At 30.4% G+C, this 114284-nt stretch overlaps 3 protein-coding genes across 4 annotated transcripts; 2 read left to right on the top strand and 1 right to left on the bottom strand.

The window, feature by feature from the left end:
* Positions 1-4432: 4432 nt before the first annotated feature.
* On the top strand, positions 4433-79892 carry LOC122272056 (long-chain-fatty-acid--CoA ligase 6). 2 transcript variants are annotated; one of them, XM_087169339.1, is made up of 21 exons: positions 4433-4465; positions 14214-14464; positions 18612-18727; positions 23827-23941; positions 28209-28273; positions 30388-30489; positions 30597-30696; positions 43338-43510; positions 45440-45472; positions 48305-48427; positions 52057-52134; positions 54759-54893; positions 55697-55764; positions 59556-59703; positions 68107-68179; positions 69197-69285; positions 70303-70419; positions 73518-73661; positions 74867-74968; positions 76083-76154; positions 79565-79892. In XM_087169339.1, exons 3-21 carry the CDS (start codon positions 18617-18619, stop codon positions 79724-79726), a joined length of 2010 nt encoding a protein of 669 aa, XP_087025465.1. In that variant the 5' UTR covers positions 4433-4465; positions 14214-14464; positions 18612-18616; the 3' UTR covers positions 79727-79892. The 2 variants fall into 2 exon arrangements, with proteins under 2 accessions (XP_087025465.1, XP_087025464.1); XM_087169338.1 differs by lacking the exons at positions 4433-4465; positions 14214-14464 and adding an exon at positions 16137-16349.
* An 8747-nt stretch (positions 79893-88639) lies between these two features.
* On the bottom strand, positions 88640-91040 carry LOC147806534 (uncharacterized). The gene is made up of 2 exons (XM_087169336.1): positions 90647-91040; positions 88640-89502 (listed from the first exon to the last, which is right to left on the bottom strand). Exons 1-2 carry the CDS (start codon positions 90786-90788, stop codon positions 88700-88702), a joined length of 945 nt encoding a protein of 314 aa, XP_087025462.1. The 5' UTR covers positions 90789-91040; the 3' UTR covers positions 88640-88699.
* On the top strand, positions 89500-90505 carry LOC122271958 (uncharacterized). The gene has a single exon (XM_043054770.3). The coding sequence runs from the start codon at positions 89595-89597 to the stop codon at positions 90459-90461; it is 867 nt and encodes a 288-aa protein (XP_042910704.1). The 5' UTR covers positions 89500-89594; the 3' UTR covers positions 90462-90505.
* Positions 91041-114284: the final 23244 nt, after the last annotated feature.

The raw sequence follows: 114284 nt of genomic DNA on the forward strand, positions 1-114284 counted from the left end.
AATATGTATATTCTTATAAGAGTTAAAACCTAATGCCCGAGAAATAGTATTACTAAATGTAATGATATAACATGAAAGGCCCATTTAAACTTTACATTCTATAGTTTTAAGAATCATATTAGTTCAAAAATTAAAATGAACAAAAAGTATACATAAGCCTCATAATTTTATGAAATTTAATTTTGTAAACAACGTTTTTTGACAACAATTTTTATCAAAAAATTTCAAGTTTCAATAAAAATCATTATTTAGAAACTAAGAAACGTAAAATAAAGAATGCTGACGAAACAAAAACAAAAAAAAAAAAAAACAATTCTTTTTTGTCGCCATTTTTAGTGCTACGAATATTCGTCTTTGGGATTTGCCAAAAACAAAACAAGATGCAATTTTATTTTTTCAGGAGGGAAATATTTTACCGAAAAAACGAAAATGTACCAATTCCCACAACATAAAACTTTATCTTGGCAAACGTACGTTTTGGAAATGTTATTTCATTTGGAATCTTATTCATCAGAGTTCATATGGCGATATGATTGTTTTGAATCTATGCTAAACTCTATATCGGCTCATTTTCCACCGAAATCCAATTAACTATTTTGATTTTAAATAAAGTGTTTTATTTTATGAACTGTCGCAAAAATTTTAAGTGTAGATTGGCGGCACTTAAAAACCGCCAAATCTGTAGCGGCGGTGGCGTTAATACGTCGTAAGTACCGAATTTTTATACCATACTTTTCTGAATCATATTATTTCAAACATTGGAATATACAAGAAGTATACATAAACACATAATGTTATACCATTTAATTTTTCAAAAGTATTTTGAGAACAATTTTTATCAAAAAATTATAAACTAAAAAACGGAAAATAAAGAATTCTTAGGATAAAAAAAACGATTTTAAGAATTCTTAACATTGAAATAAAAACTTTCATATTGTTTCTTTTTTTATTATTCTTATAGTTCTTAATCAGACGTAAAAACCCATTCTGTAGTGTAGAGAACCATCATCAAATGAAAAAAAAATATTTACAAGCAAATTTTTTATTGTAAAAATCATTGCACTTACCTGATTTATGATTCCCGGAGAATTCCAAAATGATAAGTTCCTTGTTTGAAAACTTTATTCTCAAATAATAGATACATAGTTTATACCTTCATTACTTTTAGATAATATACTACACAGAAAAATTTTATAATTGATATGAATTTGAATATGTAGCTAAAAACAGAATAGCTGAATTCTAGTTGAACTTATTCTTTCAAAATTAAAAAAAACTTACCAAGAAAACGATTTAAATTAATTAAGAATCAGCACAAATGGCACTATTTCAAGTAACTTGGATAATTTTTTATTGTTGTTTTCCGAATTATATGGATACAGAAATATATACTATTCTATAACGAAGAAGAATATGCTATAACTATTACAATTCTGTATGTTCTGAATTCATATTTATTCACTGGAAAGACGAAAGCAATGTTGACTTCACTTTAATTCGTAATGAATTGAAGACAGAAGAAATGCATTTTACCTTAATACACACATCTGTAACAGTATCCGAAATCGGAAGTCATCAGTTGCAAGTTTGTTGATAATAGAAATTAAAAATTATTGAGGAATTTTTCTTCAAATGTTTGGCGTGTTCTGTTCCTGAAAGATTTACTAATATTCTGGAGATTTTTTTCAAGTTCTTCGGCCTTTTCCTTAGGGAAATTTTGTTTCTTATTTGCTGCTAAAAAATGGCGTCTGATTCAGTCAATGACTTGGATGGAACTAAATGAAAACGTGATAAATTAATGTCCGATATTTACAGGCTCCCGCTAGACGGCGTACTCGAGCGTTGCGATCGCGAATTGTTTTTCTATAAATATTTTTTTTGGTTTGTTTGATACACATATAATTTAATAGGGTAGTATTTTTTATTTTCAAATTTAGTGGATAACAATAGAAAAAAATGAGTGAAAACAATCCCACGGACAATGCGACGGATTTATGGTTATGTCAAGGTACGTCTCTTGTGAATATCAATTTATTGTTAGGTTTTCTCTTCTGAAATTACATTATGACGCATTCACATACATTATTAATACAAATACATTTTCCAGGGCGAGACGATGAGGTAACCACATGCACTTCCACTGGTTCGAGAGGTCCACGAGGGAAAAATGCACAATATTACCGTGATTACAGAGCACGGAAGCGAGGAGCGGAGCAGGAAAAGAGTCGTTGAATAGAACTAGTGATCCTTCTACGACAGCTGATTCTTCGACAATTAACGTCGCAGGTTGTGAAGTTTAACTTCTTCCGCGTGGAGGGACTCCACGCACTATTTTTTTTTATTATTATTATACTCGATATTTTTCATTGGTTTGAAACAACTACTTCTTTTTCAACTACACCTTGTTGGTTTTTTATTTATTATTATACGCGATATTTTTCCATTGTTTTACAACAACTACTTAATTTCAACTACACCTTGTTGGCTTTCTCCATCTAGCTTAACTTGTTCACTTCTGTTTGTCTCTACTTTTTCCCGCTCTTTTGAGATTGCCAATTGGTAACTTATTAAATTCTCTGGTACTTGAATCAAATTTCTGAAGCAATGAATCTTTAATGTAATATTAATATTTCATTTAACTTGCTGACATTTCATCAATCACGACCTGTCCCTATGATATTAATCCCATCATGCAAAACATCCAATTGAGATCAAAATTATATCTCGGAAACAAAAGTAACTATTTTAACTCGGTTCATCAGGTGACAACTATCTGTACCGTAGATCAAATAGCATATAAGATTTTGCTGTCGCACTTCCAATCTCAAAATTTTTTTAACGATTCTCAAATTCTTTGCCATTGCTTTAATTTTTTTCTGTTTTTTTTTTCTTCTTGTCGTTTCATTCCTTCGTTAGCCTCTCTATTTTCGCTGTACTTTAGAAACAAATTTTACAGTAGAATCAAAGCCAAATTTTACTTCCTCATGATACAATTAATTACAGCGCAAGAACACGTGCACTGATATTTTAACGTTGCCAAAAAGGAAATGATTAATATTGAAATTCTGATAATATAACTTATGATTCCCTGGAACTACGACCTTAATCGGATCATTACTATGACTTTAATGCGCATGTTATGATGATTTTAAAATACGCCATAAGACGATTGAAGTCGATAATGTTTAAAACAAAGAAGCATTATAAAGCAAACATAATTTATTTTAAAAAATGCCTTAATAGTTATATCATAATTTTTTGTAGAATCAAAATTACTTTTCACTCCTAAGGATGCAATTAATTACAGAAAAAGAACACACACGCCGAGATTTCAATATTCCCAATAAGGAAAATTTAATATTGAGATTCTTATTATGTAACTTATGATTCATCAGAACTATGACCTTAACCGAATAACTAATATGACTTTAAAGCTCATGACTTTAAAATAAGTCATCAGACGATTGAAGTAGATAATATTTAAAACAATGAGGTATTATGAAGCAAACATAATTTATGTTAAATTATACATTATTAGTTGCATCATAATTTTTTGTCGAATCGAAACTACTTTTCAATCCTAAGGATGCAATTACAGAAAAAGAACACACACACTGATATTTTAACGTTCCCAATAAGGAAAGGTTCAAAAATGAGATTTTGATGATATAACTTATGACTCCCTAGAACTACTGCCTTAACCGGATGATTAATATGACTTTAGAGCACGTGTTATGAGTTTAAAAGACGCCATAAGACGATTAAGTCGACAATGTTTAAGACCATGAAGCATTATAAATCAAACATAATTTATTTTAAATTATGCATTACTAGTTGCATCATAAATTTTTGTCGAATCGAAACTAACTTTTCAATCCTAAGGATGCAATTAATTACAGAGCAAGAGCACCGATATTTTAATGTTACCCGTAAGGAAAATATTAATACTGAGATACTGGTGACATAATTTATAATTTACCAGAATTAAGATTTCACCTGTATTGATTTCCATTTATTTAAAATACATGATATATGGCGATTAGGATCAATAAATTAAGAGAATAAATGCATTACGAATCAAAAATAAATACGAAATGCATAAAATGCTTCATTGTTTTTGTTGAATAAAAATTAGCTCTTTATCTTCTTTTAACTGCCATGAATACCAATCAAATAGCAGACATGTTGCTTTCACTACTCCCTAGAAGGAATGGCTTAAGACTGAGATTATTATTATTATGTAATTTATGATTCAACGGAATTAAGATCTTAGCTAATATGACTTAATTAACAATGGTGGTACGAATCCCTTATACGTAGCAATCAATGCGTTAATTTCAGCTTGAATTTATGGCCCTCATTTTTCCCAGGTGAAAGTTATACGATTTATAATTACCTTAATTAGTTTACACTCATTCATTTTCGCTGCGAATTTACATTGTGAGGAAGCTTGAATGATCCCGAGGTATGCTTTCTGAAATTAAACTTGTATTTTCCTTGTATATCTTGTAGATAAACTGGCTTTCTTGTAATTTAAAATTAAAGTGCTATTTTTAATTATCTCATTTTTCATTTTATTTATTAAAAATAGCAGTGTTTTGCACTCCGTTTTTGAAAAGCACCTCATCTTTTATTACATTGGATTAAATAATTTTTGTTCTACAGTATCAACATATTTAAGACTAAATAAACTCAATTTTCAGCATTAATCAATATATTGTTTTCGGTCATTCGATTTGCAGATCATTTATGTTGGCTTCCACAGAGTGTTCCACTAAATGACTGGCCTTTTATTTTCTTAATGTAAATAATAAAATCGAATTTTGAGAAAAAAATGTATCGTTTGCTGCTTTGTTATTAAAAAAGCGATTTCAAAATTTGAAAACCAGAAATAAAACGTCTTTTCTGATTGCAATGCAGAACGCTTTAAAAGGATTTCGGTGCTCCAATTTTTCCCTATGTCAATTTTTCTTTATTTATATTTTCAATTTTTTCAAATAATTTTAATGAATTATTTAATTCATTTATATTAATAATTTATCATTATTAATTTATTTATATTACTCATTTATTCATTACTCATTTATTCATTATTAATTTATTCATTATTAATTTATTCATTATTTATTATTACCCTAGCAGCAAAATAAGTAAGTTGTTTGAAAACTTTATTCTCAAATAATAGATACATAGTTTATCCCTTCATTACTTTTAGATAACATACTACACTGCAAAATTTTATAATTGATATGAATTTGAATATGTAGCTAAAAACAGAATAGCTGAATTCTAGTTGAACTTATTCTTTCAAAACTAAAAAATACTTACCAAGAAAACGATTAAAATTAATTAAGAATCAGCACAAATGGCACTATTTCAAGTAACTTGGATAATTTTTTATTGTTGTTTTCCGAATTATATGGATACAGAAATATATACTATTCTATAATGAAGAAGAATATGCTATAACTATTACAATTCTGTATGTTCTGAATTCATATTTATTCACTGGAATGACGAAAGCAATGTTGACTTCACTTTAATTCGTAATGAATTGAAGACAGAAGAAATGCATTTTACCTTAATACACACATCTGTAACAGTATCCGAAATCGGAAGTCATCAATTGCAAGTTTGTTGATAATAGAAATTAAAAATTATTGAGGAATTTTTCTTCAAATGTTTGGCGTGTTCTGTTCCTGAAAGATTTACTAATATTCTGGAGATTTTTTTCAAGTTCTTCGGCCTTTTCCTTAGGGAAATTTTGTTTCTTATTTGCTGCTAAAAAATGGCGTCTGATTCAGTCAATGATTTTGATGGAACTAAATGAAAACGTGATAAATTAATGTCTGATATTTACAGACTCCCGCTAGACGGCGTACTCGAGCGTTGTGATCGCGAATTGCTTTTCTCTAAAGATTTTTGTATCCCTAATTTAAAATGAAAGCTCTATTATTTTAGTAGTGTTCTTGTTGTAGTCTTGACTACTCTTGACTAAGAAAAATAATCTAAATAAAAAAATATATTTTTAAAAACCGCGTTTTTTGTAGTGAAGAATAATAATTGAAAAGTAATAACTTTTAAAAAATATAAAATAAAAATTAAAAATTAAAAAAATTATAATTTAGAATAAAAAAAATTAAAAATAAAAAATAATTTTTTTAAATACCACGTTTTTGTAGTAGAGAATAATAATTAAAAAAAAATTGAAAAACGAAAAACGTGGGGCGCATGAAATACATAACAGTATATATACACATACATATACACATTTTCTTACTCATGCACAGCCGCATATACATCCACATACATATGCATATACGCAAACATATTCCACATCCACATTCAGATACAATTACAGATATACATACACATATTCTCAAGAGCACACATACACACACTATAACATTACTGTTATGTATTTCATGTGCCCCACGTTTTTCGTTTTTCAAATTTTTTTTTAATTATTATTCTCCACTACAAAAACGTGGTTTTTAAAAAAATTATTTTTTATTCTCTTAATCCCACCTACAACTTTGCCTCGCATAATGCTATTGTTCCTAATATTTCTTTTCATTTTAACCACAAAAGCACATATTTATACCCATTTATTAATATTTTGATGTTACCTTTTTCCGAATGTCTCTCTCTCTTTATATATATATATATATATATATATATATATAGCTGATGATCATAATTTTTCATATTTTTTGTTTTCCGGCTTTTTAATACATATTTATATATAATTTTGAATGTTTTATTTTAATAATTTTCGTTTTCTCTTTTCATTGATCTTTACTAATTTCCATGTTTTCTCCATATTTGTATATATATATATATAGATATATATATATAGATATATATATATAGATATATATATATAGATATATATATATAGATAGATAGATAGATAGAGATAGAGAGAGAGAGAGAGAGAGAAAGAGTTGTTTTGTTTCCTTACTCTTTCCTTAAACTTTAATTATTTCTTCATTATAAATTTTCTTTCTCTCTTAAAAAAATATTTTTTCTATCCTTGTTTTTTTACCTTATAATATGGTTCCTATATACTTGCATCTTAAGCGCAGTAAATAAAACTGAATAAATCTTAAATTCTTACAGTTTTTTTAATATTTTCTACTTTTTCATTCTTTTTAGTCTCTTAGTTGTGTTTTAAATACATATTCTTAAGACACATAATAAAATATAAATTTCCTATTTATATATCCTTGATTGGCTAACTAGTTTTTTTTTTCTTGAACCCTGAATGAAACCCACGTAAAAAATTTCTTGAATAAATAGATAGGGAAAATATTTCCAATTCCAACCATAGAGAAGAATTGCAACTCGTATCATTTTTCATTCCTGGTTACTTTTAAATGTTACTGTATCTTTCGATTTCATTCTTTTCAGTGAATGCATTTGTTTGTCGACATTTTAAGAGTCGATTTATTACAACTCGTCCGGTTCGTATTTCATTTCTAGTTTTTTTTCTTCTTTCGTTCTTTTATTTTATTCCAATACTCGTTTATTTAAATCGTTTTGGAAAAAGGGACTTTGAAATTTTACACTTTATTTTTAGAAATAGGAGAAATGCTGAAATATTTTTATGTTTTGACAGCGTTTTGCAATTTTTTGAAACACTATAACTGATAGCTTTAGGATAGGTTTGAATTTTCGTTTATAATATATTTTATTTTCTAAGATATTAAACTTTGCAAAATTTCTATTTGTATTCAAAATTATCCATATATTTGGAACTATTTAAATTAATTAAAAATTTTGCACTCAATTACAAAACTTATTTTTTCAAAGACTATTCCGTATAGAAAAATATATTGTTATGATAATTTAATATCGAACAAAAAATGTTTGAATTGTTCAAACAGGGCGTAAAATATCTACTAGCCAGCTCGCCATTGGCAACTGAATATTTAGATCTGGAGAGTAAGTTTTACCTTATAAAATGTTGTGTTACAAAGCAAACAATTGATAAATCTTAAAAATGGAAAACAGTAGTTTCTGACTTTAAAAAGATGATCTGAGTGTTGACTCAGGGGTTAGAGTGCTCGGCTTCCAATGAAGTAACCCAGGTTTGGATTTCAGCGATGACTAGTCGATATGAATTCTACACCTGCCTCGCACCGACCACAATGCGGACGTAAAATATCCTCAAAGGTAGACAGATCATGGGTAAGAACCCCCGTGCCGTCAGGCTAAACGTGAGAGGTTTTCGTGGTCTTCCTCTCCATGTAAAGCAAACAAAAAGTCTTCCACGAAGAAGGCTTATTACAGTGGAAAAACCGCATATCCACATTATTGTTATCGTTTAACAACATATTCATAAACCGGATGTGCGGCTGTTCAACTCAATAAGCTTTTAATTTTCAATTTTTTCTCCAAGACTTATTTGAGCACCATTGGGGAAACTTTCCCTTAAGGCTGTTTTCTGAAGGCTCTGTCGTCATATGAAATGATGCTTTTATGCTAATAATATGTTATTTTCACAACTGCTGTAACAGTTGCTCATGAATGTTAGGTAAGGTCAAGTTTGAAATATTTTAAAGCTGTTTATGCTGATTTTGAAAATAGCGCACTATGGAGAAAAAACACAGTTTTATGAAAATGAAAAGCGTTTGAGGTCTAATGTTCTTAATATTTAAACACATGCTCTAATGCAGCATTATCTGAGCACATAAAAATTTGCAAAAACTGAGAATAAGGCAGTGTTTTTGATAATTTTCATCTTAGTGGGAAACTGTTGCCAAATTGGCGATTTTTAAAGAAAGTTTAAAAACTTTTAAAATATTTAAGTTATTTGTCCATTCTAAAGCCTAGATTATTCTAAAGCCTAGATGATATCCGTTCTAAATCCTAGATGATCTATAGAGTTTAAAATTATTACTTTGCTTCTAGTGTAGGACCCTTAAACTGTGGCTTTTCATTTTTTTTTTTTTTTGGCAACAGAGCTTCGAAAAACCATGCTAATGGTGTGCTTCTGGGTTGAATAATGGTCGCCACAAATCTGGAAAAGAATAAAAATCTATTAGTTTTGAGTGGCACTTTCGCTACTCGCTCAGTGAAATCTATTCCCTAAATCATTGTTTGAAGTAATAACTGACTTTTTTTCAAAAATCTGAACTTAATTTAAAAATAAATAGCAATCTGGTATCAAGTATTGAAGCAGAACTGTTTTCATGCAAATACCCTTATCTGTCTATCAACTGGAGTAAATTTTTCGAGTTTTCACTTCCGTACCCTTTAAGAATAAAATAGAATAATTAGCCTTTGAATGCTAAGATTGAATTTTCACTGATCAACAAAGAATAAAGCTGTAAATTTTAATTATTATTATTTTTTATACATTGGCAAAATGGGTTTGATGGCATGCAGGTTGAATTATTATTTGGACTTCATCACACTTTCCAACTGTGTTCAAAAGTTATAGTAAACAGTGCGCATGCGTCGTCATTGCATGCGTTGCTATGGCGACGGCTGCTGTTTGATAATTATTTTATATTTCTCTTTTTCACTTTTAATTTTGTTATGCATTAAGTTGGTGAGTTTATTTTTGAGATATGGGATCAGAGAGGTCCCATAAATACTTCTTGAGTTGTGAATAAAAGAGAATTTCATCGTTTGAACGATATATTTATTTTCATTGTTTTAATTAAAAATCAGAAATTCTAACCTGCACTTCAAACTGAATCATTTTCAATACGAATTCAGGTGAATATCACAAATAAAGAGCATCCCAAACAGATTGACACGGTCCCAAAGGTTAAAGTTGAAGCAAGAAAAAAACGATGCCAAGGGTATCCTGTCCTCTATCCAAAAAATAAAAATTGCCAATGGGTAACCTGTGATAGCTTTTCGCAATCAAAAATTTTTTTTTTTTGAAAATTTGCTGGAAGCTTGTTTGGACCACTTTCCTATTTTCTTAAAAATTGAACACGATTCGCATGTTAGTCAACTTTAACCCATTGTACAAGTATCTGCTAGTGAAATAAAGTATACATTTTGAACACATAAAATACTTAGTATGCAAAAAAAAATGGTTTCTTCGGGAATTATTTGAAAAAATAAATTATTAAAACTTTTAAAAAAATTGAATTGGGAAAAAAAATGAGGAAAATTTTATTTTTGTTTTTATTTTTTTTTAATGGTGAAATTTTTATTCTAACACTCTAATTAGCAATCTCAAGAACCTTGAAGTATGCTTCTGAAATGAGATTGAGAGGGCTGATTTTTTTCTTGATGTCAGCCCACTTATAAACAAAAATATCCTACATATCTAGCTTGATTTTATTGGCTGTGTTTAGGAAAATTTCAAAAAGTACCATCGAAATAAATAAAAAAATTGAAAATCAGGAAAAATAATTATCATAAGTTGGTAGCAGATTAGTAGAGGTAATATTTTAATAACTTATTTTTATCACGCAACTCTATATTCGTTCGCAATCGAAAGTTTGGAGGTAAACAATTTATTCATCAAATCAATAGTTTACAAAAAGTCACAATTCTTAACGACTACTAAAACAACCTTAAATCAGCTACAAACTACTTTTTAAGCCTAAATATATCCATTTGCTTTATTTTGTTTTTTACTCAGTACAAAATAAAAATATTTTGTTTGGGCCGAACCTGAGTAATACGGCAAAAACCTAAGTAACCCCTCAGTTGACGGTAATGAAATTGACAGTATCTTTTTAAATCGAAATTCAATTTCAAAGTCAATAACTATCTAGATTCGAGAATTAAAACGGAATTTCTTTGTTAAAAGTATTCATCTGTAACGTAGATATTTTTCTCTGCTTATAACTATTTTCGATAATTATAACTCTTTTTGATAATTATAACTATTTATAATACTAAGTTTTTATTAATTCGCTTTCGCTTCTGTGAGGGATGAATATTGTAATAAAATTTATAGTCAACTTCCAATATTTTACTCCAATTTTAGTAACATAACAGTATTGGATGACAGCACAAGTTTCAATAATTTTATGGTTTCTACAGGTAAAATTTCTCGCTTAGATGAGAAGAACATGTGTTCAATAAAAAAAATCTGTTTATTGATTTGCAACAGAGAAACATGACTAAATTTTAATCGAAAGTCGTTGCTTGATGTGAATTGCAATTTACAATATTTTTCTAAGTGGTGCAAACATATTGTATTTTTATTTTATATAAAGAACATGTGATCAATCGAAATTTCGGCCGATTGATTTGCAACAGAGAAACATGACTAAATTTTAATCGAAAGTCGTTGCTTGATGTGAATTGCAATTTACAATAATTTTCTAAGTGGGGCAAACATAATGCATTTTTACTTTATAAAAAGATCATATGCTCATTCAAAAAATCAGCTGATTAATTTACAACTAAGAAACTAGACAAAGATTTAATCGGAGCTCGTTGGATGATGCGAAATTCAATTTTCAATTATTTTCTAAGTGGTGCAAACATAATTTATTTTTATTTTATAAAAAAACACATATATTCAATCGTAACTTCGGCCGATTGATTTACAACAGAAAAATATGACTAAATTTTAATTGTAGCTCGTTGCTCGATGTGAAATTCAACTTCCAATTATTTTCTAAGTGGTGCCAAAATAATTTATTTTTATTTCATCGAAAATGAAATTCCAACCACTTTTCGACAAAAAACAAACAGCCAGAAACAAAATAAAAAGAAAGATGTAAATAATGAAATCTACATCTTTCGATTAGACCTGAAACAAATAACGAAGAGCGCAACTCTTTTATTGTCTGTCTCCACCGCAAGTTGTTTTACAAACGACTTTCCGAAGAGATACACCCCACGTTTTGTCTTAGATGTGACATAAATAGAATTATTTTATCTCTTTTTATTCCACTTAAAAAATTGTTTTCGAAATTTCATTTCATTACATTTTTTTTCTTTTTTTTTTTATAAAAGGAATCATTCGAACTCGTATCGCTTTTTACAACTACAACTACAAAACACGATCATAACTTAACACTCAGTTTCGATGCTTGCTAATGTAGAAATTCATGGAACTTAGATTTGCATCAGTATTGTCTATTTCATATTTTTTTAATCCACTTAAAAAGTTATTTTCGAAATTTTCAATCCATTATATTTCTTTTGTAAAAAGAATCATTCGATCTCATATCGCCTTTTACAACTACAACTGCAAAACTCAATCAGAACTTCAAGCATAACACTCAGTTTCGATGCTTGCTAATGTAGAAATTCATGGAACTTAGATTTGCATTAGTATTGTCTATTTCATATTTTTTTAATCCACTTAAAAAGTTATTTTCGAAATTTTCAATCCATTATATTTCTTTTGTAAAAAGAATCATTCGATCTCATATCGCCTTTTACAACTACAACTGCAAAACTCAATCATAACTTCAAGCATAACACTTAGTTTCGATGCTTGTTAATGTAGAAATTCACGAAGCTTAGATTTGCATCAGTATTGTCTATTTCATATTGTCAGGAGTGACATGCACGCCATGGCACATCCGGAATTCTGTGTCCAGGCAATTATAGAGAGGGCTAAATAGGACTCTTGTTGCGGTTGTGAGTAACTCAAGTAAATGTTAGCAATGTGGCATGTCATCTCTCAGCTTCAAGTCAGTCTGGGTCAAAAGGAATTCGAAATATTAGCGGGGCGGAAATGAGTGAAACAGCAATGTAGGAAATAAATGTTAAACACTTATTCTCTCAGTAGGCGCTATGTTTAGAAAAATTATCACGTATTCCTACTTTTTCGAATACTACATACATCAAAGTAACACTAAAAATCTATTTATACTTGATTTAAATAGAAAAATGCTAAATTTAAACATTTAAGAGCCCAAGAGAAATCCCATGCTTCATATCACTAAATAATGTTTAGATTTAATTCATATATCTTTAAGTCTTTAAAAGGTAATTGCAGTCTTATCGTTTCTTGCATCCTCATTAGATAGAAAAATCCCATGGTGTATTCCTTAATAAAAAAAAATCCAAATATCGTTGGTAATAATAAGCCTAATAATAATATAATAATAAGATAAATAATTCTAGCGCATTTACACGCAAAAACTATTTATTAGGCCTTCTTAATATTATTCTTAGGCATTATTACTTTTTTAATTTCGATTATTATTCAAATTTAACTACTTAAAACTCAAAAGGTTGTTTCCGTTAAGTTTCAGGTCATATCTGTGCAGTGCCCCTGACTGATTTATTTCAAATTATATGAAGCAATGATACACTTCCTGATGAATGGAAAATATGTACCATATATATGGTATACACATAAAAAAAGAGATGTGCTTGACTATGGAAATTTATGGTGAAATTACAGTATGGAATTGTAAAAACATTTCTGATAAGAAAAATAACTTAATTCAACTTAATCAAAGTATACTGTATTTAAAACATTCATATCGTAACGGTTTAACGCAAATTCTGGTTTTCAAATTTACAGTTTTTATAACCATATATTTAGTAAAAATACAAAAATGAGAAGGGAAATTAACCAACTAAATGTTTTCATGACATTTTCTAAGGCATCATGATTAAATGACCAAATTTTGGAGAAAAAAAACAAATTTTACCATGGATCATAAAATTAAATTTATAATTAATTTCCCCAAAACCATTACCAAGACTCTTCGGTAACCAATTCGGAATTGTATTTGGAAATCTTTAAAAAGCCTGATACGTGAAATAACTAAAAATCTAAAGGATTAAATTGGCAACACATCTGGTTACAATGCTAGAAGATCTAAATTGCTGAAAACCATTTCTAGCCAAGCCTATAAGAACAAGACAAAGAGGCAAACCTCGCCTTAAATAGACTATCTCAAAAAAGCCATGCCCATTCTGAAAATCGAAAATTGGAGGAGAGCCGCCAAACAAAGAGATGCTTAGAAGAGACTTTCCGAGAAGGCCAGGGCCCATCCAGGCAATGAAGAACGCATTCCTTTATTAAATTTTACAGTAATCCTATGATATTAACTGATTATTCTACATTTTAAAATAAATCTATTACTTTACTATTATTGAAAGGTAAATAAGTTATACACTGTAATCATGTATCATAATCATGTATCATAACCATGTATCATGATCATGTATCATAATCATGTATCCTAATTATGTATCATAATCATGTGTCATCACATTAATTGTTACTAAATGTAATGTGTAGTGTTTTTCTTTTTCAGCGCCAACCTGGGTTGATATATCGTCAATTCAGTTGTATTAGGGCAGAGGTGTTGGCCATTCTTTCAGGGGCATCATATTAGCTGTGAGACGTTGCTCCCACCGTAAGGTCTGATAGTACAGAGTGAATGAACGAACATCCACACCTTGTGAGAGATACGAACAAGGAACCTTACTGATGCAAGGCTAATTCCCTGACCCCTACTTTAAAGTCCTGTCTGCCAAACTATAATATAAACTATGTAAATTTAAAGTAAGCCTATGTTTAATGTAAACCTGTCTATAAAACACAAAAAAAATTGAAACTGAAGTTATAATAATAACCGAGGACATCCGCACCTTGTCCGAGATTCGAACCCTGAACCTTTCTGATGCAAGGCCAGTTCCCTGATCCGTACACAATCCGGTCGGCTAAACTATTATGTAAATGATGTAAATTTAATGTAAACATATGTTTAATGCATGCTTGTCTACAAAACACAAAAAAAAATTTTTAATGAAGTTATAATAATAACCGAGAGCAGTGATTAAGATCAAATTTTATCTCAATAATATCGGAAGCTAAATCTTTATTGGTAGAAAAAAAATTCGGGATTTTTTAATTGAATCATTTTTAATTTTGATTTACCAATATGTTTATTGTCAATGATAAGAAAATGATTACTCAGATACTATGGGGATTGGTGAGCGAAACGGACAAGGAGAGAAGGTGCCTGTTCCTTTTGCTCACATAAATCACCTCAATTTTCTTACCGCTTAAAAATATTATAATTTAATATCTAATTAATATCTAATTTATCCTTATTTAAGATTATCCTTAATTAAGATCTAGTTTAACCTGATTTAAGAATTATGTAATCAAGTTATTTTCAAAATTAGCATTCATTTTACGTTGCAAAAACAGAGCCATGTACGAGGGTTGCTATTTATATTTCTGGCCTTGGCAACAGTAAGTGTTGCTAGGTGACCGCAGACGATTTTAATCGAAAGTTTGATATTTTTAAACATAAATTCAGCAGACGATTTACCATTATAGCTTCATTTGTGTTGTTGACAGTAAATTGAAAAGTTCTTCTCTTTCGAAAAATGGAATTGAATCGTGAACATTTTCGTGCCATTATTTTTCATAACTTTCGACGTGGATTGTCAAAACAAGAAAGACTCGATGAACTTAATTCTTTATTCAGCGATAAAGCGCCATCCTACAGCACAGTAAAAAATTGGTATAACGAACTTAATCGTGGCCGATGTTCGATCCAGGACGAATCCCGTGCAGGTCGTCCAAAATCCGTTATTGTGCAGAGAAAAGATCGATGCTGTGCATGAATTGATAAAGCTAGATCGTCATGTGACATAACGTGAGATAGAGGCGTCTTTGGACATTAGTATGACTAGCATCAATAAAATATTGCATGAACATTTGACCGTAAAAAAAATTTGTTCGCGTTTGATCCCGCATAATCTGACAAACGCTCAAAAAAAATTTTGAAAAACATTAAAACCAATTTCGATCCTGCATATTTGTTTTTTCATTAATAGGCCAGAAATATAAATAGCAACCCTCGTAATACGTAGACTTAATATAAAATATTGCAGATCGGAATGCTAAATTATCTCCTTTCTTTTACAACTTGACTTGCATAAGAGGGGCGTAGTTATTTTAATGATCATTATCCTAATTCCTTTAAAAATATCTACAACAAATTTACAATGCGATATTAAGTTTATCCGTAGAGACAATAGACAAACGTCCATATTAAAATTTTAAAATCTTAATCCGCTAAGTTTGACTGTTCAAAAATGAAATCATTTGATAAGAATTGTTCAGCATCGATATTATTAGCCGAATTTTTTCCATCCGGGTTCTCAATGCTGTCGATACAAATGTCTTACAGATTACAGGAAAGTAAATTTCACTAATATTCAGTTGATAATTATAAGTTGATATTAAGTTACAATTAGTAACGAAGGAAAAAGAAACAATTTTCCGTCTCATTCGATAGCAATAGCTACTAATGTGCTTACTGCGTATTTTTATCCCATTTACCTGAACACTGCTAATTCATTGGGAAAGTGTCAGCGCACTAAATACCTATCTCCTGTCTCAGCTTACAAATCACAAAATTCTTCGAAGAATCGTAAGTTATTTCAGTAATATTTTTTCCAGTGTAATTTATCAATGGATTAATTATTTAAAAGAAAAATAACATAATTTATTATTTCTCTTACATATAACCCTTAAAAAAAGTTTTATAACAACATTTAAAAACATTTTGTGTATTTCATATTTTATATATTTTTGACTAATAAGTGATAAGCCAGGTAAATAATTTATTGGAAATCAGAATTATGAACGCTTGCTCTTTTTTCATAAAAATAACCTAATTTTAGATATGTATTTCTCGATGGAATCTGAAAGTTTGAAACTTCACTTAACGGTGATATTTCAAATTTTAAATTTATGCAAAATTATATTATTTACACGAAGTAAAAGTTTTTATACACATAAATCAACATTTCCTTGATAGTTATAGAATTATGTAGTTAAAAAAAAAACAGAAATGGCTCAGCGGTTGAAGATACTATACTGCCATTGTGAAGGACTGTAATTCGAACCACAGCGGTGGCTTGAAGAAAACCCAGCTTCAGATTAATGGGCAACAGCTTGTCATGAAAGTATAGGTGGCTTGTAAATAATGCTGGCCACATTACCAAAGGTTATTCATAAGATTCTGGAGATTTCCCTCAGTTTACAATGGGATGTTGTGGAATTATTTTTTTATATCATTATTATTTAACATCATTATTAAGAATGATATTAATTATTAATTCATAATTATTACTCTCATTGCTTAGTACTTATTGTATATATTTTCTGTATCATTATTAATTAATGATATAAAAATTCAATATAAAAATTAAAAGATCCTAAACATTAAAATATTAGAGTAATTATTAAAACAATTATTAAAATAAGTAAATTTAAAAAGAAAAATTTCAATTAAAGCTATAGAAAATGGAAAAATTCAAAAAAAAATGTTTAAAACTGCCTTCAAGTAAACTAATTTTATAGATACATGGAAAATTCATTAGTGCGTATGACATTAGTATCAGTAAAATTCAAAATTACTTGTGGTCAACATAATTCTTTGAGAAGTGCATCTTTTGTTTATTATTTTTCTCTAAAGTTGAACATTACTCCGTCTTTAATCTCACGAAATCTCCACTTCGGAAGACGCATTTTCGCAGACGTGATAGTTTTTGTATGACCACGTCATACAAGCTCGCTCCAAAATTTCCTTGAGAAAACATTTCACCATTAAACTAGCATGATTAAAGTCTACTTCTAAAAATAAAAATATTACATACTTATGCATGAAAATCTGATCCTTATAGCAAGAAGCTATTCATGTATTCTAGCGTAAACCAAATATTATTATCAGTATCTTCTTCAAAATTAATTTCTCTACAGATGGTACGAATCAGTTGCATGACAAGAGAAAAAAGAAAACGTCATATCATAAAATATCTATGAAACATGATTGCCTTAAAACGATTGTACTTGTTATTAATATGTAATTTTATCTCTCCATCATACCTTTTTTTAATATATAACAGTCATATTATGCATATTTATCTCAAAAACAGCCAATGATTTTTAAAAAAATTAAATGAAAAATGTAAATGCAAACTGTAATTTTTTGTATTTTGATAAGGTAACCAAAACTTCCTTTCTCCTTAAAATTCAAACTCAGAAATAAATTTTGTCAACAGATGGCACTGCTAAGTAAACATAAAACAGTGCTTTCAAACTAACCACCATTTGCAGCAACGTGGTGCAATTTGATAGCAAAATTAACTGACGTACGTTCAATTATTTTAATTAGAGCGTTTTATAAATTTTCCAGTAAATAGCTCCACAATTTGATAAATTTAGTAATAAGTTTCTAAATTTGATGGAAATAACCATATATTTTCTGAAGTAGAGAACACCATTAAAACTGAAGAAATTCAAAAACAGCATAAAATTCACTCCTTTCCTGTGATGCAATTCATTACATAATTTCCATGTTTTCGTTTTTAAAATATGTAGAACTCCGTATGGATCATTCCTCAAAAACAATTATTATCAACACTGCGTGAAAATAAAATTAAATTGAGTAATATTAAGATTCAATATCTATTCAACTTATTATGAAAATATTTTGAAGTCCAATTAAATAAAATGAATAATCGAATTCAAAGTTTCTTTAACTTCAAATAATTTCTGTACCAATGATATTGCATCAAAATTATCGACACTAGATATATTGTTTAATTAAATATTTGAAATATATACATTTCCCACATTTCATTTTTTGCATGATTTGCATGAAAATATGATATGCATTTCATTCTAGCTTTTATGGGTCAAATATCAACAAAAAATTGCTTTCACGATTCTTTCTGCATAAAACTTAAAGAAAAGAAATCAAAAACACATCTAAAGAGAAGAACAATGTCTGTATCAGTGCCTGTAAGTAATCATTTAAACACATTTTCATTTTATAAAACATACGTTTCATTTTATAAAATATACGTTGTTATAACATATATGTTTCGTAATAGCTATCTCTGTTGTTGAAGTTTAGAATCTCAGAAAACTTTGAAGTAAAAAGCCTATGTGTAATAAATAAATATTTAAATAAAAATATATTAAAACTATAACCAATCAATGTTCAGTTCATGAAGGACAAATGTGCTTAAATCATCAGGAATTATTGTTTAGGTGCACTGTTAAAATTTTCATTCTGAAATTATGGTAAAACAATCAGCAGCAGTCAGTCTACCTAAATAACTGCAAAATTTACGGTTAGAAACAATTCTTTATCTTTAAGGATTTGAAACTGTTTCCAACTGATACAGTTGAAAACCGTGAATACAAAACTATACGGTTTTTTAACCACTTACCATTAGCAGGGTTTCAAAACGATAAAAATGAAATTTCAGTGGATATTGAAGTTAAGAAATGGTTGCGTTGGTTTTTTTTAAGTGAACAGTGGAAAGTGGTTTTGTCCGCTTGTCTAATGGTGTCTTCTATCGTGACAGATGTTAACTACTAGACTTTTTTGTGTTAATCCCCACTAAGGTGATTAACACACATCCATACTTAAATGAGAGTTTTTTTTTATTCTAATAATCAATGTAAACCAATTGAAGAGTGACCAATTGAAGGACATTTGAAACTCGTCATGTGTTAAAATAATAGAGGACAGATTGTGGTGTCAACGCTGGGATTTGAACCCCCGTTTAGCCAGCCACGAGATTGACAGATTAGCTCTCTCGTCTAAAGTATATACCCAGTTGCAAGAAACTAAGTGACTTCATAAGGTGTTTATCACTCGCTTATTATTAAAAGATTATTAGGCATCCTCTATTGTGTTAGGCATCTGATGATAGAAAATAAAAATAATTCGTAATTCTTTTTACGTGGATTAGTTTTCAGCTTTCTAAGAACGTGCACTCAATTTTCATTTACCGTGATCTTAATTGACGCAAAAAAAATTCTCGCTTCCTTTAAACGTATTAGATAAAATAATCGGGGCCGGGATAGCCTGGTTAGCAGGCTGTTGGACTCGCTTTCCTAAGGACAGAAGTTCGAATCTAGCACACCGAAGACACCCCGTGCAGTAAATGGTAACTGGTGCACGTTAGATCTGTCAGGTCACAAAGTCCTTCACGTTCTCATAACAAATCAATAATTCTAGGGGTGCTTAATTGGAGATAGATCTTTCTCCGGTTCAGGTCAAAATTGCGATCTGCAGTTGAATAAATGGATGTATGAATGGGTCCGCCCTATGAATGGGTCCGCCCTATAAACGGGTGTGACATATGGGTGTGACAGAAGTCGAATTCCTGGCCATAGATGGCGTTACTGGAAAACAAGAACAATCGCACCCTCTCTGCCTTATACCATACATTACCGCTGAACAGACAACCCAATTTTTGAGTTCACGACTACCGATGCTCAACTCTGTAGCCTTGTAATTTTAACCCAATCCAGAATACAAGGGAACTCAAGGAGCAAGTATTGAGAGATGTTTACCTTCGTGGAGGACTTTTTTTAAATCTTAAACCGCCTTTGTATTACATAGAAAGGAAAACCGCAAAAACCTCTCACGGCTAGCCTATCGATAATGGGGCTCTAGCCTACTAAACCATAATTCACTGAAGATATCCTACGTTTGCACTGTGGTCAGTACGAGCCAGGTGCGGAATTCGAATCTACCAAACATTCCTTTGATTCGAACCCGGTTCACCTAAGCAGCCAATATATTTTTATTTCATAACCATCGTTGAACAGCCGACCCGAATTTGAGTTTACTAATACCAATATTCAACTCCATAGCCTTCTAATTTTGAACCCAATCCAGAAGACAAGGGAACTCCAGGATCAAGTATTGGCAGAAATTTTGCATTCGTTTAGGACTTTTCCTTGGAACTAACCCGCATTTGTATTATATCGAGAGGAAAACCTCGAAAGCTTCCTCTGTTAACCTGACGACTAGGGGTCTCTTACCCGTGATCCATCTTACCCGTGTGGCGGGAGGAGTTCTTAGCTTAGACAAACTATACACGTACATAAGTTTTAGGTTATTGTTGTTGTCGTAGACCATTAAGGCAATGGGTATGATTGTTATTGTTCTCCAGTGACGCCATCTATGACCAAAAATGTGACACACTAATTCTTTATTTTATTATATAGTTTTAACTTTCAGCAAATTATTATATCTGTTTTATGGTATTACAGTAAATACAGTGAAACATGTGTATAACGATACTGTCTATAACGATAAACCTGTCTATAGCGATATTTCCTTGAGGTCCCGGTGAAATTCCTATTTACTCAATGTATTTTTAACCTGTTTATAGCGATAACCACTTTTCAGTTAAACATGTCTACAACGATAATTTTTCCTCTTTTAATAGTTGATAGTTCCATTCCGATTTTTCTACCGTAGGAAAACGACTCCCCATCGAGCTTAAATGTGAGATAACAAAATGTTTTTTTTTCCATCTCCTTTGTATGTAATATTCTTTCGTTGTTTCTGAGAAAAAATGCCACTTTTAGGGGAAATTAGAGCAGTAGAAATGTCTGAAGGGGTATTGTAGGAGGGAAAGAGCTTCGTCAGAAATGCTGATGAAACTGGCTTATTTTATCAGCTCATGCCAGATAAAACAATGGCATTTAAGGGAGAAAATTGTAAAGGCGGTAAAAAATCAAAACAGAGGTTAACTGTTCTACTTTGTGCAAACAGTACTGGAACCGATAAACTGAAGCCGTTCGTTATAGGCAAATACGCTAAACCTAGATGTTTTAAGAATGTGAAAAGTTTACCAGTTGACTACAAGGCAAACAAAAGAGCCTGGATGACAGAAGAAATATTTAACAACTTGATGTGGATAAGGAGATGAAAAAAAAGAAGAAAAAAATAGCTCTCTTAGTTGACAACTGCACTCCTCACAACAATCCTCCAAGTTTGAAAAATATGAAATTGTTTTATTTTCCCCCAAATAGCACGCCGATTCTACATCCATTAGATTTGGGAATAATAAAATGTTTCAAAGGATACTATCGAACAAGATTAGTTCAGAACGTTGTTTATAATCTGGATAATAAACTCCCAAATCCTTATGCAGCTGATGTAAAAATTCTAAGTAAAATTTTCATGCAGTGCTGTTTCATAATTCTAAGTAAAATTTTCATTTGGAGCCTATAAAAGAAGTTTAATTTATCATTAGTTTTAAACGTATACTTTTAAATTTCAAACCTGTCTATAACGATAACCTGCCTATAACAATATTTTATTTAGGTCCCTACAGTATCGTTATAGACAGGTTTTACTGTATAAAGACACAGTGGTCAAAAAAGTATTCAAAAATAAAAACCTCATTGAAATCAAATTCCATAACCGAAAGGATAAGAATAAATTGACATCATCCATTCAAAACAAAATTGATTTTCGAGATAAAGTTCAAATGAATTCAATTTGAAGGGGAGGATATAGCTACCATACTACAGCAGAACAACTACTCATCGAACGACGAGAACGTTTTAAAGTATCTTAAATCCATTCCACACAAAAAATGCACGGACAAAAAACGCATCGCAGTAAATGTTTCGCATAGACTAGCTACCCATCTTCTGAAAATGAAATATATCTTCATTGGTCTTAACAAGTGTATCATCAAGAAACGCATAGTTCTCAGACGGTGCCAGTGGTGTCAAGGCCTGGATCACCATACGAACCAGTGCACGGCGTATTCTGCAACCAGTGCAAAATGCGGCGGAAATCATCACACCCATGAATGCAATTGCGATGAGTGCTATTGCATTAACTGTTGGCACTCGAACGCGTACAAAGGTACCAACTACAACCCTGATCATTCAGCCTTCGTCTCAGACTGTCCGACATACCAACAAATACTACATTCGCTAAGAATGAAATTCATCGACTGCTAGATACATTTACATTATAAATGTTTTCCTACAAAATTTTGATGTTCATGAAACCTTAAAAAACTTTAAAAAAAAAAAAAAAAAATAAAAAAAAAAACATTTCCATGACTTTTTAGATTTTTAAAAAAACTTTTAAATTTTCTTTTCTCTTTTTTTATTATTCTTCAAAATTCGACACAACGAGAATTTTAAAAAAGAAAAAATACGTTTCTTCTTGTCAACAACTACATATGCTGTTTTTCATATCCATTTGCTGTTTGCTGTTCACCTATATGTACTGGTGTACTCACTATTGTTCTTGCTTCATTTGTTGTTTCATTTTTTTTTATTTATTTATTTTCTATTAACTAATGTGATACACATTATTGTCATCTGCATAACGCAATTGTGCTTTGTATTTGTGGTGGAGTTATGAATTTTGTAATTGTTTGCTTATGTGGTGTGTATTGTGCGAGCTAGACTGTCGGCCAGACGTGGAGTATACGATTAAGGGTTTTGCAAACCTAGGTACGTGTCCACGTCTGGAAGAAAAAAAAATATAAAGACACTTTTACTTTGTAACTCGTTTTAATTTTTACAATAAATGCTGTCTATCTTTAAAAAACGTTCATTGATGCCGACCATTGATATGAAATCTATTTTAAAGACTTTGAATCATAACGTATTATTCATTGTATAAGGATGTACTACCACTTTATGTACTATTACTTGAAGGAAAAATTTGGCAGGTCTCTAAAGGTAATTCAAATTTACGAAATCTATTTTAAAGACTCTGAATCATAATGCAATATTCATTGTAAAAAGAATTACTGCCACTTGGTATACTATCACTTGAAGGGAGAAATTGGCAGGTCTCTAAAGGGGATTCAAATTTCCTAAATCTATTTCAAAGACTCTGAATCATAATGCAATAATCATTGCATAAAGATGTACTACCACTTGGTGTACTATCACTTGAAGATAAAAATTGGCAGGTCTCTAAAGGTGATTCAAATTTACGAAATCTATTTTATCATAAAGTAATATTCATTGTATAAGGATTACGAGTGTTAAAAAGTATTGATATTAATACAAATATTAAATTGATTATTTATGTAATGTTTTATGCTTTACAGAATGAAGATGGTGCAAGAATATCGCGAACAGCTCCTCACAGAAAGCCAGTTAAATTCTTTTATTTTGATGCAACAACATTAGTCGAAGCATTGGAAAGAGGTCGTAAATTATCAGGTAAACATTAAACAGGTTGTACCACAGATCTTGCTATACATTTTTAGTATCTCAGGAAACATTTTAGGTTCAGAGCTCATATATGAATATAAAAAAGCAGAATCACCATCAATAACTTTTGATTTAATGAAGGAATCTTTACGTACTATAGAACTCAATTTTAATGATTCGTGGGGATAATCTCAAGCATATGGTCCTAATAGTTTGGTCAAGAAAGTGATTCCACGTTTGAACGACTTAATGATAAAATTAATTTAAATTATGCATTTAATTAAAAAGTTTAAATAAGTTGTATATTTAAATTACTATTAAACGTATTTAATTAAATGAAAGAAGTCGTATATTTAACATTCGATGTATCAGGATATTCGATTTTTCACTGATTTCGCTCAGATTTGTATTTTGACAAACAAGAATATATTCTTTAAAATTATGTAAAAATTTATGTAACCCTTCGATTTTATACCATTAATAAATACTATACCTTCGATAAATTTGTTTAAATTTTTCGACTCGCTTGAAAATTTTTCGATTCGCTTAAAAAATTTCTCAAAATATGGAAAAATACGCCAAAAGTAAACGTAAAATTGACAGTGAGGGGTTCAAACACTCCAGGACAAACTGTTCGGACTTTATTTACCAGAATTAGGCTGCAACCTATATTTTGTTATTCAAAAAAAAGTCCGTCAAAAAAGGTGTATTTATTCATAGAAAGTACGTTTTTGTATTTTATTTTGTAACTTAATATCGCCTGCAATAAATAGTTTGCATATTTGAGGTCACCCCCTCGAAACATTGAGATTGAGCACTTGTGAAGATCCGATTACTCGATCAAAACTTATTCTGAGTGTGTTCCATAGAGGAAGATTTATATTTTTTCCGCATTGTACATTATAAAACAAAATATATATATATTTAAGTATAAAAATATAAACTTTATTCAAAACTAGGATTTACATAATTTGTAGCATACCACAAAAACAAATTCGTCAAAAATTACAATGAAAGTAAAACCAAAAGAGGAATAAATAATATTATTTAGATTAAAAAATTTTCCTCTACCCACCTTCATAATATTTACTACATTTGAGGTGTGTTTTTGTCAACATAGAAGTTTAATGAATTTATATACAACATAATGATGATAAAATAATGATGATAACATAATGATGATGACATAATGATGATGACATAATGATGATGACATAATGATGATGACATAATGATGATGACATAATGATGATGACATAATGATAAACGTAATAATAATAAGATAAAGAATTGGTGAGTGTCTCTCTCTCTCTTAGAATTTCAGAAACGTGAATCGTTTGTGCTGAGATTTTATTTTTAAGAAAAAGAACTATTTGTATAAATAATACAATTAAGAATTTTTAGACCAAAGTATAAGATAGTTTAAAAGGAAGTGAAGCTGTTCTTATTATAATTAACTAATGCATAAAAATTTGAGGTGTTTATTACTAATAACATATTTTGACATTTTTCCTACAGAAATTCAATGTTTTGATCTACCAACTATAGAAAATAAATGAAATTAAAAAAACTCCAAATTTAAATTCTTAAATTCTTTGTCTTAATTTTAAAGATTGTAGGTTAGTACGTTTTTCGTTCAGAATTGCAAACATGGATGCTAAAGTAAATCATTCAAAAACAGTAATGCTTATATGTTTGTTCTATATTTGTTTTTATAATTTGCTAACAATAATTTATTCGATTTTTTAAAATAATATTGGATATTTTTTCTCATTTCTTATGCAGTAGGCTAAAAAACATTATCCTAACGCCATACAGAAAGTACACAACGGTAAAAAACACATGATCAACTCCCTATCAAAGCAAAATATCAAGAAGTGAAACTGTTAAAAAAGTCGCTAACTCAGGAGTAAAAGTAAGACTGAAAAGAGGAGAAACTAATAGTAAAACCATTCCAATTATAGCCGGTTACCAGATTCAACTTTTAAGGGTAAAGAAAATAAAACACACAATCCTCTCTTCTCTTTCTCTCTCTCTCTCTCGCTCTCTGTGTATGTATATATATATATATATATATATATATATATATATATATATATATATATATATATATATATATATATATATATATTTATCATGATGTACAATTTATTATTTATTTATCATGGCGAAACGCTTTAATATTAACATCCCGTCTTTTAATCTATTTTTAGTTCAAATATGCATTAATTAACTTTTTAACGTTTATCTCTGTAACTAAGTGTGAGAAAACTTAATTTCCCTCGACCTATTTAACAGACAAATTTTAATTATTAAGATTTTCCTTATTCCCTGAAATGAAACATTTTACGGACTTATGTTGCAAGATTTTCCCGAACTTTTATTGAGGAGCTCTTCAATTTTGTGTCACTTGAATTTCTATCCTCTAATCCTGTGCCTGTTTGTCCTGCTCACATGACTACCATATATATATACACTACCCTAACAATAATGGAAGGGACACTTTCAGTTTTCGATATTTTTTTTCTCTTTTTCAAGAAATACTTCGAAGATTATTTTGAAACTTTAGAGGTTATTAGTTATGCGAGTTTTCATACTTAGCAATAAAGTTTAAGGCCTAAAGAAGTTTCAGAGACGATCAATAAATTACGAAAGGAAAGGAGCATTTTTGTACACCCTATGCCAGAAAATCAATAATAAACTTGTTACATGTACCGATTACTTTGGCTGTTACTTGCAATAGGCGCATAAAATGTCATAAACCTAACTTAAATATGTATGAATATATGAACATTTTTAAGAATAAATTAATTTTTGTGTCTTAAGTTTTTTTTTTTTTTTTGCTATAATTTTAGAAATATTGTGAAATTTAACAAAATTTTTCATACAGTTAAAAATTAATTCCATAATTATTGTTTCAAATTTTGAAAACAAATTTGTTAAAAACTGCGTAAGATATGACTACTTAAAGTAATTCTTTTATTCTGCTCATACCCTGAAAAATTTTCATAAAAACAAATTTCATATTTTCAGTGTAGCGTATTTCGCAACTAATTAAGAAAATCTTATTTGAATATCTTAGAAATGTAAAGAATTTCAAGCAATTTTCTTCGCAGTTTTGTACTTCTTTAAAGAAAAAAGGTCAAAATAAGGGATTTTCCACAAATTTCATTTTGTACTATAAGACAAAATTTAATAAAAAATGAGAATACCTTATAATAATTGTCCGGACACCAAAAAGTGATGGTATAAAAAGAGAAATTGGCAAAAGAAAACAGTCTTTAATTAGAGAAGCCCACAATGCCGGTGTCAGTTTCAATAAATCTTATTTAATAGGACAAAATGAGGTTTGAAGAAAACCCCTTACCATTTTGAGCTTTCTTTTAGAAAGAACAAAAAATGATTAGAAAAATTGGTTGAAACTTTTTAAATTTGACAGATATTCTAATAAGACTTCTTTATTAGTTGCCAAATACGATTCACTACAAAATTATGAAAGATATATTTTTTTTAAATATTTATTTTTCCTTCGCAAAGCGCAGTATAAAATCACTACTTCAAATAGTCATAACTTAAATAATTTTTAACGATTTTTTGTTCAAATTTAAAAATAATAATTTTGTAATTATTTTTTAATTACTTATAAAAAGTTAGCTTAATTTTTTAAAATATTTTTTTAAGTTATGGACCAAAAAATACACCACAAGAAAATTAGTTTTTTATTAAATTGTTTATATCTCCATAAATTTTTAAGCTTTGATTTATTAAATTTTATTCAATTATTGCAAATAAAAACCAAAGTAATCTCTATAAAGTACAAACTCATAGCTTAATTTTCTGCCACGGGATATTCAAAACTATTTATTTTCTTTCGTAATTTATTGCAGATCTCTGAAATCTTTGAAAGTTTCAAACTTATTGAAAAATCGCCTGAACTAATTACTTCTAATTTTGCAAAATGGTCTTTTAAGTATATCTTGAAAAAAATTTTAAAAAAAATTTCAAAAACTGAAAGTGTCTTCTATTTTTGTGTATATATATGCATATTCTTTCAGCCCAACTTTACCATTTCAATATAAGGAAAATATGCAGTTCTTTGTTCTAAAAGCTGAACAGACAGGAAAAATGTTCAGCTTTCACTGCTGCATATCCAGTATCCGAATTCGATAAAAATAGGTATGAAAACGATGACACGTGGCAGTTGGATAGAATTTCTGCATAGTTATTCTCCAAGGGATCTGTTGGATAACTAATGTTTAATACTTCTTTGTCATAGGAGATGGTCACTGTGTTGGCTGGCGAAGTTCCCCTTCGGAATATTCTTGGCTAATTTACTCAGAAGTAAGTTTATCTATTGTCTTTTAATATGGCAAGCTCTGTTAACTGCTTTGCCTTGAAGTTTTATACCGAAATTTTTTATAGTTCAGAAATAGAAATGCAAGAAAATTCAAAATCGACGTAGGTACTGTATACTGATATATCAATGTTCTTTTTTTAAAATAATGTGTTCTCTTATATTCAAAAAAGTAGATGTTTATGGATGTTTCAATAGATGGTTATAGAAGTTTTTTTAATGGAGGGCTAACAGCATAAAGCTAAACGCGATAGTTAACAGTAAAAGCAAAATTGGCATAGGTACTGTATACCGAGTTATTTTTTTTTTTTTTTTTACCATAATGTGTTCTCATTTATTTGAAAAAGTAGTGATGAAGACGCCTTAGGAGACGGACGTGCCTTGCGAGTTCTCCGAGCCGGGGGCTCAATCGCCAGTCAGCGGGATGACCAACGATGAGTTCCGGCCAGCCAGTCGTCACCACCTCCCTGCCTTAGCGATGATCTCTTCCTCTCTTTGTGAGCGTTTGATGCAAGCCTGATGACTGCAGTTCTTCTGCGACGTCGATCACTGATCAATGTTTGAAAGACAGAACATCAAGATGAAATAGTTTTCAAATCCAGCCAACGTGAACACACCGTTTAAGCGGCAGTAGTAACTTGTTTAGCCTCGACGTACGTGAACGTGATGATTGCATTGACCTTTCGTTAGTAGCATTTAGGCCTGTCCAACATGTTAATGGCGGCCATTTGCTTTTGAAACCGACTGGTCGAAGCATGTTTCGCAAGTAGGAGTCTGGCTTTACTAACATCTATTGTCCTTCGGGTCCTCACCAGTTTAGTTACTAGCGGAGACTGGAGATGTTAATTATCAATTCGAGATAAGTAATCTTAAAACAGCGAGATGTTTTCCTCAAGCAAAGCACAGTGGACTTCATTTTTGTCGATTACTCTCAACTCTTTTTCAAGTCACCACAGCTTTTCCGCACCATGGCAATGTGCCATTTTCTCCCCACTTCAACTTTAGCATTATGCTTGACACCTCAGTGCTTCACCTCAACGATCCTTACTTCACGATGAAGGGGTAAAGGGCCATCTTGGCCTCAGGGACCCCGACCAACCCACACGACTAAGACTAAGACTTGAAAAAGTAGACAGCTATGGATGGTAAAATATATGGTTATGGATGGTTAAATAGATGGTTATGGATGTTTTTATGGATGGTTAAATACATAAAATTAAACACGGTTAGCCGTTGTAGCGAGAATAATAATGGATCTTCTTTGCAACTATTTCAAAGTTATTTTGATATCAAAACCTAGAATTTATGTCAGTGTATCAAACTCAAGGATTAGTATTTATTTATTTATGGTTTATTTCTTGAAAAACTTGTTTTATTAAGATATTAGCCTATCATAATATTCAGAAAAAGAAAAAGTATGAGAAACATTTCATAATTATCTCTAGGTCACAGCCCTTAAATTATAGCAATTATGTTATGTTACTTATTAAATCTTTCTAATATTTTTGATCAATCAAGATTTTGTGTATAAAAAACGTATGTTGCATGAAGTATCGATTGCATTTAAAAAAAAAAGACCATCTTTTTAAAATTTTCCTGTTAATACGGTTGAAATATCATAATTTTAAGAAAGTAAAATACGTAAGTGGAATATAATTCTGGGGCCAGGATAGCCTGGTTGGCATGGCGCTGTACTCACGCTCGTAAGAACGGGAGTTCGAACCCAGCCGGCCGAATACTCCCCGTTTAGTCAACAGTGACTGGTGCACATTAAATTTGTCGGGTCATAGAGTCCTCTATAATATAATGAGTCCCCCCCCCCAGAAAAAATAATACTTCGGGGGTACTGAATTGGAGGTAGATCATTCTTCGGCTTATGTCAAAATTACGATCTGTGGATGAATGAATGGGTTTACTCTATAAACAAGTGTGGCGTACAGGTGAGGCAGAAGTCGAATTCTTTGCAATAGATGGCGCCACTGGAAAACAAGAGCAATCGCCTCTATTGCCTAAATAGCCTACGACAACAACCACAACAGAATATAATTCTGAATTCGATTTTATAAAATCATTCTTTTCATAATTACAAATATCATTTCAGTTTAGAGAAAAAGCAATCAATTTTGGATCAGGTCTAATTAACATAGGAGCGGATCTTGGACAACTCAGTAAAGTAGGAATTTATGGCAAAAATTCAGTAGAAGTAGGTATTCATTTTGATATTTAATTTATACGATTCATTCGTATCATATGCATAATTATATCGTGCTTACACGTGATTGCTTTCACTAAGATAATTTACATTTTCAGTGGGTCATAGCAATGTATGGTTGTCTGTACTATTCTACACCAATAGTTCCTCTTTACGATACACTTGGTCCTGATGCAAGTTCGTACATGATAAATCATGGTAAAAATTGATTTCATTTTATTATTAACTATATGATGCATTTTGTAATTTGTTGTCATAAATTTAAGCAGTGTTATATCTAAGTAAGTAACTGTATCAATAATGAGCGTACCTTAAGAAAACTGTACATACACGCATAGGCATATGTACAGAAGACCAAAACTCTCCCCCAAAAAATCTAGCACTGGCTGGAGTATCGTATCTTTATAGAAAGCAGGTGTGACTAACATAAATAATATGCAACATTTCAGAAACTTGCGCAATATGGGATCCACTATTGCTTGTTACAAATCTGCGCGCACAGGCTCAAAATAAAAATATTGAACTACCCTGAATAATAATTGATGTAATGATCGGATCTTCACTTCTAGGACTCAATCTTAAGGTTGAGGGAATGACCTCAAATATGCTGATTAATTAATTCAGACGATATTTTAAGTTGAGAAATCAGTAACAAAAGCATATTTTTTCTGAATAACCGCACCATTATTTGACGTATTGGCATTTATGGCCCTCAAAATACGGGAGGGGGCAAACTTGGAAATTTGTCCCAATAGTTTGGTAAAGAGAGCTATTCAATCCCAAGTTTGGACCCCTAAATGTTTATTTCACTTTTCGCTTAATTTTCGGCATATCTCGAGAATCTTTTAAGCGAATTGAGAAATGTTTTGCACAAAATTGTAAAATTCGTTTATTCAAAAATAATTCCATGAAAAAAATAAATTTCAGTAATTATTTATTATTTTTTATCATTTCATTTAATGATAATGGAAAATAAATTTTGAGTTGGAAAATATACAATTTTTTCGTAATTTTTAAGATCCTTAAATCAAAAGTTATTCATGGTGGCATGTTTATTTTTTTTGTACTCTGTGCAATCGTTGAAAGCTATGTATGCTTGAAAATGTTACGCACATTATATATGCTATTTTCAATTATAACCCACGCTATTTTCAAGTTTTGAAATAGATGTTATGGGATATCACGGTCGATTAAGTCTTTCAATTATCCCCTCAACCAAAGAAGCAAGGATTCAAGTCTAGTGTGATCTGTCTGGCTGGTTTTTAGAGAAAAGCGTCATCTCACGATTTTTTTTTTAATTTTTTAATTACATTTCTTTTAAATATTATTTTTTATTATTCCACAATCCAGTTTTCATGAAATTCTACAGCTCAGTATTTTGTACTAACTGATCAAAAAAGCGAACTTTGCCATTTATACTTACAGATTAAAACTTACTAATGTGAGAATCTGTATACCCATTACTTATTATAGACTAAAACCGGTTTCAGAATTATCAACACACTATACTAATCCATTACTAACCCATTGATGCTAATCTATTACTTTCCCTTTGATGCCAGGCCGCAAATGCTGAAATGATGTAAAAAGAGCAGTCATTGAGAAAAAAGTAGTACAGTCAGCAAAAAAAAAAGATATCACCCTGAATAACTTTCGTTCTAATGATCCGATTTTCACGAACTAAGTGTCAATCTTAATGGTTCCTGGGGGTGACCTCAAATATGCTAATTAATTAGTGCTAACTATTAATTAAGTTACGAAATCAGACACAAAAACGTACTTTCTCTGAATAAACATATATTTTTTTTTACACATTTGGAATCTAGACACTTGAATTAGGGGGGGGTAGAAAAAATTTTAAAACAATTGGGTCGTAAATTGGGTTGCAATAAAGGTTTATATATTTGGCGATAGTCCAGAAAACCGCCAAAAAAAGTCGCCTGCGCAAATAAATATTTTAAGATAACCCATTGACTGATTCAAAAGAGAAACGCTTAATTTTACTAGGTTGCTAGGCAACCAATTTCTGACTGTAAAAAAATTGAAATAATGTTTTGTGATTGCTCTGAGAGGTTTAATTAATAGTTAATAGAAAACATCTCGAAGTTTTTAGGCAATAGACAATTTTTAAGTTTATTTATGTCCAAAAAGCAAAAAAAAAAAAAAAAAGAAAAGAAAAAAAATTATTTTAATCTCCTTTGAAAAGAAAATTTGAATCGATTTATAAGTTTTCAGAATTTAAATACATGAACTTTTTATCTGATATTATTTAGATTATGCTATTTTTGCTATGTTTATTCGAGGATTTCATACTAAAATCAAATTAGCGTAACTTATAATAGCTATATACAAAATTTTAGGGATAGAGATTTTTACAGCTTTAATCGAGTCTTCTAGGCACGAAAGTTTGAAGAAAAAAAAAGTGCTTGAAAAATAAAATGTAGATTGTATAGTAATTCTAATGCACATTCACAAGGTTTTCTATAATTTAGGATATTTCTTTTTTCTATAACTGAAGGAATTGCTGAATGTTTAGTGGCAATTTAAAAAAATTGAAATATGTTATGTTTAAGAATAAGATATTGAAATAATATGTTGCATATTGTATGATTCATTGTTTAAATTGCTTCATTTTGCTAGATATTTACGTTACATGGTTTTCTTTGGATAAAGATGATTAGCAAATAGCATCCACATGTTTCGATACATTCTGAAACTTACGTTCGCAAATTCTCCATAAAATGTCGCACAGCATATTCTTCAATTACGATAAGCTACATTTACCACCAAATACTGCTACTATGATTATTTTTGTTTTCTATATATATATATATATATATATATATATATATATATATATATATATATATATATATATATATATATATATATATATATATATATATATATATATATATATATATATATATATATATATATGTAATACAAAAATTATAAATACTTTTGTATTCATAAAAGCATTAAAACTTCATTCGTTTTCATAAAATATCTTTAGTGAAAGATAAGGGTAGAAATTCTATTTTGGGACTTCAAGGCTAAAAACATGCCAATGAATAATAATTAGATTTATACTTCAAAAGAGAAGTTATTTTAAGATCTTTCACTTCCATATAAGGAAAGATTAAACAATTTTCTTTGAGTAATAAATAAATTGATGAGGCGTAAGAATACAGAAAAAGGCAATATGACTAACCTCTTCACAACTTTTAATCATCCTATAAAATGCAGGAGCAGTGTTTTTGCGTGACTTTTTGGTGTATAATGTTTACCAACTAAACTTCGTCAGATCTGGCTGTAACTCTGTCTCTCCCTCTCCGTCTGGAGAGGGGTGAAACTGCTATTTCACCATCGTTTAGCTAAATAAAAGATTATGCCGAAACTGGACTCGTTAATCATGATGCTCTGACTCTTAAATTACTAAAAAATAACGGTGTGGTTCCACCGTTATTTCATATATATATATATATAAATATATATATATATATATATATATATATATATATATATATATATATATATATATATATATATATATATATATATATATATATATATATATATATATATATATATATATATATATATATATATATATATATATATATATATATATATATATATAACAAATACGTCATTTAGCTAAAATTACAAATTTTGAAATTTATATGATTTTTTTTTAAAGACAAGCTAAGCTTAAGTATTCCTTCACTGGTTAGTTTACCCTATAAGATTTTGAGAAATTTGCGATGTTGTGAGAGATGCTTAAAAATGTTGACTACGTATTTTTATTAATATTCATAAAATATATATTCAAGAAATTGATGAATATTTTATTCCAAATTTATTCATTCGTATGTATATTATTGAAATTTTATCAGTTATTGAGAAAAAAAAACTAAAAAATAAAAAATAATCACATTAAAGAAGCACAATCTGTTGTATAATCATATTCTATCAGAAGCATGCTTTTATAAAACTCCACATTCTCTGAATAAAATGTATTTTATTCAATAAAATGTTTTATTCAAATTTCTTTACTAAATTTCAAATAGAATTTTAGACGACTAAAAAAGAAACATCGTATTTTATAGCTTAAAAAAATAAAAATGAAAAGATAAGCAAACGATTATTAGCGAAAAAAATATGAATGAAATTTTATGCTAAGCGCGCGATGTCAAGTTCCTCGCAAGTTTATCACATTTTAATATTAATCGCCCCATTTAATCATTTCTTCATTGTCGCCAAATTATTTTTTTAAAAATAATTAATTTTAATTTTTCTCAGCTTCTAATAAATAAAAACAGTTGAAACTTTAGATTTTTCAATTGAAAAATATGTAGATTAATATGGTATAAAAAAATTCATACCTTATAATTCAAAAATTTTTCATCCTTAATTTAATTAAATAATAAAAAATAATTAACAATTATTAAAAATTATTTTTTTCGTGAAATTATCTTTGGGTAAATGAGTTTTATGACTGGGTGAAATTTTCATCGAATTGCTTTTTTAGTTTTTAAAATATGACTAAAAACGTAAAAAGTGAAATTAACATTAAGGGGTACGAACTTTGAATCGCTGTTAATTTCACTTTTACGTTTTTTCACTTTCACTTTTAATTGTTAATTTCACTTTTTACGTTTTTAGTCATATTTTCAAAACTAATGAAGCAATTCAAAAAAAATTGCACCCACTCATAAAACTCATTTACCCAAAGATAATTTCATGCAAAAAATAATTTTTAATAATTATTTATTATTTTTTATTATTTAATTAAAGTGAGGATGAAAAAATATTGAATTATAAGGTATGAATTTTTTTATACCATATTAATCTACATATTTTTCAATTGGAAAATCTAAAGTTTCAACTGTTTTTATTTATTAGAAGCTGAGAAAAATTAAAATTAATTATTTTTAAAAAAATATTTTGGCGACAATAAAGAAATAACTAATTGGGGCGATTAATATTAAAATGTGATAAACTTGGGAGGAACTTGACTTCGCGCGCGTAGCGTAAAATTTCATTCATATTTTTTTTCACTAATAATCGTTTGCTAATCTTTTTATTTTTATTTCTTTCACACTATAAAATACGATGTTTCTTTTTTAGTCATTTAATAATTTATTTGCAATTTAGTAAAGAATTTTGAATAAAAAACACTTTATTCAACAAATGTCTAGTTTTAAAAAAGCGTGCTTCTGATAGAATACACCAGATTGTGCTTATTTAATATGATTATTTTTTATTTTTTTTATTTTGTTTTTCAATAACTGATACAATTTCAATAATATACATACGTATGCATAGATTTGGAATAATATATTTATCAATTTCTTGAATATATAATTTATAAATATTAATAAAAATACGTAGTCAACATTTTTAAACATCTCTCACAACATCGCAAATTTCTCAACATCTTATAGGGTAAACTAAACAATGAAGGAACACTTAAGCTTAGCTTGCCTTTAAAAAAAATTCATAAAAATTTCAAAATTTGTAATTTTAGCTAAATGATGGTTTCGACATATTTGTTATTAAATGCAAATTATGTAAAAAAAAGTTAGATAACTTACATAATATTGTTTTAAGCTTTTGGTGGTTTAAATAATAAGTAGTAAGATGACCAAGTGAAGGAACAGTTCTTACCAGTGAATAAGCACTAAATTTTCCAGAGAATGAACACTTAATTTTGATAATGTTTGATGCTCGTTAGGAATCCATAGGCCACACAAATGTCTAAAAACAAGATTTTTCTTGGAATTACGACATATAACCATAGTTAATGTGGAAAATTTTACTTTTTTTTCAGTCATGGAATGGAAAGTAAAATATGTTTGAATACATAATTTTAAAAAAATGTTTTTCATTTTTTTCTCACAGTTTAATAGTCCGTTCTAAATTATGAATGTTTATCATTGTGTAATCTGATGATGTTTTTATTATTATTATAATTCGATCATTTTTTTGTTTAATCTTTTCCTCATATTTTTCAAGCTTTTTTTTAAAATCTTTTTAAGTATTTTTTTTTCTCCTCGTCATGAGTAATTTATTTCTTTTTCTTTTGATTTAACCTTCCTCTTTTTTCCAAATTTTTGGCCAATGTATCTTCGAAATTTCTTTTGATTTTCCAGTTCCATTTCAAGAATTCCTCACTGGATAATAAATGAGAAAAAGGAGTTTCGAAGTTTGAGTAAAACCCATCTCTCATTGACTTATATCTAGTAGTTACTTATGAAACCAATCGTTTTTGCAACTAACAATGCCTCAAGAGGATTTATCTCAAAATCGGTTTTCAAGATACTTTCATTATTAATGTTAGTTGTCTCAGCTTCAGAGCCAAAATTTGATTATACAATTGTTCTTTTTGAAATAAATTCTTCAATATTGAGAAAAGCGCAGGCTATTGGATATTTGGGAGATTAAACTTTTCTGTCAATGTTCCTTTAAAAATTTGCAACATAACTTGTGAGATTTCCTTCTCAAGCTTCTGAAGAAATAGCGCATCGTTACTCTCGAAGCATGTGTTTTGTTGATAAGTTGTCTTGCTCATTAACTCTTGGTGTCTGTTTTGCATGCATTTGTTACAGTCAACGTTTTCTACATCGAATGAAAAAATATCGCATTTCATAAAAGCATTTTAACTTCATCAGTTGATGCCTCAAATCTTATTTAAAAATGGATGTAAAATTTTCTAGACATATTGTTTTACAATTCTTTTGTTTTCAAGATCTAACGAGATTTCCAAGAATTACGTAGAAAACTAAACCAGAAAATTTGTTTTGAGGAACAAAACTTGCTCAGTTTCAAATTGATATGAGATTTATACCTATCCAGAAGAAGCAAAATTAGGAATTTGATTGCATTTTTAATTAGCCATGGGTAGAAACATTTGCAATATATATATGTAAAATGTTGCTGCGGTCATCGTTTCATTTCCAATGAAGTATGTAGCAGGGACTGATTCTGTAATATCTCTACGAATTCTTCTGTAAGGAAAAACTACCAATGGAGGTACTTTTTCTTTCCTTGGTACTTTAGAAAATAAACCCTTATAATTTTTAAGGCCGCAGATTTTTCCCGTTTAAGGGCAGTATTCAACTCTTGTTTCATTCGCATTGTAAATGCAATCACTTTATAAAAGGATGCCAGGGCTACTTCCCTCCTAAAGATTCTCTGAAGTTCTTAAAACCAGTATTTCGAATATTATTCTCTAAGGGAAGTTTTGCCTTTTGAAATTATCTTCGCATTGCACTGAGTTATCGGTGGATGTCACCTTAAAAAAACTTCACCCATTTTTCACCTAGATAATTGTCTTTAAATGGATTTTTCCTACCAGTTCCCGTTAGGACATTAAAGACGGCAATAGGATAATAATTTAGCTAATTATTGGCACAAAATCCTGCAAAGATTCCATTCAAGCTTTTATTATGATATTCAGTTGTTATATTTAGTTAATAAACATAGTTTATTAAGGAGTCTAAGGTATGATGTAATAACTAATCACTACATTTATAAAGATAAATAATAAATTAATTATTATTATAATTCTTTAAATAAATTTAGCAATTAAATTTGCATATTTAAATGAAATAGTTATAGGAACTATTCATACAACATTTAACTGAATTTTAGGAGTCCTCTATGTCGCTGAACTACTAATTATCCAAGTAATATCATATTTCACACATACTATTCATTCACTGGGAAATCTATTCTCAGTGAAGGAACATGCCTGTTCCTTCACTGGTTAGAAGTTGTTTTTTTTTTTTTTTATTTTTAACATAATTTTGATTTATAATATGACAAAAGGTACAAGAAAATTAAAATTTTTCTTTTATTTTCATTAACTTGAAAAAATCCCAGTAAAGGAACACTTGTTTATACATTGGTTTTTCATCGTTCCGTAATCCAGTTAATAAACACCCCCTAATCTCAGTACTTGCTTATGTTATGATGCTTAAAATAAATAAAACGTAAATTCAATGACCATATTTTGAATTCTTTTTTTCACAATGAAAAAAAAAGCATTATTATATGCAATTAATTGTAGTTTAAACGGATAACAACAAACACTGACCTTATAATTTTGTCAAAGAAACAAGGCGTTGATCAGATACTAACAAATTCAAAACTTTTTCCAGAGAAGACTCAAAGACCAGATAACTAAATGCATTGTTAAAGAACTTCCTATTGTTAGGTAGTAAGCTACTCTTACCAATCAATCTAAATTAAAACGTTTAAAATCTTATTTCTAAGAAATATCTATGAAATGCTCCTTCATTTGTTGGTTTACCCTATATCATCCTAATCTTAAAAGAAATTTCCGGAAGTGTATCGCAGAACTATTTTACCAACTATTTAATAAAATTTTAACATTTTAAAATTCTTATTCTTTTCCATTTTACGTTTATTATTTCTTCATTAACATACTAATCAATTTTTTAGAACTTTAATTTAGATTTTCTTTAATTTAGGTTTCCTTTTCAAATTATAGTCAAGTTTTTTTTAAAGAAATATTGTCTGCTAGCTAAGAATAAAACCTTGTTAAGAAATTAAAAACATTCAGCTGTTTAAAATTATTTAATGCAAAACAGCTGATTATTTACTTAGCATACTATTTTTTTGAAAAAAGAATATAAATTATTGATTGTCTTTTTTTTTTGTTTCTTGTGACTTCAACTTAGATTATCTAAAATAGTGTTGATGTTTTATAAGTCACTACAAAGAGGATAAAGATACCGAACATAAAAAGCTGTGGAATACGTAGCCAATTTTTTTAGTGTCTTAAAATATCTCAGTATCTTAAATGTCGTCCTACTATCTTAGTTGTGAAATTAAATTTTTAATTTTCTGACCACGTGTGATTCACTAATTATTTCATTATATCTTTTACTCTTTATGATACCAAGTAGATTTTTTTTTCTGATAATACACTAAACTATTTAGTTTAATTTTTAACTTTAGCATGATTTCCAAGATATTATTGTAGTATAATTTGTTATCAGGGAAATGCCTTATTTTGTTAATCAGGAAATACTAAAAATTGAAATTTGTAAGGATTCCGAAGCTGTGCACACAATACACAATTTCCGACCTTATTTCAATAAAAAAAATTTTTAAAAAAAACGTGGCAAGTAGGCTAACATACTTTTTACAGAAACAGTGAAAACTAATTTTTCCTATATTTCTTCAAAAGAGGATAAGAATGATATTGCTCCAAGAGACCTACTCAATAATTTCGCTATTTCCAGAATGAAATCTGTTTGATCGAAACATATTATTCCTTCAAAATTACATGAGGGAAAAATTAACTTTTATTATTTATCTAAGCTTATTCCATTTATTTAATGATAGCGGTATTAAGGTTAAGGATATGCGTCGGAAGCTCCGTTTATTATTATACTATAAATGCATTAAATCATGTAGCTTGAATAATTTATTTTAAGTAAATTATTTAATAATTTTAAGCAAATAAGGGTGTAAAAATAAACTCGATTGAAATACTCCGAAATTATACCCTGAAATATATGTAGAATAAACTTTGGAATCGATATATAAAAAATACCTTTTCAAACAACTTCGAGTAGGACGGAAACGCTAACTTGTTTAAAAAAGTTGTCCTTGTTACTATTTAATTTCGATTCCTGGTACTAGGGGACATTCCATTTTCACATTCGACTTTTGAAATTTCAATTGTAAACGGAATTTTTTTATGACATTAAACTAAAATGTTAAGGCTTGCAGCAAAAAAAAGATTTTTTTTTACTGCATTAATTTTTTTACAAAGTAGTGAATTATTATTTTTTCAATCTAAGAACCTGTGCCTATAACATATGTAAAACTTATTTTAACATGGAGTGAAATAATTTAATATGTTGTGTAACTAAATGGATAATCCCAAGAAACTGAATCGAAAATATAAAAACTTCATTGATTTAAAAAAATAATAGATGATAATAAAAATAGACATGTTTTGAGCGTCCAATAATAAAAGTCACAAGTTATCCAAGCCTGACAAGTCTTGAGAATGGGCGATTATATTTGAAAACTCGAAACATGTCGACTTTTACTTCCCTCTTCATATGTTTTGAAGCTAGTTGAGTTTTTATCGTCAATTATACTGTTTTACATTTGGGTCTTGATCATTATTTTGATAAGGATTTTACACTAGTTAAAGTAAACATATGCATTTTAATATTTTATCAGGATTCATATGGTCTTTAAAAATGTAAGAACATCAATATTGTAAAAGTTATATTTAACTTAAAAATTAACATTTTGACACCAGATATTTTGAGTTAATGAAATTAAATATTTTATCTCTTAAGTTTTTGTGCCCCCATTTCAGTATCTTAAGGATCTTACGAGCTCTGTTTAAAAAGAGATCATCAGATATATATAAGAAAGCAAAAATAACCATAGTAGCAGTATTTGGTGGTAAATGTAGATTATCGTAATTGAAGAATATGCTGTGCGACATTTTATGGTGAATTTGCGAACGTATAAGTTTCAGAATGTATCGAAACATGAGGATGCTATTTGCTAATCATCTTTATCCAAAGGAAACGATGTAACCTAAATATCTAGTAGAATGAAGCGATTTTTTAAGCAATGAATCCTACAATTTGCAACATATTATTTCAATATCTTATTCTTGAACATAACATATTTCAATCTTTTTAAAATGCCAATAAACATTCAGCAATTCCTTGAGTTATAGAAAAAAGAAATATCGTATATTATAGAAAGCCTTGTGAATGTGCATTACAATTATTATACAATCTACATTTTATTTTTCAAGCACTTTTTTTTCCCTCAAACTTTCTTGCCTAGAAGACTCGATTAAAACTGTAAAAATGATTATCCCTAAAATTTTGTATAGTAGCTATAATAAGTTATGCTCATTTTATTTTAGTATAAAATCCTCGAATAAATATAGTAAAAACAGTGTAATCTAAATAATATCAGATAAAAAGTTCATGTATTTAAATTCTAAAAACTATCATAAATAATTTAAAAATGGATTCAAATTTACTTTTCAAAGGAGATTAAAATAATATTTTTTTTACTTTTTGGACAGAAATCCCCTAAAAAAATGTTTATGGCCTGGAAACTTCGAGATATTTTCTATTAACAATAAATTAAGCCCCTCCGAGCAATCACTGAACATTATTTCAATTTTTTTACTATTAGAGTTTGGTTGCGTAGCAACCTAGTAAAATTAAGCACTCCTCTTTTGAATTAGTCAATGGGTTATCTTAAAATATTTATTTGCGCAGGCGACTTTTTTTGGCGGTTTTCTGGACTATCGCCAAATATATAAACCTTTATTGCGGCCCAATTTACCACCCAATTTTTTTAAAATTTTGTCTACCCCCACTAATTCAAGGGTCTAGATTCCAAATATGTAAAAAAAATTATATGTTTATTCAGAGAAAGTACGTTTTTGTGTCTGATTTCGTAACTTAATTAATAGTTAGCACTAATTAATTAACATATTTGAGGTCACCCCCAGGAACCATTAAGATTGACACTTAGTTCGTGAAAATCCGATCATTAGAACGAAAGTTATTCAGGGTGATTCGTTTTTTTTTTTGCGGACTGTACATCCCAGAAAGCATGTAACCTTACAGTAACCTTGTGTCAGAATGTTCTTATTGTCAAGAAAAAGTTTGCGCTAAAAACCTTTTTTCAATACAGCAAAACGATTGGTTGCAGTTTCAAACCTTTCATCCTAAAAGGGTTAAAAATTATTTTTAAAAAGTATTGTGACTTAGGTAAAATGGTCACTTAGGTCCATAATGACGTTTTAGCCGACGTCACACTAACGATAGGATCAAATTCCATTGCCCATTGAAATTTCATGACAAGGTAGATATTAGCAGAGCATACAAGACGTTGCGAAAAGAAACCTTATAATTATCTAGATTTAAGATTATTTTTACCTTAAGATAAGCTTTATTCAAGGATTTTTTTCACGCTTGAAAACCCTAAGACAACCTCGATTTAAGGTTTTTATATAGAAGGTTATTTTCCAAGGTTTTGGATTAGGGTAATGTTCGTAGAATAGAGCAGATTGTCACAGATCTCGTTTCAAGATCTGAAGGTTTACACGCAAACCACAGAAAAACCTTTTTAGGTTCACAGTAAAAGGTTTCTGCTGAGTGAAAATAAAACTTATTTTGCTATCTGGGATATTTATTACGACCAAGTGGATATTTCTCACTGTTATCTATTGTTTTAAGATCCGAAGAAAGCACAATATTGTCATTAAACCCAAACATAAATTTGTTATGGTAGACAAACATACTTGTTTGGTCTAAATAAATACTGATAATGAAATACTTGTATCGTCCCTTTCTGCTTTTTTGAAAAAAATGAATCCTTAGGTAGAAAAAATTCTAAGATGGTGGTCAGAAACTACATTATCTTTTTCACCACAAACATGTTATTATTTTAGTTTAAAGAGTTATATATCTGTAAGTCAGAGGATTGCACCATCTCCATTTATTTATAAAGTTTAGTTGATACCGTGCCCATGTTGTAGATTTGTCATTCCCTCTTGTGGTACGGGACACTTTGTTCTGTCATGATGAATGACGAAAAAAAAATGCCAAACTCTAAAGGTAAAAATAGTCTAAGATCTGCTTTCATCAAAAGTTGCATTTTTGGAACATGGTGTCTTTTACCGAATATGCAGTCAACTTTCAGCATTTTTGATTTTCTTCACAGTTTGTTTTTTTAATTTAACAAGTGTAAAAGCAGTTTCTCTTTCTCAAAATATTTCTCTAAAAAAGAAATTTTATAATTAGGTAAAATTCAATACATTGTTTGTGATGATGAAAAGAAAGTTAAAATCTTGTTGGACAAAAAAGATGATACACCAAGTTTAGAGGCCATAATATGTACTGCCGAATTGAGCGATGAAGTCAAATTACTTGGAGAAGAGAAGCATGTCAGCATTCATTCATTTGAAAGTGTTTTGGTAAGACATAGCTTTCTTGTGATAAAGTTGTAAAATTGTAACCCCTATAGAACCAGTGAAGGGAGAAAGACATGCTTCCCCAAACCAGCATGATCCTAGGACATATAAATGCACGGAACCGGGCGTTTAATTTCATTTCACTTAAAATTTCATATAAAATCATTATTGCAATTTGATACGCTAAAATTTACATTTTATTTAAGGAATAGTGCCTGGATATACTGTAATAATTTGCTCAAGGTATTTAAGAAAGCAATTGCAAAACTGACCCAGAACGTACGAAATATTATTTAGCAAACAATAAATGACGAATCTACACCCTCATAAACAAATAAGCATTCCATCCTTTTCCCACACAGCCAAAATAGAAACAAGAGACCCAGAGCTCAGTAATTCACATCTCCATTGCTCAGTTCTCCGGAAAGAGCCGCACATATGCTGCTGTTTACATGTTTAAATACTTCAGATAAGGAAAAAAATACTTGGAACTGAAAGCGCATATTGAAACTCGACCCTCTTGGAGACATTATTTAAAATTAGAACGGGCTTCAAGTACTATCTAATGCTGCTTAAACATTGATTGTTGTTGCAGTTCATTTACGTCTCCTTAGTGCTGCGCAATGGGCAATTGGCGACGGTCTAGGAAACATGCCTGAGGATGATTCGAAGACATACCATCACAATTTTGATGATCCTCTGCAGAGGGGATGGCATTCCAGTTTCGGTAACCCGACGGCCTGTGCGTGATGTCGAGTACTTCACGATAGAATAGTTTAAACGAGGACTGATACTGCGCACTCCAGAACCCCACGCAGACTGATCCAAGTGGTCACCCACCCGCACACTGACAGCAGCCAGTGATGCTTGACTTCAGTGATCTGCTGGGAACCGTGTCTTAACGATCAGTCCATTGCGGGACCTAAAAATTGAAATAAAACTTTCCATCACATTCGTGCAATCCTTGGATGCTTATGACGGAATGATTTGTTTCATACATGATGCCGTGGGCCATGAAGCATCATTATCGCGGAATGGAAGAGGTCAAAAATTTAGTTTTGCTGGTGGCTGTTGCTTATTTTACTTTACTTTTTATATGTACTGGGCAGTATATAAAGAAGTTCCACTCTCACATCTAAAACGCGAAGCTTTTTTTCAAACCGTGGCCAAAGTACTTACCGACCAAATAGGTACAGCACCCCAATGTGGTATTAAGTTTTACTACTATAATTAAACGACCGATTTGTCGTTTTTTTATTATTTTTTTTCTATGCCCGCCTGGATTGTCGTTTCGTCAATTCAGGCATATTAGGGCAGATTTGTTAGCCACTCTTTCAGGGGCATCATATTAGGTGGGCCAACTTTTCTCCCAAAGCAAGGACAAATAGCACAGAGAATGAAAAAACATCCATGCCTTGTCCGAGATTCAAACCCAGAACCTTATTCTCATACAAGGAAAGTTTCCTGAGCACTACGCAATCCGGTCGGTGTTATTATTATTATATGCAATTGAATTTGGAAAATTCGCCAAAATGATTTATTAATTTGTTTTGCTTTAATTCTGTAAATGCTTGCATATTTTTTAAAAGATTTTGAGTATCAAGGGAGATTAAAGTAAATTTTTCTTAACACCTTATTCAAATATTTGAAATTAGAGTTTTTTTTATATTCTGAAATTTGCTTCCATGTTCAATGTAATACATGTATATTAATGTGCTTGGCATGCACATTTAATCTTTCTTTAACTAGCACTCGGATTAATAAACATTAGAAAGCCCATTGCCTAGAGCCCTAATGGTCAGTTCGGATAAATATTGATAAGTGTCATTGTCATTTCTTATTACATTAATACTCTTAAAAATTATACTGGAGAACAAATGTTTTGTTGTATTCGATTCTTTCAGGATCAATTTTGTTTTCCGTTTCTTTCAGGATCTAGGCAAAAAGAATCCTTATCCAATAAAAGTAAGTGTGCTTTTGATGTAAAAAAACCTATTTAATAAAAAATAATTTACTAAAAAAATTTTTTAATAAAAAATTTTTTACTAAAAAAATTATTATTTAGTAAAAATTATTTAATAAAAAATTAGATAGTAAAAAAAATTTAATAAAAAAGTATTTAAAAAATTATTAAATAAAAAAAATTATTTAATAAAAAATTATTTACTAAATAATTATTTAATAAAATATTTAAATATTTCCTAATCTCCTACTAAAATAACTAGTAAGATTTTTTACTTACTTTCAATTGAAAGGCAAGTCTCAAGTTCTTACGAATTTTCATCTTATGTAACAATAACTTTGTTATTTTATCATAACATATTGTTACGAATACGAAGTTGATTTTCAAACTACTACTATTCATACCAATTAAGGCACATTTATGATTAAGTATTATACCTAGCAACAATTTTACCTTGGCCCCAATTTGGCTCGTAATTGGCTCAATATGGGTCTTATATGAACATGGACTGAGGGACCGATATTAGGATGTCTTGATTTTGCAATATTGCTCCTATATAGGACCAATAACACCCATTATGGGTCTAATATAGGGCCTATATTGGATGAATAATGAATATAAAACATCGGGTAAATCGGATAAATGGGTATAGGGTCGCTATTGGCTGTAAAATGGCCGTAAAATATCGAATGAATCGGACAATTCAATATATGGCCAATATCGAAACCCTTATTTAGAAAAGATTGGTGAATATTGGTCAAATGAGGACCCAATTTATTTTGCTGCTGGGATGCATTGTAGAATGAGAAAAGCAATGATGAACCAATTTAGAAGGAAGTTGTTTAGAGGGATATATATTAATAAATTACATTTTGTAATTTGAATAAGCTAGATCAACTCGACCAGTAATTTATCGGTTACATGCACTGCCTAAATGTACTAAAATGGTATATCACAAAAGCTAGATTGCGTCTTTTAGGTTGGTGTGGGGGTTAGAGTAGTTATCGACAATGTCAACCTTCATCTATGAAAAGGTACTCCCTCCCCTATTAGGATGGAGTTAGCATGTCTTATATACTAGTGAATTGGAATTATATTTTTTGTAGTGGTAGATTCACTACAGTACTCCCCCACCAGAATTATATCTGTGATAAAATTCGATGAACGGATACCACTACTTGATTCATTGCTGTTTTGTGAAAAGCCGGGACAGCTGTATTAAGATCACTGCACTTTTGACTGGTAATCATGAGAGCTGTTTTAAATTCACGATCGTGTTCGCTCCTGTGTTGCCATTATCAGTCGAGTGAATACGTTACACGTTATGAGTGATCGAAACTGAGTAGTAACAGCTCGAGGAGGTGGATAACGTCGCAGTCACAAGTAGCAAGTCAGCTGTTCAACGTAGATCATCCATCGAAGTAGTCGTGTTCAAATTGAAATGGGCGTCACTGTCAAGATGGGTGTGTTCATTTCGAAGGGGGAGCTTCTGTCAAGGTAGATATGTCCCCATCACGTCCGGATCACCAATGGGGGGACAGTGTAGTTATCGACAATGTCAGCCTTCTTCTATGAAGAGGTAAGGTGATCTCCAACAGGATCGAGTAAACGTGTCTTATATACTAGTGAATTGGAATCATATTTTTGTAGTGGTAGATACTCTACAGTTGTTAACGCTGGCCGAATCTGTTTGCTACAGGGAATCAAAACTTCTATATGGGCAGACCAATTTAAGAAATGAACGATTCCATTTAACGATTAGTTCCTGTTTTGGCTGATTAAAACAAAATGTTCTTTCAATTAAGCTCGTTTCAAATTTTGTGATTAAACGCTGTGATTGATTTTATTCTTTTTGTTATGATTTGTAGAACAAGGAAATTTATGATTGACACCTGGGACCCTCAAATATAATAAATAATCTTTAAAAACTAAATTTTTCATTTATTATTATAATTAATTAATACTATAATTAATTATTACTATAACTAATTATTACTATAATTAATTATTACTATAACTAATTATTACTATGGGACCCTATTTTCAAAATTTCAGAATCTTGAAAATATGGTTCCAATAGTATGGTTCAAGAGAGAGGATTAAATTCTGTCAAAAAAAGTTTAGCAGAGAAAGTATTTTCCTATGTCTGATTACAAAACTTAAGGTTTCATCTACTCAAATTAATTTTCTCATTTAAGTTAATGTATCATTATATCAAAAGTTATTTAGCCACTTTGATTTTCTCATTTAAGATTATTATGTATCATTAGATCTAAAGTTATTAAGCCGCTTTAAATTTCGCATTTAAGTTAATGTATCATTTGATCAAAAGTTATTAAGCTGCTTTGATTTTCTCATTTAAGTTAATGTATCATTAGATCAAAAGTTATAAAGCCTCTTTGATTTTCTCATTTAAGTTAATGTATCATTAGATAAAAATTCATAAAGCCGCTTTGATTTTCTCATTTAAGTTAATGTATCATTAGATATAAAGTCATAACGCCGCTTTGTTTTTCTCATTTAAATTAATGTATCATTAGATCAAACGTTATTAAGCCGCTTTGGTTTTCTCATTTAAGTTAATGTATCATTAGATCAAAAGTTATAATGCCGCTTTGATCTTCTCATTTAAGTTAATGTATCATTAGATATAAAGTCATAAAGCCGATTTGATTTTCTCATTTAAATTAATGTATCATTAGATCAAACGTTATTAAGCCGCTTTGATTTTCTCATTTAAGTTAATGTATCATTAGATCAAATGTTATTAAGTTGCTTCAATTTCTTTTTGTTGCTCACTCTACATAAAATGTTAATCCGATGTGTCTCTTTAGAAACCACATCCTGAAGATATGGTTGAATTATGTTATACAAGCGGTACCACTGGCAATCCTAAGGGTGTAATATTGACTCATGAAAACTGGATAGCAGCTGCAGGAGCATTGTTATCAGAAATGGTAAGCACATATCCCTATGTTTATTATGCTACAGCAATAGACATTTAACACTTTTACTTTTTATTAATCATAAGTGCTGCTACTTTTTTTATAAGTAATAAAAGTATAAATAAAAAGTACGTACTAATGCTACTTCGCACGTTGAAGAGAGTTAAGCCAAAATACTTAATAATTGTCATAAATGAAGTTGGGCAAAGTTTTCGAACCAAAAATACACTAAATTAGCGTAAATTACTAATTAAGCTCTTGTTATGTAAATACATAATTATTTTAGTACGTTTATAAAATGTTCTAATCGAAATAACTTTTATCTACAAAACCTTCGTTTCATCGAAGAATTAATGTTTATTTGGCTTTAGACAATGAGCAAGCCTGTATAAAAACGGTTGCAATAAAGTTCAATCCTTTGAAGAGAAATGGGGAATTGTTAGCGATGTAATTTTTAACGGTATCGAATAAAGCAAAACATGAAACAATAAGACTAAGTGTTTAGAAATTATTTTTTTGAACAAAAAGCGCAGATTTGTTCTCATAATTATTTATGCACCTGTCGTTGCTGTACTGACAAATGAAGATTTATTTTTATATATATTTCACACTTATTAAAATAACCTTAAATACAAGTCAATTGGAAAAGTACAATTTTTATTTTGCATTTATTTTCATGTTGAACACTGTTTTTTTTCTATTTAATCTAGACAAATGAAGTATCGTTTATTTTTTAAGCACTAATTAATAATGCAAACAGTTAAGAAGTTATGATTACCTTAAATATTAAAAATATTATTTTTGCAATAACAATTTATCTTACAAGAAACGTAGCTAAAAAGTTGTTAAGTAAAATCAAGAAAAAAAATTTTTTTGTTCAACACCTCCGTTAGTAAGAGGTTTTGCTAGCTTGAACGTTAAGTTTAAGCTAAAAGGAAGTTAAAAGTTTCAAATAATATAATTCTTAATATTATTCATAATATTATTCTTAATACTAGTGGGCTGCTTCCCTTGCTCGCTAACGCTCGCCAACCCCCGAAGATTGCTACGCAATCTTATATGGTTTTCTTGGCAAACCAAGCTCGCTTCTCTCGCTACTGACTTAGGTACATTGCAAATGCACAAAATTCTAAGAATTCAAGACAATCATTCAAATCCATATAAAAACTTTTTTTTAAAAAAAATTGCATCTTTTTTGTAAATACTAAGTCATTAAAATAAATTTGAATTCAAATAAATGACATGTAATTCATTAAACCTATTAGAAATGTGCTATAGTATAATTCGTGATATAAATCAAAAATTGTCAAATAAATTCGTAATATATAAATTCGTGAAAAAAAGCGCTTTCGACAAAGTACTAAAATAGAGATCTATCGACAAAGACTGCTCACTTCCGCCTAACTTAATAGTATGAGATTGCCGCAGTTGATGCTCTCTGGTTATTTCCGTTTCCGTTTTTGAAAGCGCTATATGTTGAGCCACCTCAGTTAGATTAGGCATGTGACTTTTTTAGCGGCAATCATTGGTCTATTTTCTAGCGTTGCTATTCGGGGAGTTGTAATGAGGCTTTTTTTTTCTCTCCGTGTAAGAGAAATAGTAACGTAAATAAAAACAAAGCAAACGTTGCCACCAGAGGAAAGGAAGTACAGCCAAAATTTGGGAGCCACGTAAGAGAATTATGTATATTAGATTTGTTAAACTTTCCGAGTGTAATCCTTATAATTACATTACTTTTGCGAGTAATAAATACGGAATATTAATATTAAAAGAGTGAGAAAATACTTGTCTATAATTCCGCAGATTGTCGTTGATCACTCTAATTGGAAAGTTAGGTTTTTTTTCAGTAAATTTTGACTCTTGTTCCTAATCACATGCGTATGTAGTAGCTCTCAAACAACGTTAGAAAAAAAATATACGATTTTATTATGCTTACTTCCCATAAAACATACGCATAAATAATTTTGATACTCGTTACTTTTTCACAAGTAATAAAAGAACAGGTAAAAAATACGTACTTTTACTAGTACCTCTGCTAATTTATCAATTTTGTAGGTAGGTATGTACTTTATTAAAGTCGGACTAGAGCTGAACAATGGCCCATTGGCGAAGGTCAGGGAAACATCTCTGAGGATAATAGGAAGACATGTCATCGCAATTTTGATCCTCTGCAGAGGGGAGGGATCCCCTGCTTTGGTAGCCCGACTACCTGCACGCGAAATCGATTTCTTGACCGTAGAACAGTTTAACGAGGAACGATACCGTGCACCCTTGGTCACTACGCTGGCTGATCACAGTGGTCGCTTACTGACAGCCACCAGTGATGCTTGATTTCCATGTTCTACTGAGAACCGTGTCTTTGCGATCAGTCTACTGCGGGATTATAAATTTTGTAAACTTCTACTACTTTTACTCAAATTTCTACTTTCATTACTAGTTAAAGAGGGGGGGAAATGCCGCAACATATTTTGTAATATTGTAAGTTGATATGAATTGAAAACCAAGGAGGAAAAACTGCTTATGTCCATGAAAGCAAATGATGCAAAACGAAAAGTTTTAAGTTTTGAGATTATTCAGAAGCTAGTATACAACTGACATCATAAGAATACAAACATACTTGAATATCGCTTGAGTAAAAATATACATTTATTTACATCCTCTAAAAAAATTTCAATCAAATTTTAAAATTTTTGATGTTGGGAAAAATTTTGAAAATCGGGATGGACAAAGACCATTTTTTTCTCGAAATTCCTCTCCAATCAAAACTTCCTCAGCAGAACTACAGTCGTTTTATTAACTCTGATTTTCTTTTAAGGCGTGGACGGGATCCGTTTCTCCCCATTATAACCCATCTTCAAAATGTAATAACTCTCGGGGAAGACAGATTTTCCGCGTTGTTTATATTATTTTATTTCATAACCATCGTTGAACAGCCAACCCAGTTTGTGTTAACTAATGTTCAACTACTTAGACTTGTAATTTTGAACCCACTCCGGAAAACAAGAGAACTCCAGGATCGAGCATTGGGAGAAATTTGCCTTCGTGGAGGACTTTCTGATGGAACTAAGCTGTATTTGCGTTACATGGAGAGGAAATCCACGAAAATATCCCACGGTAAGCCTGAGGGCAAGGTGACTCTAACCCATGATCCGTCTACAACTGAGAATATTTCAGGTCAGCACTATGTTTGGTGCAAACCGGATGTAGAATTCGTATCTACCCACCATCGCTGGGGTTCGAACCCGGTTCATCTCATTGGAAGGCGAATGCTCAATCCTCTGGGCCACCACAGCTCTGCGATATTATTAGAAGTAAGAATGAACTTCAACTACTGTCTAATGTTGTTAGATAGTAGTTGAAGTCCTAAGTTTTGACCAATCAATATCACATGTTAATGATTGGATTGGTCAAAACTTAGTAATCATCAAAATACAACGCATGGTGATTGAATCATCATTTTTGTTGAAAATGGACAAAAATGGTCCCTCCTCTTTTTTCGTCAGTTGAATAACATAAGCATATAATAGGTTGAATTTAAGATGCATTAAATGACACATTTCTTTTATACAAATACTTCTAAGTTGTCATTTGCAGTATATGTTTTATGATACCATGAATGTATTTTTAAAACTTTTTTAAAGGGGTCACTTGCGTTTACTAAATCAGATGTTTCAATATCTTATTTGCCTTTAGCACATTCTTTCGAGCAAATTGTTCAAGTAAGTTCATAATTTTTTTCTTTGTTAACATTTCCTGTTTTTAACCACTTTCTGTTTTTAACCATCATTTCCTTACTATCCGTGAGTTATCTCGGGTCCGTATATACTGCAGTTAAGTATTGTGCTTTAATAGGCACCACGCGAATTTTTGTCTAAGGAACTTCGACTCTAAAAAAGGAAATACATTTTAGCTCCACGTTGCTACAAAACTGCGGTTTTTAATAAAAAATATTGAACGTTTAGAGGCAAATAGCTTTATATTTTACTGGTTTATAATATTGGGTAAACGAATATAATATAGCTATTACAAACAGCTATAACTATTTAATGAAAAATAATTTATCGATACGATCGTAGAATGTAGATGGAACTTCAAAATTTCCTTACGTAAGGAGCAGGCGCAGTGAAGCGGAAATCTGTGCATGAGCGAGTTCATTAGTGAAAATGGCGGGTCCCGCGAAGAAGGTGTTCTGTGTGTTTCTGCTCTTGCATTTATTACATTTATTAATACTTTAAATGCTTAACTTAAATCTAAAAATCGTAATGTTGAATAAATATATACAGAATCATCATCATCATCTACAATCCTAATCCTATGATGGATATCAGACCATCGGCCAAAGACTAAAAAGAAGGGCGGGCTGTTCATTCATGCATGAAAAAAATTATTCGTTCTTTTAGAGAACACGATGTCTTACGTCACGTTGATTATCTGATTATTTCTTGACTTCTCTTCACTTTCATCCTGGAGACGAATCTTTAAAAGACTAAAACACTAAAGTTTATAACTTGAAATTACCTGTTTCCACAAAACCAATGCTGCGCAAGTCTCGATGCGCAAATGAAGCAGTTATCTTGCTGGAAGATAAACGCGTCTTTCCCAAAATATTGCCAAAAAATTGGGGGAGCAACATTGTCCAGTTGCTCGTATAGTTTCCGAACTAAAAAACTTCCAAAAAAAAAAAAACATTTTTTTCAAAATGTATTAGATAGAAGGTTTTTCCCAAGAACTTTTCCACCAATTTTATTCGATTTTTATATTTTGTCATCAAATTTACATAGTTTAAAATGTAGAAATTCATATATCCTACGATTTAAAAAATTTTCGACACTTATTTAATAAAATAATGAAATAAAGCAATAAAATCAAATTATAAAACAAACTATTGCAGGTTGTTTTACATGAAACTATAGTTCGAAAAACAACATTTATGGCAATGCGTGTAAAATGTTCGTGCGGCAACCTGTGCATTTTGATAGTAAAAAAGTCAACCTCATTGAAAAAAATGTATGTTTTTACAGAGGAAGTATGTATTTGTATCTGATTCTGCAACTTAATTACTAGTTAGCAGTAACTAATTATCATATTTGAGGCTGCTCTTTTGAACCATAATCATCGGCACAAATTTTATAAATATCCGATTATTAGAACAAGAGTTATTCTGGTTGACATCTTTTAGATTTTATGCAGTGTACATGTATAAGCGAGTCAATTTCACAGAAATTCCAAATTTTAATTGCAATTCTCTTACAACATCAAAATCGAAAGATAAACGTCTTTAATTACGTTGTAAAGGATAACCACTACGTCATATGGAGAATATTTTTACATCGAAATTAAAAACAGCGTTAGAGAGGGAAACGTATTATCAGGAGTCTTCATTTTAAGGAGACTTTGAATATATCCTAAAAATAAAATCCTCTGTAATTCTTCTTTCTCTCTGATTAAGAATAGCGTTATAGAGGGAAATGTATTATCGGGAGACTTCATTTCAAAGCAGACTTTGAAAACATTCTAAAAATAAAATCTTCTGTAATTCTTCTTTCTCCCTGATTAAGAATAGCGTTATAGAGGGAAATGTATTATCGGGAGACTTCCTTTCAAAGCAGACTTTGAATACATTCTAAAAAATAAAATCCTCTGTAATTCTTCTTTCTCTCTGATTAAGAATAGCGTTATAGAGGGAAATGTATTATGGGGAGACTTCGTTTTAAGGAGACTTTTAATACATTCTAAAAAATAAAATCCTCTGTAATTTTTCTTTCTCTCAGATTAAGAATAGCGTTATAGAGGGAAATGTATTTTCGGGAGACTTCATTTCAAAGCAGACTTTGAATACATTCTAAAAAATAAAATCCTCCGTAATTCTTCTTTCTCTCTGATTAAGAATAGCATTATAGAGGGAAATGTATTATGGGGAGGCTTCGTTTTAAGAAGACTTTGAATACATTCTAAAAAATAAAATCCTCTGTAATTCTTCTTACTCTCTGATTAAGAATAGCGTTATAGAGGGAAATGTATTTTCGGGAGACTTCATTTCAAAGCAGACTTTGAATACATTCTAAAAAATAAAATCCTCTGTAATTTTTCTTACTCTCTGATTAAGAATAGCGTTATAGAGGGAAAAGTATTATCGGGAGACTTCATATCGAGGCAGACTTTGAAAACATTCTAAAAAAATAAAATCCTCTGTAATTCTTCTTTCTCTCTGATCAAATAGAAAAGAGAACTCAAGAGAATTTTTGAAATTTCCTTAAATAAAAACTACATAAAAATTCTACATTTTTCATAGAATTGTAAAAAGAGTTACTACTAAATAGTTTTAATACTTTTTCCTTTTTAGGCTGTAATGTTTACGGTAGGTGCAAGCATAGGTTTCTACTCTGGCGATGTTAATTCACTTTTAGACGATATGAAAGTTTTAAAACCCACTTTTTGGCCAGCGGTACCTAGAATGTTGAACAAGCTCTATGATATGGTAATACGAAAGTATTTATGTACATATGATTTTTTACTTACAGCACTTTAGCCACTGTGCATATTTTATTAATGGCATTGCATATTTAGACGATACAACTTTTGAAACAACTTACTCTTTGCCTACCACGGTTCGAACCAAGGTTCGATTCCCTGTGCTGTGCGTCTGAAAGCTTTTTACTTACATGTCTTACTGAACATGTAAGTAAAATGCAATGCTTCCAAAATAGGAAAGGTTCACACAGAGATGAATAGTTAGGGAGCGTGGTGCGGAAACCGAGTAATTACTACCATCTGCGTTTTGATTGTAGAAGTGAAATGCGTGCTTGTGCCAGAATCGAATTCAGGTCATCATTAAGGATGAACCTAATATCTTCACCAATAATCGATTACAAAGCTTTCGTGGACGTTAACTATCAAAACATTTAAAACAACGCATGGTGAAATTCAATTAAAGTTTTAAAAAAGATTTTATACGGGGCGTTATACAATACGCACTCGTCATAAAAATGAAATAAAAAATGTCTGCACATTACAATTTTTAGGTATTTTTTAAGGAAAGTTAAAAAAATGTTTTCCAGTAAGCATGAAGTAAAAAACACCCGAAATTTATTTATTTATTATCGTAATTGTTCCTTATTTCATAAATTAACTTTTCATAAATTGAGTTTTTCACTTGTTCAAAAGCATCCTCTTTCTTCTAACAGAGAAAATGCATTTGTTAACTATTTCTGTTTTGCATACAATAAGTCATCTTGTAAAAATATACCGAAAAATCAGTACTGATTTATTCACTTTTTACAGACTCAAGCAAAACTTAGTAAAGAAATGATGAAGATGAATGTTGTAAGCAATAGACATGGAATGAAAAAGTAATGAATTTAAGATGAAATGATTGAAAAATGTATTTACGATTTATTTATATGCAAAATTTAAATTTTTAACTTAAAATTCAAAATATTTACTTAAAATCCAAGTGTAAAATTAAAAAATATATATAGTATATTTACAATCCCTGTACAAATTATCGGACGCACTATAAAATTCTAGGTAAAATCTTAATTATTAATTAAAAGCTGTATAGTATCCAGGTGATACTATACAGCTTTATTGTTTCCACGCGACTGAAACCGGTTTGCACTTGTGTATCCATTCGTTTATCAGTCAGTTAACATTGTAATGCAATACGTTAAAAATAAACACAAATAGAAAATATATAAAAAAATCTGATGAATAAAAACCCATTGCATGCATGTTTAAATAGAAAAGTATTACCTATAATCTCGTACAAAACATGTAATTATTAAAAAACTACAGTGCGTCTAATAATCTGGTCTATAATTATTATAATATACTAATATAATACCTGATATAACAAATGTTCTATATTAGAGCCACGATGGGGATGGAGCGTCCGCCTTCCAATAAGGTATACCGGGGTTCGATCCCAGCAATGGCTGGTCGATACGAATTCCGCATCCGGCTTGCATCGATCACAGTGCTGACGTGAAATATCCTTAGTGGTAGACGGATCATGAGTTAAGAGTCCCCTTGCCTTCAGGCTAACCATGGGAGGTTCTCGTAGTCCTCCTCTCTATGTAACGCAAATGCGGGTTAGTTCCATCAAAAAGTCCTCCACGAAGGCAAATTTCTCTCAATACATGATTCTGGAGTTACCTTGTTTTCTGGATTGGGCTATGGAGCTTAACATTAGTAGTCGTAAACCCTAAAATTGGGTCAGCTGTTCAACGACGGTTATTAAAAAAATGCTCAATATTTATATAATATATCGTCTAATTTATGAAATCGTCAATTTATACTATACATCGTCTAATTTAACCAATTTATACACGAACGTAAGCAAGTGCAAAAAGGTTTCAGTAGCGTAAAAATAATAAAGCTGTATAGTATCGCATGATAATTAAGATTTTACATACAATCTTATAGTGAGTCTAATAATCTGGCAAGGGGCCTGTATTAACTATTTGGTTACGGCGCTTAGTATGATGAAGCCATTCTGGTCCACTTATTGTACCAGCCGTAGGCAAAAGTCTAAATCTCTCTTGTATTTAAAAAAATAAAAATTAGTATATTAAAAAAATTTCTAATTAAAAAAATTAAGAAAAACAGAATTGATTACAATAAAAGAATAAATAATAAACTTTCTAAAGTCATAAAAAATCCAATGGTTTGGGATTGTAAAGAAAAGGAATAAATGCACAAAGAAGATTTTTATTTTATTTTATGGCCGTCGTTCAACAGCCGACCCAATTTTATGGGTTTACGACTACTAATGTTCCACTCCGTAGCCTTGTAATTTTGAACCCTATCGAAAAGACAAGGGAACTCCTGGATCGAGTATTGGGAGAAATTTGCGACTTTTTGATAGAGCTAACCCTCATTTGCGTTACATGGAGAGGAAGACCACGAGAATCTCCCACGGGTAGCCTGACTGCAAAAGGACTCTAACCCATGATCCATCTACCACTGAGGATATTTCAAGTCAGCACTGTGGTCGGTGCAAGCCGGATGCGGAATTCGCATCGACTGGGATTCGAACCCGGTTTGCCTCATTGGAAGGCGAACGCTCTATCCCCTGAGCCATCGCGGCACAAGAAGATCTTTAAAGAAAGATGCGAGGATTAACGAAAGGGTATATGACCCAAGAATATATGGATGAACGCTGTCGAGGAGGACCTCAAGCAGTTGAGGCCCTGCCGTGACCGTAAATAACGTTTTTCTCTTACTGTAAGCTTTTACATTACTGTGAAATTGCAGCAGTACTTTATAATTGTTACGACACGTTTATCCTAACTTTAGCCAGTGCTCTCCACCAAAGGCCCAAAAAAGGGGCGCAAAATGTCAATATGAAGAAAAGACACACTTTTGTGAAAATCAAAGCGTTTGGGATCTAATATTTTTAACATTTAAAATACCACTCTATTTTACATTATAAAACCGTCGTTGAACAGACTACCCAATTTTAGGATTACGACTACCAATGTTCAACTCCATAGCCATGTAGTTTTGAACCCAATCCAGGAGACGAGAGAACTCCTGGCTCAAGTATTGAGAGAAATTTTGCCTTCGTGGAGGACTTTTAGATGGAACAAACCCACATTTGCGTTACATGGCGAGGAATACCACAAGAAACTCCGACCGTTAGCCTGATGGCATGGGGACACCATCCCATGATTCGTCTACCACTGAGGATACGTCAGCACTGTGGTCGGTGCAAGCCGAGTGTGTAATTCGTATTGACTAATCATTGTTGAGATTCGAACCCGGTTTACCTCATTGGAAGGTGAACGCTCTATCTCCTGAGCCACCTGAGCCACCACTCTATTGCTGCATTACCTGACTCATAAAAATTTAGGAATTACTTATTGATTTTGGTAATTTTCTCATAGGTTGAAAAATCACGCCAAATTAACAATTTGTAAGTTAAGTGTTTAATAAGTATTAAAATATTTAAGCTGCTTTCCCATTCTAAAATTTAAATGATTCCTTACGGTATATGAAATTTAAAACTATAAATTTGCCTTAAGAGTATCAGCACTTAAACTGTGGCTGTTTTATTTTACTTGGCGAAATAGATTCGAGAAACACTTTTGAGAATGACGAGTAGGAATACTAAAGCACGCGCGCAACAGACTACTTCAAAGTAAAATTGCTAGAGAGGCCATGCTCTAGCATGGACTATTACTGCAGTGATTTAGTAATTAATTATGATAAAAGAACATTAATAAATTTGACAAATCGCATAATATAAAATTACTTTAAGTTCGATTCTGTAGTCAATTATTATTAGACTGAACCAATAGGACGTTCTCGAATTCTCGAGTAAATTTCAAGGTTAAAATTTCATTCGTAAAGAACTTTGCGACTGAAGCCATTGCGAACACGGGTTTCATGAGGAAGAAAACCATAGTAATTTTACCCCTAAAAATAAATTCAACTCCCTCAATAAAAAAAATGAACAACCCATCTAATTGGGCACTTGAAAATAATCACATGATTGTGTCTAATGACGTGTTTGTGCGTGGCATGTATATGTCTCAGCTTTAAGGTTTGAGTTAATGTTGCTGTTGTTGTCGTAGGCCATTAAGGCAAACGGTGCGATTGTTCATGTCTTCCAGTGGCGCCATCTATGGCCAATAATTCGACTTCCCACCCATACGTCACACCTATTTACAGGGCGGTACCGTTTATACATCCATTCATTCCTCCACAGATCGTAATTTGGACTTGAACTAGAGAACGAATAATCTCCAATTCAGTACCCCCAGAGGTTTAATTTGTTTTGGGAACGTGGAGGAATTTGCGACCCTACAGATTTAGCGTGCATCAGTCACCACTGACAACACGGGGAGTCTTCGGTCGGCTGAATTCAAACTCCCTTTCTTATGAACGGGAGTCCAGCGTCCTGCCAACAAGGCTATCCCGGCCTCGTTTGAGTTAACTATCACGCTGAATCAATTTTCGGATAAGATTTAATTGGATACCTGCAGATGACATCACCCGTGTGTGTCGAACCTGATTGGCTGACCCACACCGCTTGCAAGTATCCAACTGGATTTAGGAACTAAAAATTGCCAATTTCCTATTTTATTTTAACAAAGTTAATTAGTTTTAATTGGAGCTGAATCTATCCTTATTTCAGATCTAGAGGTATAGAAGAGCTCTGGACTCCAGAAATATGTAAAGGTTTCGCTGAAAGTCTAGGGGGAAACATAAAAGCCATTCTTTCCGCAGCAGCACCCATATCAGAGACTGTTCTTCGATTTTATCGCCAAGTCTTAAACTGCCAAGTAAGCACTTGTGTGAACAATAACCCTTGTGTAAACTTCAAAAAACTTGAATCTTATTATTGCAGCAACTGTGAAGCTATTTAAAAGTTGTGGTTCATACTATTCTTAATTCTTCATCTAGATAACAGTGTAAAGTTGGTTTTAATGCCAGCAGAAACCTTTTTCACAAAACCCTAACAAGGTTTTGAAATTCGAATTAAGCTTGCACAACCTGCCAATTTATATCGAGATTGAATCTATCTTGACAAAACGAGGCTTAGAAAACCTGCTGAAATTAAATCAAGATTGACAGCTCCATCTTTTTTTATTTCTTTTTTTTTGTTTCATTAAAAATAAGGTTTTTGCAACAATCATGTAATGTAAGAAAGAATAGTTAAAAAAACAAGGTTTATCTCAGATTTTATGATCATAATTGTATCATGTTTTTTGTCTTTTTTGAAGTGGCAAATATATAATTCTTTTATTATTATAAAAGTCTTGGTTGGCGAGATAAATGAACACTCATCATCAAAAAATGTTGCGTTTGAGAACCTTACCCTTATTAGGAAAAGAAAGTTTAAAAACAAGGTTTTCAATAAGAAAATAAGATTTTTTTTGTAATGTTAGCCTGAAGATGTGTGCCTTTACTTAATATTCAAAAAAAAAGAATAACATTTCTGTTCTGTGGAAATAATGATTACCCCGCCAATCTTTTATTGTCAATCAAGAGATACCACAAATAAGTAAGGTTGCTTACTATTTGGGTATACACCGAAGAGCCATTACATTATGATCACCCTCCATCTATAGCAATGGGCTCGCCCAGGTTTTCATGGTTTCTCGCCCAGGAACAATGCTTTCATGGGGCACATTAGGTCCCATAATCCTCATAGAACAATCCCTGACGTCTGTAAGCTACTTGAACATAGTTCACCCATTGATGACAACAGTTTTTCCTGCCGGGGATGGTGTTTACCAACAGGATAATGCACCATGTCATAAGGGTCGAATCGTCATGGATTGGTTCGAGGAACATTCCAGTGACTTTCAAGTCATATCTTGGCCCCCAAATTCACTTGACCTTAATCCAATAGAGCATTTATGGTCCTACTTGGAAAATCAAATTCGTGCTGCCACACTACCCTCCTTGCAATGTGAGGAAATTGCAGGACCAGCTGGTGAGCGCTTGGTACCAGATACCTCAGACTACCTATCAGCACCTTGTGGAATCAATACACGGCGGGTGCTAGCAATTTTGAGGACTAAAGGTGGTCCTACATGTTATAAGCAGGGTGGTCGTAATGTAATGGCTCTTCGGTGTATATGCAGCGTGATAGCACGATCACGAGGCAAATCAGTCACCACATAGACTGCTGACCTCATGAATCCCTACCATAACTATTTTAAAAAACATGATGGATGGGATAAGGGTCCGCTGTGCTGCCAAGGTGCGAAGCTCAACAAACAAAAGAAGAAAGAAGAAAACCACGAGGCAAACTTAGAGAGGTAGTTGAGTGTACTAAGCGTGTAATTTTCGTATAGCAATGTTGGGTCTAAAGGAACGCTTTAAAGCACGCGAAAAGTTACACGGGTGTTGAGTCTTCAGGTTAACAGATGGCGTTAGCTAAATCTTGAGAAGCTTTTAAAGAATGAGTTTCACTTTTGTGCTGAGAATGCTTCTGTTTTACAGTTTTTCCATGTCTCTGTAGTTAATACTTGGATTTTTTTGCACTAAACTTGTAAGAAAAGAAAATAGTTTCATTTTAAAAAAATATAAAATATGCGTATAACTTCGAATTTTTGATGATTGCTTGACCACATCCAACTCCCGGTAAAAAAAATTTAATAATACTTCAATTTTCTATTTTTTTTCAAGAGATGTTTAAGTACAGATTATCAATGTCATGAATCTGGAAGAAAAAGAAACGGTTTCAATGGTCAGTTGAGACTTATGTTTTTCAGTTAGTTGTTTCATTTCAACAGAGGTAGGTACTTTATTTACGTCACACTGGGGTTGCACATCTGGCTACGGTCTGGGAAACATCCCTGAGAATGATCCGACGACAAGCCGTAGCAATTTTGATCCTCTGCAGAAGGAATGGCTCCCCTGCTTTGGTAGCCCAACGATCTGTGTGCGAAGCCGAGCACGTTACGGTAGAACAGCTTAACGAGGACCGATACCCTGAACCTTCGGTCCTATGCAGACAGATCAAAATGGTCACCCACCCGCTTACTGAGAGCAGCCAGTTATGCTCGACTTCAATGTTCTACTGGGAACCAAGTCTTTACGATCAGTCCACTGCGGGACATTTATTTTCTAAATCAACTCTCTGTGCTTTTTTGCAGAAAAGCAGTATTTTCAATAAGTGTTCGAGATTGCGATCACTAATGAACTACTGCTGATTTTGACTGGCAATACAGTAGTTAGAAGATGGTAGTGAGCAAGAAAACCGTGATCCAATGTATCAGATGAAGAATGTCATTCGCAAACCGTGATTTTGAGAGTGTGGGGAGGTTTGGTGAAAATGAATGGTTGATGCATAAGGAAAAGCCAGACATGCATCGAATGTATGATGGCGCTGCTAATGGAAACAGCAAAGAATCTGTGTTGTACCAAAAATGGTTTCTTGGTACAATAAAAGTGAAGCTTTTTGCAGCACACACAATGTTCGAAAGTAAGCAGCAAAAGAAGCACTTTGCATTAGTTTTGTAAAAAGAACTAGTTTTGCCTCCCGTGTAGTTTTTTGCCTTTGCGCTTAAACACAACCCTTTAAACCTTATATTCCTATACAAAATTATAATTGCTTACGCGTACACCTTCCTAGTTTGCGCCGTGATTGGCGAATCACCCTGTTTCATACGCAAATTATGTATATTTACAAACTTATTCTCAATGCATAATGAGTAAATATCGGTAAATGCGTATAAGTATTACAAGCATTGTGAATTGTTTTCTCAATCAATACCAATTGGTTTTAGGATTAGCGGCTATCTATTGTAACCTTTGTAGCCTTGTAGTCTTCAGTAGAATAACTATATTTTTTACGATATATATATATCATAAAATTATTTAAAAAAGGAGTTATAGTTTCGTTGTTTTACGGGAATTCTAGATTTGGTAACATACTTCGCTAACGAAGGAGAACATTCGTTCTTGAAAAAGAAACAACTATATTACGTTGCAAAAGTATTGGATTTGATTGGACTACTAAAAATGGTTCGTCTTCTGCTGATACGCTCTTAACACATCAAATGTAACAAAAAGAATTTTTATTTTGTTTCGCTGTAAGAGAAATTATATTATTCTTTCAGTTTCTTTAAATGCAAAAACAAAGTTGTATATATTTGTTACAATTGTTAGAAATCATCTATATTATATAAAACGCTAATACGTACGTATGTATGTATCAATAAAACCGATGATATTTCTTTTCTCGCGCTGGCAACAATTTTCATTTTTAATTGATTGGATTCGGCGCGCAAGAGCACGTAGTGAGCAAAATTTAGGTTTAGAATTGCTTCAGAGAAATTTGACTTGTTAACAATGACTTAAACAAAAAGTTTTATTTTAACTGATAAATACTATATTATAATTTTAACTTTTTCTATGACTATACTCATTTTCTTACTCTTTGTTTTTTATACATTTTATATTTTTGTGATAAAATAAAGAACTTATAGTTGTTCTGCTTCTGAACACTGATGAAAACGCAAAATGATGGGCTTCATCAACAATCAAAAATATATACATTTATTTTACAAATTCCATATTAGGGTGGCGCCATTCAGAGAATTAAAAATACAAAATTATCTTTAGCGAAGCCGGTGCTTTACATCCGGCGTTCAGTGGCAGACTACTATTTCATATTGTTTTACAACACATGGCTTTAGCCCTTTTGTGGGAAAGACTTTAAAACAAAACTTAGAACAGTTACTTTTCTCAACAACTGAAATTTAGAATAGTGTGATTAAGAAAAATATGTGAACTGTTTGCAATTTCAAATTAATATTGAAATGTACAGGTTTAGAATTTTCTACAGTGAAAAGTTTTCGGAACTTCAGTGTTCAAAAAAGTATACAAAAGCTAGACGTTAAGAACGTATCCAACGAGCGAGTAAAGCGAGCATCGGATTGCGAAGCCATCCGAAATGAACTGCGAAAGCAGTTCCGGGGGTTGGCAAGCACCAGCGAACAGGGGGCGAAGCCTCCTAGTTTTTATTAATTCTTATTGCTTCTTAAATGATTATTACTGTTAATAAGAAAGCAATCAAAAAGGGGATTATGCAATATCACTTCAAGAATTGGCGATGTTGATGTACAGTTTAAAAGTAATTGTTTCATTTTTTTCTCCTGGCAATTTTGAATCTCTTATTTGATGAATGAATTTCGGTATTGCGTTGTATATGTCATCGGCTAATTGTAAAAATCGATTCTTTGTAATTTTCTGACGTATTTTCCAGGTACATAACAATGAGTTCCTTAAGTACATTGCAAAGTAACGTCAGCAATTTGCAAAGTGACCCATTAGTTCCTAAGGCTCTTCTACTGTGAGTACTACTTTGTACTCCTATTCAAGTGCCATGTACAAGTTTTATTGCAATAAATAAAATGTGTAACTATGCCTTAAAAAAATCTTTAATTTGCAAAGTCTGGGAATAACAACACAGCGAATTTGCAACAGCATAAAGCGTAAATGCTTTTTTAATTAAATTGCAAATAAATTATTACTTTACATTATTTTTAACCCTTTGCCATCGGCGGGCACAGCATATGTGCCGCTCAAAAAACTTGCCCTAACAACGGCGAAGGCACAGCAGTTGTGCCGGCTGTTTCCTTCCCCTGAACTTGCTTGACCACCCATTAACCTGTCATTTCATCGCACTCCTCTTTTAAAAGGCCCTTTTGTTGGAAAAGGAGCTATGAGTACATCACAGTCTTCTTTGACTTGGCTGAAAGATATTTATGTTTATTTCTATTATTTGGCGAATTTTGAGTTCTTATAAACATTTCATTGTCTTATGAAGCTGCGCTATCTTTATGATAGCTGTGCTACCATTACTTATTTTCATTTGAGATCTATTTCATAAAATTATTTATTATTTTACTTTTTATTATTTTGTTTTATTTTCGATTCGGAATCTTTTCTTTATATTAGTATTCCCCATTTGTGCTTAGAACTTTATGAAATTTTCAATTATTTTTTAGTGAAAAAATTTTATCTTCCATACTAAATATTTTATTCAAAATTTCCTACAAAAATATTTAATTTCTCAGCTAAAAATTTTTTTTAAAAAAATTAAAAAGGTAGACTAATTAAGTTTTTATAGTTAAAATGAGCTTCTTTTAAGATCCAAATAATTTAAAATTAAAAATGTATTTAGCTTTTCATTTCAAAAAAAAGAAGGCAGGAAAAAAAAACACACAAATTTCTTATAGTAAACTAAATTGCGTTTTTTTTTATCTAAAAGGAAGAGAACTATTTTTGAAAAAATTATTATTTAAGAAAATTAAGAATGTGGCGTCCAAAACTGAATCTAACTCTCTTTTTCAGATACAGATTGTTTTTGAACTTGTTTAAAAAATAATTAATAGAAGAATTTAAAATCCTATTATTATTATTATCCCTTTTTAGTATATACTGCCAGGAGGAAACTTGATTCATTTCTTTTTCTACCACTTATCCATTTTTTAGGCAGAGAAATGACTCAAGATAAAGCTATTCGAATTCATTTTAAAAAGCTATATATAAACTCAAACATAAATATGATTATGAGTTTGAACTTCAGAAAATTAAAGGAATTCCTAATATAAAAGCGTGAAAGAACAAGTATAAGTTCTTAATGGTGTATTGAAGGGAAACAGATATAGTTATAAATAACTAAAGATCAATGAATACTTGAAATGCTTGAACTCTCTTTTTAAAAATTAACAATTCTCAAATTTTGTCAGGTATGATGCATTTTAAAATTATGCAGAATCCTTCGTGTTTTCGTGTTTCAAAATAAAAACGATTACGCACCAGACGATACTTTGGAGGTCTGAGAAATTGACATATGAATGGAAGGTTGAGTTCTATATAGATTTTTACTACACAAGACCACCTTTTAAATGATAATGGTTGAAAAGGGAATAGAGTTGCTATTGTAGATTTAAAAAAAAGCGGCTCAATAAAAAGGATTGCAGTCTAAAGATAAAATCATTCAAACTGTGCCTATTCTTGATAGTTGTCATGTGTTAGAAAGGCAGAGAAGTTATATTGTGAACATCTATAGGATTGTCTTTAATATTTGACCTTGAACAACAAGTTTACTCTCAATGAAATAATCTTTATTTCTCAAAATGCCACCCATATGATAAACTATTGAACTACATACTGCTCCCCCCCGCTCTATTCTCTGAGAAACATGCTTTTCTTTCTAAGTTTCCACGAAACATTTCTATCCATACCTTCACAGCTTGCCACAATGTCATTTACTTCTCACAAAATAAATTGTTTCCCTTATTTAGAAAAAAGACAGGATATCGAAACCATTTCAACCTTTCAGTGTTGACTCTTCCACAGGCAAAATAGCAATACCTGCCTCGTTGTTTATCTTTAGAAATATTGATAATATATTTCGGGGTTTGTCATTCTTAAAATTTTTAACAATAGCTAATTCCCAACAACTGAGGAAAGGACCACACAATTACCAAAGTAAATGCATGTTTTGCATTCAGTATGTCAATCGAGCTTGTACGGATGTGTCTGATAGATGGCTTGAAACTTTTTATTTTTAATGTATTAGTTGTAAAAGATTTCAGATCAACAGATACTTTCTTTTGAACTGAACTTTTCAGCTTTTAACAGAAATAAAAATAAGTAAGACTTCGGATTATATTTTAAACAAATTATCAAATATATGAATAAACATTATCAAATCTTAGCCATGTAATATTGGATTCAATGAAACATTTAGCATACAATACGTACCGTTATTGAAATTTTAAAGATATAAAATGATCGAGAATTTTGCTTCGAATTTCTTTTATATTTTAAATTTATTTTATTATTTTTTAATGAGACATAAAATTTTTAGACAAATAGGCGTGAATTTTTGTTACGAAAAATGACAAGTTCATTTTCTATTAGAAAAATAATAGAGACAAAATTGATTAGAATTATATACACAGAAACTGTCATATGCACGTAATCTCATAGGTATTAGCTACATAGCTTTGTTCTTGTCACCAGTATTTTTTATTGAAAAAAGGAAAAAACTGAATATTTTAATAATTAAGAGCAAGAATGAAAAATAATGAAGTTATATGAATGAATGTTAAGTTCTACATACAAAATATTATTGCAGAAACATACTGTTTATTAAAAGGGCTTAAATAATTCGCATTAAACTTATTCAATTTTGTCCAAGAAACAATACTTTAAAATTAATTATATGTAACAAAAATAATAATGATTTAAATATAATTTTTTATCTCTTATGATATTTGTTTTCAATTTTATAAGAGTGTACTTTATGCGATCGTAAAGGACATAAACAAGTAAAATAGTTAAACAAAATTTGAATAAAAAAAATTTGCATTTGGTATCACTTTTTAAACCGATAAATGAAATAAACTTTCAAAATATATATTTAAAAAAAATTGACGTTAACTGTTTTATTCACATCTCATTTTAAACAGTTTTAAAAGCTTCTTTTTTTAACAATATCTAATAGGATAAATTTGTTCATAACTTTAACACAAGAATAAAACCTCAAACAAGGCTCAATTTATCAAAGTATTTTTTTTTTTTTTGTAGCGGTCTATTTATAATCCTTCAAAAATCAAAAACTTCAAAATACACGTTTCAAAAAAATAAAAAGTTTGAATAATTTGTATAACGTTTGCTTCTTTTTTAGCGAAATTGTTAATATACTTAGAAAAAAATTATCTATAAATGTTTCTTTTGTAGAAGTTTATTTATAATCATTCAAGAATCAAGATCACTAATAAAAACCCTGTTTTTAAATAATAAAAATTTTGAATAATTTATAAAAAAAATTTGCTTGTTTTTTCGAGAAAATGTTAATATATTTAAAAAAAACTTTTAAATAATTATGTTAAATTATGTCTGCATTAGAAAAAGAAGTAAGCCAAAATATGTATAACTATGCCAAAAATAACTACTGGTCTACAACCCTGCTTCTTCTCCCTCCAGGAAACGTGAGGTACAAATTGCAACAAAATATTTCCTATTCATAACCAGTTAAAGTAGTTACCTCCCACTGACTAAGTGGGGGATGAATTTCGGTAAGAAAGCGCCGTAGTAAGAGGATAATTTTTTCATCTTTGTTGCCGTAGCCAAAAGGTTAACTTTCATCTAATTAAATAATATTTATTGCTACTCTTTAATCAGTTTTATTTATTTATTTGTTCACCTACTAGGTTTTTGAAGTCTATGGGCAAACTGAAGCTACTGGACCTTGCACGTTAAATATTGTCAGTGACAACTCTTTCGGTAATATTAATTTATGTTTTTTAATAAAAAGTTTTCATCATACGAGAGACGTCCATAAAGCTTAATAGATTTTTATTTAATAAACGGATATTCATGAACTGGAACTCAATCTCAATGAATCATATGGAAGTCAATCTCAAAGTACTCAATCTTAAATATAGTAATAATTAATTCAGACGATATTCGTTACGAAATCAAACAAAAATTGTACTTTCTCCGAACAAAAAATTCTTTTTCTTTCTTCGATAAATTCGAATCTTTGATTCTCATGGACTCTTTGACTCTATTGCAAACGGGTATTCATGAACTAGAACTCAATCTCAATTAATCATAGGGAAATCAATTTCAAAGTACTCAATCTTAAATATATTAATAATTAATTCAGACGATATTCGTAACGAAATCGAACAAAAATTGCATTTTCTCTGAACAAAAAATTCTTTCTTTTTCTTCGATAAATTCGAATCTTTGATTCTCATGGACTCTTTGACTCTATTGTAAACGGGTATTCATGAACTAGAACTCAATCTCAATGAATCACATGGAAGTCAATCTCAAAGTACTCAATCTTAAATATAGTAATAATTAATTCAGACGATATTCGTTACGAAATCGAACAAAAATTGTACTTTCTCTGAACAAAAAATTCTTTATCTTTCTTCGATAAATTCGAATCTTTGATTCTCATGGACTCTTTGACTCTATTATAAACGAATATTCATGAACTAGAACTCAATCTCAATGAATCACATGGAAATTAATCTCAAAATACTCAATCTTAAATATATTAGTAATTAATTTAGACGATATTCGTTACTTGCACTTAAAAAATTGCACTTTCTTTGAACAAAATCTTTTCAATAAATTCGAATTTTGACTCTCCCACTATGAAGGGTGATCACAATAAGGTATCAGAGAATGGTTGAAAGCTTGCGTGCTCTAATGATTTATTTACTTATTTATTTAACTCACTGTGTCTTTGCATTTAATATATTCACTATTTTCTTTAATTAAAAGGGCATGTCGGTATACCAATACCAAGTAACATGTTAAAACTGGTCGATGTTCCTGAATTAGGATATTTCGCAAAAGATGGAGAAGGTGAAGTGAGTAATACTGTTACATATTCCTTTTTAGTACAACGTTGCTCAAAATTACGATTATAGCACTACCTCAAGTTGTCCTTTAGGAAACAGAGAAGAAAATAATGTGTTCTGTTTGAAATGTTCTGATCAGAAAACAAGTTATTCCTCCCACCTCATTTTAAAATTAATTCCAATGTTTGTCAATAGATGGCACTCGAACAAATATAAAATGCATTTTACGATTATAGCACTTTTAGAGCTTCAAATTGCCTTCTTAAAGTGACACTTGAAAAAACGTTGAAGGTTTATGGTGTCCGTTTACTTAAAGTTAATTATTAAGGAAAAAATGTCAATAGAAATGCCATTTCCACTTTCATGGTTTTTCTTTCGCTGAACGTATATCTCTATAAAATTCATTGGGTGCACCAATTGATATTGATAAATCCGTTCTAGATTCTTTATGTTTTTTTTTCGACTTCGCATAATTCTCTATAGAGTGTTTTTTTCTTCTAAATATTTTAAAAATTGCCGACGATTTTTAAATACTAATCAAGGAAAACATAGAAAGCATTCGATTCAAAAAAACATTCTGTTTACAGTGTTCTTCTGAGAAAACCAGGTAAACCCTTCAACTAAATTTTAAAATTAGTTGCAATGTTTCTCAATAGCATTTTTCGCATAGCGTAGAATATTTTCAATGTTTGTCTGAAAGTTTTGCTTATGAAACACGATTTACAAGATTTAAATCATATTTCATTTAGACGCCTTTAAACTGTTCAAAAGGTTTACTTATATTGAATATTTTAAATTTTATTAATTTTTCATTTCAATTAGAAACTCCAGTTAATCCAGTCATTCTAATTTAAATTTTTAACTAGTCCATCACTTTCTAAACACATACGAAGAGAAACAAATTCTTAAAATATTTCTTTTAAGTGATAAATCTATACTAAATATTGTCTTATCTATTAGACACTGAGCTTTAAAAAGCTATACATAATACTATTGATAAAGGTTAATTTGCTGATTTGTTTTTAGTTGTGTGTGAAAGGATACAATGTGTTCAAAGGATACTACCACGATGTAGAACGAACAGAAAAAACAATTGATGAAAAGGGATGGCTGCACACTGGAGACATTGCTATGTGGACACCGGTAGGCGATTTTTACTACGAAATTTTAACAAGGATTATTAAATATGTTTTAAACTAGCCGGAAGATTATCAAAATTCCTTAATAAAAAATGGCTGAAATTAAATAAACACACACTGGCGACATTGCTATGTGGACACCGGTTGGCGACTTTTACTACAAAATTTTAACAAGGATTGTACAATATGTTTTAAACTAGCCGGAAGATTATCAAAATTCCTTAATCAAAAATGGTTGAAATTAAATAAACACACACTGGCGACATTGCAATGTGGACACCGGTTGGCGACTTTTTCTATAAAATTTTAACAAGGAGTATGCAATATGCTTTAAACTAGCCGGAAGATTATCAAAATTCCTTAATCAAAAATGGCTGAAATTAAATAAACACACACTGGCGACATTGCCATGTGGACACCGGTTGGCGACTTTTACTATAAAATTTTAACATGGAATGTACAATATGATTTAATCTAGACTGAAGATTATCAAAATTTATTAATCAAAAATGGCTGAAGTTAAATAAATACACACTGGAGACATTGCTATGTGGACACCGGTTGAAGATTTTTATTATAAAATTCTAACAAAGAATATACAATATGTTTTAAACTAGCCGGAAGATAATCAAAATTTATTACACCGAAACTTTCTTCAAATATTAAAAAAAAAATTCAATAAAATTTTCTTAAATATAAAAAAAAAATTCAATAATTTTTTTTTCAAATATTAAAAAAAAATTATATTTTAAAAAAATATTAAATAGCCAAGGAAAAATCAGCTTCATCAGCTCACACGATTATATCTGTAAAACTGTAAAGAGGAGTGCTATATATATATATATATATATATATATATATATATATATATATATATATATATATATAAGTTCAAAATGAAGAATAAAACAAAGAAAAATTATAGACATATGAAAAAAGGGGGTGGGAAATAATAAGTAAAAAAAAAAAAAAAAAAAAAAAAAAAAAAAAAAAAATATTTTATTAAAAAAAAAAAAAAAAAAAAAAGTGAAATGTTAATTAAAAAACCGGAAAAAAAAGATATAATCTTTTCTTCAGCCCACACGATTATATCCGCAAAACAGAGTGCTTTCTGATATTGTATCAATAAAGCCAAAGCAAAATATATTAATACAATAGTGTGAGGAGCACTCAAAAAAATTTTTTTATAAAATAACTACGTAAAAATAGATCATAAAAAGTAAATATAACATGTAAAAACAGATAATAAAATAAAAGAAAAATAAAAAATAAAATTAAAATAAAAAACATTAAAAAGGGGGGACTATAAAGCGAGTAGCAAAATCATAACAACTTACATGGACAGTTATTTTTCAAGAATGATTTAAAAATGTTTTCGCAGAAAGATTGCCAGATTACAAAATATGAAAACAAAAGCGCAAATTGAGTGTAACAAAAGGGTTCTAAAGTGTCGTTCTTACTGCACTGCTGAAGTGATTTGTTATTCTGAGTTTTGATTTGTTAGTTACCAAGGATGGGCCCGAAATGGATGTGCACAAGGTAATATTATACTGGATAATTTTAAAAATTGATCATAAATAGTTTTAGAAAATAGATGTTTATTTAAGAAAAAATATAAAATAGAAAAGAGAAACATAAATTGCCTGCTTTGTAAATAATTTTAGCCGCGAATTTGCACGATATGGATTAGTACATAGAAAAATTATTTAAATTATCAAAGAAAAATTTTTAATAGATAATTTTTACACGGATTTGCCCGAAATGGATTTGCACATGGAAAAATTAACAAAGAAAAAATTTTAGCAGATAATTTTAACCACGGATTTGCCCGAAATGGATTTGCACATGGAATTGTATAAATTAATAAAGAAATTTTTAGCAAACAATTTATCCACGGATTTGCCCGAAATGGATTTGCACATGGAAAAACTGTATAGATTAACAAGGGAAATTATTTAGCAAAGGAATTTTTAGTAAATAATTCTAACCACGGATTTGCCCGAAATGGATTTGCACATGGAAAGATTAACAAAGAAAAAATTTTAGTACATAATTATAGCCACGGATTTGCCCGAAATGGATTTGCACATGGAAAAATTACATAAATTAACAAAGAAATTATTTAGTAGATAATTTTGGCCTGAAATGGATTTGCACATGGGAAAATCATAAAAATTAACAAAAAAAAATGTTTAGAAAATATCTCCACCAAAATATACGATTAATTCAATGATTTTATATAAAATTTTATTACATTAGTTGGGTATCCATTGTTTTTTATCAGATTTTGAAAGAGTTTATCGATTTGTATTTTGGATAAATAAATATTACTACATATTCTTTTAATTCTGTTCATTTCATTAAAAGTGGTATTTAAATAGATGCTCCTAGAAACATTAGAATTCCAAGTAACTAGTTTATTAATATTAAAATTAAAATCATTTCTTTTATCGTATAAATCAACAAAGCAGATATTTTCAACTTTCATAATACCCAAATCCAAAAAATTTAAATCAATATTACTATATATATTATTGTTACTTATTGTTTTTCTTAACTTTCTTAGTGTTTTCTTGTATTTATTCATTTATTATATATATATATATATATATGTATATATATATATATATATATATATGTATATATATATATATATATATATATATTATATATATATATATATATATATATATATATATATATATATATATATATATATATATATATATATATATATACATATATATATATTTATAGTGAGTGTGGCCTAATCGCTTAAAATGTAAAATAAATATAGCTGTTTCTCATATCATAACCAAATCTTTGTTCAAAGAAGAATTTTCTCCTTTTTTAAAAGATAATTTAAACTGTACATTATGTTGCCTTTTTTCATAATATTTCATAGTTTTAATTTCAATTAGTATCAAATCGGTAATTTTTTTTATTATTCTTTTTATACCCAATAAAAAGATTTGCTTCAAACCAAAACAGTCAACGTAAAAATACCAGATTACCTGTTCTCGGGTCATGAATTCCAAATTAATTTTAAATGAACAAATAAATGCTAAACTCAATGCTTACTTTTTTTCCCTTTATTTTCAGACTGGTGCTGTTAAAATTATAGATAGAATTAAACATATATTAAAGCTTTCTCAAGGAGAGTACGTTTCACCTGGAAAATTGGAAAATATTTATTTAACAAGTCTTTACATTTCTCAAATATTTGTTCACGGTGACAGTTTAAAGGTGAAGAAAGTTTTTAAAACTACTAATTTTTAGCTTTTATTTTTTGTTTGTCTTTAATATTATTAGTATATTTAACTTGTTTGTCTTTATTGTTAGTCTTTTTTCTTAATTAATTGTCTTTATTTTTATTTGTTAGTCTTTATTGCGAGTCTTCGTTTGCTCGAATGTCTTTAATTTAATAAATCTGTTTTTAATATTAATCATTGTCACTTCTTTGTATTTATTATTAGTCATAGTCACTTCTTTTTTTTTTCTTTGTTAATCGTTGTTACTTGTTTGTCTTTATTGTTCATCTTCTTTTGTTTGATCGTCTTTATAATTATAGTTATTGATTTTGTCTTTAATAGGTGTCATGGTTTTTGTTTTTATTTTTTGTCTACTTTTAATTGACGCTCTTGTCCTTCAGTGAATAGCAAACATATCAATTTAAACAAGTTTTATTATTTATATATATATATATATATATATATATATATATATATATATATATATATATATATATATATATATATATATATATATATATATATATATATATATATATATATGCACATACACTGAAGAGCCATTACATTATGACCACCTATAACAATGGGCTCGCCCAGGTTTTCATGGTTTCTCGCCCACAATGTTTTCATGGGGCACATTGGGACTCATAATCCTTATAGAACAATTCCTGACATCTTTAAGCTACTTGAACATAGTTGCAGACCAGGTTCACCCATTCATGGCAACAGTTTTTCCTTCGGGGGATGGCGTCTGCCAACAGGATAATGCACCATGTCATAAGGGTCGAATCGTCATGGATTGGTTCGAGGAACATTCCAGTTACTTTCAAGTCTTGTCTTGACCCCCAAATTCACCTGACCTTAACGCAATAGAGCATTTGTGGTCCTACTTGGAAAGCCAAATTCGTGCTGCCACGCTACCCCTTCGCAATGTGAGGGAATTTCAGGACCAGTTGGTGAGCGCTTGGTACCAGATACCATCAGCACCTTGTGGAATCAGTGCCACGGCGGGTGCTAGTAGTTTTAAGGGCTAAAGGTGGTCCTACATGTTATTAGCAGGGTAGTCATAATGTAATGGCTCTTCGGTGTAAATATATGCACACATATATATGCACATATACGCATATATATAATCTTGTTACTTTTAATTTTTTTTTTTTTTTTTTTTTGCATAATATGTTATTTTTTTTAAACCAGAACTATCTTGTGGCAATTGTGATACCAGATCAGAATGTGGTCATGTCCTGGTGTGAAAATAACTTAGCCATCAATTCGTGGGAAGAAGTTTGCAATGAACTGGTAATGTCTAATGCTATCTATCCACCGTAAGAAGACAATTGATCTTGGGAGGGTTTATTTCAAGGAAAGTTTGCTGAGAATCACAATCGACGCTAAGCTATTTTTTTGGGCTACTATAAACTCTTATTTTAACTGATGAACATGTTCCATGATTTTCCCCTTCAATCTTTTTCTTACGGTGGACTGACTATACTTGATGTATATAAATATATTTATGAGTTAAATGAGTTTAACAGGTTTTTTTTTAGTTTCGTTTTTACTTTAGAAACTCTAAAATGATTAATTTAGAAACTTTTAGAAAAATATTTACATTTAGAAATAGTTTAAAGTGGGTTTTATAATGGGTTTCCAGGACCCGCGCAGAGAATTTCAAGTTATTAGCCACTAAATTAGCGAAATATCAAAAGTATTCTCCAAATGCAAATCTTAACAATTTTTTACGATTAAATTTTCTCCCCATAGAAAACAATTTATTTGTTTACGACTTACATTATCTGGACCCAATTCTAATTGGCTTTAGAAAATTACTGTTATCGAATAAAAAATACAGATTTGTTTAGAAAAATACATTTTGACATACTTTTGTGGATCGAGTGAAATGTATATTTTTCTTTCCAGTGGAAAAAATCATTCGCTTATACTTTCGCCAAAACACAGTTTTATTCGCCAAATTTGCGATTTTATCGCATTGGCGAGGTGGCAAAAGCTAAGCGTGGGCCCTGTGTTCTAATACTTCAGTGTGGAGTATAATAGGCTGTATTTACAAAACAGCCAATTTTGCACAATTTAATGATAAACTTCTTATATACTTTACATTAACTTTTATAATATACTTTAAATGCACTTTGGATATACTCTGTACTATAAATATACTTTAGATAACTTTCTTATACCACTTAATAATATTCTCGAAATAAAATTCTATCACCTCCAGAACTCCCCTTACTGTACTTTTGATATTAATGCATGCTACATTTTATTTTCATTTCACTTCGTTTTTCTTTTTAAACTGTTTTAAAAGTCTAATTTTGATTTTTTTAATTTTATCTTATCTTATATGATTAATAAACACAAAATTTTATCTCATCTTATATGACTTTGTATGTCTTTTCAGGTTGTTCAAAAATTGATTTTGGATGATATGACGCGACTAGGCAAAGAAGCTGGACTTATGTCTTTCGAACAGGTAAAAAAAGTATCAATATTTTATTTCGTTTTGTGAATTAATTGGCTATACGGCGATCAAATTAAGATCACAAAAAAGTATATCAGAGGAGAGAATAGTTTTGTCGCCAATCTCAGAGTTCCGAGACTGGTGGATGTGTCTAAAGAGTGGAATGTTGTACTTTGAAACAATTTCAACTTTTTATTTTTTTATAATTCAAATAGCTTGCACATATTGTGGGATAAACATTATGTGGCTTGTTTATTAATATACTTCTTTTTGGCGAAATAATTCTGTCACACACTTCAGATTTCTTTCTTCTGCGACGAAATTGAACCTTTTTTTCAATTGCACATTGTGCTGCACACTTCGTCCGGCTGTTAAAACAGAAATGTAGTTAGGTTGCTAGGTACTTTATTTACGTCGCACTAGAGCTGCACAATGGGCTATTGGCGACGGTCTGGGAAACATCCCTGAGGATGATCCGAAGACATGCCATCTTAATTTTCATCCCCTGCAAAGAGGATGGCTTCTCCGGTTTGGTAGTCCAACGGCCTGCGCACGAAGTCGAGCACTTGACGGTAGAACAGTTTAATAAGCACCGATATCGTGCACACTCGGTCCCTACGCAGACTGATCAAAGTGGTCACCCACCCACTTACTGACCACAGCCAGTGATGCTTGACTTCAATGCTCTACTGGAAACCGTGTCTTAACGATCAGTCTACTGCACATAAATGAAAAAAAGACGTTTGTGTTTCGTATCACAAAAATGAAGAAAAAAAACGTTTGTGTTTCGTATCACAAAAATGAAAAGAAAAACGTTTGTGTTTCGTATCACAGAAATAAAAAAATAAAACAACTTGTCAGCGCAAGGGCGTCTCACGGTGGACTGATCATTAAGACACGACTCCCAGTAGAGCACCGAGCATCACTGGCTGCGGTCAATGAGCGGGTGGGTAACCTGTGAAGGAATCGAGGGTATGCAGTATTGGTCCTCCTTAAACTGTATTACCGTAAAGCGCTCGTCTTCGCACTCAGGTAGTTAGGCTACTGAAGTGGGGTGGGCATTCCCTCTCCAGAGGATCGAAATTGTGATGGCATGTCTGCTGATCATTTTCAGACATGTTTCCCTGGCCATCGTCAATAGCCCATTGTGCAGCTCTAGTGCGACGTAAATGAACTACAATTTGCCAGCGCAAGGAATAGATCTAAGCTTACGTTTGTTTTTGTATCCAAAAGTACTATTATTAAAATTAACTTTTTTTCATGAAAATGTTAGATTATGTTAGACTATCAATAACGAATCCATTTTTAATATAAAAATTGAAGAGGTCAATGTTAAAAGGGGGTATGTTACAAGTCTGGACTTTCGAAAAAAGCCACAGAAACTGTGTCTATTCTGGAAAGATCGCTTTAATTGTTTCCAAATTGTTGGATTCTCTTCTTTAAGCAGTTTAAAATATTACTCGGTAATTGTTAATCGGATATGCCAAAAGCAGCAAAAAAACTTAGTTTTCTAAAAATGTTACGTACCCCTTTTTATTGACCGCTTCAATTCATCCCAGTACTCATTTTTATCAAGTCTTATTGACTAATTGACTAATCTATTGAGTAATCACCTATTGACTAATCTATTGAAAACGTGCAAAGATTGAATGTGGAGAAACAAAAGAGGTAAGAACAAAATCAATTGTCTTAGGTGCAATCTGAGTCAATTAAGTGGTTTAATTTTCAGCAATACTGTTTTATATTTTAAAAACTTGCTTCTTTAAAAGCCGCGATGGATCAGTGATTAAGGCACTGGACGGTCATTGTGATGAATAAATCAAATTAAAGTGAATAAAGCACTAAATGGACACTTCTGGTTCTGAAAACAAGAACAATCCTCAATATCCAACCTCAAATTGCACTAGCAAATACAAATAGAATTTTGTGTTTCGGCACTGAGAAAGGCTCTTGTTTACGTAAGCGGAACTGCTGTGTGTCCACTTTTATACTATTTTTGTGCTTTAGTTGCGTAGTTTAGTTTTATCATTTAATTTTGTGTTTCGAGCCTTGAGGAAAGTTCTTGTTTACAGAACTGGAAAGGTAGCATTCCCTTTTTATATAGTTTTTTGTGCTTTATTCACGGTTTTTAGATTTATCATTTAATAAAATTTTAATTTTTTGGGTTTAGTCATGAGGAAAATTCTTGTTTGCACTACTGCAGTGTGTCCATTTTTATGCAGTATTTTGCCTTTTTTTTTCATATTGTTCAGCTTTATCATTTAAAAAGATTTCAAAATTTTTTTTGTCTTTTAGCGTTTAGGAAAGTTCTTGTTTACAGAACTGGCACTGTAGCATTCCCTTTTTATACAGTTTTTCGTGCTTTATTCGCGATTTTTAGATTGATCATTTAATAAAATTTTAATTTTTTGGATTTCGTCACTGAGGAAAATTCTTGTTTACACTACTGCAGTGTCTCCATTTTTATGCAGTTTTTTGCGCTTTTTTCATATTGTTCAGCTTTATCATTTAAAAAGATTTTGAAATTTTTGTGTTTTAACGTTTAGGAAAGTTCTTGTTTACAGAACTGTAAATGTAGCATTTCCTTTTTATACAGTTTTTTGTACTTTATTCACGGTTTTTAAATGTATCATTTACTAAGTTTTAAATTTTTTGTGTTTCGTCACTGAGGAAAAAAATTGTTTACTCAACCGGAACTGTAGTGTTGTCCATTTTTATGCAGTTTTTTACGTTTTTTTCATATTGTTTAGATTTATCATTTAAAAAGATTTTATAATTTTTGTCTTTTGAAGTTTAGGAAAGTTCTTGTTTACGGAACCGGAACTGTAGCATTCCCTTTTTATGCAGTTTTTTGTTCTTTATTCACGGTTATTAGATTTGTCATTTAATAAGATTTAAAATTTTTGTGTTTCGTCACTGAGGAAAATTCTTGTTCACACTACCGGAACTGCAGTGTGTTCATTTTTATGCTTTTTTGTGTCTTTTTTTCACATTATTTAGCTTTATCCTTTAAAAAGATTTTAAAATTTTTGACTTTTGGCTGTTAGGTAAGTTCTTGTTTACAGAGTTGAATCTATAGAGATGTCCACTTTACAGCACTCTTTGTGCTTTATTCACATTGTTTAGCTTTGCCATTTAATAAGATTTATTTTATTTTTTTTGTGTTTTGACTCTTAGGAAAGTTATTGTTTACATGTTGATCCCGAACTGTGTGTCAAATTCTACGCTATTTTTTTAGCTATATTCGCATTTAGCTTTACCTTAATAAGATTTAAAGTAAATGTCACATAAAATAATTTTAAAAACATGCAGAAATCTGAAAAAAATCAGTACAAATGCAAATATAAAAATATTTTTGCCGGTAGTGTTGTAAAAAATAATCTTTATTTGTCCTTAATAATTATTTTTTACTCAATTTTTAGGTAAAAAAAATTCATTTGCATCCTTATCTTCTAACTCTCCAAGATGATCATCTTACCCCGACTCTGAAAACGAAAAGGACTGTATGTGAGAAATATTTTTCCAAACAAATCGAGTTCATGTATTCAGAAAACGACAACTCTCCATCGCTGATGGATCTATAGATACTATAGAAATGAATATATAGTTATTGCAGCATTTGTTGATCTCATTTGTTTCGTTATAACACCTAAAATTTAAAAGTATTTAAAGAGTTAAATATGTTTTGTGTATCTCTTAATAATCCTACATATATTACAATAGGAAATAAAAACTAATAACTGATTAGTAGTCACCTGCGTTCCGTTAAGTTATTGTTTTAGAAGAATTTACCAGATAGCAAAAAAAGATTTATTTTCACTCAGCAAAAACCTTTTAATGTAAACCTGAAAAGGTTTTTTATGCAGTTTCTAATCTTTAAACGAGATCTGTGAAAATCTGCTCTATTCTACACACATTACCGAAATTCAAAACCTTGGAAAAAAACCTTCTATATAAAAACCGGAAAATCGAGGTTGTTTTAGGATTTTCAAGCGTGAACAAAAATCCTGAAATAAAGCTAGTCTTAAGGTGAAATAAGCTTAAATGTAGGTAATTTTAAGGGTTTCTTTTCGCAACGTCTTGTATGCTCAAAAAGTAATTTTTAATCCTTTTAAGATGAAAGGTTTAAAACTACAATATTTTTGCTTTATTGAAAAAAAGGTTTTTTAGTACAAACATTTTCGTGACAAAAAAAGGAGAATTCCGATACAAGGTTATCGTAAGGTTACATGCTTTCTGGGTTGGTATCGAAGGGATATAAAAAAAAATTTATTTCCCTTTCGTCAATTCCATAACAACGGAAAGAAATTTAATCAAATGTCCTCTGAATAGTCAAATGTCTCTCTTGTAAAGGCAATCTATTACCCAGAGGAAAATAAACTGAGTTCAGATAGAAATTCGCCAAGATTAATGTTGTATAAATTTTAATTAATTTTGTAAGGTTATTTACATCAAATTACTTACCAATGGAGTGTTTTAGGTACATGTGTAAAATCCTGACAACCAAGAAAGTTGGCGCAATTTCACCAAATTAAAATCAAATGGTTTCATATTGTGACAAGTGCATATTTAATAAGAAAGAGAGAATTAAGTTAACTTTAAAAACTTACTGAAATCAAGGTTTTAAAAATATTCAATTAAATAGATTAAGGCACAGGTTTTTATAAGTAACATGTAAAATTTTTATAAGTAAATAACTGAACATGAAAGTATTCATTATAATAAAGAAAAATTCATTATTATGGCAAAGCTGATCGTCAGGTTTTTACACGTGTACCACATTTTATAATTAATAAAAAAGCATTAAATTAAAATATGAAAAAAGGAGTTTAAAATTTTCGTGGTCACTTTGAAGTGCAGATTTTTAAAATTTGATTTAATGATCCGATTATCAAAATGAACTTAATAGTTCAAAAACATTTCTCTAGCTATTAGGTATACTAATTCAGATCATTTTTAACTAAGATACCAATACTTCAGATACTAATTTAAATCATTTTTAACCAATCAGTTTTAAATGAAAAAAAAAACAAAATTTGAAAGAAGTAGGACAAATAGTTCTTGAGAAGCTAATGAATATAGTTTTTTTTGTACTGATCAACGATAAAAATTTTAAATTAGCAATAAGGGGTCCAAGCATTCGACTGCCCTCGCATTTAAAGTAATTGGAACAATAATTTCAAACTTGAAAGAAAAATTCTAATCTGTCAAAAAAAAATAGCTATGCACGTTCAGAGAAGGTACACTTTTGTTTGTTATTTTGCAACTTAAAATATAATTATCTCAAATTTATTGGCAAATTCTTGGAAATCACTAATAATGCATCTTTGTAAGTGATAATCCAATCATTAGCTCAAAAGCTATTAAGGTATTCTGTTTTATTTTCACACTACAGGGTCTAACAAGATGATAGATGTGGCACAATGTGACCTGATTGCAACGTCAGTGTAGCTCATGTTCTAAATATGCATAACGTCATTTATCTTCTTTTAATATTGACCTATAATTTTAAAACTTGGTCAAAAAGAAATAAGGCAAAAAGTATATCCTTATATTAGTGCTAAATAATTGCCCAGAAACTTTGCAGTTTTGGACAAAATTGGTTATTTTTGAAGTTTTTGTTAATATTTCTAGAGATAATGGGAATTTTCGGAAACCCTTGTGCTCATATTTTAATATGAAATCAATTTTCAAATTAATGCGCATTGCAAAAAGTTATACAACAATCTCTTAGCGTCCAATCTAATGTAAGCCTATTATACAGGAAGATTCGACCGACAGATTCAGAGAGGTGATAAATGAATTAAACATGCGATAGCAAACTATGTTGAGAGGGTTAAAATCGCAAAACCCCATACTGGCTGACAACATGCTGAAAAAATACTTTTAAAACTGCTACAAAATCACTTAACCGCAAATTATTGATTCTGCCATCGTTATATAACGACGTAAAAAGGATTCCTGAAATCGAACTGTGATTGAAAAGGGTTTTATCCTCTTACAAGATAAGCAGCCTTTTCTTTATCATAGTAAATGCAATTTCCAAATGCTAAAAAGAATAGGAAGAAGTGAAACAACGTTGCGACAGATTTAGCGTTACCCAGGGTGCACCACGAGGAGGCCTGTCGCATTACACCCCATTTTTTTTTTTTTTTTTTTTGCAAAATATAACAAGACTTTTTTTTTCAAAATATAACAAAAAATTCTTTTTTTTTCTTTTTCACGCATAACTGATGAAACATATTTTTAAAAAAAATAATTCTTTTTTCTTTTTTTTTTTTTGCAAAATATAACCTGATTTTTTTTTTCTCTTTCTGATGCATAATTTATTATACGTATTAAAAACAAGTTTTAAGTAGTCTTTTTTTTTTTTTTTTGCAAAATATTACACGAATTGTTTTGTTTTTTTTTACTTTTTTACGCATAATTTATTACATAACTGCTGTTTGTAGAAAATGCAACACCATGAAGGAATCATCAGAATCAAATGAAATTCGCAGCAAATGTCAATTATAGGATATTATGCAAATTAATAAAGTTTCAGAGCCATCGCGCGTGCGTGGCGCGCGCAGCGCCCTCTGAATTGATGCTGAAAGCGTATAAATAAAGTGCTGTAGCGGGACGTTGAAAATAGTCTATGATTATTTGTTAGTGGCAAACGTTTAGTGAGACCTGAGTATGCCTCCACGACGGAAGAATAAGAAATTCAAGCAACTTACGGAGTTTGAACGAGGGAGGATAATCGGCCTTCGAGAAGGAGGATTTTCCTATCGCGCAATAGCAGCTCGTATGCAGCGGAACAGTTCCACAGTGATGCGAGTTTGGAAGCAGTGGACCGACGAGCACCGAACAACTCGAAAAACAGGCACTGGACGACAGAAGGTGACGTCAGAGCGCGATGATCGACACCTGCTCCGCATGGCGGTGAATGATCGCACAGCTTCCTCCAGGCAGCTGGCAGCACATTGGTCTACTGCTACAGGTGTACAATTGTCGGCTTCGTCAATTCGTCGTCGTCTGCTGCGCCGTGGATTGCGTGCAAGGGTGCCATTATACAGGATTCCCCTCACGGCGGATCATCGACGGCTGCGTCGGCAGTGGGCTCTTGAGCACAGAGACTGGCGAGCTGATTGGCACCAAGTTGTCTTTTCAGATGAATCACGCTTCAATTTGTGGACCCATGATGGCCGTGTTCGTGTTAGACGTTATGCCGGTCAACGCTGCCTTCCTGAGTGTATTATTGAACGACATAGTGGTCGAACACCCGGAGTTATGGTCTGGGGTGCGATTTCGTATCATGGACGATCCAATTTGATACGAATTGAGGGTAATCTCAATAGCAACAGATACGTCCGTGAAGTGCTACAGCCCGAAGTCGTTCCTTTCCTTCAAGGCATCCCTGGAGCTATCTTTCAGCAGGATAATGCACGCCCACATGTTGCGCGGACTGTTAGAGACTTCTGTTCAGCACAACGCATGCAACTTCTTCCTTGGCCTGCTTATTCGCCGGATATGTCGCCTATTGAACACGTGTGGGATATGGTTGGTCGGCGTCTCACTCGTGATCCGCGTCCTGCAGTTTCCAAAGACGAACTTTGGTTGCGCATACAAGCGATATGGAATTCTCTTCCTCAAGCAGATATTCAACATCTGTTTGACTCCATGCCACGTCGTATAGCAGCACTTATTGCAGCGCGTGGTGGCTGCACCAAATACTGATTTCGGACGCTTAATTTGTTTCTTTTGTTTTGAAAATTTCATCATTTATTTGTATCAGTACAAGTCGTTTCTGCATTAAATTTCATTTGATTCTGATGATTCTTTCATGGTGTTGCATTTTCTACAAACAGCAGTTTATTTTCAGAACAAGTTTTCTAAAATAGTCTTTTTTTTACCAAATATTTCAAAAAATATACACGGGTATTTCTCATACTTTTTTACGCAGAATTTATGAAGCGCATTGAATGCAAATTTTCTTGAATAGTTTTTTTAAACAAAATATAACAAGATTTTTTTTACTCAAAACAATTTTCAGCATTTCTCAACAAAATACATTTCCTATGAACTTTCGGAAATCCTTGAACATTTTTCCTTTTCTTTATATTGTGTATTCAGTCAATCTTTCTTAAACACATCAACAACCGCTCTTCTGTAAAAATAATAAATTCACATGAATTATAATTTCTTCGCACGAAGTTTGCTTTGCTATCAAATTCAATGAAATTAAAAAATTAATTATTGATATTAAATTATATAATAATGTGAGTTATCAACATGGGACAAAAATTTATAGAGAAAATAAAGCCGCAGAATCAGGACAATTAGGAACTGTTCTTAATTATAATTAACATTAATAATTTCTAGGGGAAAAGGTAAATCTATAAATGTTATATGCGTTGTTCATTTGCCGTAATTATTACAAATCTCCAAAAATTTAACAATGATAAAAGAATCATTTAAATTTACTTAATAAAATACTTTCTCGCATTGTAAGATTTACATTTTGCATTCATGATTTTTTTCCCTCTCAAAACAATGAAAGAAAGACGTATCTTCTTTCAAAACTTAGCTTTCTTAAAAAAAACTTGCAATTTTTGTAAAGTGCACGTTTCACAATGTATAAGTCGTTAGTCAACAATGCATTACTTCTCTTTGCATGAATACTGCAGAGTAGGCCAGTTTCTAAGTTGTCAAATAATAAATAACGAGAGAAAAGATGTAAATAGTTTTTAAACCTGTGTTTTGTTTCTAATAAGTATACTTGAAGTCTGCCCCTTCACCCAGAGAACATTTCGCCATCTTGAATTTATTTGTTGCAAGGGAGTCAAAAAGGGTAAATCTTAATCATAATAAACAAAAGACGTACTGTTTCTTCTTTTTTTTTACAAAAATCAAAGTCAATAGGACTAATAATTCGGAAGTGATTAGAAATTTAGTAGGTATGAAGCATAAGAAAGTAAAATTTATAATCTTACCTATATATCCACCATTTTAGAAGAACTTCTTAAACCAACCATACAAATTACTGATAGATTCAAAGAATCCTTCCTTCCTTTTTATTATTTTTCTCGCCGTGGTTTCAACCACGGACTCTACAATCATCTCAACACTAGCTTTTCTGTAAAAATTATTAACATTACATCAATTAGGAACTCTTAATACCAAGGTGTTTTGTTATAAATAAATCACTTTAGTATAAGTAAATTATTTTTGATAAACAACAATAAGAAAATGGTCGTAAATCTTTATGGATGTAATAAGTCAGTGGTCAATAATTAATAGTTCAATATTATATAACAGCAAAATAGTTTAAGTTGATGTTTAAAAGCTAGTGTATCATTGGTGTAGTCTCGTGTATAAACAAAAATTGTTGTTAGCATACTGAAAAAATATCCAATTAGTCAAGATTCAATATTTATTTAAACGAAAAATTTATCTTATTTCATTTTTTCTGCTGACCAGGGTGTTTTTTTATATAATTAAACCACATTAGTATAAATAAATAACTACAACAGGGTGAGTAACTAACCTGAAATAAAAGTTAAGAGGAAATGAAGTCTACGAACCATTAATAAGCACCGTTTCTTTTTACAAAAAAAGGTTTGTTTATTTGTAATTTACAGGATAAGATCCAAATCTATGATTGTTATATGCTTTAAAAAAATTGCCTTAAATATTATGTGTCCCAAAGCTTTTATCAATCAGCAAAACAATCATTTAAATAACTTCTTAAAATAAAAATAAATAAATAAAGTTCAAAAAGTTTATGGATACTATATGCCAATGGTCAAGCACTGGTAGGTCAATATTACAGCGGAATAGTTGAAGTAGAAGTTTAAAAACTTGTGTATTATTGATGTAGTCTCAAATATAAACAAAAATAGGCTTTAATGATATTTTTTAACAGTCTGAAAAAACAACCAACTATTCAAGAGTGAACATTTTTCTAATCAAAAAATGTTAGCAAATCATATTTCTGAAGATAATTTCTTTAAATTAAAACATTATTAATTTGGTACATAACATTAAATTCCTCTGTCATATAACCGCATGTGTAAATATAACAGAATAATGTAACGCAACCTGGCTAAAATTTACGGAATAATTTTAAGCGATTAATCAAAGAAATTTCCCATACAATAGAAAATTTTAGAACAATTTTTATACCCTTATAATAAAATAAATATGAAGCTTGCTTAAATTAAAATAACGAATGAAAATAATATCTACTTCAATTTTTTGGAAGAAAGAAATACAAACCATCTCATTTCACACATGCGTTTAATATTTATAAATGTTACGAGAATCGTACTTTAAATGCAATACTCAAATTACTGTGTCAAGTGTGAAGAAAAATGGGACTTGATTTCAACTTGATAATAAGCTGCACAGAAATATTTTTTAATCATTAGCGCAATACTGGTCATTGATTTCAATAAAGAGTTAATTACCTATCAGTATCCAATACACCATAACTGGTTCGGTCATACAAGCCTTTTTCAAGAAGATCAAGATCTTCATCGACCCAATTCATAAAACTAAAAATATAATTAAAAAAATGTGAAATATACTTGTATAAATTAAAAGAGCAAATATTTGCAATCTGATTTTTAGGATTAATAAAATATCTATAAATATTAAGATTTTACTATTTTCACTGATACGAAAAAAAAAATTTATTACATTAAATATGTCAGAAGGGGAAAAAAAACTTGATCGCAATTAGATATAAAATTCCAAATAAATTTTTTTTAAATCATTAGCACTATACTGGTAGAAATCTGCACTAATTTATATGAAGAGTAAATTGCCTATTATTAGCCAAAACACATATCTTCATATAATACTTTTTGAAAAAAGAACGAAATCTCCATTTATCAAATGGACTTCTAACATTATAATGGAAAATTATAAATAAAGAAATGTTAAAGTATTCGATGAAAGAAAAATTATTTAATATCTCATTTTTTGGAAAAATAAAATATATATTAACTTGAATTACGTTAAATGCTTCGAAAAAAGTAAATTTAAATTCATTATATATTAAATATTTCAACAGTGTAAAAAAGGTGATTTGATTTCAATTCGGTAATAAATTCAAAAATTTTTTTTATATCATCAGAACCATAAAGGTTATATCATTAGTACAATACCGGTTGTATAATTAGCCCAATACTGGTTCAATCATTTGTACAATACAGGAATATAAAAAGTAAATTACATATCATTAACCAAAACATCATACCTGGTTCGCTCATACAATCCTTTTTCGAGAAGATCAAAATCATCATCGTCCTTCTGGACGTGATACGAACTAAAATTAAAAATAAAAAAAATCGAATATGCTTGTAATCATTGAAAGAAAAACTACTTGCACAATTAAATTTCTGGGAGAAATAAAATATTTATAAAAACGCATACACAACATATATATACAGGGTGATTCTAAAAATATGGGAAAAATTTTAGGAAATGATAGTACACACCCAAACAATTTTTATCAAAGAATGCATGGTCGAAAACAAAACGCAAAGGTGCTGGCGCATTTGGAAAGTTTTTTCATGCAAACGAGAAAGCTCCATTCCTATTGCGAGTTAAGGCTGGGACACACCTGTCATGCAGCGTTCCGATCCGACTCATACCCGATTTTCTTTAAAAAGTGTGACCGGTGCGGGATCGGAAAGGAATGAGCACATGTTTCATGTTCACAACCTGCTTCTTTCCGATTTTACGTTAGTTCAACTCGAGATCGCAAACAACCGTGGAACTGTGCAATAATGTTGAAGCATTTTAGCAATCGTGATTTAGCTATTGTGGCTATTTGTTTGGACGAAGAAGATCGAAATAATGAAAAGAGTAGTGGGAAACGTGAATATTGGGTACATGATGCATGGAAAAGAAGACACGAAGAAGGGGAGTTTACCACACTTTTACCTCATCTGTTGGACGACGAGACGAAATTTTTTCATTACTTCAGAATGCCTATGCACACCTTCAATCAATTGGAACTTAAACTCAAAGAACATTTAACCAAGCAAAACACGTATTTTAGAAAAGCGATTACTCCTAGACACCGCTTGGCAGTATTTGTAAGGTAAGATACCATTTCATTTACACTGTGGTCTCTTGTCAAAAAACATCAGACATAATTTATTAGATAATGCATTGTAGTTGTGAAACAAGACTTTGTTCATAAGTCTTCATTAAGCATTTTAACTACCTACATATATATTGTGAAACAAATAAAAAAAGACAATAAATAACTATTATAAATGTAGGCCTATATACATATATAATATGTATGATTATAAAACATAATTTTCCTAACCATGATGCAAATTGCTACGTCAAATAAATTGTCAAAATTATTTTTTTCAAATAGTTTAAGAAAAGTTCAGAATATATTAGTTAAACCTTGTTTTATGACAATTATATTTCCAGATAAATTTGAAATCTTTAGTTCGATTTTAAAAAGGCATAACATGTACAAGAAAATTACCAAAAGAAATGTATTATCATTTAATTACAATTTCACAGTCCAAATATGAAATATGTTGTTAAAGCTGTAAAAAATCTACGTTAGTGCAGTAAGTTTCTTCAGTGTCAGCGGGATGTGTTGGTGTATGTTGAATACTTCTGGAGAAATGTGCGGGTCTATTTGAATGTGCATACAATCCCTCTTCTTCCGACATTGTAATAGACGTTTCAGAGGAAACATTGTTTGTATGAATCATTTCAGTTTGTTGGTTTTCAAGAAGCTGCTGTAATTCGTACTCTTGGACAATATTGAAGATCTTCCCTTTAGCTGAATGAAAACGAACTGGATGCAGTGATTTCAGACTTGTAGCGATTCCAGCCAAAAAAGCATCAACAGGGTGCTGTCCATCATTTTTACGTGACTCTTTTTTCTTCTCAGCTTCTTTCTCAGCCAATAAGTATGCCATTAGCTGAGATGATGGAGACTCTTGAGGTTTCACTTCAAGCTTCCTTTTGCGTTTTACAGATAGAGGTCTATGGTCGATGGAAACTCGACTGGCTGGAGTTGTAGGTGTTAGCAACGACACGGATTCTGCAGTCTCTTGAGATTCATTCTCATTTATAATATTTAGTGTCTCCTTGGTGGAGTTCTGCTGATGAGAATCATTGAGTTGAGTTTCATCAGTATCGTCCTCTTCATCAGGAACATTACTTAGACCTTTACGTTCGGCGAGATGAGGAATCAAAAATTCAAGGATAGACTCAAATTTGTATCTATTGATTGATGTTGCCGACTGTCCAGATTTGGTTTTTCTTTTCTGTCTAGCTCTTCGCAGACTGTCTCGTATTCCGTTCCACTTCTTTTTACATTCCTCTTCTTGCCCTAAAAATGATAGAAAGTTATTAATATAAGTTGTTTGTTACAGGTTTCTTGCTACAGGAGATTCTTTCAAAACCATATCATTCAGTTACAGAATGGGAAGAAGTACAGTTGGTTCCATTATTCATCACACAAGCAGAGTGGTAATTCAAGTACTTATGAACGAAGTAATGCCAGCTCCGAATGAGGACAGGTGGAATGAAATAGCGATAGAATTTTGGAAAAAGTGGCAGTTTCCCAATTGTATTGGTGCAATGGATGGGAAACATGTGACAATACAAGCTCCAAAATCGTCAGGAAGTCTCTATTGGAACTACAAGAAAACATACTCCATTGTTCTTTTAGCTCTAGTTGATGCTCGTTACAATTTCATATTTCTAGACGTGGGAAGCTACGGAAGAAACTCTGATGGTGGTGTTTTGTCTAATTCTAATTTTGGTAAAAAGCTATCTCGAAACCAACTTAACATCCCTGACAAAAAGTGTCTCCCAGGAACAGACACTAAACTTCCTATGGTTATAGTTGCAGATGAAGCTTTTCCCCTTACTGAAAACATTATGAGACCATTTCCTGGAAAGAACTTGTCTAACGAGCAGAGAATTTTCAACTACAGATTGAGTAGAGCAAGAAGAATATCGGAAAACGTTTTTGGCATTTTGGTGCAAAAATTTCGAATGTTCATGAGACCTCTCCAGGGAAGTCCTGACAACATAACGAGTCTTGTACTCGCAGCATGCATCTTGCACAACTTCATTCGAAATGACGAAAACTACCAAGTGCCTGAACTAACTCATGGTGCTGACATAACTCCAGTGGAGAAATCTCGCCTCCAGCACTTTCCACGTCGCAGAGGAGGGGAAAATCGTGAAGCATTTAATGTAAGAGAGCAGTTTAAACAATTCTTCAACTCTGAAGAGGGTAGTGTGGAGTGGCAAGAACGTCGGGCCCTCATAAGTTTATAAGTTTATTGTTTTCCAAGCTATGCATTTTTTCAAATTTGTATAATCTAGTATAATTATTAATAATATAATAATAATAAATGATATAATAAATAATAATATAATAATATAATAATAATAATGATAATAAATAATAATATAATAATAATAAATAATAATATAATAATAATAATAATAAATGTTCTTACCTTCTACATTCAATTCCTTCGCAACTTTTTTCCAGATAATGTCCTTGTAGTCAGAGTTTCTATACTGTTCTTGAGTTTGATCATACAAAACTGGAAAATTTCTTACACTTTCGATCAGTTCCTCCGGTTTTATAGCCGCCATTTTTCGCCAAGCGATGTCAGAAAACTATACAAAAACAGCTAACGACAAGCGTCCCGCATCAAGTAAACGAATGGTCTGCACTGTCTGAGCGTGATCGGACAACGAATCGGAGACGGGTGGGAGTAGAACAGGTCACGTGACGGACAGGTGTGGCTTGCTGCATTCAAGGCCGTTGACTATTCTCCTCTCATACAGTCGTCCGGCCGTATGACCGTAGTCGGATCGGAACGCTGCATGACAGGTGTGTCCCAGCCTTTACTGCGCTACGTTATTTGTCGCCAAGCTTTCGGCAGCTGCAGGGAAAGTTCGCCTATCTTTTCTTCGCCGTTGTACCTGCATAGTCGCTGCCGGCCACTGTTTTGAACACTTATTGTAATCACATGCCATTAAATTTGCTTTTATAACTTAACTTCATCGTTCTTTGTGTGTTTTTGCCTCATATAAGAACATAAACTTTGACGTGTGGCGTAACTACCCCTAGAAATAAATACCAAATCAATAGTATATAAGACATGTTAACTTGAATCCATCACGAGGTACCTTTTGATAGATGAAGGATGACATAGTCTGTGAATAAATCCCCACATTTGTGAACTCCGAACGTGACAAGAACATGTCAATATAGATGGATGATCCACAATAAAACAGTTGATTTGCTTAAAAATAAATTGCTCAAAGAAAGAGAGGGAAAAAAATCCGGTGAAGTAAATAAAGTCTCCCGGTTAATAAAAAAAACAAAAAAATTAAGAAGGAAAAAAAAGAGCGAAATGCTATAAATAAAAAAAATGAAGGAAACAGCATGAATCAACTAGTGGAATTCATTCATCGAATTCTATCACAGATACAATTCTGGAAGGGGAGTAATGTGGCGTAACTACCACTACAAATATTAAATACCAAATCAATAGTATATAAGACATGTTAACTTGAATCCATCACGAGGTACCTTTTGATAGAGGAAGGTTGACATATGTAGTCTGTGAATAAATCCCCACAGACGCCCTCTAGCGGTATTGGGTTTTGTTTTCGACCATGCATTCTTTGATAAAAATTGTTTGTCTGGGTGTGTACTATCACTTCCTAAATTTTTTCCCATCTTTTTAGAATCACCCTTCATATATATATATATATATAGATATATATATATATATATATATATATATATATATATATATATATATATATATATATATATATATATATATATATATATATATATATATATATATATATATATATATATATATATATATATATATATATATATATATATATATATATATATATATATATATATATATATATGCGAACTGTCCCGTAACATGACTGCCTGCTAAACATATAAAAATTTCTTGTGCTTTGAGTTAAAATTTTAGGGAATTTTAAAAATAGTTATACTTACTCATTGATATCAGACAAATTATCACCAGACATATAAGTCTGCTCATCTCCGCTGCCAACGTAGCGTTCTTCTACATTAGCTACAACCTCAACTACAAAATAAAAAAAATAAAAATACATTGTAATACTAACAAGTATAATACAATTTAAAGATATATAATGCTGACAAAAGAATTTAAATGCCAAAAAAATTTCACATTTTGATATTGTCTTAAAATCATTGATATTGTCTTATTGATATTGAATTTAAGTAAAAGTTTATGAAACATTGTAGTTCACTGCAAAGAATAAACACAATTGTTAACTTTCATATTATTCTTTTATAAAGTGTGTATGAAACTTGCTGTCTTCAACTAATCATATTATTACTTTACTATTTCTTATAAAAGTCTTTTTTTTTTTTTAAATAAATGCAGCGTCTTTAAGTTCTTTCTGTAGTTTCAGTACTAAGTTTCTTTCTGTAGATGTTTTATTTCATTTTATTTTGTTATTTGACAAAATACAGTAAATTAACAATAAACTTTTCTATCTTTTGAGAAAATTTGCTTGTGAGAATAGTTTAATACTCTTAAGTTGACATATCACAATTTAGTTGTATTTAAATTTATATATTTTATTAACTTTGAAAATTTTATTGTCAGAAACATTTTATCCATAAAGTGACTGGATGGTTCAAATGAAATACATATTATATTATTACAAATTCAGCTAATCCTATTTTTAAATTTCGTTACTTACACCTTTTTTATTAAATATATTTAATTCCCATGCACATTTTCATCCCTATGAAGCCTTTTAATTATGTGATTAACCTTGCCGTGTTTCAACAAAGTGATAGAGCCAGGAACATTATTACAATTAACTGCAAATATTTATTGCCCTGTTATTCATATAAATTTTTCAAGAAACAGTATATATTTCTGTACGAAGTTATTGACGAAAATTTATTTTTAAATCGCCAAATCTAAGACGGGCCATAATTGTAAACTCGCACAGCAAAGTTGAATCTTTTTTTGTATTTTCAAAGAAACTATTGAGTTTTCACTAAGAAAAAGTGTTTGATTTATTAATACCAAAATGAACATTCAAGCATTTTTTGTTGGTGAGAGAAAACTCGCCAACCGTCAAGTCAAGAAAAGAGAATATTTTACATTAATACTAGGATCTTTTGCCCCCGAATTAATTTGTCTATAATTTTGCAACTCAAACTCGCGTTTACTCTATTAAAATAATACATAGGACAAAGTTTGAAAATTATAGTTCAATAACGTTTATATCCGAAATAAATATTATTATATCGAAAATGTTTACTATTTTCAATTAATGCTTTTGTGTAATGTTTCATTAAATGTTAATTAAATTTCAGAGATTCAAATTTTTGAAATTGATTCCTAAAATATCCTATTGAAATAACTGAGGTCTAGCCACATTTTCATTAAAAAGAAAGAAAAAGAAAAAAGAACGAACGAAAAACGCTAAATCCAAAGGACATATACAAACAAAATTACAGCTCAAATCTCAAAATATATAGCTCTGTTTTATCGAATTCATCCCGCAGTAATTATTTAGGTCCAAAAAATTTGAAGTTTCACGGTACGAATTTCGGAAAGTATTTTTCTAAAATTCCGTATGTCGTTAAATATGAAATTAAAAAAAATATCAGGATTTGAAACCCTGGTTAAAATCAAAGTTACCATTTTAAAGTATGATAATCGTAGAAATTATTAATGTCCATAAAATATAAGTTTTGTGGAGCATATTTGTGAAAATTTTGTTTAAAATGTTTCTTGTAACTATTTTAGTTACTTTATTTCTAAAAAAATAAATAATGTACACTGCAGGCCTGTAGATAAAAAAGAAGGATGGGCAGAGGTTTCAACCCCTCCTAGTAGTGTCATTTGTAAAATAAAGTAAATATGTATACTGATTAATATATAATAATAAATATGTATACTGATTAATATAATATACTGATTAATATAAGTCGAGGTGTCATTTGTTTTATATAACGCTGATGCATGTCCTCATAAAGTTGCCATCACGACGACTATCTGAAAAAGGAGAAGATTGCATGCCAGCTCGCTCTTACGATCTTATTACAATTGATAATCTTTGGAATGCCCTTAGCCATCACCTCCTAGATCTAAGAGGTGACGCGTTAGCCGAGAGGTGATGCCTTAACCGAGCAGTGAGTACTCGTGTCCCAACTCCAGCCATTTCGTGATTTCGGGAACTGCTCTTCAATATAAATGGTGATAAGTAGATAGAGTGGAGTAAGATCACCTAGTATCAAACATTGTAACCCCCTCACACTCTGTATGCAAATTGTTTTTTTGTTGTTTTTTTTTGATTGAAAAATTAAAATTTTACTCATCATTTTGTTGATAACGCTACTGCGATTTTAATATACTAGTGGGCTGCTCCCCCTGCTCGCTAACGCTCGCCAACTCCCGAAAATTGCTACGCAATCTTATATGGTTTTCCTTCGCAAACCAAGCTCGCTTCGCTCGCTACTAGCTTAAGTACATTGCAAATGCACAAAATTCTAAGAATTCAAAGTAATCATTCAAATCCATGTAACAAATTGTTTTTTAGAGAAAAATTTAATCTTTTTAGTAAATACTAAGTCATTAAAAAAAATTTGAATTCAAATAAATGGCATGTAATTCGTTAAACCTATTAGAAATGTGCTATAGTATTAAATCTTGAAGCGTAACAGCACGACTGAGACTGAGATTTTTTTCAATGAATAACTAATAACAATAATAAAACAAATAAATTCGTGATATAAATCAAAAATTGTCAAATAAATTCGTAATATATAAATTCGTGAAAAAAAAGCGCTTTCGACAAAATACTAAAATAGAGATCTTTCGACAAAGACTACTCACTTCTGCCTAGCTTAACTGCCTGCTGCTATGAGATTGCCGCAGCTGATAGGGTGAATTTCGGAAGAGATCACATTTGGTGAGAATGCTCTCTCCGGTTATTTCAGTTTCTGTTTTTAAAAGCGCTATATGTTGAGTCACCTCAGCTAGATTTGGCATGTGACATTTTTAGCGGCAATCATTGGTCGATTTTCTAGCATTGCCATTCGGGGAGATGTAATGAGGCTTTTTTTGTCGCCGTGTAAGAGAAATATATATATAAATAATTTACGAAAATTAATACCGTTTTCCTCTCTGTCTGCATTTAGTGGTTTTGTATTATGAGTCAGTACAGCGTTTCTACCTGCAGTATTTCTTGCAGGAAATTACTTAGATGATTCAAGTTACTCGTGACAAGTTGCTCTTATCCGTTTCTTTTTTTTCTTTTTTTTTTTTTTTTTTTAATTTTATCCCTTATGTTTATAGTTTTTTTGAGTGATTGTAAGTTATTGAAGCACAAAGTTAGTGTTAAAATTAATTTGTTTGATTGATTAATTTTTTGGCTCTTATAGGACATAAGTTTATTTTTGTTTAATAAACTCATATCTTTAAAGAACAAAATAAAATAAAAAAACTACAAAATTCGTAATATTTTAAAATTGACAATGAATGGTTAGTCAAAGACTCAAAACCGTGTATTGTAACCCGTCATTAAATTATTCTTATAATTAAAATTATACAACGTTGGCATAATTTCACCTTTTATGGCGTAATTATAGTTATGGCATAAAAATAGCATATGGAATATCTTTCCTCGGTTTATTAAAAACACTAATCAACTTCTTACTTCTCCTTAAATTAAGACATTCGCTTTACCTAATACCTCACAACTTCCTATATGGACGAATCTCAGGAATCATTAACCTATATGTCTTCAAACTTTTCTTATGGGGAAATCATCTTCTTATATTATACAACATAATAAGCGAAAATTAATTCGAATAAAATTACAGGAATAACTATGCATTACTAACTTTAAGATACGTACAGTTTTGATCGCGAGTAATTTGCTTTTGGCTTTCATTTCTTACTTCAATCCTACATTTGACAACTTTTCATGAGTGTCGCTTAGAGTGTTAAACATACTTTTTTTTTTCAATGTGTATTATGTTTTTAAAAAAACTGAAAATCACTAAAAACACATTTTAGTAGCTCAGTTGTACTGTCACATTTTCTTGAATGATATTTTTCGTGAATATTGACGTTTGCAAACACTTAAAGTTTGTGGCCAAATTTTGGCACGTCAAACCGTAAGCAGCGAAAATTGAAAAAAAATTTATACAATCCAATTCTGCTAGTTTTATGTTAGTGATATTCCAAAAGCTTATTTAAAGTAGAACAAACTTGTATCATTGTTATAGATGAATATTTTTATTTGCAGTAATTACAAATTAATCGAATTTATCACAAACTGTCATTCGGTGAGGTAACTTTAAAGATGTCAAGACCGTAACCAGACGCAGATCTAAAAAGTAAATGTGAAAATCAATCAAAATTTTGATTCCACGTTTGTCATTGCCTAATTTATTTTCTGTGTTGTGTGCATCGCATTGCGTTGCACCTGAGTAAAGTTTTCGATCTATTCCTTAGGTTGTCCGGACCGTAACCCTGTAAAACCGTAACCTCGGGATTAATTAATTGAATTTAACATATCAGAAATTAGTTTTTGAAGTTATACTTCTTATGCGACTTCCAACAAGGTTGCGTTAAACGTTTAACGCTACATTTTTATTGGCCGGGAAATCACGTGGTAGGATCCAGTTTTCCCTCATTCATTTCCATATTGTTTTGGTTCTCACTAGCATAAAAATAATAAAAGTCATAAAAGAATTGTTTTTCTATAAATATTTTTTTAGTTTGTTTTGATACACATATAATTTAATAGGGTAGTATTTTTTATTTTCAAATGTAGTGGATAACAATTGTAAAAAATGAGTGAAAAAAATCCCACGGACAATGCGACGGATTTAAGGTTATGTCAAGGCACGTCTCTTGTGAATATCAATTGATTGTTATGTTTTTTCTTCTGAAATTACATTATGACGCATTCACACACATTATTAATACAAATACATTTTCCAGAGCGAGACGATGAGGCAACCACAAGCCCTTCCACTGGTTCAAGAGGTCCACGATGGAAAAATGCACAATATTACCGTGATTACAGAGCACGGAAGCGAGCGGAGCAAGAAAAAGAGCCGTTGAATAGAACTAGTGATCCTTCTACGACTGCTGATTCTTCTACAATTAACGTCGCAGGTTGCGAAGTTTAACTTGTTCCGCGCGGAGGGACTTCACGCACTATTTTTTTCCCTATGTTTTATTAATTGAAGATATTTTTTGACTGAAAATAATTAAAGTAAGCCTTTTTATACATTTTATAACAATTTAACTTAATATTAAAATTTTTCAATTCATTTATGATACGAATAATTTTTGATGAAAAATAAAGGATAAAAATGGAAAATTCAAAAATATTAATTTTTTGTTTATACTTATAAGGACATCAAAATTTTCGATGTTCACGATTATTTTCTGATATTTTATACATTTTCAAACAATTCTGGAGGTGTAAAAATAGTGGGCCTATTATTTTTTATTATCAAAAGTTAAAGGTTCTAGAGATCTGCCCATATCTTTATCGTCCTATATCTATAAGTTTTGATAGTGCTGGTACATTAGTAACTTTTTTCTCAGTTTCTTTGCACTTTAGTATTGCTTCTTTTTCCTTGGCATCCCATTGAGTTAATATAATCATCGACTATGTCAACCTTCATCTATCAAAAGATACCTCATGATGGAATAAAGTTAACTTGTCTTATATACAAGTGAATTGGTATTTTAATATTAATAGTGGTAGTTACACCATATTACTTCCCGCCCAGAATTTAAACTGAGATAGAATTCGATGAACAAATTCCACTAGTTGATTTATGCTCTTTTTTTATTATTTATTTGTATCATTTTTGTTTATATAATTTTTCTTCATTTTTTTTGTTTATTTATATCATTTCGCTCATTTTTTTTCTTTCTTCATTAATTTGTTCATTAGCCGGGAGACATTTATTTTCTTTAACGGCTTTTTTAGCTCTATATTTTAAACAAATCCTTAATGTGGACCATCCATCGATGTTTCATCTATCGAAAGGTACCTCAAGAAGTAATCAATTTAACATGTGTTATATACTGGTGAATTGTTATTTAATATTAATAGTGGTAGTTACGCCACACCATTGTGTGACAACCAAGTGTTTTCATTTTTGATTTTAATTTGATCTCAGTCACACATTCCATCTTTAATACTAATGAGTAAATCTTTAATTTCTGGCGTAACTAGTCAAATCTAATGAGTGTTCAACATCTAATTCTTCTCTCACGCGGATGTAAGATTTCCTGTAACTCAGCTTAATTACATCACTACTTAATTCAATATCAACCCAAAGTTCGTTATGACCTTGCAACATTTGGTATAACTGTAGAAATATGTGACGATATTTTTCCATTGTTTCGCAACAACCTTTTCAACTACACCTTGTTGGCTTTTTATTTATTAATATAAGCGATATTTTTCCATTGTTTTACAGCAACTACTTCCTTTTCAACTACACCTTGTTGGCTTTTTATTAATTATTATACTAGATATTTTTTCATTGTTTTGAAACAACTTCTTCCATTTCAACTACACCTTGTTGGCTTTTTATTTATTACGAGGGTTTCTATTTATATTTCTGGCCTTGGCAACAGTAAGTGTTGCTAGGCTACCGCAGACGATTTTAATCGAAAGTTTGATATTTTTAAACACAAATTCAGCAGAAGATTTACCATTATAGCTTCATTTGTGTTGTTGACAGTAAATTGAAAAGTTCATCTCTTTCAAAAAATGGAATTGAATCGTGAACATTTTCGTGCCATTATTTTTCATAACTTTCGACGTGTGTTGTCAAGACAAGAGTGCTTCGATGAACTTAATTCTTGATTCAGCGATAAAGCGCCATCCTACAGCACTGTTAAAAATTGGTATAACGAATTTAATCGTGGTCGATGTTCGATCCAGGATGAATCCCGTGCAGGTCATCCAAAATCCGTTGTTGTGCCAGAAAAGATCGATGCTGTGCGTGAACTGATAAAGCAAGATCGTCATGTGACATACCGTGAGATAGAGGCGTCTTTGGACATTAGTATGACTAGCATCAATAAAGTATTGCATGAACATTTGAGCGTAAAACAAATTTGTTCGCGTTGGATCCCGCATAATCTGACAAGCGCTCAAAAAAAGGCTCGTGTCGATTGGTGCAAGGAAATGTTGGGAAAATACGTTCAAGGTACATCAAAGGCTGTGTATAACATCTACACAGATGACGAATCATGGATCCATGCATATGAACTGGAAACAAAGCAGCAATCAACTGTATGGGTCTTCCAAGACGAGGCAAAACCATCAAAAGTTGTTGGAGGAAGAAGCACATCGAAACAAATGATTGCCTGTTTCTTCGGCATTAACGGTCATGTGGCAACAGTGGCGTTAAAGTAACGCAGGACGGTCAATTCTGAATGGTACACGACCATTTGTATGCCAGAAGTCATCGGAGAAATTCGAAAAAAGCAGAAGAACAGGCGAATCATTCTTCATCATTACAATGCGAGCTATCACACATCGACTCAAACAAAGACATTTCTAACGGAGCAAAAGATTGAACTGATGGGTCATCCGCCGTACAGCCCTGATTTGGCACCCAATGACTTCTTCTTATTTCCACACATCAAAAATAAATTACGTGGACAACGATTTTTTCCCCCGAAGAAGCGGTTGATGCATTGAAAACGCATGTTTTGGAGTTACCTCAATTGAACTGGAAAAAGTCCTTTGAAAATTGGTTCAAAGGCATGCAAAAGTGTATTGATCATCATGGAGAATATTTTGAAAAGCAATAAAACCAATTTCGATCCTACATATTTGTCTTTTCATTATTAGGCCAGAAATATACATAGCAACCCTCGTATTATACTTGATATTTTTTCATTGTTTTGCAACAACTTCTTCCTTTTCAACTACACCTTGTTGACTTTTTATTTATTATTATACGCGATATTTTTTCATTGTTTTGCAACAACTTCTTCCTTTTCAACTACACCTTGTTGACTTTTTATTTATTATTATACGCGATGTTTTTTCATTGTTTTGCAACAACTTCTTCCATTTCAAATACACCTTGTTGGCTTTTTATTTATTATTATACTTGATATTTTTTCATTGTTTTGCAACAACTTCTTCCTTTTCAACTACACCTTGTTGGCTTTTTATTTATTATTATACTTGATATTTTTTCATTGTTTTGCAACAACTTCTTCCTTTTCAACTACACCTTGTTGGCTTTTTATTTATTATTATACGCGATATGTTTTCATTGTTTTGCAACAACTTCTTCCATTTCAACTACACCTTGTTGGCTTTTTATTTATTAATATACGCGATATTTTTTTCATTGTTTTGCAACAACCTCTTCCTTTTCAACTACACATTGTTGGCTTTTTTTTATTATTATACGCGATATTTTTTCATTGTTTTGCAACAACTTCGTCCATTTCAACTACACCTTGTTGGCTTTTTATTTATTATTATACTTGATATTTTTTCATTGCTTTGCAACAACTTCTTCCTATTCAACTACACCTTTTTGGCTTTTTATTTATTATTATACTTGATATTTTTTCTTTGTTTTGTAACAACTTCTTCCTTTTCAATGTTGGCTTTTTATTTATTATTATACGCGATATGTTTTCATTGTTTTGAAACTACTTCTTCCATTTCAACTACACCTTGTTGGCTTTTTATTTATTATTATACGCGATGATTTTCATTGTTTTGCAACAACTTCTTCCATTTCAAATACACCTTGTTGGCTTTTTATTTATTATTATACTTGATATTCTTTCATTGTTTTGCAACAACTTCTTCCTTTTCAATTACACCTTGTTGGCTTTTTATTTATTATTATACTTGATATTTTTTCAATGTTTTGCAACAACTTCTTCCTTTTCAACTACACCTTGTTGGCTTTTTATTTATTATTATGCGCGATATGTTTTCATTGTTTTGCAACAACCTCTTCCATTTCAACTACACCTTGTTGGCTTTTTATTTATTATTATACGCGATATTTTTTCATTGTTTTGAAACAACTTCTTCCTTTTCAATTACACCTTGTTGGCTTTTTATTTATTATTATACGCGATATTTTTTCATTGTTTTGCAACAATTTCTTCCATTTCAACTACACCTTGTTGGCTTTTTATTTATTATTATACGCGATATTTTTTCATTGTTTTGCAACAACTTCTTCTTTTTCAACTACACCTTGTTGACTTTTTATTTATTATTATACTTGATATTTTTTCATTGTTTTGCAACAACTTCTTCCTTTTCAACTACACCTTGTTGACTTTTTATTTATTATTATACGCGATGTTTTTTCATTGTTTTGCAACAACTTCTTCCATTTCAACTACACCTTGTTGACTTTTTATTTATTATTATACGCGATATTTTTTCATTGTTTTGCAACAACTTCTTCCTTTTCAACTACACCTTGTTGGCTTTTTTTTATTATTATACGCGATATTTTTTCATTGTTTTGCAACAACTTCTTCCTTTTCAACTACACCTTTTTGGCTTTTTATTTATTATTATACTTGATATTTTTTCTTTGTTTTGCAACAACTTCTTCCTTGTCAACTACACCTTGTTGGCTTTTTATTTATTATTATAGGCGATATGTTTTCATTGTTTTGCGACAACTTCTTCCATTTCAACTACACCTTGTTGGCTTTTTATTTATTATTATACGCGATATTTTTTCATTGTTTTGCAACAACTTCTTCCTTTTCAACTACATCTTGTTGGCTTTTTTTAATTATAAGCGATATTTTTTCATTGTTTTGCTACAACTTCGTCCATTTCAACTACACCTTGTTGGCTTTTTATTTATTATTATACTTGATATTTTTTTCATTGTTTCGCAACAACTTCTTCCTTTTCAACTACACCTTGTTGGCTTTTTATTTATTATTATACGCGATATTTTTCATTGTTTTGAAACAACTACTTCCTTTTCAACTACACCTTGCTGGCTTTTCATTTATTATTATACTCGATATTTTTCATTGTTTTGAAACAACTACTTCCTTTTCAACTACACCTCTTTGGCTTTTTATTTATTATTATACTCGAAATTTTCTTATTCTTTTGCAACAACCACTACCTTTTCAACTACACCTTGTTGGCTATTTATTTATTATTATGCGATATAATGTTTCATTGTTTTGCAACAACTACTTCCTTTTCAACTACACCTTGTTGACTTTTTATTTATTAGTATACTCGATATTTTTTCATTATTTTGCAACAACTACTTCCTTTTCAACTACACTTTGTTGGCTTTTTATTTATTAATATAAGCGATATTTTTCCATTGTTTTACAACAACTACTTCCTTTTCTACTGCACCTTGTTGGCTTTTTATTTATTATTATACGCGATATTTTTTCATTGTTTTGAAACAACTTCTTCCTTTTCAATTACACCTTGTTGACTTTTTATTTATTATTATACGCGATGTTTTTTCATTGTTTTGCAACAACTTCTTCCTTTTCAACTACACCTTGTTGACTTTTTATTTATTATTATACGCGATGTTTTTTCATTGTTTTGCAACAACTTCTTCCATTTCAACTACACCTTGTTGACTTTTTATTTATTATTATACGCGATATTTTTTCATTGTTTTGCAACAACTTCGTCCATTTCAACTACACCTTGTTGGCTTTTTATTTATTATTATACTTGATATTTTTTCATTGTTTTGCAACATCTTCTTCTTTTTCAACTACACCTTTTTGGCTTTTTATTTATTATTATACTTGATATTTTTTCTTTGTTTTGCAACAACTTCTTCCTTGTCAACTACACCTTGTTGGCTTTTTATTTATTATTATAGGCGATATGTTTTCATTGTTTTGCGACAACTTCTTCCATTTCAACTACACCTTGTTGGCTTTTTATTTATTATTATACGCGATATTTTTTCATTGTTTTGCAACAACTTCTTCCTTTTCAACTACATCTTGTTGGCTTTTTTTAATTATAAGCGATATTTTTTCATTGTTTTGCAACAACTTCGTCCATTTCAACTACACCTTGTTGGCTTTTTATTTATTATTATACTTGATATTTTTTTCATTGTTTCGCAACAACTTCTTCCTTTTCAACTACACCTTGTTGGCTTTTTATTTATTATTATACGCGATATTTTTCATTGTTTTGAAACAACTACTTCCTTTTCAACTACACCTTGCTGGCTTTTCATTTATTATTATACTCGATATTTTTCATTGTTTTGAAACAACTACTTCCTTTTCAACTACACCTCTTTGGCTTTTTATTTATTATTATACTCGAAATTTTCTTATTCTTTTGCAACAACCACTACCTTTTCAACTACACCTTGTTGGCTATTTATTTATTATTATGCGATATAATGTTTCATTGTTTTGCAACAACTACTTCCTTTTCAACTACACCTTGTTGACTTTTTATTTATTAGTATACTCGATATTTTTTCATTATTTTGCAACAACTACTTCCTTTTCAACTACACTTTGTTGGCTTTTTATTTATTAATATAAGCGATATTTTTCCATTGTTTTGCAACAACTACTTAATTTCAACTACACCTTGTTGGCTTTCTCCATCTAACTTAACTTGTTCACTTCTGTTTGTCTCTACTTTTTCCCACTCTTTTGAGATTGCCAATTGGTAACTTATTAAATTCTCTGGTACTTGAATCAAATTTCTGAAGTAAGGAATCCTCAATGTTATATTAATATTTCATTTAACTTGCTGACATTTCATCAATCACGACCTGTCCCTATGATATTAATCCCTTCATGCAAAACATCCAATTGAAATCAAAATTATATCTCGGAAACAAAAGTAACTATTTTAACTCGGTTCATCAGGTGACAACTATCTGTACCGTAGATCAAATAGCATATATAATTTTACTGTCGCTCTTCCAATCTCAAATTTTTTTTTAACGATTCTCAAATTCTTTTCCATTGCTTTAATTTTTTTCTGCTTTTTTCTTCTTCTTGTCATTTCTTTTCTTCGTTAACCTCTCGATTTTCGCTGTACTTTCGAAACAAATTTTACAGTAGAATCAAAGCCAAATTTTACTTCCGTAAGGTACAATTAATTACAGAGCAAGAACACTTGCTCTGATATTTTAATGTTGCTTAAAAGGAAAGGAGTAATATTGAAATTCTAATACTATAACTTATGATTCCCTAAAACTACGACCTTAATCGAATGATTACTATGACTTTAATGCGCATGTTATGATGATTTTAAAATACACCATAAGACGATTGAAGTCGATAATGTTTAAAACAAAGAAGCATTATAAAGCAAACATAATTTATTTTAAAAAATGCCTTAATAGTTATATCATAATTTTTTGTCGAATCAAAATTACTTTTCACTTCTAAGGATGCAATTATATACAGAAAAAGAACACACACGCCGATACTTTAATGTTCCCAATAAGGAAAAGTTTAATAGTGAGATTCTGAATATGTAACTTATGATTCCCTGGAACTACGACCTTAACCGGATGATTAATACGACTTTAATGCTCATGTTATGAGTTTAAAAGACGCCATAAGACGATTAAGTCGATAATGTTTAAAACCATGAAGCATTTTAAATCAAACATAATTTATTTTAAATTATGCATTATCAGTTGCATCATAAATTGTTGTCGAATCGAAACTAACTTTTCAATCCTAAGGATGCAATTAATTACAGAGCAAGAACACACACACCGATATTTAAATGTTCCTCATAAGCAAAATATTAATACTGAGATGCTGATGACATAATTTATAATTTACCAGAATTAAGATTTCAACTGTATTGATTTCCATTTATTTAAAACACATGGTATATGGCGATTAGGATCAATAAATTAAGAGAATAAATGCATTACGAATACAAAATAAATACTAAATGCATAAAATGCATCATAGTTTTTGTTGAATAAAAATCAGCTTTTTATCTCCTTTTAACTGCCATGAATACCAATCAAATAGCAAACATAGTGCTTTGACTGTTCCCTAAAAGCAAAGGTTTAAGACTGAGATTATTATTATGTAATTTATGATTCAACGGAATTAAGATCTTAGCTAATATGACTTAATTAACAATGGCGTTGCGAATCCCTTATACGTAGCAATCAATGCGTTAATTTCAGCTTGAATTTATGGCCCTCATTTTTCCCAGGTGAAAGTTATACGATTTATAATTACCTTAATTAGTTTACACTCATTCATTTTCGCGGCGAATTTACATTGTGAGGAAGCTTGAATGATCCCGAGGTATGCTTTCTGAAATTAAACTTGTATTTTCCTTGTATATCTTGTAGATAAACTGGCTTTCTTGTAATTTAAATTTAAAGTACTTTTTTAATTATCTCATTTTTCATTTTATTTAGTAAAAATAGCAGTGTTTTGCCCTCCGTTTTTGAAAAGCGCCTCATCTTTTATTACATTGGATTAAAACTAAATAAACTCAATTTTCAGCATTAATCAATATATTGTTTTCGGTTATTCGATTTGCAGATCATTTATGTTGGCTTCTACAGAGTGTTCCACTAAATGATTGGCCTTTTTTTTAATGTAAATAATATAATCAAGTTTTGAGAAAAAATGTGTCGTTTGCTGCATTGTTATTGAAAAAGCGATTTCAAAATTAGAAAACCAGAAATAAAACATCGTTTCTAATTGCAAAGCAGAACGCTTTAAAAAGATTTCGGCACTCCATTTTTTCCCCATTCCTCAATGTTAATTTTTCTTTATTTATATTTATATTTTCCTGTTTTCAAATAATTTTTATGAATTATTTAATTTATTTATATTAATCATTTATTCATTATTAATTTATTCATTATTAATTTATTCATTATTAATTTATTATTTATTTATTATTACCCTAGCAGCAAAATAACTAAGGCCCTCATTGGGCCAATATTCATGAATATTGGCCCAATGAGAGTTCAAAGGGCCGTTATTTTTCCGATATTGGCCCTATATAGAATTGTCCAATACACCCGATGTTTTAAGACACTTTACAACCAATATAGGCCCTATATGGAATTATCAAATTTACCTGACATTTTACATCCATTATTTAGACAATATAGGTTTTACATTGGGCAATGAAGGCCCTATATAGGCCATTCTAGAACCAATATTAAAAAATCTAGGTATCCCGATATTGGTCCCTCGGTGCATGTTCTGACAGGACTCATATTAAGCAGATTTCAGGCCCAACTAGGGTAAAGGTAAAATTGTTGCTAAGGTATATTAAATATTATTTACTTATTTATTTATTATTTTATTAAAAAATGTTCATTTATTTATTTATGTAGTTATTTTATGAGTAATTTTAGTAGTTCGTTTGCTTGTTTTAAAGTTTTTTCTATGCAATGAGAAGCAACAAATTTCCATTTTCCATCAACAACAAAAAATTATTTAATTTGTAGGTTATAAATTCTGAAATTAAGGAAATGCGTAAGGCGTTTCTATATTTCCCTTACTTGTTTAAAAAATAAATAAATAAATAAAAGCTTCTTAAGGATGTTGATTTTGAATTGAAAAGGCAGGTGTCAGATTTACCCGCCCGTTCCGTTACACGCTTCTATGAAGGAAAACATTGAAAGCGAATCATTTTCTAGAAAGAAATGCAGCGTCAATCACTTACGTTATTGGAAAGTGGTTCATGAATCAGTAAAAATGCATTTTAACAACAAGCCTTTTGATACATACACTGTGAGGAATTCCGGATTAAATTGCGGTATGAAATACCGGAACTTTTGGTACATCATGTGTAAAATCAACTTTATCATAATTAATTGAATACGGTCGATTTATACTGCATTTTTACACTAATGTTTATTTAATTAGAGTGATTCAGTGATTTTACGGTAATTATGACTGTAAAAATTTATGATATGTCGGATTTTTTTGTTTCGTAACATGTTTCGGTACAAATTTCGTGTTCCCGTAATTTGATCCGGAATTTCTTACAGTGTTGAGTAGGAAAGAATTAATATAATACCTGAAGAATGGAGACATACCCTCACAGGGACCACCATATTGAGTGGTCCGAGGTCAAATGCTTTCCCGCTATTCGAATTGAGAGGTAGGCTTTATTACGTCGCACCATGGGCTACTCGCGACGATCTGGGAAACATCCCTGAGGATGATCCGAAGATATACCATCACAATTTTGATCCTCTGGAGAGGAGATTTCATTTGTGAGGTCACTTCCTCAATTTAGACATAGATCTGAAGGGGAAGGAAAGTTTTTTTTTCAGATTCTTGTATCCATGGCACTGCTCAGCGACGACCACCGGACAAAATTTTACGAGCGCATATATCGCATCTACTCGGTGGGTCAAAATGGGGTCGAGGATCAAACCCCAACCGCTCCGGATCGAAGTTCGATCCTCTAACCACTCGGCTACCATGGTCCTTATAAATGAAAGAGATATGTATAAATAAAGAGAATCATAAGGAAGCTAACAGAAAAAGGTTGCTATTTACACCTAGTGAACCTAAACTTTATGAACAAGCTTTGCTCAAAAAAATATTTTTATGATGATCCAGTTGATAACTATTTACTACATTTAATCACAACAATCATTCAAATAAGTATAGAATATAAACTAAAATAATACTGCAAAAACTTTTACTGTTAAACAGTCAGAACAATTTTAAACTAAAACAATTATTTTGAAACTGCTGTTCTTTCGTATTTTTTTGTTCTATTAATTACAGTAAATAGTAATAAAAGCATGACTGTGCTTGTTAAACATCCCTTTTTATTTTTGTTCTAGAGTACTTCTTATATTTGGGTTCTTTATGTTTTTTTAAACCAAAACTCACAATGTTTATGAGTTTGAAAATTATTCTAAATTAAACTCAAGATATATATATATATATATAATGACAGGGCTACATCCTTGTTATCATTGTTGTATTCAGCTTTAATAATGCAGTCATAAGCCATAATACGCTATAAAAAAGTTTATTTAAAGGTAGGATGGTGGTTATAACAGTTCACATCCCCACTCCACAAGGAAGGGGGTGAGGACAAAACTCCGGATGGTTCCGGCAGATGTTTTATGGAATACGTTAATCAGCAAGAGGCATGCGAAAACCCTCCGTCTCGCATTAAATACTAACAGAGAATGATGTTATTAGGTTCCAGTCGTACATACCTTTGTAACTCTACGCATTATGGAAAATCATTTAATGCTTCCTAATATGGCAGTGAAGGAGGGACAAGATTCTAAAAATAACTCCTCCTTTTCAGCCTTGAAGTCCCAAAATAGAATTTTTAGACCTATTCTTTACCAAAGACATTTTTTGAAAACGAAAGAGTTTTAATGGTTTTATTAATACAAAAGTATTTATAAGTTTTGTATTGCATACAAATATATATACATATATATATATATATATATATATATATATATATATATATATATATATATATATATATATATATAAAGAGAGAGAGAGAGAGAGATGTTTAGATAGATATAGTTGTTTTTGTTTCCTTACTCTTTCTTTAAACTTTAGTTATTTATTCATAATAATTTTTCTTATTCTCTTTAAAAAAAAAATTTTTCTTTTTTTGTTTTTTTTTCTGTCCTTGTTTTTTTTTTTTTATCTTATAATATGGTTCCTATGTACTTGCACCTTATGCGCAGTAAATAAAACTTAATAAATCTTAAATTCTTACAGTTTTTGTAATATCTTCTACTTTTTCATTCTTTTTATTCTCTTTGTTGTGTTTTATATATATATTCTTAAGATACATAATCAAATATAAATTCCCAATTTATCTAATCACATGACTTCAATGGAATTGCTGCAGGAATAAAAACATTTGTGAGTAAAAATAATGATCCTAGATTGGTTAACCAGTTTTTTTTTTCTTGAACCCTGAATGAAATCCATGTAAAAATTTTCTTGAATAAATAGATAGGGAAAATATTTCCAATTCCAACCATAGAGAAGAATTGCAACTCGTATCATTTTTCATTCCTGGTTACTTTTAAATGTTACTGTATCTTTCGATTTCATTCTTTTCAGTGAATGCATTTGTTTGTCGACATTTTAAGAGTCGATTTATTACAACTCGTCCGGTTCGTATTTAATTTCTAGTTTTTTTTTTCTTCTTTCATTCTGTTATTTTATTGCAATACTCGTTTATTTAAATCGTTTTGGAAAAAGGGACTTTGAAATTTTACACTTTATTTTTAGAAATCGGAGAAATGCTGAAAAATTTTTATGTTTTGACAGCGTTTTGCAATTTTTGGAAACACTATAACTGATAGCTTCAGGGTAGGTTTGAATTTTCGTTTATAATGTATTTTAGTTTCTAAGATATTAAACTTTGTAAAATTTCTGTTAACTATTGATATATTTGGAATTATTTAAATAAATGAAAATTATGCGCTCAATTATAAAACTTATTTTTTCAAAGACTATTCCATGCAGAAAAAATAAATTTTTATATATATTTAATATTTAACAAAAAATGTTTGAATTGTTTAAACAGGGTGCGAAATATCCACGAGCCAGCTCGCCATTGGTAACTGAATATTTAGAGTTGGCAAGTAAGTTTTACCTTATAAAATGTTGTGTTTCAAATCAAACAGTTGGCAAATATTAAAAATGGAAAGCAATGGTTTCCAACTTTAAAAGAACGATTTGAGTGATGACTCAGGGGATAGAGCTCCCGCTTCCCAATGAAGTAATCCGGGTTCGAATCCCAGCGAGAGGTTTTCGAGGTTTTCCTCTCCATGTAAATCAAGTGCTGGTTAGTTCCATCAAAAACTTCTCTACGAAAGAAAATTTCTCTTAATACTTGATCCAGGAGTACCCTTGTCATCTGGATTAAGTTCAAAATTACAAGGTTACGGAGTTGAACATTGGTAGTCGTTGTCTCTAAAAATTGGGTAGAATGTTCAACGAAGGTTATAGATACTAAAGAATGCTTACAGAAACACTCTGAAAGCATGATGATTTACTCAGAATTTTAATAAATTACGCCTTCCCAGCAGAGTTTATGCTAGGCTTGATTTTGACTTATGGAATTTTGAATTCAAAGGTAGCGGTAGACAAATATGTAAACGGTAGACAAAACGCTTCTAATGTCGCAATTTAGATATTTTTCTTTTTTTGTATTTTAACAACTTTTTTAAATGTTATTTTATAAATAAAGGTGTTTCAGTTTGTCTTTTTCTAAAATGTTTTAGGGTATTTATAACCAAAAAATTCTTTATACTACATATGTTAACAATTTGAAAAATGTTTAAATTTTTCGTAAAAATAGAGGCGAGCAAAAATTTTAGTCCCACTATGTTTTTAAACTGAAATTTCATGTCCTGGTTTGAAATGTCAAGATAAATAAATAATTTTAATGGCAGTAAATGGCGTTAAACGTCAATATAGAAAAAAAAACACCGTTTTATGAAAATGAAAAGCGTTTGTGGTCTAATTTTTTAAAATTTAAAAACTTACTCCAATGTTTTATTATCTAGCACGTAAAAATTTGCAAAAACTGAGAATAAGTCAGAGATTTTGATAATTTTCATCTTAGTGGAAAAATGTTGCCAAATTGGTGATTTTTTAAAAAAAGTTTCAAAACTTTTAAAATATTTAAGTTATTTGTCTGTTCTAATTCCTAGATAATTCTTCACGACAAGATGATATGTCGAGTTTAAATAATTACTTTGCTTCAAGTGTAAGGCACTTAAACTGTGACTTTTTTTTATTTTCCTTGGAGACAGAGCTTCGTGAGTCATGTGTACCTTTTGGGTCAAAATATGGTTGCCACAAGTCTGGAATAGTACACAAATCTATTTGTTTTGAGTAGTATTTTCGTTACTATTCTGGAAATGTGAAATCTATTCCCTAAATCTTCGTTTGCAGTAATAACGTTGACTGACCTTTATTTTAAAAAAAATCCGAATTTAATTTTAAAAAAAATAGCAAACTGGAATCAATTATTGAAGGAGAACTGTTTTCATACAAACATCCTTATCTGTCTATCAACTGGAGTAAATTTTTCGAGTTTTCACTTGCATACCCTTTAACAATAAAATAGAATAATTAATCTTTGAGCGTCTAGATTAATTTTTCACAGATTAACAAAGAATAAAGTAGTAAATTGTCATTATTATTATTATTATTATTTTGAAAAATTATTATTATTATTATTATTTTGAAAAATTATTATTATTATTATTATTTGAGCTTGTTTGGACCACTTTCCTATTTTCAGAAAAATTCAACACGATTCACATGTTAGTCTATTATAACCTATTATGCAAGTATCTGCCAATAAAATAAAGTATGAATTTAAATTAAACTCGTAAAAGACGTAATATGCAAAAAAAGGTTAGATTGAGTTTTCACCGATTAATGAAGAATAAAGCTGTAAATTGTTATTATTATTATAATATTCTTGAAAAAAATCATTCTTAATCTGTTTGAAGTTTGTTTGGAACACTTTCCTATTTTCAGAAAAATTGAACACGATTCACATGTTAGTCGACTTTAACCTATTATACAATTATCTGCTAATTAAATAAAGTATGAATTTAAAATAAAGACGTGAAGGACCTAATATGCGAAAGAAAAAGGTTAGATTGAGTTTTCACCGATTAATAAAGAATAAAATTGTAAATTCTTATTATTATTTTTCTGAAAACAAATTCTTTTTCTATCTGCTCGAAGCTTGTTTGGAACACTTTGCTATTTTCAGAAAAATTGAACACGATCCACATGTTAGTCTACTTTAATTTATTATACAAGTATCTGCTAATAAAATAGAGTAGGAATTTAAAATAAACACAAAAAACACGTAATAATAAGCAAAAAAAAAAGATTAGATTAAGTTTTCACCGATTAACAAATAATAAAGTTGTAAATTGTTATTATTATTTTTACTTTTTTGTAAAAAAATTCTTTTACAATCTGTTTGGATTCTTTCATAATCTGTTTCGCAGCTTGTTTGGAACACTTTCCTATTTTCAGAAAAATTAAACACGATTCACATGTTAGTCTACTTTAACTACAAGTATCTGCTAATAAAATAAATTATAAATTTTAAATGAACACTTAAAATGCGTGATATGCCCCAAAAAAAGGTTTTTTTGGGAATTATTTGAAAAAAAATTTAAAAACTTCAAAAAGAAATTAAATTTGAAAAATTTTGTTTTTATGTCTTTTGAATTGTTTATTCTAACACTCTAATTAGTAATCTCAAGAACCTTGATGAGACCTCCTTAAATGAGATTGAGAGGGCTGAATTTTTTCTTGATGACAACCCACTCATAAGCAAAAATATCCTGTATATCGGGCTTGATTTTATTGGCTGTGTTTAATAAATTTTAAAAAGTACCATCGAAATAAAAAAAAAATAAAAAATAAGGAAAAACAATTATCATAAATTAGTAACAGGTCAGTTGATGTAATATTTTAATATCTTATTTTTATCACGCAACTCCACATTCGTTCTCAATCGAAAGTTTGGAGGTAAACAATTTATTTATCAGAACAATAGCTTACAAAAAGTCATAATTCTTAAAATAAAAAAATTACTATTTTTAAATTATCCACGACTACTGAAACAACCTTAAGTTCGTTACAAACTACTTTTAAAGCCTAAATATACCCATTTGTTTTATTATGTTTGCCCAGTTTGTTAGGAATTCCTATAAAATTTAGAACAATCACATATGGATCTAATACTTACCTTACTAAACCTGGCACCATTTTCTCTCCCTACTTAAATAAAATTATTAACAATATTATTAAAGAAGGTTTTTCCTGGATTATCACTAATAATCAACCAATTTTAGAATTCATTAAAGATAATAAAATTAATTCTATTGTGACTTTTGATTTCCAGGATCTTTTCAATAGCATTCCCTTTTCTAAACTAAAAGATGTCCTTTTGGATTATTACTATGATTTTAAAAATATCTTTATTGCGATTTTGATTTTTGGGAAATTCTAATTAATTTTTGTCTTTATAGTAATTATCTTTACAGTAGAAAAGACGTTTTTCTTCAAATTGATGGAATACCACAAGGATGTAATTATTCCTCTCTCATAGCTAACTTATTTTTGCATTATTATGAAGGAAATTATACTCTTAATATTAAATTTGTTTTTAGATTTATTAATGATTTAATTATCTTTAATTTTCAAGGTTATACTATTTTATTAAATAATATTTACCCCGAGGAATTAATCTTGCTTCGTAATTATGATGATAATATTAATTTCAATTTTTTGGATTTGGGTATTATAAAAGAAGAAAATATCTGCTTTGTTGATTTATACGATAAAAGAAATTATTTTAATTTTAAGATAAATAAATTAATTACTTGGAGCATCTGTTTAAATACCTTGGTTTCTTGTAACATCTATTTAAATACCACTTTTCATGAAATGAATAGAATGAAAAGAATATGTAGTAATATTTATTTATCCAAAAAATAGATAAACTCTTTCAAAATTTGATAAAAAACAATGGATACCCAACTAAAGTAATTAAATTCTATATAAAATCATTGATTTAATTGTATATTATTGTAAATAAATTTAGTAAACAAAAATTTAAAAAATATTTTCACCATGTGCAAAGCCATTTCGAGCAAATCCGTGTCTAAAATTATGTGCAAAACAGTCAATTCATGTTTCTTTCTCTTTTCTATTTTTTTTTAAATAAATATTAATTTTCTGAAATTATTAATTGTCAACTTCTTTAAATTATCCAGTATAATATTACCTTGCGCACATCCATTTTTGGGTCCATCCTTGGTAACTAACAAATCGAACGCACTTCAGTACTGCAGCAAGAACGCACTTTAGTACAAAACCCCTCTATTTACGCTTTTACCTCAATTTGCACTTTTGGTTTGATATTTTGCAATCTGGCAATCTTGTTTCGAAAATATTTTAAGTCATTCTTGAAAAATTTCCCGTTCATTTGAATGCGCTGCTCGCTTTATAGATTTCATTTCAT

This window comes from Parasteatoda tepidariorum, chromosome 8 (assembly GCF_982258835.1).
Source record: "Parasteatoda tepidariorum strain Cologne lab strain chromosome 8, Ptep-v5.0, whole genome shotgun sequence".
Taxonomy (NCBI): Eukaryota; Metazoa; Arthropoda; class Arachnida; order Araneae; family Theridiidae; genus Parasteatoda; species Parasteatoda tepidariorum.

Coding starts and splice junctions, on each gene's coding strand:
- LOC122272056 (XM_087169339.1), top strand. CDS start 18,617: ATGGGTCAAATATCAACAAAAAATTGCTTTCACGATTCTTTCTGCATA. Junction 43,511..45,439: donor ATTCATTTGAAAGTGTTTTG/GTAAGACATAGC, acceptor CGTTTCTTTCAG/GATCTAGGCAAAAAGAATCC. Junction 68,180..69,196: donor TGTCAGTGACAACTCTTTCG/GTAATATTAATT, acceptor TTTAATTAAAAG/GGCATGTCGGTATACCAATA.
- LOC122271958 (XM_043054770.3), top strand. CDS start 89,595: ATGGGAAGAAGTACAGTTGGTTCCATTATTCATCACACAAGCAGAGTG.
- LOC147806534 (XM_087169336.1), bottom strand. CDS start 90,788: ATGGCGGCTATAAAACCGGAGGAACTGATCGAAAGTGTAAGAAATTTT. Junction 89,503..90,646: donor GAAGGAATTGAATGTAGAAG/GTAAGAACATTT, acceptor TATCATTTTTAG/GGCAAGAAGAGGAATGTAAA.